Genomic DNA, 144,179 nt, shown 5'->3' on the forward strand with positions numbered 1-144,179 from the left:
GTTGCTTCTCCTGTAAAGCTGCTGATTTGAAGATCCAGTTTTGAGTGACAGCTGAGATATGCAAAGATAATACACTAACCCATCAAATTCATACACATAACTGTGATTAATAACAGTAGACTGATACATGTGTCAGAGTACTGTACAGAAAGGTACCTGTAATTTAAAGAACCCAAAAATTCAGCTTTGTGGTTTCCTTCTCAGAGCTGGACGGTCGTTAATCTCCTCTCAGGCTGCCATCAGTCTCTTATGCAAAACACTCATCCTTCTCTCAGAACGACAGTGACGGACGCTTACTTATAGACTCCGATCTGAGCAGCAGACCCTGATTTCCATCACCACTTTCCATACAGAGCTCCTTAATCAAACAGGATGAAAGAGCATGTAAATGGATGTTGATGATCGGGCTGATGGAGGAGGAGCAGCCTGCAGACAGGTTCATCTACAGGTGCACATCACTGGGCTATAGTAGAAGGTTCATATAGGTCTGGACCACAGTAGTTTATAATGTTTCAGGTCACAGTAATGAAAGTCTATAAAGTTATGGGCCAGAGTAAGTGGTGTGTAAATGTTGTAAAGTTTTTGTAAAGTTTTGGGCCACGGAAAGGGGACTTTGTAAAGTTCTAGGTCACAGTAAGAGAAGTTTGTAAAGCTTTGGGCCACCGTAAGAGAAGTTTGTAAAGTTTTGTGCTACAGTAAGAGAAGTTTGTAAAATTTTGTGCTACAGTAAGAGAAGTTTGTAAAGTTTTGTGCTACAGTAAGAGAAGTTTGTAAAATTTTGGGCCACCGTAAGAGAAGTTTGTAAAGCTTTAGGCTATAGTAAGGGAGATTTGTAAAGTTCCGGGCTACAGTAAAAGGTTTATATAGGTCTGGATCACAGTATTTTTTTAATGTTTCAGGCCACAGTATAGAAAGTCTGTAAAGTTATGGGCCAGAGGAAGGGGGTGTATAAATGTTGTAAAATTTTATACCACAGTTAGAAAGGTTTGTAAAGTTCTGGACTACAGTAAGGAAAGTTTGTAAAGTTATGTGGGTGCTACAAGGACAAATTCATCACCTAAACCTAAACACAAATGTGGAACCTGTGAAAACATTTGAATAACAGGTGTTTTGTTTTTATTTGCACATCAGGTGTCGTATCTCAGGATGATTCCACTAGCTTATATTAAGAACCTATGGGAGTCTATAAGGAGTCTATAAAAACATTTATGAATCTAGAACAGCTATAAAAAAACAGTCTATATAAACCTGTACGAATGTACAACACCAATTCAAGCCTAGGACTATACGAACCTGGTAAGTCCTACAAATCTATAAGAGTAATTACATAATAAGTCATATAAAGAGTCCATACGTCAGTAGAAACTTCAAGAGTCTATAACAATTATATAAGAATCTATATGAATCCATAGCAAGTCTATAAGAGTCTGCATGCAGCCTGTGTAACAGGGACTGGCTCTAACTGGTTTCCGAACACCAGTTTAGGGTTCCAGTGGTAGGATAAAGTATGGACTCTGCTCTGAGAGACCTGACTGAGTGTTTCATTAAGTTTCTGAGCTCCGGCTGTGACCTGCTGAAGGCTGCAGGTCAGCTCAGATGTGGAGAGCAGGTGTAATTTGCCTGAGCATTTGTCTAAAATCACTGTTGAACACAAATCAGACAATGACAGACTGATGGAGTGAGCAGACAGTGGAGAGGTGTGTGTTCTGGTGCAGAAGTGTCTGAGATATCCAGAGATATCACTGTGGTGTATAATAGTGGTGCTGTTAGAAAGCTCTTTCATCAATGAAGAAATCCCACCAAGCGACCACACGAGGGCAACCTTCTCTCCCAGAATATGGACCCCAAATATAACTCCCTCCTTGGGCTGAAGTTAGAAAGTCTGGCCTTTTAGGGGTGAAGCTAGAGCTCATAGTTCTTCTCTGATAGTGGAAAGAGAAAACACACACACACACACACACACACACACACTTTAAAATGGATGTTTCATCCATCTATATATTCATTCATTCAAATCCAGGGTTGATTACATAACATTGATCTGGAGCATTAAACACCTCCAGCTTAATTTGAACACTGCTGCATATTAACGTCAGATACACTATATGTCCAAATGTTTGTGGACACCCCTTCTAATGAACACTTTCAGCTCTCAGATAAACATGAAGCTGTTGGCTCCATGCTGCCTAATAATGCCAGGCGTGGGCTAGAGGGGTATAAAGCCCCCCAGCATTGAGGAGCTGTGGAGCAGTGGAAGAACTGTGTTCTCTGGAATAATGGTGGAGGAGCTCCATCCAGTACTTTTGAATGGGATTAGTTGGGGATCATGAGGTGGGGTGGTGATCATCCCTGAACTCACTAATGCTTTCTTTTTCAGGATCAGCTCTTTTAATACCCTTGATTTCAGAAGAAACAGTGAATGAGCAGGTGTCCCAATACTTTTGTCCATATAGTGTATAAAATAGTTTCACTTTTGTGACTCAAGTGATACCATGGAAAACCACTTTTGCTCCGCTCCTCCTACCAAAAGAACTTTTCTTTGATGTTTTCTTCTAAGGAGTCACTCAGGTGATGTATGATGTTAGTGAGGAACCCTTCCAAAGCTTAAAGCACCTCCACATCATGCTGGTGTTCTAAGAAGAACCCATAACTGTGTCTGGAACCTTTACATTCTGTCTTTCAAAGCTCAGCTTGAAACCTACCCTCTTTACCCTCTTCACTTGTACATTATTGGGTTCTTTGGCCCATGGACCACCATACACATTTCCCTTTAGCCCCCCAGGCAAAAAGTGTGGGCACCTCTGCTCTGTGGCATCTCTCAGTGAACAATAGTAGCAGAAATGTCACTGGTGGTTACGCTGCCGTCAGTTAACATCCACAGCCCACACACACACTGCCTTCGTGTCTGGAGACAGAAAGAATAAACCAAGAAATGAATTCAGCATTTCACAGAATTAAAGCCTCACCAGATCCAGTTGGAAGATCTCCTGAAAAGGATAAACACACCAGTGGAAGCCGCTGGGACACACGTCCCTGTCTTTCCCTGTGTCCACTACAGACAGCCAGATTCAGTACCAGTCAAAAGTTCTTTATTCTGATTATTTATCTTATTCTAGATGAATGTTGAAGAAGACTATGAAGGGCTATCTGACCACGGAGCGCTGCGTCAGATGACCTGGACTCCACAATCACCCAAACCAAACCCAACTGAGATGGAGTGGGATGAGTTGGACCGCAGAGTGAAGGAAAAGCAGCCGACAGGTGATCAGCACCTCTGGGTCAATACTGTTGGACTACCTCAGGACTGACTGAGAGAATGCCAGAGAGTGCAAAGCTGTCTTCAACATACGGACTTTGTTTACTTCTGCTACCATATGTGTTCCTTCACATCTCGTCTTCTTCAGCTTTTCTCTACAGAGCAGAAAATAACTCTGACTGGTACTGTAGGTGGATGGTTAGGATAAGAACAGTTGGGCATCGCGCAGAAAACATGTTAGTACAGTGACGATGGCGACTGCGTTTTCTCTAACATTCACAGAGACCTCTATTCCTGTAGGACATGATGGTAACTCAGCTTCATGGACGGCGATTAGCTGACGTCCTTCAGTGAAGTGAGCAGGACAGATCACCCTGAAGAGACCAGGGCCTGGATTCACAAAGACTTTAACATTAAGTAAATAAGTAATGAACATAAGTTCTGTTCAGACTGCTCGAATCTGATATTCAGCATATTTTAGCATATCTACATTATATCCAGAGTTGTTTTCTGGAAGTCTGGATGTCTAAAATCTACATTAAATCAGATTGTATATCAATTATTTCACCCCAGTTTAGATCGTCAATCACCCAACCCATACACGTCTCCTCCGACATGTTCTCAGCCAGCCAGCCGATCACCAGACCACCTGGAGGAAATGCATCACAATGGAGTGATGTGGGGAGAAAGCGCCATCTACCCACTCTGGAGAGAGCAAGGCCAACTCTGCTCTCTCTTAGTTAATCTGATCACTTTAGAGGCCTTCTGACCTCTGACACTCAGACCAGTGTGAAACATCATGAGGTGAAGAGAATATTTAAAAACAGCTTTTTGTAAGAATACCAATGATTCTTACAATCTTTCCTAATTGATCATTTAAAAAGAATAAAAATTGTTAAAGAATATCAGTTGATCTTAACTTGTAAGAAAAAGTTAAGAAGAATTTTATTTTGTGACACTTTTGTGAATCCGGCTGCAGAAAACCCCATCTGTTAAACCTGGTGGGGGTAGCTCCTGGATATATAGTTAATCAGTATTAAAGATACAGTCAGATCCAGGAGTGTTTCTGTATCAGGTTGTGACTGATGTGCAGACTTTGATTAATGGAGTTTAAAATGTTGCATTACCTTTTGAGGTTTATTTACATAATTAATCTGAATTGTTTTTAAAGATGCAAATTGATAAAATACACGAGAAACCGTTTATGAGATTTTCTTCAATGTAAAACATGTTGCTGGTTGCAAATAGCATCATCTATATGGCAGCCACTGAAGGTCTGTTACTGCATGTAGCCCATATGGGCAGTGAGGTCATAGCTGGGTGATAAAATCAAGGATAAAGAGGGTGGTGGACCACACTGCAAAAAGGAGTGAATTCTGGGTGAATAAATGCCCTTTATTAGCACAGATGGTTCGAGTTAGCGAATCATCACACACATTTTCAAATATCCTGCCGGCCTGATTGCTGATCTTGGACAATCTGCCTCTAGAAGAATGTCAGAAACGCACAGAGGAGCAGACACGAGGTGTTTTGACAGGGCCTTAAGGAAGCGTCAATATTTGGACTGGGTACAAATCCTGTAGAACAGCGAGCAGCGAGCGAGAAGCAGCGCGCCTACCTGTTGATTTACGTTGGCGATTAAGCTCAAGCAAAAGTCATTGGGCTGGATGTGCAGCTCAGGGCCGGTATGCTATGCAAATAAATCTTACAGGCGTGATGATCAGGACCATCTGGCTCCCAAGACCCAAATCGTGACAGACAAATACGACACGAACCCCTCCACCAGGGTGGCTGCCGTACAGCCTTACGGCCGCAGAGCTGGAGGGGCGGCGTGTGGTAGCGGCTCATACAGCACAAGGTTGTGTTGCTGTATTTTCTGCTTACTGTGGCTGAATGCTGCTCTCTCAGCAACCCACATCTACCTCGGCCTCCGGAACCAAGGCTTGGGCTCTTGAACTTGTTCAGATAGAAGAGAATCAGCGAAATGCCCCAACAGTCTCAGACCAGTCCGATTTTTCCTTCATCCTGGAGATGTTCTGTAACAAAGAGCAAAAAGCATGACCACACTCACACTCAGTAAACCTGGAGAATGTCACCGGATCAAGACCTTGTAACAGCGTTTCTGTCGTTTCACTGATCATGAGATTTTAACACAACAAAGAGAAAAACTGACATTTCCAAATGAAGAGTCTAAAATAATGAATTAATCAGATCCTTTGATTTTTTTTAGAAGTTCAGTAGAACATACAGGTTGACTGTTACTTAAACACTCACCCTTACAAATGGGTTCTTCAGCAGTTCTTTAGTAAAAGTAGAGACGTTCTAAATGAGGAGAGCGGCCACTGGTTCAAATATGAATAGGAGTTCTCGTAACGCTCAACATGGATAAATGGAGGATAAAGGATAAAGTCCCGCCTTTCAACAAAATGAGCCAATCAGCTTGCTGGTATCACCAAGAGCGGAGGAACCCTCCCTCTATGTGGAATTCTGCAAAAACACAGTAACCGCATCTGCAGAGCCAGAGAACCAGACCAGCAGTTCCAGACCAGCAGTTCCAGACCAGCAGTTCCAGACCAGCAGTTCCAGGGCGTGCTGCCACCTAGTGGCTGCAGTTTGAAGAGACTGCTGTGGTTCCAGGTTGGCGACGCTGGAGCAGAATTTTACATTAAAGGTTAAAAGGAACCCACTACTGCTTTTCCCAACTTTCTTATTTTTTAGCAAAGTCTGAGAGTATTTTCAGAGATGATACACATGGTGTTAAAAAGGGTATTAATGCGTCTGAGGAATTCAGTAGTAGTGATTGAATCTCAGGTGTTGTTTCGACTGTTGAATAATCAGTAACACTTATTTTAAATAAACTCTGTTCAGAATCACAGAAGAGGAAGAGAGACGTCTGTTGACTCTAAACCTTTGTTAGCTAATCTGATAACCAAATTTCTTGATTTTTACATGGTTTTAAGAGAGTTTGTACAGCAAATGATTTATTATGAATAATCTTGTCATTAGTATAAAGCTGTAGTGACAATTTTCTGTTTCAAAGAAAATATTTACAAGTGTTATAATGATAATAAATGTATATATATATATATATATATATATATATATATATATATATATATATATATATATATATATATATACAAAGTTCTACTTTATTTAAATGAAAACATATTCTCTATTAAATATCGGGCAAAAATGGGTTGATGAAGACATCCTTTGTATCTGCTGCACATTTTAATCTAAGGTGGAATGGAAAACTGTAAGAACTGTAACTGCGGCTGGCTCTCCGGCCCTGCAGATGGATGATGTTGCAAAAATGACAGTTTAATAGTTTTTTGTACTATTGAAAAGATTTGTTTCAGATTTTATGAACGATTTAAATCTGTTTCTGAAACAGCAATCTGACCTTCAGTTTTTCAGTATTTTGTTCTCTCGTCATTCCTACAGAGAGAAGCCTGGACTGGAAATAACTGCCTGGTGTCGTTTCATGGGTTTAACAGACTTGCCTGTTAAGACTTTGGTAAAGGTAAAGTTCTAACAACCGTTTAAACAGTTCTTTACCTGAAACCCATTTAAAGACTGTAAAGAAGCCTTGAAAGATTTTGCCTGAAGAGAATCAGGAACACTCGTTCCACTCATATCTCAGGAACAATCTGTTCACAGCGGTGCGCTCAAACAGAGCCAAACTGACTAACAACCTTCAAATATTGGGGCATATCGATGCTAAAATATCCTTTTAGAAGATTTTGAGGTCCGGAACTGATGACAGGTCAATGATAATAACATCAACTGGCAGCACAACAGCTTCGCCATCTTGTGGCCATTAGGTTTGAATCTTAGAAAATATAATATAAAATGTCTCAAAGTCAAACCTTCTGTATGTGTTAAGGGGGTGTTTCACTGTTTTCAGGCAGAGGAGAAGTTCAGCTCGGCTCGGCTCGACCCGCCATCCTTTAAGATCCACGGAAGACGAGCGTCCAGACTTTTTACTGTCCTGAACTGAAGTGGTGGAACGAACTTCCCCTGGGTGTCCAAACAGCAGAGTCCAACACTTGCTGTCCTCAAACCCAGACTGAAGACCCTCCTCTTCTGAGAGGACTTGGGTGAAGAGTAGAGTATTATGGTCTCCATGTTGACGTGTGTTTAGTAGAGTCTAAGATTAGAGGATCTGAATTTGAGTCTATTTAAACTAGCTGAGGTTCTTCTTGAGTAAATAGCAAAACACTTCTGTAAGTCGCTCTGGAGAAGAGCTTCTGCTAAATGCAGTAAATGTAAATATTAAATGTAAATGAAGGTTTGTGCTCCTGGTCTCCTGATCTGTTTAAAGACATGACAAGAGAAGAGGGTTAAGCCCTGTCAGGGTCGGATTTATCCAGTTATTTATTGTAGTGTCTGTTATATATGAATAGTGAGTTTCTAGTGGGTTTTATTTTCTATAAATCCAGGTATTTGAGTCATTTTTACCAGTAGCTGCCTTTATAACCACCCTAAAATTGGACCTTTTCTGTCTTTATTTTCTTTAGGGGCTGGAGGCAGGCGCTGTTCAGGGTAGAGAGGATGGAGATGAAGTTCTATCACCCAAACCGAGTAGATGTTTGAGACATTCTTCCAAAGTATCCTCTGTTTTGTGATTTGGGAAGCAGTTACATTGGATATGCATGGAAATTACAATAGTATATAGAGATACTAGGAGAATTAAGGGGCAGTAACAGATATTAAACCCTTTCTTCTTTCACAACGCAAGGTGACATCTGCTTGGATAAACTTGGAGATGTGCATCCAGATGAGATCAGACCACCACTGGTGGAAGTAGGTCATTCAGCCTTTAGTTTTCTCAGAGAGGGAGAAAAACACAGACATGACAGATCCAGATCCAAATCACAGAGTAACACCTGTTAAAAGAAATGAGCCCAGAACCCAGTGTACACTTAATCCCATCCGAACCAGACTGTAGACTGTCTAGGTTTTGTGTGATTTTGGACAGACAGAACTATAACTGATGCATTTCTATGATCCATTTTCCAATGTGAATAATAGCCACGCCTCCAGAATAGTACAGATCCACCAATAGACTCTAACTGAGTGTGTTTAATAGTGAAGCTTTATTATTTTTGCTGGCTTTGGTCAATCTGACTGCCTGTTTAAAACATGAGGTCATCATTCACCTTCAGAAAGGTATGGAGTATAGTATAGTGTAGTGTGTGTGATTCATCCATTCAGATGTGCTGCAGAGCACTTAACCCTAGACAGATGTCCTCATGTGAAACATGTAGAGATCCTTTTCAGGACTGGGAGCTCTGGGGGACCGACCTCAGCTGCAGCATCATGGAGGAGCATCTGGGAATGTTTGTTGTTGGTAGAATTTCATCACTCTGCATCTCTATAAAAACCAGCATATCCCCGCTAAGCATGGCACTCGGCTGCCAAACCGCGCACAAGTACATTACTGGGATCAAAAATTGGATTTCGTGTAATCATATAAATGTGTGGGACTCAGTTTGTTTTGGTCTGGGAGGACCGTTCAAATGAAACCACTGCTCAGGTAATGCTAGGTAAGGCTGAGCCAGGTCCTGTTTTGGTGATTCATTATCTTTAAGTATATTTCAGCATTTTCCTGTAAGGCTGTGTTGACATTGTTCCTTCTTTGTTTGTTTTAGGACAAGTCCTTGTGTGTTGGCATTCACTCCTGAAGAGCACTGAAGGGAACCAGCGAGGAACTCTGTGTGGGTTCCAGGCTGAAGGTTTGTTTTTAAACACAGGTCATGCAAACTGGAGCTGCAGTACACAAAATAAAGCCCACCATTTGGATGCAAAAATGTTTAGAAACTAGATCTGAGCACCGCTGGCATTCTCCGATCTCAGCTCTGCCCATGCTGAAGCCATCAAAATTATATTAGAATATCGAAACCGCAGGCGCTCCCCACAAACTCAGCCTGGGCCCAGTGGCGGTAAAACTGAAAGCTCGCCATCCTCTCTCCTGAAACCGTTTAATCCCGCCGTTCGCCGGCCTGATTTGGGAGGTCGGCACGGGGCAGATGGAGCCTGAAGACGCAAAGCCGCCCGAGATGGAGATAAAATAGGGGTTGCTCTGAGAGGGGAGAACACACATCTGTGGTAAATTTCACCCGACCGAGCTGGATGCATAAAAACGCAGATAAATGACGGAGGCCCGATTTTACGGCAGGGCCGGTTCTCTGTTTACTGTCTCTCAGCACTACTGTAGAGCTGGAAATAAATGACGGTAGTCTATTCATAAATCACCACGCCACGGTTTCTTTACTTTACTGTTTTTGATGTCGGTTCTGCTTGAACCAAATCCCTAAGCCTGCTGATCGTTGGCATGCCCAGTGCTTCATTTCGAAGCTGGAAAAGTTCCATAAACACTGAACATATGTGTATGTGTGTGACTGGAATTGATGGGGAGATAATGAGACCTTTATGTTCAATATTTGGAAACAATATTGTTGTAAAAGTAATGTAAATTACTTTGTAATTGAAAACTATATATCATTCTTTAATTTCCACTGTCATAATGGCTAACATATCACATTACCAAATCCAAAAACAACATTTTAGGTAATTGGCTTGCCACAAAAACAATCACAATGATCCTAAAGGGTTATGTGTAATCCTGACCATGTTGGTAATGAGATTTGATACACAGATAGAAAGATAGATGGGTAGAGAGAGAGAGAGAGAGAGAGAGAGAGAGAGAGAGAGAGCGGTCAGTGTATGTTAAGTTACACAGTACAGCAGCATAAAGACAGTGAAAATAGCAATACCACAGGTATAACACATAGCTGCTCACATATATATATATATATATATATATATATATATATATTCTTAATATTATTAATTATATTAAAATATATATCTGTAGATAACTTTTCAATCCGGAAAATCACTAAAAACAGCCGTTTACGTCCAAACTGCCATAAAATCTCTTATCAAAGGAGCATTTGTACAGTAATGATGGATTACCTTTCACTGAAGAAACATCGTGAGCACATTTAACCTCCACACGTTTCATTTAAACCATTACATTTGTGTACAGTACGCGCAAGTCATGAAGGCCCAGGCCACACTTTGTAAATCTGCATTAGGGCTTACATGGTACAGGGCTTCAAACAGTGGTGGGCCTCCCTCGGAGACCGCCGCTCACGCTGGGCTTATCAGAACCATGTGGAGCTCGGGACTCTATGATTTTCAGATGTGTCCTGAAATGCTTGAGCAGAGGAGCGCCTGAGCCTTATCAAACGAAAGACATTCACAGTGATGATGCTCAGGCCTGCTGGAGCGGCTCTGCTCAAAACATGGGTTAGGATGTTTGGTTGCACAGGAAAAGACGTCATGTAGGTTCTGGTACTGAGCAGTGATCAGAGGTGAGGTAAAAGTGAGTCACAGTGCAGGCTTAAAAATCGCTAGAACTTAATTTAGCTCCCCGAATCGCCTTGCTGAGATGGAAAAGTTCATATTTGTACCATCAGTCATAGCAGTGTATTATGTACTATTATTATTTTACTTTGCCAGATCTCCATCCTGCACTTTGAGAAACCTGTGTAGAATCTACTGACGGAAATGAAGAGCCCAGGTGATTGCTGCACTTGTTGTCCTGATGAACTAATTCAGAAAACACAAGGTAATCGTGCAGATTTACAGTAGCTGGACATGCTACACATTTGAAACGTCTGTTCACTGTTTTCAGGCTCAGAGTTTGGACTATAACGAGCTCATATCACGTAAAAACACATTTTCCACCTTTCTTTTTAAATACAAGAGGATAAGAGGATAAGGTTAGCCCATACAGCCCATATATCTCATCATAAGGGATAGAGAGGTTCAAAAACGGTTGTAAAATTGGTTAAATTTGCTTTATAAACCCATATGTTACAGGAGGACCCCAGGGGAAATAATAAATCTATAAAATATGTATGAGACTGGCGTTTTTTCACTCATTATTTTAAAGCACATTTTGGATTGCGCAGAATAATGAGACGTCATTTAGGTTCTAAGTGCTCAGAAAGGCTGTAATCAGATAAACATTCACATTCACATTTAAGGGAATTAGGAGACCATTATTCTGATCCATTATTCTCAGTTTACTCTTAAAAATAAAACTGCCAACAGACGTCATTTGGAGATCCATAAATATTGAAAATTTTTTAAATTGAACATTTTTTAAATAATAATTTTTGTGAAGATGATACTACAAACTTTTTAATTCAGTCAAGAACCAATGAGGAGGCTCTATTTTATAGAAACCCATATTTATATTTCTTTGTAAAAGTGTAATTTTAAACAAGTGCAAAACCAGTGTTACTGTCAGCTAACCTTGCACTTGGATCTAGGATAGAGTTACAGCTCTCCAGCTTTCTGGTACGTGTGGTCTTCAGGACCATTTCAACCACCCCGACCTCCTTCTCAGCCATGCAGCTAAGCCTAATGGATTAACCGTGGAGGATGCAGGAGACTAGCTTAACGACGTGGCACTGGATGTGTGGATTTGACAAGCCGACCTCTTCTGAGGAACCTTCTCGTCAGGGTCAGGCTGCGAGCGGTTGGGGGTTTAGGATTTAGGAACTGCGCTCCGCCACAAGCTACGGAGAGCCCCTTCAGACATCAATCAACGTGCGTTTGGACCGACCCACTGCGGCTCTCAGCGGGATGCATTTGCACCAGAGTCAAGGACGGCTAGACGTTGATTTACGCCCTGCGGCAGTCTCGGGTTCACATGGCTTGCTGGGCCACACTTATATTGGGTGTGACTGACAAGGGTCGTGAGTAGATAAGCCTGCGAGCCCTAAATAAAGAACCAAACGTCTGTCCATCCATTATGCTAAATCCGGAAGGTCATGGACATGGTGGAGTGAGGGTCAAGTTGTTCCACTGCTGCAATAACACAGTCCTGTTAGCACTTAGCAATGAACAAGAACCGTAGGAGTTGCTTACCCAGTAATTCATCCCACATCGACAAGCCTGTCGACCAGTGATTAGATTAACCCTGCGCTTTACAGAGATTTCTAAGACTAACAAACATGGCTCCAGAACAGGCATGCCTTCGTTAGGCAGTGTTAGCTTGGGCCAGTCTTGGTTTCCTCAGTGGCGAGTGCACCAAGAGCCCTTCCAGCTTCAAGTACGGCTCGGCTCGACCCGCCATCCCTCAAAATCCACGGAAGACGAGCGTCCAGACTTTTTACTGTCCTGCACCGAAGTGGTGGAACGAACTTCTCCTGGGTGTCCGAACAGCAGAGTCCAACGTTCGCTGTCCTCAAACCCAGACTGAAGACCCTCCTCTTCTGAGAGGACTTGGGTGAAGAGTAGAGTATTATGGTCTCCATGTTGACGTGTGTTTAGTAGAGTCTAAGATTAGAGGATCTGAATTTTAGTCTATTTAAACTAGCTGAGGTTCTTCTTCAGTAAACAGCGAAGCTCTTCTGTAAGTCGCTCTGGAGAAGAGCTTCTGATAAACGCTGTAAATGTAGATGTTTTTTATTGTTATGAAATCAGGGTGTTTTCACACCTACAGCTGATTCGCTCTGATCTGAATCGCTTCAGTTTATAAATCTTGATTGAGTTTGTTTTCACACAGGATAAAATCCAAGCGCACCAAATTGTGTCCCAACAAACCGTGTAAGAACCACATTCTCTCCGCTGATTGGTCAGTCCTGTCTGGGGCGGAGCAAAAAAGTAAATACAGGAAGAAGGTCCTGTGTTCTGGATTACTGCAAATTTCACAGCTTAACATGGAGCAGCGGCAGAGAGGCTCTGTTCACAGCTGTAGTAACGGTTGTTATCTGGGCAGGAGACCAGGTTAACACCTGGCTACAGGAGCTCAAACTGGAGTTCACCTGATAGTAGGGTCAGATCAAGGTCAGATTGAGGTCACCACAAATGAGACTGGGCCGAGACCAGCTCTTCTCAGTGATCTCGGTATGGCTGTGTTGGTCTGTGTTGTGTTGGTCTGTGTTGTGTTGGACTGTGTTGTGTTGGTCTGTGTTGTGTTGATCTGTGTTGTGTTGGACTGTGTTGTGTTGGTCTGTGTTGTGTTGGACTGTGTTGTGTTGGACTGTGTTGTGTTGGACTGTGTTGTGTTGGTCTGTGTTGTGTTGGTCTGTGTTGTGTTGGTCTTTGCAATTACTGTTTTCACACCTGCCCAAACGAATTGCACCAAAAAAGGATTTGGTAGCTTCCTCTAATCTACCAGGTTTTACCAGACCAAAATGTGCAGGTGTGAAAACGCCCTTGTTCATTTTACCCAAACTACCCATGTGGAATCTATTATAATATTTTTACATGACCTTTGATGTGTGTCATTTTAGCCGATTTATAAGCCCAACCTAGTCTTCAAGTTGAGCGTTCAGTACTTTTGAGTGTGAGGAGAGTAATGAGGCCCAAATACACACTTAAACAAGTCCACCTACACAGGTGAACACAGGTGACAAACTGCAGGCAACAAAGTAGAAATTCCAGGCTTGAGTAGCGCATGTTTGATCCCTTGTGATGCCACAGCCACCCGTCAGTGTCCAGGAGTCCCGGAGAGCATAACTGTCCACTTTTCCGACCCACATGCAACAGCAGTTGGCCTTCTCCTCCAAGCGTGTTGAGCTCCAGTGGTGTTGTGTCAGCTAAACATTTGAGTAGATGTTTGGAGTTTCTTCCTGCGTCTCAGAAGTAGGCCGAACTAGCCCTCACCCTACCAGTGTTGGTAGCATCGTTAGATAGGGAGAGTTCTATAGAGCTGGTGGACTGGAAATTACTGCAGAGTGGTAGAAGATAAATCTCAAGCTTTCAGGATGTTCACCAAAGAACAAGACTGCTGTAATCATGCAGTATTTGCCTGGCTTGGGTCAGACCTTTCTGATTGCTGAGGGAATACAGGACTGCATATGCGATGAATGAACTGTTCCAAAGCCCAGTTTCCTCAGCCTCAGATCCTCCCAGGCTGTGCGGAGACATGGGGACTGGTTTAATCACTGATGCAAATTCAGTGTATGGCGCTCCCTTTGAAGCCTCATGCGCCGAACGCTCCATGTGTGACTTTGAGCGAAAGGCTAATTCCAAAGGAAGTATAGTGTTAGCGAAAGCTAGCCTGAGTGCGCTTAGCGTTTAACAGTGTCTGGCTAGCAGAATGGAGGGGGACAAATAAGGGTTTAATTCAGCACAGATTAAGCCGTTCCAGGGGCCGAGTGTATGGGGAGTAACTGATTTTTAGATTGGTTTCACATGCCCTGCTTTGCATAAGCTTGGCCGAGCTCCTTTCACCATTTCACCGTTTCACCGTTTCACCGTTTGCTCATAGGAACCAAACTTTGTTTACTTTTCAGCTGCAAACTACAGACATCACCAAGCTACAGCAATAAACTCTCAGCTAATCCATCTGCAAGCAGAGGCCTTCCAGAATATGCCTGTCTTTTCTTATTTCTGCCCAAAACAGCTATTTTGAGCGTAAACAAAGGCCAGCACTGTTATGTTGCGCTGTGTTTCATTTCCTATTAAAACAAAGGCAAAGAATTTCGAGGCTGGGCGTACCTAAACCCCTCCCATAATTCAACACTATAGCTTGTTAAAACAACATGATTTATTGATACAGGGACGGCTGGCCGTGACCTTCCGCACATGTTTATGATATTACTCTCGATTTCTGCGGACCACGAATAGCTGAGATGTTGTCATGTTAAGCGAAAATGTCTGGAATCTATAAAGCCACGTACAGCTTTTGTTGAAGAAAGTGCAGCCCTGTACAGAGCTCATGAGTTTGTTTAGAGACGGCTTCTTTTGCTAGCCACCTAGCAGCGAGCGAAAGCCTTCATCGGGGGCGGCGTCGCGTTCCAAACACCTCAGTCACACGGTCTACACTTTACAACGTGGAGCTTTATTTTCTTTGCTTGCAGAAAACGAGGCCTGGTTTAACAGTGGAGGCATCAAGACTGGAACACTGACCTGTTCATCACAAAGGTCCTCTAGAGTCCTGGATTTGTGTAGACATATACTAGCTTTAGAAGTACATACACTATTTGGACAAAAGTATTGGGACACCTCATTTTCTTTGTTTAATTGAAAATCAGGGGTATTAGAAAGTTTGAAATTTGGCAGATGAAGCTGACATGGGAACATAATGAGATTACCAAAAGCACATTCTACTGGAACTTCTACAGTTGTACCTCCAAAAACCCTTGAAAGGATAACTCTGTCGCTTCCAGTGTACGTTTCAATAACGAGGCTTGTTCAGCATCAGGGTCGTTCTTGGGGTTTTAGTGACCTACAGCTGCAAATCGGTTCTAATGAGGCATTTAATGGAATTAATTCCCTCAAACAAAGCTTAGACAAACAGTCTAAGACAATAAGAAATGTTTGTGGAATAATTAGGGCTATGACTGATGATGGCCATTGCCTCCAACAGCTAAACACCAGGCAAGGAAAATGAATTTGAGGCTCTTTTCTGGTGTAAATGGTTCACTGTTTGTGCAGTATGTGGTTTCATGCCAGATAGGGGCCGTGCAATACTTGTCCTATGAGGCATTTCCCTTGTAAAGCTTAATTGGCTGAAGATAAATGAACTGGACGCAGCTCCTTGGAATCTGATGACGGATTTACTCACGTTAGTAAGATGTTTATAAGAAATCTGATGTGAAACATATGCCAACGCTCAATTCTAATAACTTATTGGATAATGGGTTGGAAGACCGAATGTCTTTGAAGAAGCAGCTGAATTTGAGATGAGTAGTTCTGCATGTCTTTGTGTTTAAGACAACTTAACATGTAAACCCTGTTCTCTTAGAAACACATGCTGTTAACAAAGTCATTTACTCTGAAGCCTTTAGGTGCACTAACGCTTCAAACTTTATGGACAAAAGTATTAGGACACCTGCTTATTCATAGTTTCTTAATCAAGGGCATTAAAAGAGTTGATCCTGCTTTTGTTAACTGAGTAACTGTCTCTACTGTCTGGAGAAGAAGGCTTACCAGTAGGAGCATTGCTGTGAAGATTTGATTGACTGCATTAAACGACAAGAGCGTTAGTGAGGTCAGGATGCTGGATGATGATCACCACCCCACCATCCCCAACTCATCCCATCTAAAAGTACTGGATGGAGCTCCTCCACCATCATTCCAGAGAACACAGTTCTTCCACTGCTCCACAGCTCAGTGCTGGGGGGCTTTATACCCCTCTAGTCGACGCCTGGCATTAGGCAGCATGGAGCCAATAGGGTCATGATGTTGATCTGCTCCAGAGAGTCCTATTCTATTGGCAGTACTTCTCTACAGGGACTAGACAAGCTGCGTGTGTGCATTTGCACATCTTTGTCAGCAATGTTGAATGTGTTTATTAAAAGGGGTGTCCACAAACTTTTGGACATATGGTGCATCATCAGAAGCGTTCAGCGCCGTCAGTGAGCTCGATATAACACCGGCGCCTCACAGTTATGTGCTCTAGCTGCAGTCTGTGTGAATGAGAATTGGCTCTGAGCCTTTTTATACCTCCTCTCTCAGCAGGACGTGGAAGGTGAAGGCGCGTAGCCTCAGGCCTGTTCCTTCTCACAGCGCTACATTAAAGAGGCTAATGTCGAACATGCAATCAGTTTGTGGCGTAATGTTCGACAAATCAAAGCTGTCTGTTTTATGGGCGCACAGGTGAGTGACACAAATCAAACGCCTCACCTTTAACAGCAGTGCAGGCGCTGTACTCCAACACCTGATTCCAAACGCCTGACTGGTTTAGCATGACACACAGCAGCTTCAGTTGCTGCGAGGTACCGAACGGTTTGGACTGGTTTTGTCCTGGACAAGTTTAAGCACTTACTCAGCCAGTGATCAACTTTATAGAATTTCCCTCTTACTCCAAATATTCCAGATCAGCCAGGACATGTCTGGTGTCTGAAATCTGCGGCTTGCGTTCTGCAGGAGCTGCAGAAGGTCTAACGCAGCTAACGGGTAGTGGAGGTTTATAGCCAGTAGTTAGTGTTGTGCAAACTGCATGCCAACACCATGACACACAATATAAGTCCAAATGTTTGTGGACACCCCTTCTAATGAATGCATAAAGCTACTTTAAGTTGATTGCTGATACAGATGCACACACAGCTTGTCTAGTCCCTGTAGAGAGGTACTGCCAATAGAATAGGACTCTCTGGAGCAGATCAGCATCATTAACCTATTGGCTCCATGCTGCCTAATGCCAGGTGTGGGCTAGAGGGGTATAAAGCCCCCCAGCATTGAGATGTGGAGCAGTGGAGGATACTGGAATGATGGTGGAGGAGCTCCATCCAGTACTTCTAAAAGGGCAGTTGGGATGAGGTGGGATGATCATTATCCAGCATCTTGATAACACTAACACTCTTGTTGCTGAATGCAATTAAATCCTCACAGCAATGCTCCTTCTCCAGAATCTAGTAGAAAGTCTTCTTTTCTGGACAGTAGAGACAGTTACTCCAACAAAAGCTGGAGAAACTCTTTTAATCTTCTTGATTTAATTTTAGAAGAAACAGTGAATGAACAGGTGTCCCAATACTTTGGCCTAGATAGTGTACTTGTCTCAAACTGCATTGAGCTGACTGGTAATCACTAGACCTGCCTGTGTGGTTTCTGACACTGTATGACTCACTGTTGTCTATAAACATTTACCTTACGTTTTACTTGTTTTTATTGGTGTAATGTGCTGTGCTTGCCCAGCCAGGGAATTGAACCCTAGTCTTCCACAGGAAAGGTGGTGTTGTTACCTATGCTACACCAACCACTCCTGTAACTATGGACCAAAATACAGCCACAATTCCAGCTCCAACATGCTGCTACTGTGAGTGAGATTGGTGACAGCCTACGTCCAGTATTTGTTAGCAACATTAGGCTAGCATCTCCTATTGTAAACTACAGGCCCAGAGAACATGTCCATGTGAGGTCTGTCTGGGTTGCCCAGTTGGAAACCAGAAAGCTTTGTCCACGGGTTGCAGATTGGCCCCACATATGAACCCACCAGGGTCAGTGGAGGGAGCAGGAGGGGTTAAACATGGGCCTCATCTGGGTTGTACACTCCATACGGTGCCTAGATGGGACCCATGTGAGATTAAGGTGGGCTGTAACGATGGGACTAATTTGGGAAGCCCAACTGGGTCCCAGTAATAGCATATGGTCATACCTACTCAGAGCCCATGCCCATCTGCAACCCACCTAGCCCACATTGCACTCATTTGAGCTTCACATGAGTGTATAGGCTGGAGCTGAAGTTCAGAAACCAAGTCCTTGTTGTAGCTCCAGCAGCAGTTTTCTGACTCCCAGGAGAAAACCAGGGATCTTATCTGATAGTTCTGATGAATTCTGGAACACTTTGACTCAAACACTGGGATAATTACAGCTGGGTTTAAAAATCGAGACCCGCAACTATTACAAATAAGGCCAGTCTGAAAATATGACCCATTATTGGTGCTCTCATTTGTTTTTATAGGAAACACCAGTAGAACGATATCCACAGATATGAGTTTACATCAGCGATCAACTTCAAAGCTCTTTGGCTTTCTTTAGTTGTGATTGGTCCATAAAAAGACAACATACATATTCTGTTACATACAACGCTCCCAACACTGGGACTGTGCCTCCTCCGACGTGTGCTCGGCCAGCCAGCGCCTCTTTTTCCGAACCACCGTTGATGCAACATCACCAGGCAACCAGCTCTGGAGGAAAGTGATACATCAGCCAGCAGACGTCAGTGTCGGCCAGCACTGATCTGGAGGGATGTCGGCCATCTACCTACCCTGGAGAGAGCAAGGGCCCCGGCTGATAGCTGGCAGTTTACGAAGTGCGGACTATGCTTGACTGAGGCAAGGAGGAGAACTTAAGAAATTTGGGCTGGAGTTCTGGGGGGCTACAAGCTCCACTGGACCCCTCTGGCCCATCCAAACAGCGGTCTTGACTCGTAATGGTAGTGGAACCCTTTCTAGAGCTATAAACCATTTTGAAAAGGTTCTGAAAGAGGTATTTGAAAGAATAATCCACAGGAAGTGTTCTACTAATCCAAATTAGCCTTTAACCAGGTGAGGAACCAGTTAAGCATCTAAATTTACATTTTGACATTTACTGCATTTATCAGACGCTCTTCTCCAGAGTGATTTACAAAAGTGTTTTGCTATTTACCCAAGAAGAACCTCAGCTAGTTTAAATAGACTAAAATTCAGAGCTCCTCTAATCTTAGACTCTACTAAACACACGTCAATGTGGAGACCATAATACTCTACTCTTCACCCAGGTCCTCTCAGAAGAGGAGGGTCTTCAGTCTGGGTTTGAGGACAGTGAGCGTTGGACTCTGCTGTTCGGACACCAGGGGAAGTTCAGTCCATCACTTCAGTGCAGGACAGTAAAAAGTCTGGACGCTCGTCTTCCGTGGATCTTAAAGGATGGCGGGTCAAGCCGAGCCGTACTTGAAGCTGGAAGGGCTCTTGGTGCAGATCAGCTTTTGACCATCGCCATCAAGTACGGAGGGGCTGGCTGGTCCAGTCTTGGCTTTGTAGACCAGAGTCAGAGTTTTCAAGGTCAGGGTCAAATGCTTCTGGGAGTTGTTCTGGTTCACTGTGGAACCACTAACATTACTAAAGAGCCCTGAAAGGTTATAGACTGACCATAAGCTTTCATTAGTGGTTCCCTTCTGTACCTTTGAGTGAGTCTGTTTGGGACGTTTGTGGAACTTTGATTTCTCCCTGAACTTTAGGCTTCAGGTCGGCTCTTTCCTCAGGCGCTTCGTTCATTTTCTGGAGGCAGTGAATTAAAGCAGGAGAGAACGAGTCGATACATTCATTACGGGTGTCAGATCACTCCAGATGAGCCCATAATTCAGTTCTGCAGAGCTGTATTAAAATATGCTTTTGACAGATATGGAGAGGCGTTTAATTCCCAGCCTCTTTTCATGACCATTCCAGCGCTCTGGTTCTGGACACTGAAGTATAAGGTTTGCCTGGATCCGCTAAAACTTGGCTTAGCTGGACGGGGAGTGTTGTAATAAAACGCTGCTCTTTCCACGGTTTGGAACCAAAATTACGTCAAGTGTTGTGAAGTGATTGGGGGGGACGTCTCACAAGTCTCAGTGCTTTATAGTTGGCAGTGAACACAGTGCAGTAGATACGAGGTTGCCGTCCGTCCTCGAGAACATGCTGCCAGCAGAGCTTCAGAGTGGACACGGGTCTATTTTTCATTAGCAGTGAAAAAGTAAAGACCTCAGTGCAGCAGAGATTAGAAACAGGCCCTGAGATCATTTACACAGTGGATGGATTCAAACCCACACTCACTCATACACACACACACACACACACACACACACACACACACACACAGAGCCAAGCAAGACCTGGTCTCTGACACACCAGCAAGTGAAAACTCCAGCTCACAGACTGACACTTTAAGTCAAACCATAAACGAGAGGCGTCCTCAGTGCTCTGCCCGCTACCAGCAGAAGATCCGGACGCAGACTCAGATTTTGATGAATTTTTACTTTGAGCAAATTATTTCATTTTTCACACATTCAGCCCTCACATCTCTGCAAACCAGCTGTTTTGCAGGCGGTAGAGATGATAGTGTGAACTGTGTGACTTCAGAGAGAAGATAGAAAGCTGCTGATCTGATCAGTGAGTGTTTATACACTGATATCAGAATAAACACTAATAATAACACTCCTACAGAAGGTGGAGGTGGTTCTCCATCACTGTGTTCATCATTAGAACATCTCCAAAGTTCTCCTCATGGAGTCTAGTATTATTTAGAGTTCTCAGATCAACACCTGGTTTGGTGGTAAATTAGGGCTTAATGAAGGTAAATCAGGTGAGCTGCTGCTGCTGCTGCTGCTGCTGATGATGATGATGATGGAGGTGAACACATCCTCCACGCTGTGCTGGCTGGACTGGGGGGCGTCCAGGAGAACCCTGGAGGAACCGAGCTCTGTTCTTCAGACTAGCTCACCGACAAGATCTCACTACTTTCTTTCTTCAGAATGAGAAGCTCTTGTTTCTCCTTTCTACTGGATTCATGTTCAGCTGCTTTATCTGTTCTGAGGAGATCTGGAGCTTCTACAGAATCAGATTTATTGGTCAAGTATGTTCACACACACCAGGAATGGGTTTCCAGCTGTTAGCATCTCCCTAGTGTTAACAATATACAGCTACTCTACAGATCATTTACAGACAGTACTCAGAGATCAGTAGTACACACAGTACACACAGACTACACCAGGACGTTTCCATACAGTGAGCTTTACAGTGTTCTTCACAGAACAGCAGCCTGCAGCTCTATACAGATTAAATACTGTGTTACACAGTGATGGAGTAAATGAGAGACAGGGTTTAGAGTGATGGGATCAGGGGAATAAATTCAGATGACGATGCTGTGAGAATACTAGAAGACGGGTTGAAGGTTCAAGTAAGTTGATTTCTGCAGAAAAAAATCAATGCAGGAAATTAAGGAGAAAGGTCCTGTAAAATAAGCTGAGTTTGAACTTCGTCTGCAGTGGTTTTAGCATCAGAAGTAAACTATCATGCTGGCTCTATCAGTGTCTACCATTCACTGCAAAGACCAAGAAGTGGTTGGTGTCGCATAGTGGATAACAACACCACTTTCCCTGAGGCAGAACAGGGTTGGATTCCCCTGCTGGGAGACACCACCACTCTACACCAATAAGAGCCCTTGGGCGAGACTCCAAACTCTACCTTCTCCTTCCTGTGTAACATGACTCACATGCAGAGCTCTGGACAGGAGAGTCAGATACTCGCTGTGGATGTAGATGTGGAGGAAACCCAAACTGGAGGCCGAAGTGTCCTTTGTGTGACCGGTGGTGCCCTGGTTTGGCCTCATCGGTGGAAAATTTCAGTCTGATCCTGTGTGCCAGGGGAATTACCCAGTCTGCCATACGGCCTGCGAGACCCATTTCAAGAATCCATCCATCATGCCTTGTCAAAATAATCAACCACTTTAGCTCCAACCGCTTCAGCGTGCTTCAGCCTGCTTCAGCCTGGGCAGGCGTGATGAAAGTGGGCGACGTTAGGCAGAACATCTGATGATGATAGAGATAGTTCTGCAAACATTATTTATATAGTAGCTTAATGTTCTCCAGCACCCGAAACAAAACCATAATACAACTGTAGAAAACAACGAATCTATACAATCAGAAAGTAGGTGATAGAAAACTCATCTATAATAACAGCGAACACAAACAGATACTGTAAGCTTCACCCATTACTGACACAGATGTGCAAATGCACACACAGCTTGTCTAGTCCCTGTAGAGAAGAAGTACTGCCAATAGAATAGGACTCTCTGGAGCAGATCAACATCATGACCCTATTGACTCCATGCTGCCTAATGCCAGGCGTGGACTAGAGGGGTATAAAGCCCCCCAGCATTGAGGAGCTGTGGAGCAGTGGAGGAACTGTGTTCTCTGGAGTGATGGTGGAGGAGCTCCATCCAGTACTTTTGATTGGGATGAGTTGGAGAGTTGGGGGTGATGAGGTGGGGTGGTGATCATCATCCAACATGCTGACCTCACTAACGCTCTTTTCGCTAAATGCAATCAAATCCTCACAGCAGTGCTCTACTAAAATCTAGTAGAAAGTCTTCTCTGGACAGTAGAGACAGTTACTCCAACAGAAGCAGGATCAGCTCTTTTTAATACTCTTGATTTCAGCAGGTGTCCCAATACTTTTGTCCATTAAGTGTATTTAAATAAAGCACAGTTAAATATTATGGAAATATGTAAACGTGTTCAGACTGAAGGTCAGATCTAAATACAGAACAAAGAGTGTCTGTGTACTGCTGTAAGTGTGTGAGTGTGTAAGTGTGTGAGTGTGTGAGTGTGTGTAACAGTGCAGGTTGTGTTTTATTGCACTTGATGAGTGAAAAAACTGCAGCAGAGTCAAATCTGGACAATTTCTGTGTAAATTCACAGTAAAGTAATCTTATCTGCTCCGAGATTTCAGACTGATTAATGGAAGGTCGTTTAAAACCCAGAACCCCAACAGGAGCAAAACCCCTTAACGACAGAACCCATCTCCAAAGGAGAAAATAAACATGACAGGATGATGAATGTGTGGCATTTGACTGCCTGCATGTGTGTGTTTATGTTTTGATGGTATCTGGCTTTACTATTTTTAATGTTAAAATGATGTGTAAAGCTGGTGTGTGTGTGTGTGTGTGTGTGTGTGTGTGTGTGTGTCTGCTTCACCTCATGCAGCACCAGGCCGGTCATTCAGCTGATGCGTGTAAAGCCTTTCCGCCCCTGGGCGCACTCCTGCGGATACCAGGCTTTATTTACTCACAAAGCCGCCCAGCGGAATGCCCGGGGTCACCACAGGTCACCTGACAACAGGGTGGATCCCACCGCTGAGAGGAAGCTCGTATTTCACAACACTGGCTGTCAAAAAATGGACAGATAACCACAGAACTGCTCGTATGACAGATACCTGTCTGTCGGCAGTTAATGCTTGTGTATGTTAATTTATGTTAATGAGTTTACAGACTGTTTAAAATGATCTGTTTAATTAACTTTAATCTATCAGTTCAGTCTAACGTCATATTTTGAATATTTGTATTTGGCTCTGTCGTGATCAGGCCTGTTTAGAAGCTATTTGCCTTAAACTTCTGAGTCTACATTTCTCATATTTATAACTGAAGCTGCTAATGCTAACTATGCTAACAGCTGCTAATGTCCTAGCTGCACAAGATAGCTGCACTAGGCTTCGCTTCTTCTCCAGTGTCTTAGTTAAGGCCACTGTTGCCAGCTATGTTTCCAGCTACTTATTTAAGGCTACTTTAGCTGACAGTTTCAATTGAGCAGCTCTTGCAGTTAGGATGCTATAGCTACTGTAGCTGACTCAGCAAACCTGCCCACATTTCTAGCTGTTTGGTTGCTGTGGCCAGTTTGGCTAATGTTTTATAATGTTTATAATGTTTAATAAAAAACATTTCATTTAAATAATTAATTTTGACCTGATTCTTCACCTAATAATTACTGCGTTAATGTATGAAATTGCTAAAAAAAAAAAAAAAAAAAAAGCTTAATAGTATTTAAATATGTATTTATATATAAATATATTTTATATATATACATTTCAAATGTATTTTCTTTTAAACATATATTTGGCACATATATTTTATTAAATATATTTTAAAATGCATTTGTTTTAGTTCTCGGTTAAAAAAATAAGCTATATATTAGGTGACTGACTGCATTTTGAACCCTCAGTATATAGGATATCATTTGTTTTTGCCATGTTTCATGTATATTTGCTATTACTGAACTTTAAGATATACTGCATTTAATCGATTTAATGCATTTAATAGAGTTTAATATTTATCCGTATCTTAAAATAATAATGTATTTTACAATATATTTGGTTTCTAGTATATATTTATATATTTATATTGATAAAACAAAAATATATTCTGAAATCCTTATATTTTAGTGTGTAAATGTATTTTGGAATGAAGTGCTGTGCACTGGGCAGGACAAGCTTGTGTGTAACGTAGACGGCCCACTGGCTACTGATTGCTTCACGTGTGCTCTCTTGGTCAGAAGATGTGACCTGCTGGAGGACCTGCTGCCTACTGTGGTCTGTGATAGTTTTTGCTGTGTGTGGTTCTTCTTTATTTCCCAGAGGAACAGAGGAGCAGACATGCAGAAGGCAGATGTGTTTAGGTTCAGTCCAGGGATATGTCTGTTCCTTTTTCATTCCTGCTGTGGGAGCATCATTAATATTCCTCTTCTAGGGAAACGGGTCAGGATAGACAGATCTCCTTAAGAGTTCCTCATTTGTTTGTATGGGAGCAGCTGTAGGAGGAAAGCGAGAGGGGCCTTGAGAAGGTCACACACACTCGTTCATTAACTCGCAATTGCACTGATGTCTGTAACAGCGTCATAAAGCCCAACACCCCCCCCCCCCCCCGGCCTGTAGTCCGAGCTTATCACCACAGAGACACGCAGGTGAAAGGTCATGGTCATTTGGAAGTGTCCCTCAGGCATGATTCTGGGCTGTTGAAAGCTCTTCTAGCTCTTTTTCCACCTTACTGTGGTGAGAGATGGGGGGGCAGTCACTGAAGTCATTAGTAAGAGCCGTGCTGTGCAACCAAAACCATGTAAATACATCTTTATTCCATTGTATGCACTATATGGACAAAAGTGTTGGGACACCTGCTCATTTACTGTTTCTTCTGAAATCAAGGGTATTAAAAGAGCTAATCCTGCTTTTGTTGGAGTAACTGTCTCTACTGTTACTCTACTACTACTACTGAGTTAGAGGGGTCTAGGGGCTTAGTACCCCTCTAGCTCACGCCTGGCATTAGGTAGCATGGAGTCCTATACTATTGGCAGTACTTCTCTACGAGGACTAGACAAGCCGTACCTTTGCACATCTGTGTCAGCAAGAATGAAAGAATGAAAGAAGCTGAATGCAATCATTAGAAGGGGATGTCCAGAAACATTTGGACATGTAGTGTTTATAGAAACATGTGAATTACACTAAACCACTCTGTTACCGCAGACGGGCAGATTCTGCGCTGGTTGCTGGGGGAAACAGTTGATGACGCATTCAGTATGGAAGTATTTACTAGTAAATAATGAACCCAACTGCAACTGGAAACTGTAAGGGAGAGCTCAGAGGTGGAAATGTCTTCTTTCCAGGAGTTTAGTCATTTTTAAAATACTCACAAAGCTGCTGAACACTCAGGAATGTCCAGATCGTGGGGGAAAACTGCTTATGTGCAGTAATTACAGTCATTTTCTGTTAGTTTCGCAAACCATGTGTGCTATTGTGTGTGTGGGGGGGTTATTTCATAAACCACAGTACAATCTGCATGACTTTCAGACCTTTAGTTACGTACGGTGTGAGTGTTTGATGAATGAGACACAACGTAATGCATGCTAATAGACAAAGTGTAGTCTAGCTCTCGTCACAGCAACAGTCGTCTCTCTACAACACCTCATTGGCTGCTTGTCATAAAAAGAGGTTTTTGAGACTCTTTAGGCCCTATTTTAGTGATCTTTAGGCGACCGTGCACCATGCAGACTGATGTAGGGCGTGTCGGTGTGTCTTTGCTATGGTAACGAGGGGAAAGTTCGGCTTGCATAGTTGCGTGGCGCGCAGAACAGTCAAGTCTCTTAATGAATCATGGCTGTGTTTGTTTTGGGCGTAACGTCCAGTAATAAACCAATCAGCGTCTCTCACCGTTCCCTTTAAGAGTCAGGTGCGGTCTGACTTTGGTGGGTTGCTATTTCAGTGGTGTAAAGTGGGAGATGGGGGTGTATAAGCGTCGGGCTGCACACGCCTGTGTTGACAATTCACTGCAGAGATAGCAACGAACGCCTCACTGCTGACGAACGTCTGTCTAGGCTGGTTTCAGTCAGTGGAGCTCCTGCTGTGTTTTCTGCTGCCAAGATACACAGCAGTACCCCAGAAACTGACCTGAACACCCCTCATTTCCAGACCACCGCGCCCATCAGAGTAGAGATATTCACGAGCAGCGCTGCTGATTAAACCACGCAGGAGGAAGCCGTGAAGATAGACTGTTAGCGGGGTCTGAGATAGGGTGTAAGACAGGGCCCTTTGTCTCAGTCTGATGTGAATAATTATGATTTTAAATGCAGTAGAGCAGAGCCTCATAAGAGACAACCGCTAGCCTCACTGTAAATCAAATCACACCAGATTTCAGATTTTACCATTTCTTTATTTGTTACATGACTTTATGGAGCTGATTATTAATCAGTTATCAGTTATGTATCTGGAACCCCATCACACAAGGCTATAACTGCTTGGGCAGTAAAGGCTAGCACTGTCTTCCTCTGAGACACTCCAAACTGTTGCTAACACACCACCACTGGAGCTCAACACGCTTGGAGGAGAACGCTAACTGCTAATTCTGTTAAGTCACTTAATGGACGCTTGCATTGGCTAGCATCGCCCACGCTGAGAGGGAGGGCCGTCCCACCCACCCAAAGAGAGAGAGGACAGTTATGCTTTCTAAGACTCCCGGACACTGACGGATGGCTGTGGCATCACTGGGAATCATTGACAGAGCTAGCATTTGCAGTTGCGCCACCCAGGAGTATTAACATAAATGGTTTGAAATAAAAATCTGCCAAATCTTGAATGATACAGCAGATGTAGCCACAAATCCTCAGTGTTTTGTTTGTGTAGACTTTTAAACAGCAGGATTTGGATGCATGCTAAAGAGGCAGTTAGCTGTGAAAACTATAATAGCTAATGATCATATTTACATTTAAAGCCTGCAGACTCAACATGTCTCCTGTTTCCTTCAGCTTGAAAGAATGGGAAAGGCATTTTGATGCAAGGATATAAAAGCCAAAGGGCGCTAGCGAGTCTCGGCGGTCTACAAAGGCCGTCTGCGGCTCACGGAGGAGGGGGACCGGGCTGACGCTTGACTGCTTTAATCCCTCAAAGGCCTCCCATTGGGCCGGCGCTCGGGCCCCAACCCAAGGAAACATGCGTTCTGTAATTGGTTATGACAGTGGCCCGACCTGCGAATCTCAGTAAAACACTGTAATAGGAAAGACGGTGTGAGCGAGTGGTCGAGCGAGAGAGAGAGAGGTTAGTAGGCTACAGATGTTGCAGCTGCAAGCTGGCACTCATTTTCTCCCAAAGGAAGCTAATGAGAAACTGCTGCAGGCCGTGTTCACCCCAGTACATTAACACACAGTGAGCTGATCTGGGACCAGCTCTTCATCCACTTTCTTATATTAATTGGAACAGAACTGATCTCAGAACAGCATTTACGGGAAATCTCCTACTGAACAGAATTCTCAGAGTGGACTATGGCTAACCCGACTTATGGCTTATTCTGACTTTATAAAAGTTTATCTTATTAAAGGATCCATATGCAACGGTCTCTGTTTTAATAAAAGCAGTTTAAAACTGTCTACACATTAAAAACTGATGCAAAAACAGACAGTTTAAAAAAAACATGTTTTTGTGATGTCACCAAAAACAACAATTTACATTTATGCACCAACAGAGGCTATAGACTGAGGTCACGTTCCCGCTGGGACACGCCCCCTTCAGTCGGACTGAGTGCTAAAACATTCGGCAGCTCGGCTGCAGCGTTTATTAGGGAAACGACCAAACCGGGACTGAAACCAGTGACCATCTGCTCCAGTTAAAGACAGCTGGACTTGACAGTGACCCATCCACATTCCCAAAGAACCCACGGCCCATAGACAGAGAGGTGTAGCCAGGAGCGTCCGGCTACCTGAGGCTCACATCACACCTGTCCAGAGGAGAGAGCCTCAAATCTGAGAGCACAGAGTGGAGGGAACGGGCCGAGGAGAGTTTCCACTGTTTCCAGGATGATTCAGTAGACTGGCTCATCCAGGTGCTCCAGATTAGCATGTCGCTAAATTCACAGCTACAGTGGGCTTGCTCCTCCCACCTGTTTTCAGAGCGTGACTGCAGCACTCAGTGAGCTCCCATTAGCTTCTCTTTGCTTGAGCTTTCAGCAGTCTGAGGAAGGAGGCTCTGAATTCCTGCTGAATCTGTTTGCACAGTTGGTCAGACAGCAGCTCTTTCCCGTTTGTGTGTTAGCGGCATTCACAACACTGCCATTCAGCCTGCCTTTGTGACACTCAGTGGGCATGGCTTCAGTGACTCTCCACCTGTGACGTGCATCGCCTCTATTCAGCCTTAAGCAGTTTACCTCCATCCATTTCAGCCTACATCAGTTTAGCCCCACGTATTCAGTGAACTGTAGTTTAGGCCCGTCTGTTCATCTTACAGCCATTCAGCCTTTAGTGGTTTAGCCTACAGCCAATAGCAGTCTGACCATGATTGTCCACCAGTATGACCAGCTTGACCAAGCTAGCCAACCAGTTTAACCAGTTTGATCATCCAATAGCAGCAGAAGCTTGTCTGAGGCTGGACTGTCCAGTAAAGAGCAGCTGGTGTTTTAAATGGAGTAGAGAGGAATAGTAACTCTACAGTGTGAAGTTCAGAGCTTCTGAGGTGACCACTTGTCCCAGTAGACCAACATCAACAATAACAACAACAACAACAACAACAACAACTGTTGGTGTGTTTTCAATCCACAAGCTAATAAAAAAAGCATTAAGCATTAAGCTTAATTAGACCAAATGACTGAATGACGTACCGTCGGGGCTTCAACATACTCCTCAGCAATATCACACACACACACACACACAAACAGGGGGCAGACAGAGGACATAGCTCTCCTGGAGAGCAACACATCCTGGTCAAAGGTGTCTGATCGCCATGGAGACCGTGGGCTATCACTTTACACCGGTTTAACTGGCCAATGCACCGCGGGAAAGCCGGGAGCTAACCAATGTTTAACGGGCCTCCGAACTCCTGACCTTTACGCTGTCTCTGCAGCAGCCTGAGGGGAACTGCTGCACAAAAGAAACGAGGAGAGATGAGGAACTGTGTCGGGCAGTGAGGGATGAAGATCCTCAACGACCACTGAACAACTGGAACAACAGCCGTTAAACAGTCATGGAGGATTAAAGCAGTGGCCGGTGTAGCTCTCTCCCAGAGGCAGACTGGGCAACCACACCACCCTACACCAACACCACTTCTAACTCTACACTCTCCTACCTGTGGAACATGATCCACGGGTGAGAACTCTGGGTAAGAGAGTAAGACAAAGGGTTTAGACTGTATGGACAAAAGTATTGGGACACCTCCTAATCCATTGTTTCTTTTGTAATCAAGGGGATTAAAAAGAGTTTCTCCTGCTTCTGTTGGAGTAACTGTCTCTACTGTCCAGAGAAGATGACTTTCTACTAGATTCTGGAGGAGCATTGCTGTGAGGATTTGATTGGTCAGGATGTTGGATGATGATCACCACCCCACCTCATCATTCCAACTCCCCAACTCATCCCAAAAGTACTGGATGGAGCTCCACCACCAACACAGTTCTTCAACTGCTCCACAGCTCAATGAGAGTCCAGAGAGTCAAATGTAGTCTATGAGCCAAGCCCTGTTATTGGTGAAGCTTCTTTAGTTGTAGCTATGAGGCTAATGTACTGAAGCTCATACCAGAGGTGGAGTCTAAATTAAATTTTTTTAATTAAATTATTATGAAGAAAAAAATAGGGGACTTGGTATTCAGGACTTAATAAGACTTTTAGTATCCGTCCTGTAGTGTTGTGGCTGTAGGTTAGCTTCTGTTTCTGTAGCTCTTTCAGCTAAAAACTGTAATGTTACCAGGAAGGCGGGGAAATACCGTGTAGTCCTCTCTCAGTTATGTCCACGCCAGCCTGTCAGATTTCATAATAAATATTTATTTAATAGAGGAAATAGAGGAGCTTTGGTTCTTGTTGGATGCGCTGTGTTTTTTGTGAACTCATTCAGAGCGCAGTGTGTGACTGATATTCCTGCTCCTGTGTTTGTGGGTCAGTTTCTGACACTCAGTGTGTTTACAAGCATTAGACAATCCGATTGTAATCAGATTTCTGTAGTTATCTGATTATTCATGGTGGTGATGTAAAAGCATACTCCAATTTCTTAGATCAGAGTAAGTTCAGTAATCAGATTTCTCAGTGCATGTATACTCTTTAACCCTAGCTGTGGATTTCTCGGTCTGCGACTGTGTGAAACAGACTGTGGTACCCGGAAATATGCAAGCAGCGCTTAACACAGCGCCCACCAGACACCAGACGTCAACATGACACTTCTGGAGCGACGCTGAAACTAAAAGATTCAAATTTTCGATTTCGATTTCTATTCATATCATGACTCGGTTTGTAAAAAAAGCCATGGCATGAAGTCTGGGTTTTAGACATCATTTACGCCACGTCTTATTCTGTGAGATCCTGATCACTGCCTGGCTCAGTATCTGATTACTCTAGTGCACGTGAACATGTCAGATTACTGACCAAATCTGATGTTGTGCAGTTGTTGGATTATGAAGGGCATGTAAACACAGTCTAAACGTATGTGAATGTTGGGATTTGTTAGATTACCTTCATTACAGATCAGTAAACACAGACGGCATCGAAGATCACATTACTGACTGAGGAGAAGGGCCGAGACCCGCGGGGGGCTACCACTTCACTATGATTTGACATGATTCAGAATGAAATGATTCAGTGCATTGTGACAATCTCACATTTCACTATGATTCAGTTTGACATGATTCAGAATGAAATCATTTGATTTGACATGATTCAGTATGGAATGATTCAGTACATCATGAAAACTTCACAGTTCACTATGATTCAATTTGACATGATTCAATATGAAATGATTCAGTGCATCACAAAAATCTCACATTTCACTGATTCAGTTTTACATGATTCAATATGAAGTGATTCAGTTCATCACACCTGAATGACTGGGGGCCTGTGAAGAGATTAAGAAGCAAATCCCAGACACCAGACAAGCGCCGACTGATCGATCACAGTGTGGACGAGTGGAAACGGTGCAGATCTGATTTCTCTGACTGAACGTTTCCTTTGAAAATCTAAAATGAATCGGATGCCATCTGGCAAACGTTAAGCGGTTCATCAGACGTATGTGAAGAGGAATTTGATTGAGAGCAGCATTTTTCCCAAAAATCTTTCATCTTAAAGAGCTAAAAAAGAACAGTCTTATTTCATCAAGACCTGAAAAGTCCTCAGACAGATCAGACAGATCAGACAGATCAGTGGCAGTAGCTGGTTATTACCACTATCACTCACGTGAAGGGTGTTTATATAGAGCAGCGTTACGCTAAGCGCTACACCGCCCACCGCTTAAAGGTGCGCCCGCTTCACACACGCCTTCCCGATAACATAGTTGTCACAACGTTGAAAATTTAATAAGCAGCTGTCAAAACCGATGGCATTCCAGGCCTGTGAGCTGACTTCCCACTCGCTGTAAAAAAGGTTTATGAAAATGTGTGAGGGCACGGTCCAAGTTCAACAGCAGTATTTTACTTTAGCGCAGGTAGCGCACAATAAAACACCTCATTTGAAGGGGCAGGCTAACGCTAAGCTACTCATTAGCATTGAGGAACGGGTTCTTTCCTGGCTCTCTTGCCAAAGGCCTCTAGTGATTCATATACGTTTGGTCTTGTTTTATGACGAGACTAAAAATCCCCAAATTACGCACACACACACACACACACACACACACACATTTCCAAATCCCCAACTTAAATCCATAATTAAACACAGACGTAATTCAGCAGCTGGTCTGATCTGTGGTCAGTGAAATGCGCTGAAGCTCAGAGAACGTTACTATAACCAGTGTGTATTATCTACAGTCTGGAATCATACACCTCAGGATTCACTAAGACATGATTCACTCATGGATACGACTCAGTATGAAATTCTTCAGAAAGGAATACTGAAAATCTCACCATTTTAGTGTGATTCAATTTGACACGATTCAGTATGAAATGATTCAGTGAATCAGAACAGTCTGATATTTGACTGTGATTCGTGTTATTATGAGTTATTATATTTGAGGGTTGTTATAATTTCTATAGCTGAAGTGGGTTGAGCCAGCTAGAAATCCTTCAGTGTGAAATGCACTGCAGTGTCCGGGGCCCACACACACACACACACACACACACAGTCTAAATGGGAGTGTTTTGAGGTTCTTGGGCCTGGATGTGTGTGTACTTTAGATAAATGAGTGAGTGAGTGAGTGAGTGAGTGAGTGAGTGAGTGAGTGAGTGAGTGACAGGCCTCCAGCTGACCCTGTTTGAGGGAGACAGAACAGGCCTGATTGTGTTACCCCCCCCCCCCCCTCCCTTTTTTTGAGTGCACAGGACACACACTTACTGCGGGAAAGGGTCGAGTTACACTCTTACTTGCACTCTCTGTCCCTCTCTCTCTTTCTCTCTCTACACACACACACACACACACCACATTTTTAATAATCTCATTATTTTATTTCACATTTCTTCGTTCATAATGAATACACCGAGTGGAGCAGCTGTCTAAGTGCTGAGGTCACAGGTTCGACCCCCGGTGATGCCACTCCAGTCTCAGGATGCTACATCCACTCATCCCTGCCCACCAGCGCCGCTTTCCCCCTCTTCCCACTCCCACTCCCAAGGCTCAGGAGGCCACACCCACTCGGCCCCGCCCAGTGGCACGGCTTTCACCTTCTGGCCAATGTTTTCAAGAGGCCACGCCCACTTGTTGATTTCCCCTTCTACCCTACGTTTAACGTATTCCAAGACTCAAGGGGGGCACAACTTGTCCCACCCACTGGCGCTACCGGCCCCTTCCCATTCCAAATCTGAGGAGACCACGCCCCTTGCTCCACCCCGCTCTCCTTGCCACCTCCCCCCCCCTCACTTCTCCTCAGTGTTATCCTCCCTCACTGCCCGGGTTGTCAAACCTCGTGCAGCTCCTCCAGCCCTGACCATGCGCGCGCTCCTCGCCGTGACGACGCTGCTGCTGCTGCTGCTGCTGCACGCCTCCGTGCACGGGCTGCACGTGTTCGACCAGCCGGGTCTGTTCGTCACGAGGAGTCAGTGCAAGCCCATCCCGCCCGCGCTGCACCTGTGCCACGAGTTCGAGTACGCGGAGATGCGCCTGCCCAACCTGCTGGGCCACGAGGCCATGAGCGAGGTGCTGCAGCAGGCAGCCTCGTGGGTGCCGCTCGTGCAGAAGCGCTGCCACCCGGACACGCGCAAGTTCCTCTGCTCGCTCTTCGCGCCCGTGTGCCTGCCCGACGTGGACGAGCCCATCAGGCCGTGCCGCTCGCTCTGCGAGGCCGTGCGCCAGGGGTGCGCGCCCGTCATGGCCGCCTTCGGCTTCCCGTGGCCGGAGATGCTGCGGTGCTCGCGATTCCCCCTCGACGACGACCTGTGCATCCCCGCGGTGGAGAACGGAGAGCGCGTGACCACGGCAACCGAGACAGGTGAGCGCGAGATGCGTTAAAGGGAAAGTGCACCGACTTATTAAACTTTACTCCGAGTTTAATTCAGTTTAGTTGAGCAGTCAGTCCGAGTTCGAGGGGGTTCGGTGGGTTTGGGGGGGTTTAGGGGGTTTGTCAGAGCTGTGGTTCTACAGTGGAGGTTCTAGATAAGCTCTCCCCAGTCAGAGCTGTGGTTCTACAGTGGAGGTTCTAGATAAGCTCCCCCAGTCAGAGCTGTGGTTCTACAGTGGAGGTTCTAGATAAGCTCTCCCCAGTCAGAGCTGGAGTTCTACAGTGGAGGTTCTAGATAAGCTCCTCCAGTCAGAGCTGTGGTTCTACAGTGGAGGTTCTAGATAAGTCCCTCCAGTCAGAGCTGGAGTTCTACAGTGGAGGTTCTAGATAAGCTCCTCCAGTCAGAGCTGTGGTTCTACAGTGGAGGTTCTAGATAAGCCCCTCCAGTCAGAGCTGGAGTTCTACAGTGGAGGTTCTAGATAAGCTCCCGCAGTCAGAGCTGGAGTTCTACAGTGGAGGTTCTAGATAAGCTCCTCCAGTCAGAGCTGTGGTTCTACAGTGGAGGTTCTAGATAAGCCCCTCCAGTCAGAGCTGGAGTTCTACAGTGGAGGTTCTAGATAAGCTCCCGCAGTCAGAGCTGGAGTTCTACAGTGGAGGTTCTAGATAAGCTCCTCCAGTCAGAGCTGTGGTTCTACAGTGGAGGTTCTAGATAAGCTCCTCCAGTCAGAGCTGTGGTTCTACAGTGGAGGTGAAGGGAAGCAGATGTCTGAAGCTCTAATAAAAGCTCCTCACAGAAAGTTCTTCACCTAATGGTGATGAAGACGCTGCCTGATGCCTGAGACACGGTTCTACCAGAGTTCTGAGAAGAGTTCGGCTCTAGAACCTGCTTTTAGAACCAGATCATTAAAATGGTGGAGGGATACATGCTGCAGGGTGTAGTGCGGCTACAGAAAGTAGTCCCTAAAGAGAACTGCATTAGTTCAGATTCTCTATTCACTATTTTACCTTCATCATCATCATCATCATCATCATCATTCCATATAAAACTCAGAAGACTCGTGTAGCTGCACTGGTGGGTTTGGATAGGAGATAAATTATGGGCTGTATCTGTGTTGTACAGAGATCAGAGTGGGTCAGTTTCTCTGTTTTCTATAATCTAACGGTCATTCAGAGCGTATGTCCTGGATGACCCAGGTGACCTCACACACGAACATCTAATACCATCTGAACGTCTGTGTCTTGACTCCTTATTTTCAGTGAGAAACTGGAGAAAGAAACCCACTGCGTCTCCCATCTGACCCACCAGAACACAGTCCTGTGACGCTACTCTGTACTGTACTGAAGTATCAGCTGTAGTACTGTACTCCAGTGGCTTAAAAACCGAGTACCTATAACTTCTACTTTTACAGTTTACTCAGTAACTGAGTATTCAGTGTTCAGGTAAAAGAACTGAGAGCTGGTTTTACAGGCAGGGACAGTTCTCTCAGCCGGCCGTCAGCCGAGTTGCTTTTTATTAAGACATCCAAATCAGTGTAAAATCACCCAGCCCGTGACTGCTGACTCACTTCTGCGAATCCCTTCTGTCCCATTAGTCCGTTACTCAGCGTATCTCACGCCAGCAAACATTAAAAAAGCACTTTTAATTAAAGAATGACTCTTTATTTAGTAAAAAGTACTTTAATATTACTTTTTACGTTTTAATATAGTACCTGAGGTACAGTTACAGTGCTGTCCACAGTCCTCCTCATTCTTTAGCGCAATGATTTTTCACTCTGCAGAACGCCAAGAACCAGCCCTATTCCAGAAGTTAGCTAGAACTGACGGTTCTGTGGTTCTGTGGTTCATTTCTCATTTGTGAGACAGGATTACAGAATCAGACAGTATTTAGTGAACGTCTGTCTGAACTGTGTGTTTTTAATGTGGAATCAGTGTCTACCATCTACCAAAGCTTGTGGCTCGTCATAAGTTATGAAATAATGTAAATATTGTCACTGTGCTTATACCGACGGTCCGGTTCTCGGTTGAGGAAAGTCTAGTTCAGTTTTAACTGAATAAGAAATAAATAATAAATAAACTCAGCGTATTACTAAAGTGATTAAAGTGGAAATCATTAAATCACTGAAGTGTTAAACTCACCTGAGAGGCTTACCTGATCAGCCTAGGTGTCAAACGTGGGTCATGCAGAACAGGTCTTACCTAGTTCTGATGAGTTATGTTTTATTAAGCCGTTTACCTTTCAGATGTATCCAAAGGTGTGTTTTGAGAAATTGGGGTCTTTTATTAAACAATTAAAAATAAAATAATAAAATAAAATAATTAGATATATTTATATTGCACCTTTTTATAATTACAAGATAATGGTTTACAGCAGAAATAAGTGAGGAAGAGTGAGGAAGAGGAAGAGACAGAAGTATAGTCTTCAGGTGTGTACTGCAGTGCTGGAGAGATCTGCTGCAGACAGTGGAGAGTGTAGTGTAGGGGACAGTGAGGGTGGAGGTACGAGGGGGACAGTGAGGGTGGAGGACATCTGCATTACTCACTCTGATCTTATTACCCAGGATGCTCTTCTGTCGTCAGGTTCAGAGTGATGTGTAAAATGTTCCGTCTCATTTGGACGCTTTTCTTTCCAGTTCCGAAGGTCTGCGACGCCTGCAAAGAGAAGCTCGAGGACGACAGTGAAATGGCAGACAGCCTTTGTAAGAACGATTTTGGTAAGTGGTTCAGAAAACGGTTGTTTAAACTGGACTAATATATTTATGCTTGAAGAATTGACGTTCATCAACTTATATTAGGGTCTGTTGCTTAGTTACCGACATAACAGTTGATTATTGATCTCGATTAAGGAGGTTTGGGTTAGGGTTGCACAAAAATGCAAAAGTACCACCAGATACTGTGAGATTGATTCATTGATTGATTGATTGATTGATTAGGATCAGGGTTTAGGTTTTGAGTTGAGGTTAAAGTAAAGTTAAGATTCGGACCAGGTTTGGGCTTAACACAGGGGTGGGCCTGAGTCCAGCACAGTTTGCTGATTTCCCTGTTCTAATAGACTGACCGCACCTGATCATCACCTGATCAGGTGTTGAATCAGGTGTGTTTAAACAGAAAAAGCACAAACCTGCAGGAACCCGACCCTCCAGAACCATTTCCCTCCTGAATTAACGCTAAAAAGGTTGTCACCAGTGTCTCCAGTGATGTTGGTATGGACTACTTTTCATTCTGCAAAAAGCTAAAGAAGGCCTGATCTGGCGGTGAGGTGAATCCACAGGCTGGTCAGTCCTGATGATATGAGTGAGCTGCAGATCAGGCAAAGCCAGGACAGGACAGGAGGTTCAGTTTAGTGAGCTGGTGTCTGATTAATTGTACGCTGTTCTTAAGGTTCTTCTTCTTAGAGGAACCTTCAAGACACATTTTTCTTTGAAAAAACTTATCTTGAAGGTTCCTCAAAGCACCTCAAAACCTTTCAATTGAAGAATTGAAGTTCCTCCTAGAACTCCTTCTTTTAACAGTGTAGGAATAAACTGAGCTTGGTGTGTGAAGATCCGTGAGAGGCGTAATTCGTAGAGGGAAGGTCTGCTTCTGTAATAAGATTGTCTTTATCTTTATTTAGATTATTAATATTTTGAGACCAAAGACAGGAGATCTCTGCAGTACAACCAGGTCGATGTAGTTCAGGAGTATTTACTTTTTCACACCACACTGATTGAATGTCTCACCTCTGTGCTCCAGCCCTGAAGATCAAGGTCAAGGAGATTTCCTACATGAACGGTTATACCAAGATCATCCCGGAGACCAAGAGCAAGACCATCTACAAGCTGAACGGCGTCACCGAGCGAGACCTGAGGAAGGCGGCGCTGCTGCTCAAAGACGGCATGCAGTGCGTGTGCGATGAGATTAAGGACATCAGCTCTGCTTACCTGGTGATGGGCCAGAAGCAGGACGGCAACCTGGTCATCACGTCGCTGAAGCGCTGGCAGAAGGGCCAGCGAGAGTTTAAGCGGATCTCCCGCAGCATCCGCAAGATGCAGTGCTGAGGTTGGGCGCCACGGTTCTCCTGGACTCCTGGCAGCCCTAGAGACGTCTGTTGCAGACATCTCCAGAAACCTCAGTTGCTTGGCCTCCCAACTGTAGAAGATGACTAATAAAGCTTGGGTCTGGTTTTACAAACACGAATTAAGGTTAAGTGTGGGCCGCAAGGGATTTGTCAATAAAGGCACATTTTAGAGCCATGTGGCATTTTTCTGGGCATGTGTGGAACTGGAAGAGGGAACCAGATCTAGGCTTAGCTTGTGCCCAGAAAAGTGCCACGTGGCTTTTGAAATATGCCCTTAATCCACAAACACAGTGCTGTAGTTCAGCTAATGTGCCAGATTTCTCCCTCCTGTGTGTCTTCATCCCCATCACACTCCCACATTACAGTAGGCCGACTTAGATAGTCTCACTACCGTACACTTAGTGGCTGTAGAAGAACCAAGCAGGGTTCACTGAAGAACCTTCCAGTGGATTGCGATAGAGAATGTGAGTGTAAAGAACCTGTATAATATTCAAAGAACAAGCACATAATGTACTAATAAGAAGATTGTAGGCTTTCCGTAGAACCGTACGTCTAAGCCGAGAACCTTCTACAGACAGTTCTGCAAAATGAAGCTATCATGAAGGTTTCATAACTTCCTCCCCTGTTAAGAAGAACCACTTTTGGTTCCCTAAAGAACTCATTTTGTAAATGAGATGTGCAAATGAGAAGAACCTTCCACATAACAGAAAGGTTCTCCACCAACAAGGAGCTATTATATAAAGGTTCTACAAAGAACCTTAACTCTGTGTGAAGCTTCTTTAAACCTCATTTGTAAAAATTGTGCCCCGAGGAACCATTCACTGAATGTTTTTGGGGAACCAATGGTAGTTTAAGGGTTCTTCCCAGAACGTTTACATGATATTGAGGTTCTTTATACCATGATCACACGTCTTGTTTACAAATATGGTTCTCTAAAAACTATAAAAAGGGTTTTAGCGAAGCAAACGTAGTTTCAGGGTTCTGTAAACCTTAAACCGGTTCTTCACACTCACACGTCTCTTCCACACAAAGGTTCTCCATTGAAGGTTTCTTTAGGGAACCAAAAGTAGAAAGGTTCTTCCTGAAATATTTACCTTACAGGGTGGTTCTTCAAAGCCAGTTCTTTAAACCTTGAAGCGGTTCTACACACGGACACGTCTCATTTCATCATGTTTTTGTTTTTTTCTTGGGAGGTGAAGGTGGTTCTTCTGTGGCCCCTGTATGTTTAGCAGTGTGCAGATGAAGGTGCTCCAGGGCCGTTCTGATTGGTCTGCATGGCTTGTTTGGAGGAGCATTAATGAGTGTGTTTTTGCGAGCGTGCTTTTTTATAAATCCTTTTTATCAGCGCAGTGAGAGATAGCTGGCTATATTCTCAGTGTTTAAACCATGTACGTGTGACTTTGAGCGTTTGCGTGAAAACCTCACCCCCTTTCCCCGGGTTTAGATCCAGACATGACTGTTGGTTAGATACTAAAGTGCATGAATTTGATTTATTATTTCATGATTATTATTTTTTCTTCAGTGTTTTTGCCTTCTCTGTACTTGAGCCTTAATGCTGCACTGTTTCCATGCAATATTCTTCAAACCGCAATCAGTGATCATCAGATATTTGTGTGTTTCCTGTCTCTGTCAGTTATAATACTGGTTTTATACGGCGTAGGCCTGGGTTTCATTACATTTTCACGGTTTTATGCTGTGGTTCCTGAGAACTCATCATATTAGAGTGGAGTCACACAATATTAAAACCTCAGAATCGTTCTGGTACATCGTTAAAAGCGGTCCCGGCCCCGTTTTATTGGGACAAAGTTTATTGAAGCATACCTTCCCATTAACAGAGCCCTTTTTGTGACACTCTGTAAATAGTCTGATAAGATGTCTATTCTTGTACATAGTTTTTGGAGCAGTGAATCAAAAGTCGGTCACGATTTCATGCTCTAGAACTTCATTCATTACAGTGATGATGTCCTGTTGCTCTTACTATGACACAGGCACACGTCCTTTCATGCACTGCTATGTTATGTGATTTTATAATGCTTTCATTTGTATGGTGATGCAGATGTTTCACACACAAGTCAATAAATAAAGTGAACACAACGTGGTTTGTCTGTTTTGCAGTCAGATTTACAGTCTATTAACTCCAGAGAGTCTTCAGGGACTGAAATACAGCGTAAAGTAGGCCGTTTCACACTGAGTGCATTTTGTAGAGTTTAGTGGCCCCTACTGGTCAACTGAGATGTTTACATTTCTCTGAATATAATTAATGATCTGTTAGTATTTTTTACAGTAGTAGTAAAGTAATGAAAGTAATGAAAATCATTTCTAAATGCTGCTTCAGTATTAATGCAAATGACCCTCGTGTATAACAGAAAGATTAAGATTAGACCCGGTGATGATACTGCAGGAAGAATGCAACCAAACTGGCCTTCAGTCCAGAGTTTTATAAACACATGAAACAGACAAGCGCCTTTCCAATCCTCTATCCACCTCAGACACAATACACACCAATTAGCCATAGCATTAAAACCACTGTCCTAATATTGGGTAGGTCCCCCTTGTGCCGCCAGATCAACTCTGACCCATCGTGGCATGGAATCCACAAGGCCCAGAAGGTGTCCTGTGGTATCTGAACATCTTCAGACATCAGCAGCAGATCCTTTAAGTCCTGTAAGTTGTGAGGTGGGCGGGGCCTCCATGAGCATCAATGAGTTTGGGCACCCTTGACCCCGTCGCCAGTTCACTGGTTCTCCTTCCATGCAGCATTTTTGGTAGGTACTGACCACTGCATACCGGGAACACCCCACAGGACCTGCTTGCTGATGTTCTGGAGATGTTCTGACCCAGTCATTGTCTAGAACCTCACAGTCTGGTTCTTGTCAAAGTGTCTCAGATTCTTACGCTCTTACATTTTTCCTCCTTCATCTCCTTCATCATCTTCAAGATCTGACTGTTCACTCACTGACTGATCTGTAGATCCACCCTTGACAGACAGGAGTCACTGGACCAGTGTGTACAGAGCAGGATCTGAAAAGTGGGGGACGTGTGCCATCTAGTGGTGGATTCCTGCATGTTAAATTTACACAATGAGGTCAATGACCCCACATGTCCTCCATCTTCAGTGTTGCACTGGAGCTATGAGGGTGGTGTAGTTTGAGGTGTAATGTAGCTAGTGACAGAAGTCTATCACCCATAATCAGACTTCTGTGACAATCCATGTTTGACTGCACAAGACCTTCAGGATGATTTAACAGGCTCTGGACTGCTGCTGCACTGTTCTACTAAATATGAACACACACATGACCTGCATGGAAGAGTATCCTCACCATAAAACCCAGCATCAGAAGATTTCAGGAGAACATCTAAACAGACCTGGTGCATTCTGGAGACGAGAACTGGGAATTAAAATAGGTCAAATAATGTTTTGCAGTTTTTTATGGAAAAAGGGTGAAAGGAAGACCTGTCCAACAGTTACGCATGTTCCATTTTATTATAGCTGTTATATTACTTGCCCTTGATACTCAAGGGCATAAGATAAGATAATATAAGATAAGATAATATAGTCCTTTATTAGTCCTGCAGTGGGGAAATTCTCAGTGTCAGCAGAAAGGGAGAGCAAGACACTCAGATACAGAAATGTAGATCAATAATTTACACTATAAACACAATATAAATATAGAATTAAAAAGAATTAAAATAACCCCCATGTCACCATAAAGGCTCCTTTATAAATGATGTGGCTGTATTATTAATGTAAACAATATTATACACGGTCTGGACGGACCGGGACATCCCGAGTTCCCTCCCCCAGCTGACATGAGCAGAGAGGGTCATGGCGTACTAGTGAGAACCGACAGGGGGCAGCGTTGTGCTTTGGGCGACCCAGCCCTCCCCAGCCCTCCCCAGCCCTCCTCTTCCGGGAGCGTTTGAAAGGGCTGTGTGTTTTCCCCTGAACTGAACTGCAGCTCTGCCGCAAACTCACCTGTAACTCACCTGTAAATGACCACCGCCGAGCTCCGACTGAAGCAGCAGCAGCAGCAGCAGCAGCAGGAGGATATTTAAGCCCCCTTATTTATTGCAGGTGAGGTATCTAGCCGGATCATGTGTTGCTCGCCGTGCAGCACGATGGCTTGCTTCAGCGCGGAGCTGCGGCTCGTCTGTGTGACAGTAAAACACTAATCGCGTCGGAAAAGTTTCTTTGACAGGGTTTAATGTTGGGTCTGAAACATGGGCTGAAGTTTGTGTCTACTCTGGGGAGAGCTGGGTCACGTCTGCACTGGCGAAGTTCGTGAAAATGATCAACTGGTGGCAGCTGTAGTGTAAAACTTCAGACTTTGGCCTCGTCTTGATGGAACTGTCCGTTCCACCTTAAGCGGTGCGGCAGTGGCGGGCTGTGCGCTCAGGCGGATGGGCGGAGCTGCTGGGCGGAGCTGCTGCTTTTAAGGTGGAACGGACAGTTCCTACTGAAAGTCGTAGCTAGCTAACTTAACCGAATTGAACTGCATTAAATTCTTATCTAGTTTAGTTTTGCTTCTGAAATGTTCAAATGGGGTAACAAACTTAGTTAATCGCTAGTTAAAAATATATTTATATGTCTAAATGTCTAGTATGCTGTTTTCACCGATATCGTTTAGCTAAATAAGCTGTTAATGCTTCTTTATCCACTGCAGTTACGTTTCTCATCAGTGTGAGGGAATAATAGTGCGATTTTGGTGTGAATTTTAAACGAAAGGGGGATTTCGTGTACGTGTTCGTGGCACTGAGGCGAGCAGTTTCCTTATTGCTGCTTAAAGGAGCCGCGCGCTGACCTGCTGTGTGTGTGTGTGTGTGTGTGTGTGTGTGTGTGTGTGTGTGTGTGTGTTAGAGTGGGCAGTGTTGGCCTAATAACCCCAAACTGACAGAGGTGAGATCCCTGACAGTCCAAGTCCAGAGTCTGTCAGCAGCCTTGTCCCAACATCCAACCTCCTGCTGTGAACTGAAGTGGCACACGTCCCGTACCAGGATGGATGACCGCCTGGGATGGTCTAGTGGTGCGTTGGTGTGCTGTCAGAGTTAGAGGAAATACGGGTTCCTGACTCGGACATTGCGCGTGAGTGAATCAGGTCGTGATATCCAGTGGGGTAGTGGAGATCGTTTCGAGTCCCGGGTTCCTAAATTGAGGTGACCCTCAACCTTGAGCATGGCAGAGAAGGCCAGAGAACCAGTATAGTTGTTAAGAAGATAAGACAACCATTTTCACCATTTGTGTCAATGGATGAAATTCCTTTAACTACATTTCATTTACATTTACGGCGTTTAGCAGATGCTCTTTATGCAGAGCGACTTACAAAGTGCTTTCCTATTTACCCAAGAAAACCTCAGCTAGTTAGAATAGACTAATAATTCAAAGATACCTCTAATCTTAGACATTACTAAACACAAGACAATAAGGTGACCATAGTACTCTTCTCTTAACCTGAGTACTCTCTGAAGAGGAGGGTCTTCAGTCTGGGTTTGAAGACAGTGAGCGTTGGACTCTGCTGTTTGGACACCCAGGGGAAGTTCGTTCCACCACTTCGATGCAGGACAGTAAAAAGTCTGGACGCTTGTCTTCCGTGGATTTTGAGGGATGGTGGGTCGAGCCGAGCCGTACTTGAAGCTCAAAGGGCTCTTGGTGCGGGTCGGCTTTTGACCATCGCCATCAAGTACGGAGGGGCTAAATTCGACCTCCATCTTTAACCCATCCGTGCAGTGAACACACAGAGTGACGGGGCTGGTGAGGATAAAGGGCCTTGCTGAAGGGCCCAACCGTGGGAATCGAACCCACAACCCTCTCACCAAGAGCCTAGTGGTCTAACCTGCTGAGGCACCGCTGCGCCAACGTTACACCATTACCACCATATAATGTTGCTGCTACAACAAAGCAGTTAAACGTGACCTGCTTGTAGTTCCAACTTCACAAGTGGGAAGTAGGAACTTCCGACTAGCGCGTGAACTCGTGTGAGCAGTCCAAGTCCAGTGTTTCCTAGCGGTGTTAGTCTAGCATCTAAAGAAGCTAGAAATCTGGGGTTTGTTAGCAACCCTAATCCGTAAGTGTTGTAAACTAAAGGACTTTATTGCGATGAGATTAGTGACGGTCTGTGATGTGTCCAGTAGCCAAGCACATGGGGACGTACACAGATGATGTCAGCTCATGTCAGACACCAAACTGATGGCGATGGGATCGGTGACCGTCTGAGTCCAGGGTTTTTCAGCATTGTTAGCCTAGCATCCATTGTAGTAAATCTAAAGCTGTGTTTGTGTTACTTGTGCTTCCGTCAGGCACCGCAGTCTTAATTATAGCCGGATAATTAGGATGTGGTGTTCTGTCTATATCGTGCAGCAGTACTGGTTAGTTGTAAGCAGGCTGTAGGTATGTTTAATCCCTCATGGTAACACTCAAATTTGCTGCTGGTCTAGGTCCACCTGTCCTGCAAGTTTTACTTGATGTGGGCTTCTCAACATTGCGATGGAGGTTTAACCCGTCACATGGTGATGTTATTCAGCTTTTAGGATAACGAGTAGCCTATTTACCAACACTGTTCATAGCTATGTTACAGGAAATGGACACAGCACAGTTTTTCTAATATATATTTTTTAGTAGTTGTAGTAGTAACACAGATTACGGTATTCTAGCTCATGGGTGTGGTCATTCATGCAAAAACCTTTGTTTAAAATCATTAAAAGAAATGTATTGTGATGGGGCAGGTACTGAATAGTAAGTAATACTGGTGCTTAAATACAGCATCAGAATTTATGCTGATCCTGGCATTTAAACGTAGTATCGGTGCTGATAATCAAATACAACATTATTGTACTTTAAATACAGTATAATCTGTGTTGATACTTGCACTTGCATACAGTAACAATACTGTAATTATAGTAACGCTGAGATTTAGTATTGTATCAGTGCTGCTAGTGGCACTTATGTACCATGTTCTATCAGTTATTGTTAATGTCAGAAGGGTATCAGTGCATCCCCAATTTCAAGTAATATTTCCTATAGAATTGAGTGTCTGCTGCGTGCCACGTATTGCACGAGGAGTTCTGTATATGACTTTGTTCTAAACACTGCCTCGGGGTTGGGTGAGGTAATAAAACTCTTGAAGAGTCTTGCCTCCTTTCTTACTGGACAGGAAAATGCATTGAGTTGAGCCAAGATATTCCTCCTTAATTCTCTTTGACTGACTGCTTCAGCTCGGAAACTGTTCTACTACCCAAAGCCACTGTTGTGGTGTAATCAGAAAGAAGAAGAAGCTAATTGGCCAATCCTAGATCAGCAGAAAAGTGAGATGAATTGCAGCTTCGCTTACTGTGTCTGCGTTTGCTTGCAGGAATGTCAGAGGCTAGTTTTGAGTCACAGGAGAATGTCTCGGAGAAGGAGCGATCAGACCCAGAGGAGGAAGAGGGTCTGGGGAGTTCCAGCCAGTCTCTAAGCCAACCAGAGGAGACTCCAAACAGCCTCTCTGATGACGTGCACATGACCGAGATCGATATAAGTGACAGTAGTGAAGTTAGAGGCCTTGATGGCAACCGGCATGGCGAGGAAGTGGAGCATGCTGAGCAAGCCCAGAGATACAATAGTGCAGCTCGTAAGGACGCTGAGGATCAGGCTAGTAATGAATCTCCAAAGGATGCAGTGCCCGCCCAGAGTGGCGTAAAGGTGACCCAATCGGCCGCCGCGGCTTACAATCGGGCTTTTTTCTTTGGTTTCTGCCCTGTCTGCTTTGTGCTGTTGCACTCTTAAAAATTAAGGTTCCTACATTTTGACTTTGGCGTACTGTTCCAAAGAAATTCCTCATTTGTTGTCAGAGTGTAAGATTACAGGCAGGAGGCTTTATTAGAATGATTTATTAAAGGAATAGTTTAGTTAAAAATCAGTTAAACCTGATTGATCATTGACCCCAGATTCAGTCAATCAGCCAAGACCTGTTTGTTTCTATAGGACTGGTGATGCTAGGCTAACATTGCTAACAAACACTGGATAAATACGTACCCTAAATGTTTTTAACTGTTTGACTACATCTGGGGTGATTAATCATGATTATATTAGTTTTTTCACCAAACTGTTCCTTTAAACAAATTCCTGTGAATGAAGAACTGCCTGAACTACAAGCAGCATTGCTCTGCTCAAGCAGAGACAATCAAACGGTGCTGTCCTCAGGCTGTGCAATTACCGATCATTTAAAGCCCTATTTATGGCCTGTGTTCTCTCAAAAACAGTTTAACAATGTTTGCGCATTACTACAGAATTATAATCTGTTTTTTTTTATTTAAGGAATGCAATCACCAAGATGATCAGTACCCAACGTTTTTATTCTTGTGTAAATCGCACAGCTCTGCTCTTTCGGCTTCTCTTGATTTATTTTTTTTCTCTTTGCCTTCTTGTGGGTGCTTCTGGAATTGCTTTGTGGGTTTGGGTTGTGGTTCAGAGGTGTTTGTGTGGTGTTATATATATGTTTTGTCATTCCTGTACACCAAATCGGAGTGTTTGTAAATATACAGGTTGGTGGTTCTTCCGGGTGGATAACTCGCATTCGATCGCGGCTGAGCAATTCAACTGTAAGTATAAATGAAATAAACTGAAACCAAAGTGGAACACTGTTACCTTCCAATCCCAGTAGGGGGCGCTAGTAATGTCAGGCGTGCCAGATATGCCCCATCTAGGAAGTAAAACTCTCTGTAAAAGCTGCCTGTCCATGCAGTTCTTTACATTTTTGGCCACAGTATAGCTCAAACACTGGATGCCACAGAAACCCTGGAGAACACTTAGGGGAGCCCCTATAGTGACATAAGGTGTGGCCACCAGAAAATATACTGAGGCCACAAATGAAGGCTCTAGTGACCACAAAAAAATATATGTTGAGGCCATGAGATATATTATTTTAAAATAAAATACAAATCAATGTTCACATTAGTTTTCATGCTTTATTCAAATGAACCATCATGTCACCTTAGAGGCTCTGTGTTCTCCAGTACAGAGCAGATCAGGTCTAAGTGTTTCCCGTTCTCAGCAGTAGAGCCTCTGTAGAGCTGAACCCAGTGAGGGAAAGGGAAGCTCCAGGTTTGCTAATATCAACAACTAGTTTAAACTGAGTATTTAGAGCTGCTCACTGTATCAGAGTTTTATTATTTACTCTCTACTTACTCTCCAACACTGTTATCCACCCGGAAGTGAGTGTATTGTTATTGTTCTGTAGCACTGGTTCGTCCAATAGTGTCTGTGTGGCGTTTTTTTCTTTCTTTCTTTCTTTTTTATTTCCTTTTTTTTTTAAATAGGGAAAATCTGACGCACAATACTTGGGTGCTTATTGAATGATTTTTGAGTGTGTGTGTGTGTGTGTGTGTGTTTAATGCCTCTTCCAGTTTTTCTCCTCGTTATACAGGCCTCACATTGCAGTAGAAGTGTACAACATTGCAGGGTCTCTCAGGACAATAGCTGCCACACCCGCAAAAAGCCATGCGAGGAGAGCAGCCTCACGTGCTAGTTACATGGTCCACAGGGCACTCGTGCGCTATTGGCTGGCACAGTGCCTTACAAACACTGTCCAACTGATGTATTGGTGTCACCCAAGTTCCGGTTACTCCTAAGGGGCCCGTATCCTAAACCTGTTTTTTTCCACTCAGTGAGCTTCATTGTGTCATTTATATCAGGGATGTCTTTATCCAATCTAGTGTATGTGACTGATCCAAGCATATTTTAGTGGACTACATATGAATAGACTGATAAGTACATGTGTTTTAAAACTTTAATACCCTTCACACACTTGTTTAAAGAAATTACAACCATATTTTTAATGTCCTATAGGAAAATCACCTACCAAATGGCTATTGTGACAAAGCTTTGCTGAAGCAGAAGTGCTTTTCAAGTGAATTTATGGGTTTAAATCCTTCCTTAGTCATGGCAAGCAAAGAGAGATCAACAGAAAGTGGTTTGCTTTCGCAATTTGTGGCTCATCGGTGAAGCAATGTCTTCGTGTTTGAACAGCTTGATGTAAGGATGCAAAGCATGTTACATTTTACAGGACTTCTCCAACCTTTTTCAGCCTGACCTGAAGCAACTGGCTTCTATTATAAGAAGTTTTTTCGTCAACACTGTGTTCTAACAGCAAGTGACCTGAGCAGGCGCACTACTCTGCACAGTAGTGGGACTTCTACTTTTTCTTTTTTTTCTTTTTGATCATTTTTATGTTTTAGGAAAACTTGAATCGGAAATTACATGGTTTAGTTGTTCGACAGTGACAGGATGCCAAAACCTAGTCTGTTATTTGCTGCACAATAAAGCTCTACTGCATGCCTGAGGTGATCTGTGGAGGGTGGCAAACAGCTCCATTAAAAGGGAATGGACAAAACTCACGCAATGCACACTTGCTCCAAGAGTGTGAAGTGCAGCAGTGGCCATTGCAGTATACCGAAAGGTGATCACAGTAATACACTTGCTGTAAAAATAAGCAACCTATCAAGTCTGTGAGACTTTATCTTGAATCATGTTGCAGTGAAACATCAAATTTTCATTAATTCTCGGCCGTGCAGTAGTCTCGTAATGTTAGTACCTGTTCTACGCTTTGGCTTGGCGCTTCAGAGAGAAGACAATGGCAGTCCCTTCAGTCTGGCTGATCGGATTGCCTTCGTGCCTGTTCCCTCTTCTTTCTTTCATGTGTATCCAAGCAACTGAACTCCGGGGAGTTTCCTGGACTTAGTGAGCAGAACTGGATTGCTCAATATTGTAGCACAAACATCTTAGCCTGTTGGTAACCACCGCTGTGGTCATTTTCTGAGGCTAGTTATTTTGTTTTGGGGCTTAAGAGTTCCAAAAGTCTGTGAAAGGATACTTATAAAGAGTGCAAGACGTCGCTGTAGCTGTCAGTACGGTTCTGTATGTTGTGGATGATCCCGCCAGGGTATTTGCAATCGTTTCATTCAATTTAGAACATTTTAAGGAAAACTGACCTCCTACCTTACAGACATTTAGATGGCTTTAAAAGATTCATGCTGTGCGTCACTGGACACCGTGCGCCGCTTTCACCTGCTGGACACCTGAGCAGCCCCACCAGGAGATTCAAATCTCACAGCCGCTGAGTGGACACGGATCGTACTTTTGTTTTGCATGCCAGCCGTATGTTTGAGGTTGAACTTGTAATGTCATAATAGCTCTTAACTGTAATATCCCGTTGCGTTCACACTTCTCGAGTGCAGTAGAATCCAAGTGTTAAAGCTTGATTGGCAGTAGGGGTTCTGGTTTGAGCTTTTCATGGTTTGATAACGTAGTGCATCATTTTTAAAAGCTTTTGTTGTTTGAACAGACCTTTTTCAGCATGTTTTGTGAAGTGAGATGAGAGTAAACAACCTAAATCATATCATTAGTTCATTTTAGGCTCAGAATGTTTTACTGCTACTGCCCTTCAAGCTTCAAGTATGGCTCGGCTTGACCCACCATTCGTTAAGGTGTCCCCTGGGTGTCCGAACAGCAGAGTCGCTCACTGTCTTCAAACGCCGTCTGAAGACCCTCCTCTTTCAAGAGTACTTGTGCAAAATGTAGTGTCAAGTATTATTTGTGTTTAATGCTTAAATACAAGTAGTGTTTGAGTAGTGTCTAAGCTTGAAGGGATCTTTGTATCCTAGTCTATACAAACTAGCTATGGGTATTTTCTGAGTAAACATTGAAGCACTTTTGTGATAATGTAAATGTAAATGCTACTTTAAATAAGTTATCCACCTGGAAGAACCACCAACCTGTATGTTTACAGACATTTATGATTGGGTCTGCATTTGACTTTTTGGGTGTGAAGTTATAGTTAGGGATGCACAGATCCGATATTAGGATCGGATATCTGTCCCAATATTAACAAAATTAGCTGGATCGGGTATCGGATAATTAGGCTGATCCATGGAACTGATCCTTTCACTTTAATTTGTTGGTGTGAGACTGGACTAAATGTGCAAAATGGAAATTTAGTACACATATCTGTGTTAATGTATAATATTGTATAAAGTAATGTTTAAGTCAATCCTGATGCCTTAAGTTTCTCCCACATGGTGAGGTATACGGTTTATTAATTCAGCAATGGTATCGAACTGGTATCGGGTATAAACCAATATGCAACGTTTATGTATCGGTATCGGAACTGAAAAAGCCGCATCGGTGCATCCCTAGTTATCATGGCATTTATCTTTGAACTCTATGAACTCTTGAACTTTATTGGTTTGTGTAATCTAAGTATAGGCCTGATTGGCAATAATGAATAGAGAGTAGGAACATGAGCGCATTATTAAGATTTATTTTTGTAAATTGTAAACTAAGTTGAATTGTGTTTTTGGGCTTTAAGGAGAACTTCATGGCTCTCTTTACAGTTCTGTTATGAAATGACTTCTAGGAATCCACTTAGTGCTGTCTCTAGAAATGTCAGTTTGTGTTTACGTGATCTTGCTTGTTTAGCTGCATTTGCATAGAGAAGGCAGTTAAATTCAGACGCTGACCTGCGTACGTTGTGACGTTAGTGTTTGAGCTGTTGCCAAGTTCAGTTCTCCTTTAGTGTCGACTATAAGACCTGCGGTTCTCAGCAAACCCGTTAGTGTGCTATTCGTAGTCCTCTTAGTTGTTTGGCACTGATGTAATATCACAGGCACACTACTTAATCTCATTAGCAAAGCCACAGTCACCGCCTCAGTTCTCTCTGACTGCTGTTATTTGTGAGCTCCTCTGTTGTGTTGGTTCAGGTCAGGTAGTGGGTCATTACCGATCATCTGCTTTGACTTTGAAGCTGAGAACTAGACCCAAGGTGACCGAAGTGGCGTGTGCTGGGCCTACACTGATCAGTCATGCCATTAAAGACCGAGTAATATTATGTAGACCCGAACAGTTCTGACCTGAGGTATGTACACAAGATCTTTTAAAGGTGTCCTGTCCTATTTTTAGCAGCAGATCCTTTCAGTTCTGTAAGTTGTAAGGTGGGACCTCCTCGAGCATCAATGGGCCCTGAAGGTTGTTTTTATAATATTGTAATATTACCAAAGACTATAATTCTGCAGCTAGGAGAGAACATGGTACACCTGGTTTAGCCAAGCTGCTCTGGCTGCACCTTCATATTTCTCATAGTACCTGACTGAATAGGTTACAAACCCAGTGTTTGCCAGATCTACAGCAATGCAAAAATGCTATCTTAAAAGTATTGCCGTGTCATAAATTGTACTGGCTTTGGAACTGGAACTGTGGCAGGTGGTATACTCACTGAACATTAGTGAAAACAATGTGTTCGAACTGGAAAGCTGAAGCGTTCTTGGATTGCTTTATTATGGTGTGTTTTATTTTGGGTTATCATGGCACTGATTCTGGTGATCATTTCAGATTACAGCATCTTTTCTAGGTCATGTTGTCCATTCCAGTCTCCAGGTGTTAAAAATTAAGTAAGATTACTTTATGGGGCATTGTAGAGTCAAAGGAATCTGAAACAGAGGTCAACAGAGGCTAAAACAGTAAAAAGCATAAAAGTGAAGGTGAACTTCCTTTTCGTTAAAGATGGAAACCATCTGTATGAGGCTTTTTCCGAGCATTAGCTCTGGCTTTAGCATGTGTATCACAGTATAGCTGGAGTGATAAAATACAGCTTGTTACACTGCATGTCCAAAGGTATCCAGATTACAGATTTGTAATGAGTAACTTTGGCTCTTTAAGGTGTCCCTACTGCTGACACAAATGTTCACACTCTGCTGTATAATCTCAATAGAAAAGCACTGACCAATAGAATGGGACACTGCAGCAGCCCTAAGGACATTACTCTGAGGTCATCGTGCCCAATGCTGAGTGTGAGCTAGAGGGGTATAAAGCCCCCAGTATTCGGCTGAGGGGTTCTCTGGAGTGATTGAGCACCATCCAATATCTTTGGGATGAGTTGGTGTGGCAAAACTAGCTACTTATCCAACATCAGTACCTGACCTCACTGTTACGCTCCCTCTTGTGTGGCTGAATGCAATCAACTCCTCCTTCCCAGCTGATTAGAGAAACAGCATCCTGCTAGCTGAAGACGCTAAAAGTAAGTAACATAAAACCAGTGTATTGGTCTGGGAGCTGTGGGCCAATACTGGTGTCCGATCACTTTATTTTATTATTTGTAGTAAAATTAATACAATGCAGATATTTTCATCCAGTAGTCCAGCATCACCTAAAACATCCAAAAACCATCAGCACACATGCAGTACAGTTTATTACAAATGTAAATCTGGGTATTTGCTCTTGTGATTGTGATATTGTGCATTCCAGAGCATCTCTGCCTAAAATATATTTTTGAAACAGGACAGAAGCATACTGTCAATGTCTGAATAAATCCATATACCTACCCACCCACCTACCGATCTTCTTTCTTTCTTTCCCTCCCTCCCTCAACTTCCAAGTGCACCTCCTACTCAGAGTATGTTCCTGCAGCTCTTAAAATCAAAACTCAGCAGTCTTATCTCCAGCATGGAAGATGAAACATGATCTAATTGTTCAATAGGATTTTTCTTTGCCTGCTGGTGCCCGGTGATGTAATCAAACCTCAGAAGCAGTTTTAGAGGTGGTGAGAGTTGTTAGATTGTTAGATAGCAAAATGATATGATTTGTGTTAAATATGACTAGCCACATGAAGTAATAAGATAAAAAAAGGTCTGTAATTGTTGTTGACCAGGAATTGAGATTTCAGCGTCTGTATCTCTAGTGGTGTGTCTTTGGGATGCCAAATTCTGGTCAGACTCTCTGCTTAAAGGCAGCGGGGTTTGACAGGAGAGGAGCTTATGGCTGCACTGACAGCCCAACTTCCCCTGGAGGCTTTTTGCCGTAGGCATTGCCATGGAAACAAGTTTATGGTGTTACCATGGTTTGATGACATGGTTCTTTTTTTTTTTTTTATCTAACTGAGAGAATCCTCGGTCATTTGGTTTTGTGACGCTAATTATTTTCTTTTGTTTTCTGGTAGTGATTTGAATAAGAGCATTGGCTGTTCCTGACATCCCTCATTAACATTCCCATTTTCCCTGTGAAAGTGCTCCAGCTAACCAGGTTTGAAACAGCCTCTCTGTGCGTTTCCTGGCAGTATATGTCTGTTATCGAGTCTCTCGATAACGTGGTTATGTAATGTGCCAGAATGTGGAGGTCAGGAGGCAGATCTGCTTGAATGTCAGCCTGTCCGAAAGTCATGTTTGTGTGACCTAACTAGAAGTATGTATGTGTGTAGGTGGCTATGGCAGAGGAGGCCCACAGAAGCCCGGCTGCCGAACTCTCGGTCACCAGCAATGGCGAAGCGGACACTGGTCACGAAGAAGTGTTTCAGCGGGTAAGAAACGATCTCTAAGTGCTGCCCTTTGACTCCGACTACTCAAGTTTTAGTGCTTCGGTTCTAAAAAACACATCACAATTATTTTCTGTAAGGTATATATGAATGGCTTTTGCTTAAAACGAATGGTTCTTATTTCTTCTTTTGTGTGGACATGCATTTGCTATGCTTCTGTTCACTGGTGCCCAGCAAAACAAGAGGTTTTTAAGGTTACATTCTAAGGTTGCATTTGCCCACATGCTACCTTTGCAGCTCATAGCATGACAGTTGTCATAGCAGACAATGGGCCATGTTTATAACATAGCCCATAGCGGCATGGGTTCTCTCCTCTATAAACAAGGATTACTGACAGTTTGAAATCTGCAGACATGAAATCTGCTAGTATTGCGCTTTCATGAAACCTTCACAGTCATGCAAAAACCCTCCACATGGATGAACACGGTGGTAGACCTCCTTTTATGAAGCTCAAATGGATTTAATGATCTTTTCTGGAATGTTTTCAAACATGTTTGGTCTCACATGCGATTGTTGATGGTGACCACAGTCAGCTGGTTAACCTTGTATTTAAAAGCTGATTATAATCTGTTTGGGTTGAGCATCATGGTGAATGTCACAGCTACAGCTGAGCATTGATGGTTAATATTAATGAGCTCATTGTTAACATGTTGGTTTTATTTGGCTGATTGTAAGTTAATTTTAGAAACATATTGTGCCAAATGTGCAGTTAAACGCTCATCAATGTCCCCAAAATGACTTTGCAACAGCATGAAATGGTCCGCTCTGAATGGTGACAGCTTTGCTGGGATAATTAGACTCTATTTTAAGGCTCCTTATCAGTCAGACTGGATGCCTGCTGTAGCTGTTGACCCCCTACTGTCTGCCCTTCTGCCTTCCATCCATCATGCCAGACAGCACTCTGTTGCTTAAAACTGTCCTGGAAAGTGTTTTATTACCCTCCAAAAGCACAGGACCAAGGCTGATCACAGATCAGGCATCTTGCAGCTATCCCCAATGCCTTCAAACTGTAAGCATTGCCGGTGTCCTCTCTGGTTTAGTCTGCTCATTCATTGTTGGATTACATAACTGTGCCAGACAATCATCATAGGTCCGTCAAACTCCACTAGGTTTTATTACCATCACCTACATTACGTTTCTGATCCACCTGTGTCCAAAACGGCAGCTGCTGTAAATGTATATGGGGTGTCTCACATTTAGTTATAGTAACAGTGTATGACACTACCATCCCCATGTTTGGAAGCTGTTCCTATTTTTTGGTGGATGACTTTACACATTCAAGAAAGTATTAAGCATCAAGTCCTACTTTTATATCTTAATGTGTGTTAGTGAACTACATTAAGAACTACATGCGCTTGATCACTTATTTTTGTGCTATTGTTGGAATAGGACCTGTCACATGGCATCTCATCTGGACCAAACACATCACACACCCACAATGCACCAGACAACTATGGAATGATGCCAGAGGGCGTGGTTGAAGTAGGACCATACTCAGGTGCGTAATCGTATTCCTCAATATGTAAACCATACAAATCAGTCTGCTTTGTTGGTTTTGTGATGTATGTGTTTATTTTCAGTCATTTTAATTAAATGTCCAGTGAAAAGAGTCTAATTGGTTTTACATTGAAAGTAAAACTCTCAGTAAAGCTAGATTAGCTTGCTTTTGTTCTACTATCCAGCCTAAGAGATTGGAGACGCTCCTGAAAGTATCCTCTTCACAGAGGGTTGGTTCATGCATATCTAGAAGCACTTCACTTGTATGGCTACACGTCATGTATCTCTACGAGCGAGCTGCGGGAAGAGGAGGCAATTTGAATTTGAAAAGCAAGATGTTCTCGTGCCTCTAATGAGTGTGTGTGTCTGTGTGTGATCTTTATTCATTCACTGTCCCCTTTCATTACCATCCGGAGTGTTTGAATAAATTACTTGACCCCCCCCCCCTCCCCACCCTGGAAACCTGTCCACTCTCCTAAATAATGGCTGCCCACCCCACTCTTTTCACACTTGTTGCTCTTTGTTCATGTAGGTCGAGATTACCAGATAACTCAAATTCTGTGTTTCCATCCAGAGGATCAGTAGATTAATTTATCACCAAATCAGCCAAATTTATCACACACATGAGATTAGAGATGATAAAGAGACATGCCAAACACCACTTTATCTGTTGCTCTGCATATGCTTTGCTCAGATGCCCTTAACTTTCAGCTAGTTTTAGAAATGAACTCACTAAAATACATTTAAAAGTTCAAGAAATCAAAATTTTGCCACAAGCTTTGAGAAATGGCAGCAGTTTAATCTAAAAATGATCACAAAAAGGCAACAAAATCCTGATGGGTTAGTTAAGGTGTGGAGTTTGTGTTTATGGGAGATAGATATCCTTTTAAAGTGCCTAGTATCTGGAAGAGGTTACAATCTGTTCTTATAGCACTCCTGCTTTATGGGAAATGCCCACCCAAAAATCATTTTCTCACCTTTGTTTATCAGTCAGAGATGTGATGGGAGCGCGCTAACAGAAAACCTTTAAGCCCGGGGAGCGCTAACAGAAAACCCATCACACCTCTACATCAGTAATTGACAATCCAAGCAAATATGAAAATTATTTTTGGGTGCAGTCCCCTCTTAACCATGCTTGCCTTGACTCTCCGCTGCTGACCGTTTCCAGGGTCGAGGAGCCAGCCAACCTCACCCACCATAGCGGCCAGTCCTGCGGCAGCTAGCCGGCTAGCTCGCACGGCCAGCGATAGTCAGGTGGAGAGACAGAAAGGTACCCCTGCTGTAATGCTGCAGCCGTCCCGCTGAGATGCCTCTTCTGCACTAACCAGACACTGGCTACTCTGCTTTCTGCTTTGCCATCTTGAAGTTCACTCAGTAACTTGCAATGGCATCTGTTTTTAAAACCATTACAGTCAGTGATTAAGTGGGACATGCTTTTAAAGATCTGTAATGGTCTAACGGATAATTTAGTGTTTCCTATGCAATACAAAAGGCCCAGTCTGCACTTGCACCATCTAATTTGAACATGCTGATTTTAGTTTTTTTCTTTGTTGTATTTTGGATGTCAGAAGTGACAATTATTACAGTCTTTTGAATGTTTAAATGACCTGACCTGTAGCTTTGTTTTAAAAGCTGCTTTGGCTGAAAATTGCAATAGAAAAGTATTCGTTTCCAGTGTCCCCAGTGGTACTTAAATCAAAAATCCCAACTTTTCCTTATTCGTGTTAGGTTTTGACAGATGTTCCATTGCACTAATGACTTTCATTGCTTTGCGGTGTTCCAGTTCTGATGACTAAGGATCAGGTGGATCTGTTTCATACCTTTGTCTCGAGAACCTACACTTCTTTGGTGGCTTTGGATTCTTCTACCTTCTCTTTTAAATTGAATTTGAAGTCAGCATGTTGTCCATCTCCTGAAATCACTAACCTGTTTCTAAAACCAGTCATCAACACTTCAAATGACCTACCTTCTGTCCCTTTTCCCTGGACAGTATTAATAATGTGCCCTGCTTTGATCGGTTCCTGCTTCATCTCCAATGTTCTTGGGTTCCCTTTTGCAGTTCTGAGAACTCGTCTTGCTTCTTGCAGGTTTCTGCTGTGGGGACAGCACATACACTGTGAATGTCACAATGCTTTGCTCAGTAGCAATAATTCCTCTGCGTTGTATGTCAATCAGTCATAGCACTGACCACAGCTCATGCTATAACATTGTTATAACATTCATTTAACTTTAACTGACTTGCTTTAACTTGCAGACATGGAGACACACATTAAAATGCGGGAGACCTTTTGCGCCTCCTGACCTACTGTTTTTTATGGTCTGGTTATAAATAGAAACTGTTACTTTTAAGGCATTTAGCAGACTCTCTTCTCCAGAGCGACTTACAGAAGTGCTTCACTGTTTACCTCAGCTAGTTTAAATAGACTTAAACTCAAAGATACCTCTAATCTTGGACTCTACTAAACACAAAAATGGGTTCTTAACATTTGTAGATGGTTCTGTATAGCACCAAAAGGGTTCAACTACATGTTACAAGCCAGAGAACCCATTTTCAGTATTCTTTAGAACCCTTGTTATTAGAGTGTACATGACCCAAGGTTAGTCTTGTAGGCTAGGATGTGGCATTGCTGGTCCATGGATGCATTTCATTAACAGAAGGTTTTAAAATCTTACTCAGGTTCTTAAAAAAGGGTTATTTGAGGATGGTTTAAAAGGCAGTGGTTATAAAGGCTATACTATATATATATAATATTGTTTTTTGGATTGGTGTAAAATAATTTGTGGCTGGATCTACTTTGACAGGTCTACACGAATTTAGTTGTCTGGATGAGGCAGTGCTGTTAGAGCTCCGGTAATGAGGAATGGTATAACCATGGTACCAGTGCATATTACCCAGTCTTCTAGACCAAGGGTTTCCAATCTTATCTTGGCTGCTGGCTTTGTGGTTTCATCAGTAGGTCTCAGTCTTCAAACAGTTGACCAGGTGATTTCCTACTTTGTCTGAAGGAAAAACTGCTGATTGGAGCTGGGTAAATTGCTTTCCAGTGCAGTCAGCCACACCAGAACAAAGTGATATCTGTTATGACAGGAGAAGAATAAATATCCTGGGAAATTGACCCAGATTTACTAAATGAAGGGTGTGCCTAGGCTTGCTCTTTGGAGATCTGCCACCCTGCATAGTTGTTTACATCCGGTTCAGCTGATCAAGGGCCTTCAGAGGCAGCCAAATGCGGCAGGTATGTTAGATTAGGGTGGTGGATTCTGAAGAGCATGCTGAGACATTACTCGTCTGAACACTACTGCATTTTGTAGTGCTTCACTCATCTCATTTTTACCAAAAGGGGTTGTGTGTATATCTATCATTTCTGCAGTTTTCACTGTGGGAATATTCTATTAAATTGATCCAGTGGGAATTAAAAAAAAGTAAAGGGCAGAATTAACAAAAACAAGTCTTATGGTGGTTGGCTAATTTTTGAACTGTGAAGTGACCATAAATTAAATTTGCCCCCCAAATCTAAAACTGCTGTAAATCTTCATTGCTCTAGTCGTCTGCATAGAGCTACATACAAGTCCTAGGTCTCAAACCTGGAGGATGTGCATTTACAATGTTCTGTTTTTACCTAATTGTCTCAATCAATGTTTTACTTTATCAGATGAAATGGGCGAACAGCCGAGGAGCAGGTCGGTGGTCTTGGCCGATGACATGAAGAGCCCTGCCATGGAGAAACTGGAGCTGGTCAGGAAGTGGAGCATCAATACTTACAAAGTAAGTAAAGACTGCTTAAAACTATGTTGCCAAACTAACTTCTAGCCCAGGAGCTGGAGAAAAGGAGTGTTACTGTCTGGAATGGAGAGGGTAGGGAATAACAGATTCATTGTAGTTGTGGAAAACATGCAGAAAAATCCTCTGGGCGAACCAGTTTGTCTTAAAGGAACAGTGTTATGCAGCCAATACAATAAGTCTGCAGCTGCCACATTCTAGGATTTTAGGGTTAGAAACACTTGGCTGTGAAATTAAATTAAATTAAATAAAAACAGCGGTTTTATTTTAAATGAGCCCGATGTGAGGGAAATCTGTTCTACAACAATACCAAACACCCACTGGCTTTCATTAATAGCTTCAAGCAATAAACTTTTTGTTCTCATGTTTGCTAATTGTCAGTATACAACAGGTGCAGTAGACATCATTGTAGACAGTATGTCTATCTATTGTCATTTTTTTTATTATTGTGCATGCAGCATGCTAAATCACTAGCCTTGAACCTCTCTTGAAGTTCTTTTACACACTACACGCATCAGATAATAAAAGTTCTTGAATCCAAACTTTTTTTTCGGATTTGTATCTTTACTATGAACTTAAAATCATGCAAAACAGCATATTAATTCTGGGCTTCTAAATTGAGCAACGTGTTTGTCAAAAGACTGTGATGCTCATACATTTTCAATTAAAATACAAAAAAAGACTGCATTTTTTTATTATTATTATTACTGATGTTCTAATCTCCACACCTGTGTTCACTTGTTGCATGTGAAACTTTGACTTAACTTTACTGTACTACATTACCCCACAGTGCACTAAGCAGATCCTGTCAGAGAAGCTGGGCCGTGGATCACGTACCGTAGACCTGGAGCTGGAGGCACAAATCGAAGTCCTTCGAGACAACAAGCGCAAGTACGAGCACGTGGTCAAGCTGGCGCAGACACTTGCCACTCAGCTGGCACAGATGATGCAGACGCAGCGACAGCTGGGCGACGCCTTCGCCGATCTCAGCCTCAAATCACCTGAGCTTCACGTAAGTAGTGAACAGTAGCTCTGCACATCTGTGTATAAACACATGCCAGACTGTTGGTCAGTAAACTGGCTCTGCTGTCACACACAGCAGCTACCAAATACTTAGAAAACTGAGCGTTATCAGCCAGAAATGAACAACTGAGAGCACACAACAGCTCTTTCACATATCAGGCATGCTGAATAAAGTGATGTGCATGTAGTGCTAAAAATACTTAGTACTTTAGTACTGCTGCTTAACATATTTTAGCGTTTTCCTATTCTAACACACATTAATCCAACAGTCAGCAGTACAAACACTAAACTGTGCATGGAAGGGGTTGTTCTGGATAGATATAGCCAATATTTCGTACTATTTCGCTATAGAACCGCCACCCAGAACCGCCAACCGCCACCCCCTTCAAGAGTATGTCTTAGTATCTTTAGTTGGGGAGCATAACTGCATACCCCACCGTGCATCAGCAGTTGCAAGAACCCTACACACTCTACCTGACTGTTTTTATTTTTAATGCTCTGTTTTGCAAATAAGATGATTTTAATCTTGGTTTGTTCTTTACTGCCTGTACAAATATCAACTTTTGAAACCTTAAGATGTCTCTCTTCTCTATTTCTGTTGTTTTCTCACATTCTGCACTTTTTAGTGAGTGAGATGAGAATCCATTTGATAGAGGATTGTAAATAGTTCACAGACAAAATGTGCACAGAAATCCATGCAAAGCCAGAAGTAACTCATTTCCTCTTTTAATAATCAAGAGGGTTCTGTGATCCACTTTATTATTAATACTGGTGGCAGCGATTGTAGCAGTCACCTTTTTATTCATGCATGGTTTATGTGCTGCTGAATTATTAATGTGTCCAGAACAACAGCAAATTTTGAATACTTTATGATCTGTTTACTGAGGAAAAACGAAAGCCTTCAGTGGTTGGTGTGATATTTTTAGTGAGCTCTCGACTATGTAAAAATAGTTTTTAAAACATAGTTTTTATGACTCTAAATTACTGTTATATAATTGTCATTTCTCAATTATGTGAGCTGCATAAGTACATAAAAAACACATAATATCCATAAGCCATGTTTGTCTTTAATAAAGCAGTCATTTTATGTAATTCTTTTTTGGTTGAATGCTGTTTATAAATAAATAAAATCAAGAGCTAATTGTCAACCTGCATCTGAACTTTTTGTTTTTTTAAACCCTCTAGGAGGAGTTTGGCTACAATGCTGAGACCCAAAAACTCCTATCCAAAAACGGGGAGACCCTTTTAGGCGCCATCCAGTTCTTCATTGCCAGTGTAAACACTCTGGTGGACAAAACCATTGAGGATACCTTGATCAACATCAAACAATATGAGGCAGCCAGGTATGACTTTCCCCGGAAGCCCCTTCACATGCTTTACTTTCAATTAAGGTCTGTCATGACTCCCAGGTTTCTTTTACCTGTTTGTGTCATGGTTAACACTGTGATGGACCTCAGCTGAGTGTCCTGAGAAGTAGCTTTGTTAAAACCAATCTTTCTACTATGTGCTGTTTTGTAGTAAAGGCCGACGCTGATCTCAGCCTTATTCCTCCTCTGCAGGGTTGAGTATGACGCATATCGTACAGATCTAGAAGAGTTGAACCTCGGCCCACGTGATGCCACCACGCTGCCCAAGATTGAGCAGTCGCAGATACAGTTCCAAATACACCGTGAGAAATACGAGAAGATGCGCAATGACGTCTCCGTCAAGCTTAAGTTTCTGGAGGAGAATAAGGTACTTTTTGATAGGATTTCTAAGTATAACATGTATGTAGTGGAGTTGTACCCAGTTAAGGGTTTCATTGTTTGATTGACTGGCGTAGAAAACTGGGTCTTTTGATCTATCACACACCCCTGGACTATAGTTTAGCATTGCAATATCTCGGGTCCTCCCCTCCCAAATAATGATGTTCAAAAGCAAAATGACACAGCTGTTAGACGTTATACAGTGCAATATCCTCATCACTATGTTTATTCTGAGTTTTCCCTCAAAAGGTCATTGGCCCACATGTCCTCAGAATAATTTCCCATAGATTGAATACATTACACTACATTACAGAAATCGCTCACTCAGTCAGTCATATTTAGCAAACTTGTCCACTAGGGGACACTATTAGTACTTAATGACACTCTGCCATTAATTATGTTTAAAGTGCTGCGTTAAAATCTGTAAAGGATGTTTCAAAAAATATAAATATATATTTTTTAAAGTGCAACCCCAGGTTTTACTTTTGCTGAGATACCTACAGTTAACTAGAAACATGAATTATATTAACTGCAATACTATTGCAATTGATTGTAATTAAGTCTAAATCACTGGTAAACAGCATATGTATAAATATGTTCATGGTATGATCACCATCTTAGAAAAATTACAGTTTTATTATTTTTATATATTTTTTTATGTTGTTGTTATTATTATTATTATTATTATTATTATTATCATCTGACCCCTAAAGGAATGATAAAAGGGTATTTATTTGGTTAATAAAAGCTTTACTATAGTTCAAGCTTAAAACTATTTATTAATGGACGTTTATGTAAAGTGTATCCCATTTTCATTTATTTCCATCACTGATTCATCTGCTGATTATTTTCTCCATTTATTTTATTCCCTAATGTACAAATACATATTCGACAGCAATGCATTCCTAACAGTGCTATAGTAGTGAGTTATGTGTGTGTTATAGCATGTTTCTGCCCTCATAGTAATTTTGATATTTTTGTTTGTTAGGTGAAAGTTTTGCACAATCAGCTGATCCTCTTCCATAATGCCATCGCTGCGTACTTCGCTGGAAACCAGCAGCAGCTGGAACAGACACTCAAACAGTTCCACATCAAACTGAAAATGCCTGGGGGAGACATGCCATCCTGGCTTGAGGAGCACTGATCCATTTAAACCCCCCTTCTGAGACAGGTGGTATAATCCAGAAAGGGGCGGAGGCTACATGTCGTCCAAGCACTCCTTAGATACAAAAAACAGAAAAGTAAAAAAATACAAAAAAAAAAAAAAAGAAGAAAGCAGCCTCTCTTCTTGCCCTGTCTCTTGTTTTCACTTCAGGACACTAAACCTGTCAGGAAATGTAAAGAAAGTTGAATATGGTGGAGGGGAGATGAACCAGACAGAAATATTGATCTTTATCTCTCTGTGGTTTTTAAATGAGTGCTTCTCTCCTTTTGTCCGGGAGAAGGGAATTTTTTACTCTAGTAAGGGAGGGGTGAAGAGGGCTCTTGAGAGATTATTTCTAAATCAAAAGACATGCACTTTGTGGTATAAGAGTTATGACAAATCTAATAGTGAGTTGTATAAAAAAAATAAATAAATAACGATCCATGAATGTAACTCCAGTTCTGTAGCCACCTTTTAGACATCCTCAATGCCCTGGGGGCATCATCTCATTACCTTAGCTCACATACCAGAACTTTGGTGTTAAACCTCTCCATGCTCTGCCCACAAATGTGGTGTTTAGCAGCTGTTGCTTGGTTGGACAAAAATCTTTGTTTAAAGAATTATATTCACATCATAATGTTTCCAGTTTCCAGTTAAACTTATTGAATTTCTTAACTTGGTCATTATCAGTCTTAAAATATCAATATAAATAAAGAATAATAAATAAATGCTTAAGCAAGCAGTTCCAGTTCATTCTTTAATGACCGCTATAAAACCTGCACATTTATGAGGGTCAGAATTAAATTCCAGTCTGTGGTTGATATCACACTGAGCAGAACAGGGCCAGTGTATCTATGGCACTGGTCATGAATTAGACAAGTTATAATCTGATTGTGACATTTGCTCTGATGGTCTTCTAACAGAAGCTACAAAATAACACACAGTTGTGGGCGGAGCTTGGATAGGTCAGTTGCTAGGTTATTTTCATCCCTGTTTTTGATTTTGGAACTCGCCCCACTAATTTAACTGAGATTCTGGGAGTGAACCACTTCTGGCAGATCATAACTCCACCCCTTCACCTCTTCTCAAACTCTGCCCTTTCCATCAAGTGGGATGCAAGCATCCACAACATTCCCAGACAGACTTCAGGACGTCTCCTGATCTGGACAGCCGTGCCTGGCTGAGGGAGCAAGACAAATACTGAAATGCAGTCTCGGTTGACGCTACCGTTACCGGTTACCATTCTGAAACCGCAAAGAGGACAAATCCTTTTATCTTTGGCTTTAAATGAAATTGAAAATTAACAAGTGAAATTCTGAGGTTCTTCTGGATGAGAGGGAGGAAACCGGGCCTTACCTTTCTGACATTAACGTGCCTTTCTCTCTGTCAGTCGTGTTCTGTTTCGTCAGGTCTTGTCAGGAAAAGCACAAGGCTTGCACTGCCATGCTGTGGACCAATGCGCACGTACATACATAAATACATGTATATGCATACAGTATATCTGTACATATATGTATATTTCATAACAAAAGACCAGCAGTTCATTCACTCCTCTACTGACTTGACGTTCGTAACCACTTCTCCTTCCTCGTCCTCACTTTGCATTCCAGTCGTTAGACACTTGCTAAATCTGGAATTGTTTTTTATTATTATTATTTTTTTTTAAATATATAAGACGCAAACCAAATGAACTTGATGTGGAATACTGTGTTTGCACAAAGGAAAGACCAGGTCCCTTTGTTTGAAATCAGCTTTCTTTTTTGGTTGTTTTTTTGTCTGCGTCCTGAGGAGTAGATGCTTTCTAGACCCTCTTGTTCCATTGATTTTTCTTTTCTTTCAGCACATCCCAAAGCAATTCTATATTTTCTCACGTTTCGATCCAGGGTTTCCCATCGTAAATTGCTCTTAACGTCTTTAAAGATTCCACTTGGCATTATTATTATTATTATTATTATTCAATATGTACTGAATGTTTCATTAATACTATTATATACATACTGTATATAGTATGTACAGTATACTTTGTGCTTTAACACATCCCTGACCAATGATGTCTTTTCACACTGCAGCAAAAGTGCTTTGACACCTGCAGTGGGTTCTTCCCAGGACCTGAAAAGGGTCCAGATCCTCAGTTGTTATTATTGTTATTATTATTATTATTATTATTATTATTATATTTAAATAAATGTTATAACCATCTTTATGCTTTGTTTAACTTTGCCGTTCTCCGTTGGCAGCATAGCGGTACCCTTGTAGAGTGACCCTATGTAAACTGACACAATCTATATTTGTATTTTCTTATATTTTACTTTGGAAATTTTTTGTTATGGGCATTTTTTTTGGGGGGGGGGGTGTAATTGATGGCAATTATCAGGTATTTGAGTGAAAACTAAGTTTCTCAATATTGTATAAGACCTTAGGAGGAAAAGCATTAAACTGTTCTCCTTCTTAACTCGCTGGTTTGTCATGATCATTTCTTGGTTTTCCATTCTTACAGCGCTGGTCCTGGGGATCTCCCACCCTGGAGAGTTCAGATCCAGCACACATGCTCTACCATCCAGACACCCCTGAAGGCCTTCATGTTCTGGATCAGGTGTTTTACAATTGGGGTGGAACTCTATTCTGCAGGATGGTATACTCCTAAAAGAACCAGATTTGTGAGTGTTAAGAACCTTGATGTAAAGGTTCTTCACCAGTTTTAATAGAACCAAAAGTGGTTCTTCGGTGGCATTGCTGAAAGAACCCTTTTATTTTAGGAGGGTAGATCTGCAGGACCAGAGTTGGGTCAATTATAATGTTAACACTAGTTGCACACAATCTTTACTTCAGTAAATGACCAATAGAGGGCGCTCACCCTCTACATTACTCAATGAGACCTTCCCAGGCATCCTATGCAGAAGTAAACAGAAACAGTTTCTGGAGGGTACTGTTCTTTTATTGGGTCTACGTACAGATTTGGGCTGAGACAACAGTGTGACTCTGCTGCTGAGGGAGTGTTCAATGTGAGCGAGGGTTAAGAAGATTTCCTCATGGTTTAAGCATGGATTTGAGAAGTAGATGAAGGCAGGAAAGGGTTTAATCTTCATTCAGCAACGTCTGCTGTCCAGTTTCAGTCTGATGAAATGATGGAAACACAGTATCACACGTTTAGAACTGCCTTCCTCTACCAGCTCATTATTTCTCTTTCTACTCTACCATGCAAACCACATGCAAATCACTAACCCCAGTGATGATATCCTTCAGAATCACCCATCCAGTTTTAGAGTGGTGTTGAGAGATGGGTTAACCATTTCCCCTTTGATTACATCAACAGCTACTCTAGCAAAAGTGCTGTGAAACTGGAGAACCGTAGGAGAACTGCAAGCACTTCCACACAATCCAATCTACATTCATTCATGTCAAGTGGTTGGATATATATGCCTCAAATCAATGGAGCAGATTGGTGTACTTTGGGACCAGAGATCATTTATCAACCACAGAAGAGCACATTGTGGGGTGTTCCTGGTATGCAGTGGTCAGTACCTACCAAAAGAGCCGGCTACAGGGTCATTGGCACCCAAGGCTCTGACCCTTGAGGTTTGGAGTGCCTCTGAAGGTCCTCTGAAGGTGTTTTGTGGTGTCTGGCATCAGGACTGACGTTTGCAGCAGATCCTTTAATAAGTCCTGTGAGGTGGACGGGGCCTCCGTGACCATCCATAAGTTTTAGTAGGTAGTAGGTACTTTTGGTAGGTACTGTCCACTGCATACCGAGAGGGACCCCCCACAAGACCTGCTTGCTGATGTTCAGGAGATGTTCAGACCCAGTCATTGTCTAGAAAATCACAGTCTGGTCTTACGCTTGTCCATTTTTCCTGCTTCATCACCTTCATCACCTTGGTCACACCTCTTGACAGGAGATTCTGGAACCAGATCCTCAGTGTTATTTAGTGGTTTTAATGTTCTGGCTGATGAGCATCTCAGCATTAACAGTGAAGGAGGGGTGGGATTAGGGGCTGTCCATCACCTCGTCCATCACCTCGTCCATCACTGGGCAGCATTTTTCTCCTTGTCAGACACACCCAAGCTGTGCGCATGCGCCGGGTGGGATATTCACCTGAGCCACACTGCAGAGGGCGCATGCGCACAACGTGCGGCGAGCCTAACGACTCACTCAAACACACACACACACACACACTCTCTCTCTCTCTCTCTCACTCACTCACACACACCCCTCTCCTGGTGGATGCGTACCGACAGCCCTGCTGTAAAGGATTACCCTGCAGGCTGCAGACACGGTAAGGCTTTGAGTGTTCAGTCCTGATGTTTGTTTGTGTTTACACATTAATACATCCCCAGCACAGCATCACCGGCCCTAATGAGACGAGCTGGGTCTGGCTGAGTTGGGGGTCTGGCTGAGTGGGGGTCTGGCTGAGTGGGGTAGTTTGGTGTAGGCGCGTATTTCCGCGTCTTTACGCACAGCAGCAGCAGCAGCAGCACTGCTCCGGTCACCGTAAGCCGTGTAGTGCTGTTTAGCAGCTCACAGCCAGAGGTTTACTGTATATGTGGGGGGTACAGGCAGGTAAACAGCTACAGTTGTGCTCCAGATGTTGGTGGTCTATGCAGGTGTTTCATTAATCGCATTACGTCAGAGCAAACTCCTCTGGCTTAAATCAGAGAGGTGTGATATGATCCTATACCGAGCCCCTGGGGAATGATCTGTATAGATTGTGTGTGTGTGTGTGTGTGTGTGTGTGTGTGTGTGTGTGTGTGTTAATCTGCGTCAAAGCATGGGACACACTGTACAGAGTGAGGCAGGGCTGGACAGTTTTGGGCTGTAGAGGGTTGTTGGGGTTCTGGTGCTGTGTGAAGCTGGGGAGCTCAGTGCTTTTGTATTTGCAGATCAGGCCATAATGAGGCCGCGATGACGAGCTTTGATTTGAGGTGATTTACATTTATACAGGCTGAGCCATAAAGGAACCCCAAGCCTTTGTATTTGTGGAGCGCAGGCAGTTGGAGGAGGACTCCACTACAGTGTTTCAGCAAAGAACAGATAACTATGAAACATTCCCACCTCCAAAAGCCCCGTAACTCTGATTATTCTCACTGAGGTGCCTGTTTCTCATTGCTCATTTTGAGATCTCATTATTTTGATATTATCTTATTCTGTGAAATGCTGTTTCTATATTTTTTGACATAATAAATAATTCTGAGATACTATCTCACTATTTTGAGATACTATATAATTTTACATGGTTTATCATTCTGAGTTAGTAACTCATTCTGAGATACTATCTCATTATTTTTTGACATGACATGCATTTCTGAGATACTATCTCATTATTCTGAGATACTAAGTCATTTTTTATATGATATGCCATTCTGAGATATGATCATGGTCATGATGCTTAGTCATTATTTTGAGATACTATCTCATTATTCTGAGATACTAAGTCATTTTTTATATGATATGCCATTCTGAGATATGATCATGGTCATGATGCTTAGTCATTATTTTGAGATACTATCTCATTATTCTGAGATACTAAGTCATTTTTTATATGATATGCCATTCTGAGATATGATCTCTAGTCATGATGCTTAGTCATTATTTTGAGATACTATCTCTTTTTTTACATGACCTGCATATCTGAGAGACTGTCTCATTATTTTGAGATACTATCTCATTAATTACATTTTTGTTAGATTTAGATGTATGAAGCACTTTTCACTGCGAATGGTGTCTCAAAGCAGCTTTACTGAGATCCAGGTCTGAGCCTCTTTTGAGCATGCCAGGTGACAGTGGCAGGAGGGACCAAGACTCAAAAGGGGAAACATATCCTCCTCTGGTCGACACCAAAACACACGACAAGAGCAACAAAACAACGAAAACACGGAAGAGCAAGAATAACTGCGTCATCATTTTGAGATGAAACGTCATTCTGAGATATGGTGTCTGTTTTCTGATGCTTTGTCAATATTGTGAGATCTTATCTCATTGTTTTGAGATGCTATCTCACTATCTCATTATTTTGATTCACTGGATAATAGCTGAAGGGTTCCTTTAACTGTCATGTTTACTAACTAGTTTGTTATGATATCTGTGCATGTTGAAGACTTCCTGACGTCTGCAGCTCACTGGCCTCTTCTGAGGCCTTTTGCTTGGAGTCTTCAGTAAAGACATGCTGATGGACATTCTGGTTGGGTCACTGACCTGGTCAGTGAGGAATAGTCCATTCAGAAAGTCCATAACAGCCAAACGTTTCGGTAAAGGTGTGTTCATTTGCTGTCCCACTATGTAATAACACACAGCTGGTCAAGAATCAACCAAGCAGCTAACTGTCCCAATATTTGTGGTCTCCCAGAATGGGGTCTATGTTTACAAAGGGCTGTGATCATATATCTATCAACTGTTTTTACCGCTGTGTCCTACGACTGAAAACCAGTCTGAAGTTCTGGAGTCAGAACAGCAACACTGTCATCATTGTCCAAATACTTCTTGGCTGCACCCTAGGTTTATACACAGCCTGTGAATGTAACCAGCCCATGGGTGTTCTTTCTGACCTCCAGAAGCTTTTGTAGGGCTTTACTGCAGGCTCCATTGTCTTGCTGGGTCACAGCTTGTGTTGGTTTTGATGGTAATCCCCCACTAAAGCCCACCTCCACCACAGCCCCGGCCATTTCTCATGCTGGGATGAATCGGAGACAGCCTTATTCAAGAGTTTCGGAACAAAGCTCGGGAAAAAGTTTCTCCCAGGGTCAGGTCAAAAGGGGGGAGGCTGGTGGTCCTGTTTCCACATCACCGTGGAAACTGCCACTTCCAATGACCTGAGGCCATTGATGAGTGCCAGTGGCCAAGATTTGGATCCATTAGCTGATTAGGGGCTGAGCTTCAAAGATCCTGGAGAAATGGTGAATGGAAAGTGACCTCTTCATGGGTTCTTTAAGGGTTCCTTAGTAAAGGCAGTGGTTCTACATAGAGTCATGATGACTCGAAGAACCATTGAGGTGTCAGATCTGAGCTGGTTAAAGGGATCTCGATTTGCATTGGTGGAAGAACTTTTGTAGAATCCAGAGAGCCGCTGTGCTGTAGTGTGTAGAGGAGTGGAGTCTCAGCTGGTTTTGGAAATGGGTGGAAGGTGTTTACTGGCATGTTGGAGAAAAGACTGGCTGCAGCTGGTAGACCAACTCCTACTGCAAGAACAGAAACCTTCACATAACTACAGCGACCCCCCTGGAAATATGTGTAACTCAGCCTCACCCTCTCCTGGTGGCAATTCTAGACTGGGCCATTAAACAGTGATGTGGTCCTCCTGTACACCTTCTTCTGGTCTTCTAGAGTTTCCTCCTGCTGGAGGGCTGAGGTGTAAAGAAGCCTGTCAGATGGCCACCAGCCTCGCTCTTCAGTTATGTAATTGAGCACAAATCGCTGTGGGAATGTGGAAAGCAGGAGCCTGAGAGGATTGCCCCATGTGAAGGTCATGTCGCACTGGTCTCCAGATGGCAGGCGTTCGCTTGTACTCCGCTGAAGATGAGGCTACCTACTCTGCTTACACCTGAGACAGGCTTAGAAACCGGCCTCCCGACTGTATCGTACCTCCAGCCTCTCTCTATCCCCTACAGTGAAACACACTGTTTTTCTTACTGTGCCTTTACCACTGATATATGCAAATGATCTCTGTTCTGATTGGCTGTGCCTCATTCAGAAAGCCCTCATTATTGAAACAGATTTGAGAACTGCAGTATGAATAGGCGAGGCTAAAGTGCTATAGGCTGAATGGGTGGGGCTAAACTGTGTAGGGCTGAATAGGCGGAGATATGTAAATATGCTGGTTTCTGGTAAATTACAAATGGACTTTATAGACTTTGGGAGTGAACAGTGTGTCTGGACACTTTAACAGTATTTACTATGGATGTCCTGTTCTGATATAGTGGATGAAGGTGGAGGCAAATCCAGGCCTGTTTTAATGGTATCGCTGAAGCCTGCTCCAGCTCCAGCTCCAGCTCCGATCCTTTGTTTTTACCGCTGTGTTCTAGCAGAAATCCCTCAGGCGTCCTCTAGGCAACATTAACAGCCGTTATTCCCAACCTGCAGCAGCGAGGAGCGTTCTCAGAAGAGGACAGATCAGTGTAGAGTCTGCAGTGTGGAACTGATTCCCAGTGGAACACGAGTACCTGAGGTAATACCTGTGGTTCTAGAGCTCAGACTGCTCAGAATTATGGCTGGTTCAAGTTCTGCAGCACTCAAAGTCCAGTCCAGCATTTCTAAAAGCACAGGAGATGAGACAGACTGTAAATTCTGCTGATGTAAGAGAATGTGGAACCCTAATATCAGCCAGGATATGTGTAGGTGGTTCTGTAGACGAGGGAAGCTGCGGTGTGTGGCGTGTGTGTAAATGACGTGTATCCAGCACGGGGCCTGGAGTTCCCATCTCCCACAGCACAGGTTAATAAACCTCGACGGGACTGGAATGCACCAATCAGGCGCTAGCTTTCCCAGCAAGTAAACATCAGGTGTCTCCTGCTTTCCACCTGCTGTCGCTACGGCAACCCAGCTGTATTCTCTCGCTCCTATGGCTGACACTTTGTGCCGTGGCGGGTTTGCTGTCAGACGCTCGTCTGACCGTGCAAAAATAATAACCACCAGCTTGTAATTCAATCTGTAGGTCATGTTGTGTGGAGGCTGGAGGAGCTGCTCTGGAATAGTGTTCATGATATAAAGCACTTTATATTCAGCAGCGTGGTCATTCATATTTCAGCATGGCCGTTAGTCAGTGTACTATGACTCCGTTTCTCTGAGGAGTCAAACCGGCTGTTTTACTGGGGCTTTAGTGGCTGTTTATGGGTGTTCATTGACTGCCATTACCAAAGCCCAGAGAATATTATACACATAAACTCAACAAGTTATTAGTGTAAAAACTCCAACTCCAGCTCGGATTCACACACCAGTCACAGACACTAAATGGACAAAAGTATTGGGACACCTGCTCATTCACTGTTTCTTCTGAAATCAAGAGTATTAAAAGAGCTGATCCTGCTTCTGTTGGAGTAACTGTCTCTACTGTCCAGAGAAGAAGACTTTCTACTAGATTCTGGAGGAGGAGCATTGCTGTGAGGATTTGATTGACTGTATTCAGAAACAAGAGCGTTACTGAGGTCAGGATGTTGGATAATGATCTCCACCCCACCTCCAAACATACTGGATGGATCTCCACCATCATTCCAGAGAACACAGTTCTTCCACTGCTCCACAGCTCAATGCTAGGGGGCTTTATTATACCCCTCTAGTCCACGCCTGGCATTAGGCAGCATGGAGCCAATAGGTTCATGATGTTGATCTGCTCCAGAGAGTCCTATTCTATTGGCAGTACTTCTCTACTAGACAGGGGAATAGACAAGCTGTATGTGTCTATTTGCACATCTGTATCAGCAATGGGGGCAACTTAAAGTAGGTGGATGCATTGATTAGAAGGGGTGTCCACAAACATTTGGACATGTAGTGTGTAAGGCTTTTTATGAACTATAGGCCAAAAAGAAACACTTTACTGATCTGTCTTTTGTTCTCCGTCACTGTCAGGTGGTGCTTCAACTCTCTTTCCACGATCATTCTCATCTACGCTCTAAAAAGGGTTCTTTAAAGGTTCCTTGATGAAAGCAGTTGTTCTAACTGTGACAACTCAGTGAAAAGTTTGGATCCTGGAGACCTACAGACTGGTGGAAACCCATCTGTAGATGTTTCCAGATAACACCTTTTAAAGATGCTGCTTTAAGGGTTCAACTATCATCAATAATGTTTTAGTGAAAAATGTAAATCCAGCAGAGCTGAAAGCTGCAGGTCTAATCAGTCTGATCAGAGGTTTGATTGTGTTTGACTTGGTTTGTATCTTGCATTTATTTTGACCACCCCCCCTCCCCCTCCTACCACCACCACCACCACCACCGCAGTGCAGGTCAGAACAGAACAGGGGTTTCGTTCAAACTGTAGTATATGTAAGAGATTACCACCCCGTCACAGGCTGTAATTACGGGGCTGCTGTTAGATCACTGAGCGTTTAGTGCTCTTTGCTGGTTGTCAAAACAGAATTAGTGCAGACCGAACAGCTCCTCTCATCTGCGTTCAGTTTGTTCCTCTGAAACGATCCATCACTGTACAGGGGGAGGAGCCTATCCGTCTTGTTGCGTGACAGTTCTGATGACATGATGTCTTTGATCCTCCCAGCTCGATTGTTCACTTTAATCTGAGATATTTCCGCACAGTCTGACTCCGAGGGCAGGAGTAGTTAGGCCTTATTTCACTTCATTGCCTGAAAGTTTCTCAGTTACTTTTATAATTCCAAAGTTCAGAAATCACTCTTTACTGGCCTGGAGTTGACCGCCTGCTGTCAGGCTGTAACCTCGGATCTGCTGGGACTGTTTACGGCCTGTTTAAACAAGCTGGCAGCATGTGAAGACCACCCAGACAGTCTACATGAGGGCCAAGCGTGTACATCACCGCCATACCTTCTCTGAGTAAATGGTCACCCAGCCCGACCTGCTGGAAGACTGCCCGATGAGGTCCCCTCTACCTGCGTTAGACCAGCTGCCAGCTGCCAACCACCAGTCCAACCAGCAGGCTCCGCCCCCACCACCACCCATGCCAGACCAGCTGCACACCCTCCTTCCACTGCTACCTGCCTAATGACCATGTTAAACCTAAATGGACTCTTAACTATCTGCACTATTAATATCACCACTATTACCCATCATTCCTTTCACTACTCTGACCATCACTGACATGACTATATTAAGTTATTCTACACCATGATTATTATATTATGATTATGATCAGAGCAGTTCATCAGTTTAGATGGTTTGGTAACTTTTATCAATAATTTATCAATAGTTCTGATCAGAGGAGGACGGGTCGGGTCCCCCTGTGAGTCTTGGTTCCTCCCAAGGTTTCTTCCTCCAGCTCTGAGGGAGGTTCTCCTGCACTGTCGCCGTTGGGGCTCATTGGGGGTCTTTGATCCTTCATGTCTTACGTTATTTATTTTTTTCTGTCTTTTACTAATTACTGTTGTGATGACAACAGTTGTAAAAAGCAAAAAATACACACACAAAAAAATACCCAGAATACCCACCTGTTACCCACCTGTTACCCACCTGTCCTGGGTGCAGATAAATCACCACCTTTAATTGTTTATGTTTATTACTGGTTATTAATTGGATCAGAAACACCTCTAAACTCATTAGTAACTGTTGTAACTCAGACTTGAAAAGGCAGCCAGCCCAAGAATGAATCTAAAGAGATGGATGGGATACACCCTGTCACGGGTTGGTACTCGGATCAGATCAGTTGATTCTAAGCATTAAGGTACTCTGATCAGAGCTCTGTCAGACGATACACAGTATTAAGGTACTCTAATAGGATCTGTATCAGCCAGTACTCAGATGAGGATTGGTCAATACTGACCATTAAGATACTCGTATCTGATCAGTATCAGCCTGATACATTGCGTTAAAGTACTCGGATCGGATCTTGTGGGGGAGGGGGACCGAGGAGCAAAAACCTGGGACATTCTGTTTGTCATGACGTTTTCACCCGGTGTAAAGAGAAGTGCATGTTTTTAAAATAATGTAAATAAATAAACAAACAAACCGGGTTAGGGTTCTGATATGATGAGGAGGACAGACTCTCAGCAGCTTCATCTGTAGTTCGGTCACGCCTGCCCTCTCCGAGGACGAGGTGCAGTCGATATGAAAAGTCAATGGCCGACACCTGGGAGAAGATCGTTTACATTATCCTCCAAACTGTGAGCATCAGCCCAGCGCGGCGGTCCGGCGGCGGTCCGGCTGCACCACAGAGCTGTGAGCTGAGCAAGGAAGACGACGCTTCCCGCAGGTTTAGATAACAACTTACACAATCCCAGAACCTGCGTTTATTCCTCCCAGAACCTGCGTTTATTCACCCCAGAACCTGCGTTTATTCACCCCAGAACCTCCGTTTATTCCTCCCAGAACCTGCGTTTATTCACCCCAGAACCTCCGTTTATTCACCCCAGAACCTCCGTTTATTCCTCCCAGAACCTGCGTTTATTCACCCCAGAACCTGCGTTTATTCCTCCCAGAACCTGCGTTTATTCCTCCCAGAACGTCCGTTTATTCCTCCCAGAACGTCCGTTTATTCCTCCCAGAACCTGCGTTTATTCACCCCAGAACCTCCGTTTATTCCTCCCAGAACCTGCGTTTATTCCTCCCAGAACCTGCGTTTATTCACCCCAGAACCTCCGTTTATTCACCCCAGAACCTGCGTTTATTCCTCCCAGAACCTGCGTTTATTCCTCCCAGAACCTGCGTTTATTCACCCCAGAACCTCCGTTTATTCACCCCAGAACCTCCGTTTATTCACTCCAGAACCTGCGTTTATTCCTCCCAGAACCTGCGTTTATTCCTCCCAGAACCTGCGTTTATTCACCCCAGAACCTCCGTTTATTCCTCCCAGAACCTGCGTTTATTCACCCCAGAACCTGCGTTTATTCCTCCCAGAACCTGCGTTTATTCCTCCCAGAACCTGCGTTTATTCACCCCAGAACCTCCGTTTATTCCTCCCAGAACCTGCGTTTATTCACCCCAGAACCTGCGTTTATTCCTCCCAGAACCTGCGTTTATTCCTCCCAGAACCTCCGTTTATTCACCCCAGAATCTGCGTTTATTCACCCCAGAACCTCAGTTTATTCACCCCAGAACCTCAGTTTATTCCTCCCAGAACCTGCGTTTATTCACCCCAGAACCTGCGTTTATTCCTCCCAGAACCTGCGTTTATTCCTCCCAGAACCTCCGTTTATTCACCCCAGAACCTCTGTTTATTCACCCCAGAACCTGCGTTTATTCCTCCCAGAACCTGCGTTTATTCCTCCCAGAACCTCAGTTTATTCACCCCAGAACCTGCGTTTATTCACCCCAGAACCTCAGTTTATTCACCCCAGAACCTGCGTTTATTCCTCCCAGAACCTGCGTTTATTCCTCCCAGAACCTCAGTTTATTCACCCCAGAACCTGCGTTTATTCCTCCCAGAACCTGCGTTTATTCCTCCCAGAACCTGCGTTTATTCACCCCAGAACCTCCGTTTATTCTTGCAGTCAGATTAAGTACTGTCCAGTCACGGATGCCTGTGGTCGAGCCGTTAGATGCACCTTCTCTAATGACCATGAGGGATCTATGTGGAACACCGGGCTGTGACAGGCTAGCGATCGTGTGCTGGCCACCGTCCACTGCCCAGCAGCCCTGATTCAGCTGAAACACCTGCCATACCTGGTGAAGGACAGGAATGGACTGTTTTAAAGGGCAAAGGGAGGCCTGGTCAGCAGTCGCAGTAAAAGACAGGCCTGTGGTTAGTGCACAAGCCTGCTAAACTGGACAGATCGTCCTGATCTTCAGAGAGCTGCTGGAGAAGCTGTGGCTCATTCTTTCTCATTATAGTTACACATAGCAAACCACCATAGCAACCACCTAGGATACCACAGCAACACCCTAGCAATCACTAAGCAACTCCATAGCAACCTCCTAGCAGCACCATAGCACTCATCTAACATCCACTTAGCAACACCAACCACTTTGGATACCATTTAAACCATTTAGCAACACCATAGCAAACACCTGGGACACATTAGCAACACCACAGGAACCAATCAGCTACTGAGAAAACCCTGCAGCAATCACCTGGTAGACCCTAGCAACATCTTAGCTACACCATGGCAGATGCTGTAGACGTATTGATTAGTCGTTGATGTATTAATCAGTTAAAGAACTTATTGTTAGCTGCAGCTGCCCTACTTCTCTCTCTCTCTCTCTCTCTCTCTCTCTCTCTCTCTCTCTGTCTCTCTCTCGTACTCTCTCTCTCGTACTCTCTCTCTTTCTCTCTCTCTCTCTCTCTCTCTCTGTCTCTCTCGCTCATTAAGACAGCTTTATGTGGGTCAGGCGTTACTGTGTCCCACCGCTGCTCTGATAGACCCATTTCAGTACTGTTATCACCCCACTGTAGAACCGATGAGGCCTGGGAGCAGTGCAGTGTGCGGCGGGTCCACCTGAGTGTGGTACAGTGGGTGGGTGCAGCCCTGCTCTGACTGATGCTCTGTATCTCGTCACTGAAGTGGAAATGATGAAGCACTCGTTGTGCTCAGTGCAGGTGTGAGCAGCATCACTCCAGCTCTGTGATGGTGTTCCATTTACGTTGTCATCACCTCGGCAGGGTGTGAGCGAGCGGAGGGTGGGGGTGAGGTGCTGTGGAGCTGAGAAGCTGCAGACACGGTTTGAGCGAGATGATAATCACCGCCCCAGTTCTGCGAAGAGCAGGACACTGGACTCCGTATTCACCTCCCCATCTCCATACCTTTGTTCACTCAGAACTCTTTGATGTGGCCAAACTGTTGCTCGTGCAGCAACAGGCCAACTCCCATTACACAGATCCCCCCCCCAACCCACCCCCCACCATGTCATCAGCACCTGGCTGGAGCTACTGGTTGTTAGCAGCTGTGTGATGGTAGCCCTCTACAGCTGTACCCGAGGTCCAGTTATGAGGTTTATGTGGATTTAAATGTTGCAATAGTTCATAATTACACACACACACACACACACACACACACACAATGTATTGCTTAGAATTAAACAAATAAACACACTGTTTACACAAACAGCTGTAGGCTGAATGGGTGGGGCTAAACTGCTGTAGGCTGAATGGGTGGGGCTAAACTGCTGTAGGCTGAATGGGTGGGGCTAAACTGCTAGAAGCTGAATGGGTGGGGCTAAACTGCTAGAAGCTGAATGGGTGGGGCTAAACTGATGTAGGCTGAATGGGTGGGGCTAAACTGCTATAAGCTGAATGGGTGGGGCTAAACTGCTGTAGGCTGAATGGGTGGGTCTAAACTGCTGTAGGCTGAATGGGTGGGGCTAAACTGCTGTAGGCTGAATGGGTGGGGCTAAATGGGTTACCATTGTGTGATAGGGGAAGTTCTAGATAGTGGGAGGACCTTAAAATTAATATTTTTTTTAATTAAAAAGATTTTATGATTCTACAGAGTTTTTTTTGTAATGGTTTTATAAATATGTAAATAATGTTATTATTGAGATCAAAGGTCAGATCTCCTCTGATTTCAGTGTAATTTGCCTCTTTTTTGGTGATTCTTTGCTTCACAGACTCCGTTATCTTCTGATTCACTGCTGATTCCTCTGTTTTGCAGCAGCAGCTCAGTAACTGCATACGTTAGTTCATTTAAATATGAGGGAGAGGAGGAGGAGGAGGAGGAAGACTGTGCTCCTGTGAAAGTGAATCGAGGCAGAGGGTTGATAAGAATAGAAGCACATTCAGCCCAGTGTTTGCTCAGCAAAGTGGAGGCGGCCGGGCGTGGCCTGGACAGAGGAGCGCAACAGATTTGCTCAGTTCATTATGCACACATCCCCACTGCTACTCACGTCTATACGAGCCCGCCGACTACAGTCCGGCAGAGGATAAACAGCTCCCACCAGTGTCAGAGCTGCAGTTTATCTCTGATACTGGAAAAACTGACTGTGAGATGTGTATTAATATGTACACTGAAATATTAAAATACAGGACGTTTGACCAGATTTCACCAGAAGTCTGTGATCCAGTATTGTCATGATATCACGTCATGTTGTGATATTAATAATGCACTCTATAATAGTGTGTGTCCATGACTGCTGTTGGGCTGATCTGCCTCTGGTAACTCTGGTGACCTGGGAAATAAAGCCAGTGATGCTGAAACGGTGTATCCCATAGACTTACTCTGACTGGTCAGTTTCACATGACCAGTAAACACATTCAATAGACCCCCACTGTACACCACTGTACTGTACACTGTACATCCAGTCTCCAGCTGTCAGTCACAGACGCTACAGTATGAATTCAATATGGTGATTCTGATAAATGAAGAGCGCTGATTTGCTGCCGGTGTTATTAGAGCTGGGCGATATGATGATATTTTATGGTATGGTGATGAATGTAGTTATGGTGATACAGTAAGCTGTTCTGATCATATGGAGGAGACTGTTAGTGTTAATAAACACTGATCAGCTGCAGGGTTCATTACTAACAGTGTGATTAGACTGAAGGGTTCATTAGATGTTATAGAGTATAAATCACTGTGTTCAGTACAGGAGAGGGTCTGATAGTAGATGTCGTATAAATATTGTGATCTAGTATTGTTACCATATCTCCCAGGCAATTAAAGAGCAGTTCAGTGAAGAATCAGAGGATCAGTTTGGATCTCTGACCCCAGATTCAGCCGATCAGCCGTGTTTGAGATCTGACGTGTCCTTCTTCAGTTTCCAAAAGGAGATGCTAGGCTAACACTGCTAACAAACACTGGACTGTCACAAGCTTACTCGTCTCTGTAGACACGCCCCCAAACCATGCATTAGCTTCATCAATTCTGCAGTATGCAAATGAGTCTCTACACACGTCTGTAAGTGTTTTACTGTGTTGTTGAGCGTCCTGATCAGTAATAGAGCCTGCAGGCCAGTGTGCATCACACATATAACTTCACTAATGTGATTTAACATACTGGGAAATATGTACTGCAAAATACACTACTGCCTCAGAGCGATGCCATGGAAAAGTGGTCCTCCACAGAACCCTGTCTGAACAAGATAAGAAGAATCATCATGTAATGATCAACCAAATGAATAGATGTTATTGACCTTTACATTATATTTACATCACACTCACCCATGCCACTAACCCCTGCAAGGTTCAGCCGTCACCCTTCATTTGGTCCATACTGTGCAGCTGTAGTATCTGCTTCAGTTGACCTCTCCTCTCTGATTAAATAATGACGAGAAGCTGATGATGAAGCTCCAGCAGAGTAAACCTGAAGACTTTAACAAAGAGCCCAGTCTGATCTGATGATTGTGAGGCTTCTTATGAGAACAGTTGGCCTCAGTGTGAAAAGGGAAGTGTTAAAGAACGCTCCTCACCACGGAGAGAAGCTGTGAACGCTTGTGCAGGCCTCGCCTCTTCAGAAGGTCTGGAGTTGCCTGAATCACCTATTATTGTATGACTACATCTACCCATGGATCAGTGCCTGTTACTCAGTGTTTCAGTGTGTTTCTGCACTTTTGACCAACAGCTACATTATATGGACAAAAGTATTGAGACACCTGCACATTCCTCCTACAGGAGCTTTTATAAGACGTCCCATTCTAAACCCATAGACCTTAATCTGGAGTCGGCCCCCCTTTACTCTAAGCTCTACCAGCAGCAGCAGGTCTGGAGCTCTGCTGCAGTTACTGAGTCAGTTGGAGGCTTTTCTGCACTCTGCTCTGAGCTCAGCACTCGGCCCTGACCCCACTTTGTAACTTTACGTGGTCTGACAGACACTCTGTGGACACTGAGCTGCTCTCTGTGAGCTGTTCCTCCTAAACTCTTCCACTGTTCAATAATAACACCACTCACAGCTGATGGAGGAAGATCTAGGAGGGAGGAGATTTCCCCAGCTGACTTGTTGTAGTTGGTGCAGCGGTGTCTCCTATTACATACAGAACCACGCTGGAGCTCAGTGAGCTCTTCAGAACCTCCCGTTCTTTCACTGATGTGTGGAAGAAAGACAGACTGCAGGACTAGAGGCTGGAGTTTATACAGCTGTGGCTGAATGAGAGACTGAATGAAACACTTAAATTCAGTGATTAAGAGGTGTGTCCCAATACTTTTGTCAATATACTGTAGTTCTTCTCGGACTGTCCCCAGTCAGGACTCACTTTAACTGGAGAGTTTCTTTATGTGTGTGTGTATTTTTGTCTTTAGCGTAGCAGCAGGTTGTGAAGGCCAGGCCAGGATGGTTATTTAAGCTCACCTACTGTCCAGGAATGTACGCATTCATAATGCATCTCCATCGCTCTGAACATGTTGCAGGTTGGGTAATAAATATTGCATGTGTCGGAAGAAGCTTACATAAGCCTGGTCCCAAATCTGATGACTTTACCCCCAAAGCACACCAGAGGGTTCATATCCTGAAGTAGACTGAGGGTTGTGTCTAGGAGAGCATTTCTTCACCTGAAGGGCCTCAAATCATGCTCAGGTAAGATCCAGGACTGATCTCAGACCAGTACAGAGAGGCTTGTGAAGGCCAAGGAAGGATGTTGACTTCCACCGCTCTGAGCTATAACGGATCACTCAGAACATCTTGCACTTTAGGTACAGAATCCTGAACAGATTTCTACCCTGCCCTCAGACTACACTCCCGGGTTCAGGGGTTCTTCAGGGGAGACAGTGTTGCTACGCAGAACCGTGACGGCTCAAAGAACCACCTGGATGTTTACAGGGCTCTGTCTCTATAAAGCACCAGACAGCGGTTTCCACTCTTAGTACCCACTTCCTTCCACGTCCTTCTTCCTGGATGGTTCCTCTGCGGTTCTTGGCTTGTGATGTAATGGTGATGCTTCAAGATCTCATTTTCAGCAGTGATTCTTCTGACATGGGTCAGAGGGAACTTTCATTAGTCCACTCCCAAATCTTCTGAACTCACCCTCAAGCTGCATGACCCAAACTTCTTCTCCTCGGCGAACTGTTGCTTCACCTGCAGGTTCTCAAATATTGCCTAGCTAGAAAATAGAACCGATCAGGTCCGTAAAAAGAGTCTGTAAATCCCTTTCTGGTCACTCGACGGTCCGGTCTTTCATTTGGGTCACGAAAACAGATTAATTGACCAAAGATTCAGCCAGGTCCCCGCTGAGACATTAATGCCCCAATCTCCTTAAGCATTTCCTAATCTTCTGTGTTTCCTCAAGTCTAACAGGACCTCTAATAAAGCCCTTTTGTTTTAGTCGTGCTGGACATGGGTCGCACCGAATGTTCAGCAGCAGAGGATTATGGGTCTACTGTGTCGGTTTAAGGCCTTTGGCTGCGCCTGCCAGGCATATTAGATATCACGCTCCACTCAAACATGGTGGCAGAGGTGGCAACGGACACCACTGGAGCTGATTTTGCTCTCGGGTGAGGATAGGGTTACATAAGTCCTGACCTGTGACACACAGCAATAGATGTGAGTGTGTGTGTGTGTGTGTGTGTGTGTGTGTGTGTGTGTGTGTGTGTGTGTGCAGTCCTGACTGTGCAATTAAAGAAAAATGGTGGTAATCAACACTCAGCATCTAAGCATGGGCAGTAGCACGTCTTTCTGCAGGACAGGTTCCAGGTCAGGATTAAGACTAGGCTTGTCTATTTAAAAAGCTGATCAGAACCGTAAGTGTTTACATGTTCATAAAAAACAATAAACCAAAGCTGTTTGGAATTCTCCAACTCCTGATTTGGCTGATCTGAACACTCAAGACAACCAGAACCAGCTTGTCTTTTTATCCTTTTAATGATGATTTGTGTGTATTCTGGTGGGCCGTCGTGTTCTTACACACAGCTGAGATAAGAGAGATTAAATGTGGTTGGTGTGGCGCAACAGATAACACCACTACCTGCCACGGAGCTACCACACCATGTGGGAGACTGGGGTTCGATTCCCGGGCTGGGTGACTATGCTGCGCTACACCAATAAGAGTCCTTGGGTAAGACTCCTGACACTACACTGACCCACCTCTGTAATATGAGTAACCTTGTAAGTCGCTCTGGATAAGATAAATGTAAATGTAAATGATTTGATTAGATGCCTACAGAACTGTTTATGTACTAACATTTGGCACATTTTATTATTACACAAGTGATTCACTTAAATATGTTGTTCTTTATACTGGGCCAGACTCTACCTCTCCTGTAAAGCTCTCATTGTAGAGATACAGCTCTATTCTCAGCTGTAGATTGTGAAATATGGAACCTTCTGAACTTTCAATGGAAGTCAATGTAAAATGGTTCATTCCTGGTCATTTTGGAGCTTTTCTATTAGTCTATTTATTGGTGTTCATAAGCCGCTAAACTAGTGATTTGTGTGACAGTGTTGATGTAAACAGCAGAAACTGACCAGAGCTTTTCTTAAACACTGTAAATATTAATTAGCCACTTATAATAACCTCATAATTCAACACTGAAGCACTGAAGCACATTTAAGGAACAGTCTGTTCTGCGTAACAGCAGCAACCTAAAAACCAGTGCAGTTGGTAATGAAGTACTGTGGCTTTATGGATGAGATCCGGGGGGCAGGGGCCCACTGCTCCTAGTTAAAAAGTCTGAAAACAGGAAGGTGTGGATTAATGTGGGCTGAAAACAAGAGCGAGAGAGTCGCCACTGCGTCAACCGGGACTGCAAGTCCTGGACCATCTGTCATCCTGTAACCATGCTTTCTTTGCTCTGTTTGCTCTGAAGGTCTCCATTTCAGATTGCAGTGAATCAGAGATATTGCTGCCTTTTGTATCTCCAGCGTTTGGTTGCCACAGGAGCCCAGAGGCAGCCGTGTCTCCAGCGCCGGGCCTGATAAAGTATGACGAGAGCTGAACCCACTCCAGCTTTATTTGTTCAAACCTTAGGCGGAGCACTTAGCAGAATGAGTGCCGTTCAGGGTTTGAGGATTAATCGATTATTTTAAGCCAAACCTGAAGACGCTGAAGGATTCGTGGAGGTAAACAAAGGTGACCTCAGTCCGAGGAGATTTGATGTGGGCTGTAATTTGGCTCTGCTGCTGCAGTTTGGCAGGATTCAGGAGAACTCACTCTTAAGACCTGAACAAACGGCAATTTCTGAGAGCGAAGCAGAGCAATTAGTTTGCTGGAATGTAGGCCGGAAAACGTGGACAGGTGACCAGTGGCTCGAGTGAGTGTGTGTGAGTGTGTGTGAGTGTGTGTATGTGTGTGTGTACATATGCATGTGTTTGAGAAAGCTTTGCATTGTTCCTCTGGAGGAATAACAGCCAAATCAGTCCCTCTGTGAGGGGAGCAGGTTAGTCCTGACTGAGTCTTCCCTGTCCTTTACAGGATTCAGTCAAATACAGTAGAAAGACTTTAGTCTGAGACTAAACCAGGGCTTTAGTAGTTGTCTAAGACTAAACCAGGACTTTCATTGTTGAGTCTGAGACTAAACCAAGACTTTATTTGTTAAATCTGAGACTAAACCAAGACTTTAGTAGTTGAGTCTAGAGTACAGATTTATTTCCACATGTTGGTGTCTAGAACAGGACCATGAGCGAGTCCAGCAGTGGAGATCTCTGGGCAGTTGCTTGCTCAGCAGTATGAAGGCTGTTGTGGTTCTGAAGGGTTCTCCGTTCTTCAATATGTTAAATGGGCAGTCCGTGGTCATCAGCCGGGTACTGTAGATGCAGCAGGTTCAGCTGAGGAACGTTGGAGCTCTCAGCTTTTCTCACATGATTTATTGAAGCCAGTCACATGACTCCGGTTCCAGCTCTTTGTTGCTAAAGAGAAGCTCCCTCACCCCAGTCCTATTGTCTTATTGACAAAGTGCCAAAGTCTTAAAACCCAAAGACTAATCCATTGTGTGGGAGAAGGGCAGACACCACTAACTGTTCTCCTTCAGGCAACAAATGATACTCTCCTGCAGATCCCGCCCCCAGCTGTGTTTGGACACAGGGAAGGGGGCGGGGCAGTCTGGCCAGGTTCCGTATAGCACAGATTAAGAGCAGGGTCCAAACTACTGCGGGATAAATGACAACATGGGTTTTAGGAGCTAAACAGGTTCAGTTGGACTTACTTAGTGTCATCTGCACATCTGCTTAGCAGTTGGACACACCTATCTCCAGATGAGGACTGTTTTTACACCTTAAAACTATCTGTGTTCATAGGGAGTGTGTGTGATGACGGAGGTATATATATATGTAGATATAGGTTGGACCTACTAGGGTTATGAGATGTATTTTCTCCATAGGTGTGTGTGTGTGTGTGTGTGTGTGTGTGTGTGTGAAGAGTCCGAGTGGCAGCCGGGAGATGGGAAGATGGTCAGACACACCTGTCATTTAAAATAACGGCTTGTGGAACAATGGCCTTTGTACTGAAGGTGATCTCAAAGGATGTCTTGGTGAACTCAATACTCAGCCTTTACTGTTAGCTTCATTCACACGAGTCTGTTTCCTCAGGCTAGGCCTCGACCCCCCCAAACACCCCCACCCACCCCCCCACAGACCCCGACAGCCTGCTTTAATTCATGGGCTACAGTTTCATTCAGGAAAGCAGCGCATTACAAGAAATCCAGTCTAGTAGTGCGGATAGACCTGGCTCCCACTAAGGAGTTGGCTGGTTGATCAAAAGACTTGATCTTCAAATATTGACGTCAACCATTTATAAATGATCGTTGTTGTTTTTATCAAACTTAAAGAATTTTTAACTCATTTACATAAAATACAGACAAGAATTCATTAATGACATTAGAATGGAGCGCCGGTCTAAGTGTAAGTGTCTAACTGGCTCTGTCATCAGGAGCTCCCATGTTTAAGCTCTGGGGATACCACAGTCATACGTCAGAGCAGGACTGTCCTCCTTCCCCCATCACTCAGCGCAGGCGTTCCGTTAGCTGACCTAACAGAATTAGCAGTTAGCGTCTCCTCCAAAGCGTGCTGAGCTCCAGTGGTGGTGTGTTATCGGCAGTTTGAGAAGATGTGGTGGAGCTTCTTCACGAGTCTTGGAGTAAAACTGTGCTGGCCTTCATCCTTCCAGTGTGGGCAGCATCATGTCATGGGGAGGCCTCGATAGTGGGGATGACTAAACTGGGGAGACATTTGGGAATGAAGTACATTTTAATAAATGAAATTAATTTCCAGTCAAAGACTCTGAAATGAACTGATCTGAAATGTTATAAATGTTTAATTAGGAGTTATAGAGATGACCTGTCCGATGAAGTCTGGAGTTGCTCCATTGACTCCTCATTTTGACTGAATGGAAATGTTTGGATTAATTAAATGAAATATTAAGTTATTAAAAGTGTGTATTGGTTTGAGTGAACTGTGCTATTATTATCTGTGTGAATAAGAAAAGGCTGCTCTGCAGATCCTGAGCGTGATCTCTGGGCTGGGCTGGGCTGGTGGTCATGCAGTACAGGGGTCTGAATGTCATTAGGGATGATGGTATCAGATCCACTTATTCTGAACTGCATTAAAGCCTTTCACGATTCTGACATCAGGCTTATCACGCTGTAGAACTGAGCCTCATAATCTGGACTGAATCAGTCCGGCTGGGCTCAGTAAGGGTGGGCTCTTCTCCAGGGAGCGCGTGACATTGCAGCAAAGACGATGCTGAGGGCTTGCCTCTGTGTTAACCCTCTCCTCTCCATATCAGGATCCTATGGAGAGCAGAGTAATCTCTCAGTGAAATCACACACAGCGTGTCCTGAAGTGCCGTATGTGGACACCTGCTGACCCAGCGTGTCCTCCGGGGTCAGGGCTATTAGCCGGGGGTTTGTCCCCCTTTACTGCAGTAACAGCCTCCACTCTTCTGGGAAAGCTTTACACTAGATGTTGGAACATTGCTGTGAGAAGATTTGATTGCATTTATTCCTGCATTCATCAGCGAGGTCGGGTACACTGGATGATGTTCTGGCACTCCAGCTCCATTATTATCCATCCTTATGGATGTAAACACTGATGATGTGTAAAGTTCTGGATTTATATAATGAGAATTGTTGATGTATAATTTTATGATTTTATATTTATTAGCTGCTTCCTGCATGTTTTACTGCTTTGTATTGTAACTAGGTGTTGAGTTAGCTCAGAGCTAACATATTGCCTTATGGCTAAAGTGATAGATTGGGACACTAAAGCCCAGCTTTTGTTTCAGATATATGATGAGTTTTATAAGTTAGACACTCTAATAAACTGAGATGGAAATAATTAGCATATCAGCCTGAGGGACGTTTTCAGCCGCTCCTGATTTCTGCTCCACCTCTCTCTCAGTGCTGTGTAGATCCAGTGATTGTGTTCTCCATGACATCACCTGAGCTTCCTCTCTCCTCAGCCCACTCACTGCCATCTGCCCGTGTCCTGTTGGGGTATCGCGTCACCTGTTTAGGCCATTCCCCGAAAAGCGATGCCTTCAAACCAGCTGCTAAACTTAAGCATAAGACATCTCAGCAGTTCTGAACGAGCGGAGGTTCGTCCTCTTCAGCCTGTTCATTAATTATTATGGGCCACGGCAAACTCATCACGAGTGGTACGGAACCGGAGGCTCTACGTTACGTGAGAGACTTTAATAAGTAAAACCCTTCAGGATCAAATGAGCCGCGGGCTCTCAGAGGGCAGGGCGGATTTTCTGGACTCTGGTCAACAGATTCAGTGTGGGCTCGGTTTGAGAAGTTCCAGAATGGTCCTGTATCTTCCGTTTGAAGGTGGTGGTTTGACCAGAGCTCACAGCTGGAAGGTCCATGGTGTTGAAAAGAGCTTTCAGGCTTCAAAGCTGCTCCTGCTGTTTTCAGCTCTGCTATGAACCACATTACTTCCAGTCCTTGTTTCATAGAGAACAGTGAGCGGCGGGATTACTGAACACCTCCACATGCTGAGGAGATGATGAGGAGATGATGAAGGCCATGCTAACCTTCTGCCTGAGAGCTTCCATTAGTTGATAGCTATGTTAGCATCATAGCTTCAGAACTGGAGAACTGAGGCAGGAAGCTTTCAGCATGCCATAGCTGGAGGGTACGATTGTGTTCACTTTGGGCTGAACCATCACTTAGAGCAGAAGGAAGGTTGGCTCTGTAGGGTCTGATTGACTACCTGGCTCTAATTTACATAAGATGACATGACATGCGGTTCAGTCACGTGACTCTACAGCTCATGCAGAAAATTAAATCATTTTGTCCACTGTTGTTCAAAAAAGTTAAAATATCTTGTCAAATTAATATTTTCATCATTTGTATATTTATGAATGCATTACAGTGTAGATACATGAGGAAATACCCTGTAGTGTCTACTTTATACTACTCATACCTGCACTGTTTATTATATAGTAATATATGAATTATTATCCAATAATAAACAGTGAAGGTATGGGTAGTATGCAGTAGACACTACAGGGTATTACTTATTAGTAGTAGTAGTATGTATGTATTGTTATACTATAATGATCTATTAACACTCTGTGATGTGATGCAGGCGGGTAGTATAGTGTTTAAACAGTCTGAGCATGATGTTTTACTCCTCTTAAAAAATATTTAAACCCAGCTTTCAGAGTGAAGAAATATTAAATCTGGATTGGTATTGGATGATACTCAGACTTATATCAGTATCAGAAAAGAAAAGGTGATATGGAGCCATCTGTAATGTCAGGGTTGGTCTCACTGTTCCAATATGAGGTAAATTATTTTATTCAACATTGATTCTAAACTTTTGAATGGGAGCAGATTTTCACACACACACACACACACACACACACACACACATATATATGCATAATGTGTATGCAAAGAGTATATATGCAAAAGTTTGGGCAACACTGGTGGATTTACACGTGTTGATTATATAATTTAACAGTAATATAATTACTGTATTAACAGCTCTAGAACATCCAGAAGTGTGTCTCACTTCTAATCTGTAAACTTGTAAAGTTGCTGCTTTACAGACAGCAGTGATCAGGTGTCTCAACCCCTCACTGTATCCAGCGTTCATATGGATAGTGTCTGCTCTCCCCCTGCGAGCCTCAGAGCGCTTCAGCGCAGCGTCAGTTTGGGTGGGACGGGAGTGTCGGGCTATCTGGTGTTTTCTACCATGGCTGATAAGACAGGAGCTGAGGGCTAGCCTGCAGAGAGGAGCGTATATCAGCTGTGACAGTTCTGTGGAAGACGAAACCCGAAGCCTTACGACAGGAGCCATTGCCCACGCATTGTCACTGACACAAAGACTCCCACATCAAAAGGAGGAGTGGACGAGGCCCAGCTCTCACAGTGGACATGTGGAAGTGCGGCTGGTTACAGCGCTGCTGCTGTCAGTGATTCGGGTATTCAGGCTGGTTGTTTGGTTATGATCCCATATTGACCTCTGTTTACTAATGTAAGGAACAGAAAGTGCTAATGCTGAAGCTTCACAGTCAAACCCTGTGTGATGTAGCTTAGCTTTAGCATTAGTGAGCTGTGATTATGTTAAGCAGTGCTCTTTAGGACGTTAACAGTGGATGGGTGTATTAATAGGACATAGATAACTTGTGTATGTTGGTTTGGTGAATATCGTGATTGGGCTATACTGAAGAAACTGTGGCTGATGAGACTGTTGTAAACCCGGCCGACGTCTAGCAGCGACCCTACTTTATATTCTGAGATGATCTCAGGTTACAGAGAAACACCTCAAACAGGTTCCAGCTACATCCTGACCACCCTTTCTGCAGTCTTTGGTGGAGCCGGGAATGTGTGAAACTGCTAATGTGGAACAGCTGCTCTCGTAGGTGCTGATTGGTTGGTGTCATGTCTCCCTGACAACCTCTCTGTAGCCCATGTTTGGTGTGATGCAATACATTTGCATATTCAAATGAGGAATGTGGACATAGGTTGTGTCCCTTATGCAAAACACCTAGACGATGTTAGCAGTGTCACACAAACTGCAGCTGATGAGTGATTTATAGCTTTTTCTTTTTTTGAGAGTGTCTACCTGTAATTAACTCTATATAACATTAGAATAATCCCAAATAAACATAAAGTCAGCGGTCAGTGAGTGTCTACCTGTAATTAACTCTATATAACATTAGAATAAACCCAAATAAACATAAAGTCAGCAGTCAGTGAGTGTCTACCTGTAATTAACTCTATATAACATTAGAATAAACCCTAATAAATATAAAGTCAGGGGTCAGTGAGAGTGTCTACCTGTAATTAACTCTATATAACATTAGAATAATCCCAAATAAACATAAAGTCAGCGGTCAGTGAGTGTCTACCTGTAATTAACTCTATATAACATTAGAATAAACCCAAATAAACATAAAGTCAGCAGTCAGTGAGTGTCTACCTGTAATTAACTCTATATAACATTAGAATAAACCCTAATAAACATAAAGTCAGAGGTCAGTGAGAGCGTCTACCTGTAATTAACTCTATATAACATTAGAATAAACCCACATAAACATAAGGTCAGTGGTCAGTGAGAGTGTCTACCTGTAATGAACTCTATATAGCTATAAGGCAGTGGTCAGAATGCTCTGTTGGTCAGTAAAGTTAGAGATATGCTGGTTAGTAGATCACAGGTCTGGGTGCTGATCTTCTCTGTGAACTCCAGACTCTATATGGATGTTCAGTTCCAGCAGCAGCAGCAGCAGCAGCAGCAGCTCTCCTGATCTCCTGTAATGAAGGGCTGGTTAGATAGACTAGGTGCTGGGTGGGAGCTGGGAGTACTGGGCGTAATTCTGTTACAGAAGCATGGTGTTTTCTATGATTGCTGTATTTTGAGCAGGACTAGAAGGATTAACAGGAAGTGATCAGTTATATAAATGTGTTTCAGCTCTGATGAACAGCTGGTGTTGTATTATGCTGCCAGTTTAATAATGCCTTATATAACGAGTTCAGAATGAATGGAAATTACTGATCATTTCTGACGTTGAGTTGTTGGTGTTGCGAGAAGCAGGACTCTCTGGGAGGTTTGTTTCTTGTAGAAGTTTGATGAGTGGGGATCTGACTCGCCTGTCGGCGGCGTTCTTTCAGTGATTTAATGCCGTCTCCCACTGCAGCCTTTTCCCCTGCCCACAGCCAGGCCTCTGTCAAAGTCTATCCGCTCCCGTTTTCACCTCATTTTAATCATTCCAGGATTCCTCGCATGATTGCACTGGAATAATTCTGTTTTCTCTCTGTGCTTTCGTTCCTCCTGCAGCGCCGGAGTGCCGGCCTTTGACCTCTCTACAGTGGGCGGAAGCCAGGAAGGATCGGCGGGCAGTGTGGGTCGAGCCAGGAGGAGTGGTGACAGGTGGACCGGAGTGTGAGGGGACTTTGGAATACCTGGGGCTAATTCCTGAGCCAGTTGACAGGAAAGGGCCTGACCTTGTACCTCCGTTTTTCGGCCGTGGCTGAGTCATCTCATGTATATTCAACAGAATAACGTACTGATGGAAGGAGAGACGGCTATTAAATGAAGACTGTAGTAATATCCCAGTGTGACAGCCGGTGTAGAGCTGGTGTACGAGGTGATACACACCTGATTTATTGATTTCTCTTTACATTTTACACCTAAATATTTTTTAGTTGTATTTTGACTCACAGATTGAGTTGCCCAACTTAAACTGTATGGATTTGTCCACATTCTCTAAGGCCTTCAAGGTTCTGTGCTATATGCCCAGTCAAATAACTAAAATTTAGCTAACAGTTCACAAGCTAATGCACTATTCTTTTGTGTTTTGTAATCTGTACAAGTTCCACATTAACCGTACAAACACTAAGATGAGCTCAGATATCCATACCTTCCAATAGACAAGGCCATCCCTAAGCAGGACATCATATAAGTGGAAGAAGATGCCCCCCTCGGTCAGCTAGCTTCTCAAACCCAAGCACTCAGAGGGTCTTCAAACCCTACTGTGAACCCTGGCCACCCCGAACCAGCTCCACCCTCGTCGCCCTCTGTGGCCCTTGTGGCCTCTGTGACGACCACCATGGCGAGTGGGATGGCTGCCATGGACCCAGCAAGCGAGTATCCCAGTCCTGACCCTCCTAGAGACTCTTACCAAGATCCGGACCGCCTTCTCACCCACAGTTCTGGTCCAAACCCAACACTTGGACCTCCACCCGCCCCTCCACTTCCACCACCGCCTCCTCCGCCTCCACCGCAGACTGTAAGCCAGCCAGGACAACCGCATGCTTCTCGCAAGAAGCGGAGGGTTCGCAGCTTCTACTGGAAGCCCATTCCAGAGGAGAAGGTCCGCGGCAAGCCCAACATATGGACTCTGGCGGTCAGGCAGCAGCAGTACCAGATCGATGTGAGGACCGTGGAAGAGCTGTTTGGCCAGCAAGAGGAAGTGCGGAACCCAGTGCCCAGCGGGCATCCCAGGTCTGGGAGACCTCGGAGCTCCTTCAAGGAGAGCAAGGACGAGGTGAGTGTGTCAGGGGTTGGCTGAGTTGAGCTGAGTTTGATGTTTAGGAAGTTAAACTGAACTTGCTAAATGTACCATATATGGACAAAAGTATTTGGACACCTGCTCATTCGTTCATTTATTGTTTTTTTCTGAAATCAAGAGTATTAAAAGAGCTGATTCTGCTTCTGTTGGAGTAACTGTCTCTACTGTCCAGAGAAGAAGACATTCTATAAGATTTAGGAGGAGGAGCATTGCTGTGAGGATTTGATTGCATTCAGCAAAAAGAGTGTTAGTGAGGTCAAGATGTTAGATGGATGATCACCCACCTCATCAACCCCACCACATCCCAATAGTACTGGATGGAGCTCCTCCATCATCATTCCAGAGAACACAGTTCCTCCACTGCTCCACAGCTCCTCAATGTTGGGGGGCTTTATACCCCTCTAGCCCACGCCTGGCATTAGGCAGCATGGAGCCAATAGGGTTATGAAGTTGATCCGCTCCAGAGAGTCCTATTCTATTGGCAGTACTTCTTCTCTACAGGCACTAGACAAGCTGTGTGTGCATTTGCACATCTGTGTCAGCAATGAGTGCAGCTTATGCATTCTCTGCCCACGGGTGGTTATGGATCACCAGTGATCAAACTCCTTCTGATGGCCTGATTCTTTCCATTGTAAGATCTAGACCCAGAAACACTGAGACTGTTGGATTCCAGACCCCGTGATACAGCCTGTTCCAGTGCTGGGAACCGCTGGGTGCTGAGTCTTAGCTTGTCAGTAATCTACAGGGACAGGGCACTCATGGGGTTGAGTCCAGCAGGTGCTGGTGTTATGTTTCTGTCTCCAGGGGATGTTGGTGTCCTGTTATTGTATTCATCATCCGTCAGTTGAAAGCGTAGGTTGCATGGATGTGTGTGCAGATATAGTCAATGAGAGCCAGAGCTGAGGACATTTCTAAAAGGAAGCATTTCCCCCAGTCTCCCAGAACAGGATCTACACAGTGGTCAGAATCACTGAGGTAACGGTGGTGAGGGAGCAGTTCTTCCAGCTGATGGGACATCACAGCCATAAAAGTTACCAGGCAGATGTGTATCAGTGAGCGTGTGTATTTATTCATTTATGAGCCATTATAAGCCATACAGTTACGACCACAGGGTTTATTATAGTGTTCACTTTATTACACACCATTCTGACCGCTTTTCCCCCCGTTTAAACCCCGCGTTCATTCTGTATCAGGGGTTTCTGACTGATTTCATAATTACTAAGTTTAATCTGATACTCTGGTTCAGATGACTACAGTTCTATATGAATTATATACTGTAGGTAACTTTATTACAGACTATTATTGTTTTAAAAATTAAAATGAATCATATTATACTAATGCTAATATTACATTTTTATCTATAATTTTAAAATGTAACATTATTATGAACATAATACACAATATACATAACAGCATAATATATATTTATATAGTCTTATATTCCTGCTATATGGGCATGTAAATATATATATGTATTTCTCATTAAGGCTTAAGCTTAGATTGTATATTGCATTATGAACAGTATATAACTATATTTGTATTTAAATAGAGAGAGATACATTTTTTTATTTTATCAGCGCTGTTGGAACAAAACTTACAGCAATGGCATGGTGTGTAATATGCTTAATATAATATTGTTCTCATATTTGCTTTTGATGTTAGTAATGCTCTAGTATTAGTTTTGTATAACAGTTCATCTATATCTATATATATATATTACTAATAAATGGAACCACATGCTCTTATATAATAATATATGTATATAGATGTATTTATTACATACAAAAACATAACTTTTTCTAATATGATATATAATTTAAAATATACATCAATATTAACTAAATAAATATGAATACTATTAATATTGCAGTACATTTGTGTAATAGTAGACGTACACAGATGTAATTATTACAGATATAAAAACAAACTAATATAACTCATATACAGATTTCAGACGAGCATCCAAACACAGGTACATCAGCGAGCGTTGGGCATCTAGGTAACTGTTGTGTTGTGGCCCGTCATGGTTGCCGTGGTTGCCATAGCGCCCTCAGGTTTATTTAGCTTAGTAATCATGTGGGACTGAGAGCACCTGCAGCGTGCAGCTCTCCTCTGTCCGAGCTCCCAGCTCTATTGTCGGCAGGGCTGCGCGTGGGGCCTCTATTGTAATTCCACACGCCGCCACAGCGCATCACATGATCTGCTGATTACGTCACCTGCAGGATCACACGTGCATGAGTCATCCAGGTGTGCAGGTGTGTGCGGAGGCCAAGTCCGGAGTTTGTTAATGATTTCAGGGAGAAATGAATCATCGTTTGAACTTTCACTGTAACCCCACGTGCTGATAACACTTTAACAGCGCCCCCTAGCTGTGATGCATAATAATTGACATCTACACAATCCGAGAGATTTGAGGAGCCTTATCTTTTAAATGTAAGCCCTCTTCATCTTCACAGCTCAGGAGATAAAGGGTTTCGTTTGTTAACAGCTGGTTTGACATTTGCATCCAGGATTTCTTGGTATTTTGTAGAATCCATTCCTCCCTCATCCTGTGCAATACTGCTAATGCCACTGGCAGCAACACAACCCCAAAGCATGATACATTCACCCCCATGCTTCACAGTTGGCGAGGTGTTCTTTTCATGAAGAGCAGTTTCTCTTTCCTCCTGATTGTGGCTGGAGTGATATTTGGACTTCATTGTTCCACAGCACGGACTTCTAAAAACGTCCTTGTTTCTCTGGAGGATCTGTAGCATACTGCAGACTTTGAGCGTTTTGGATTAAAACGTTGAGGAATTTGATTCAGCTAACAGTTCCTGATTACCACTGGTCACATGCCTCAGGCCTGATTTGCTAATCTGAATAATCTCTAAAAAATCTGAGCTTTTGCAATGCTTAGGGTGCCCAAACTTTTGCCCTTTTTGCCCTGATAATTTAGATTTTTTTAGGATGGTTTAAGATTTGCTAAAATATTGTGTAAATTGTGTAGAAACTGGAAAAATGTAGGAATATTAAATATGTATGGTATGGTTTGTCAGTTTAAAAAATAAAAGTAAATGGACGGTTTGTTGGTCCAGATACTTCATATTACACATATGCTGGGTTTTTACAAACATGCAGCATAAGAAATAGTATTTACTTGTATCTCCTCTTTTTTCTCTTTCCCAGATCAGCATCTTGGACTCTAAGCGAGGGATGAATGTGGGGATTTTCCTGAAACAGTTTAAGAAGTAAGTGAATTGAAAATGTTAAAAAGAAAGAAACGTTTTTATGCAACACATTCAGCTGATCTGGCACATTAAATTACACACTATCTTCTAATAAGTCTTTCCTGCCCTTAAGAGAGTCATAAGATAAGGGTAAATCTTTTATATTTGCTGCAAAAACATTTAACAGTCTTTTACAAACCAGGCTTTACAGTCTGTCAATAACTGTCTTCCATCCATACAGCGCCTCACATTATTCCACTAGTTTGCTTCAGTAATACTAATATAAAACTATTTATATCATTCATGATCAGTTATTGAGCCCTCAGATAGTTTTATATTAAATCAGGAGAATTTAATAACTAGCTAGTTATCACGCTAATTATACATATTATTATTAAAAGGTAAAGGTGCACGTATTTGTCACTGTACAGCGAAATGTGTCCTCTGCATTTAACCCATCTGTGGTAGTGAACGCACACACACACACACACACACACACACACACACACTAGTGCACTAGGGGCAGTGAGTACACACACACACACCCAGAGCGGTGGGCAGCCAACTCCAGCGCCCGGAGAGCAGAGAGGGTAAAGGGTCTTGCTCAAGGGCCCAACAGTGGCAGCTTGCCGAGCCCGGGAATCGAACCCACAACCCTGTTATCAATAGTCCAGAGCGCTATTAATTAACTAGTTACTTATGCAAGCAGCCATTTAAATCATTACCATATGACTGTTAGCTGGTTAACGAGCGTGTTAGTTAACGACCTGGTTACCTAACATTAATTAAACAGTTATTAGATAGATAAATACTTTATTGATCCCGAAGGATTTTTAGCAGCCAGTAGCAATTACACAATACAGCACAGTAACACAATACAATAATTACAGTAATTACAATAATAATAATAATAAATGGAATCAATGGCAGCAAAAATGATGTTGATGTTAGCGGGCTAGCTGGCAAGCTAGTTATGCTAACTGGTTATCAGCACAAACGGCTCATCTGAGGTGATCACATGGTACGTTCTCTGCACTTTGATTGGTGGTTTGATAAAGCTGTGTATAAAAGAAGGATCTGGACATGAAAGCATCAGCCCATCATTCAGGAGCAGAGGTCCTCCAGCATCTGCAAGCCTGCCTGGTTTCTCTGGGCTGATTGTCTGAATGACTGAAACAGACGGAGTTCTGTTTACCCCACAGGTCCAACGACACCATAGTGGAGGATATACGGCTTGGCAGCAGTAAGCAGTACGGAGCCGAGCCTCTTAAAGAGCTGCTGAAACTTCTCCCAGAAGCAGAGGAGGTGAGACGCCCACTCCCACAGTGTGCTTCATGAAGCCAGTCCATCTACAGCAGTGACTTCAGTACTGCAGAGCCACACTTATCATTGTTGAGATCTCAGCTTTTATTATCATTTTATAAATGTATTTAAATTTGATAGAAACGTGGTAGAATTTTTTAGGGTATAAATATTGACTATATTAACTAATCCCAGATGATTCTGTGGGGCTGTAGAGGAACTGAAGGTCCACATGTATCTTGTGTTTTAGTTTAGATCGTATAACCTTGTGGGATAAATGATAAATTATCATAATACAGGTTTTTTTTGTAGCCGGTTCTTGTGGACCCGTGTGTAGCAGGTGTTAAGGGAATGGTGAAGCTGTAGGGTAGGACGGGTCGCTGATCTCTGAATGTCTGAGTTTGGGTTTGTCATTTTCTGTAGATAAAGAAACTGAGAGACTTTAAAGGAGACCCTGCAAAGCTGACCCTGGTGGACTCCTTCATGTTCCTGCTGATCCAGGTTCCTCGGTAAGAGATGCCTTTCAGCACAATGTAAACTGCATATGGAGAGGGCTGGACCATACAGCACAGATATCCTATCACCATACTGAAATCCTCACTAATGCCAGACTGTAGAAACTCTGAATGCCAGCAGCTGCTCAGTGTCCTTAGTGCTGACGATGTCCACGGTACGCTCAGAGTCACAATAACAATAAGCAGCACTACACATCACACAGGCTGGGTTCAGAAAGCCCATGTTAGAGTTCTTAAGACACACCTTTGTGAAACAGGACGTTCTCTGGCCTCTTTCTCGTGCTCAGGTTTGGCTTTAGAAGATCTTTTAAAGACCAGTGTTTTCATTTCCCTTTAATTTATGTAGTTTTAATTCCACTATTAGTTACACAAAAACAGAAGATGGACTGGTGTCTGCAAACTTTTGGACAGATATATGTTTGTGGTTGTTTTTGCAGCTTAGTTTCCATATCTGGAGTTTCTGAACTGTGGGCCGAAACTTTTAAACTTGTAAAAAGCACTAAAAAGTGTGTGTGCGTGTGTGTGTGTGTGCATGTGTGTGTGTGTGTGTGTGTGTCCCCTACAGCTTTGACGTGCGGATCGAGGCCATGGTCGTGCAGGAGGAGTTTGCTCCGTCGTGTGCGGTCATGAGTCGAGAGATTAACATCGTACGCCTGGCCACTGATGGTAAGAGCAAGGACACACTGTCATCTCTCTCACACTCACACTCACACACACACACTCTCACACTCACACACACACTCACACTCAGGGTGACCCAGATCTGGCAGTGTAAGCAGATCCGCGGCATAGTGCCGTACCTGAACTGCACCTCAGAGGAACGGAAAGACTGAAGGATAGATTACAGTGCAGGAGATGAGTGGAGGTGAGTGGAGGTGGGTGGAGGTGAGTGGAGGTGAGGGGAGATGAGTGGAGGTGGGTGGAGGTGGGTGGAGGTGGGTGGAGGTGAGGGGAGATGGGTGGAGGTGTGTTGAGGTGAGTGGAGATGGAGAACTTGAGAAGGAAGAAGAAGACGTTATTATAATATTTCTACACAACAACCTTCTTCTCTACCCATCAGCAGGTTTTCAAAAGCCAGGGTCAGAAATGCTATAGCGCCCCCTGGAGTTAATAATCACATGGTTGTGGGTTCGATACTCAGGTCCACTAAGCTGCCACTGTGGGGCTCAGTGAACCCCGGACCAGCTTCACATTTTATTCAACCTTCTGCGTCATTAGAGCGTTATTATCTAATGCTAATTATGCTAATGCTAATGATTTTACAGCATATTTATACACAACATCAGTTGTTTAAATTCAATAAAAAATGAACAGAAAATCTTAATAAAAACAGTATTAACTTCAAATGAACTGCATCAACCAAAAAAGCCTTAACCTGAAGTACGTTTAAGCGCACGTTATCTAAATGATCTATGATGTGTTTACGGCTCCGATCTCCATTCCTCCGATCTCAGCACCTTCGAGGCTTGGCCAGAGGAGCTCAGCACAGGGCTCAGTTCTGAGGGTTTCTGCTGAGTCACTCTGCTGTGCGGCCCGGTGTCAGAAACCCGCGGCCCGTGACCTTTTCCCTGCGCTGCAGAACCAAAGTATCAGGAACTCTAAAATGAAGGAGCCGACAGGAGTCATTTTGTTGCTGCAGGAGTTTACTGGGCGGAACCTGTTTGGCCTGGTGGGCGTTTCTCACTGTGCGGGTCGACACCGACCGTAAATAAGACCAATCACATAGTGCTGAAACGGGTCAGTAGGAAGAGATGATTTCTGGGGTGTTGTGGCCGGCAGTCGGGGCAGCAGTGTGGTCCTCTTCAGAAGAAAGACCAGCTTCTGAACCGATCCAGAACATTTACTGTCCGATTCTTCCATGTGGAGTGTTTTGTGTGACAGGGTGGTGTTATGAATAATCTCTAATATGAAAAATGCAAAGGAAGTTCTGAATGATCATCTGCTTCACAGTGACCGAACGCCGCATGAGTCTGGATCAGTGTATTTCATTAACTGCCCAGTTTTAATAAACGCGAAAAATTGAGGATTTTCCATAATCATCATCCAACTAATCCCCTCCCAGCAGTTTAATCCCACACCTCATTTAACCCAAATAAATAAAGTCTGTTGTACATAAAACTGGATTATTCCCACATATAACTCATTTAAACAGGATCTTTGAGTCAACTCGCATTTATAATTGAGTTTAGTCTGTTGCCGTTGGCAACTGGATAGTGATTGGTCCACGTAAGCTTAAAAACATAAAAATAACAATTTATAATAAATCATGCATAACTAATCACAACAGTAATAATAATAATAATTAAATACATAAAAAATAATAATGATCAGATTTTTCTCGTGTTGATGTTCATTAAGAATGAAGGTTATTTGAGCCAGCTGTGGTACCCACATACCCTAACCCAGTACGAGCTCTCAGTGTAGTGTAGTGTGTGTGTGTGTGTGTGTGTGTGTGTGTGTGTGTGTGTGTGTGTACTGTGATTCTACTCACTGATTGATTCCTATTGACCCGCTGACAGAGCTAATGACATGTGAGGAACTCCACGCCATCCTTCACCTGGTGCTCCAAGCTGGAAACATCATGAACGCAGTAAGGAGAGACTCCCTCACTTCCCTCACTTCTCTCCTCCCCACTTCCTCCTCTCATCTGCCATCTCACATTCTCTTCTCTCTGCCCTTCTCCTCCCATCTGTCCGTCTTCCCGTCTTTCCATGCTCCGCACTCTTCCTCATTCTTCTCCTCCTAATGCGTCTCTGCGGAGGAGGGCGGCATTAATGGCTAAGGAGGGCTAATGGGTTTTAAAGCCCTGACGAGACGCTGACAGGTGTGCGATTTCTGCAGGGCGGTTATGCGGGCAACGCCGTGGGCTTCAAGCTGTCCTCGCTGCTCTCCCTGGCGGACACCAAGGCCAACAAGCCCGGCATGAACCTGCTGCACTTCGTGGCGCTGGTGAGTGGAAATAAACATCAGCCGAGTTTCATCACACAAACGACTTCCCTCTTCTCCATAATGAGAATCTGACCGCTCTTTATACTGTATCAGAATAAAGAATTTCATGATGACCGATAGAAATGACTGGAATTCATTCATATTCATTTGTAAGCTGTGAAATAATTGAAATATTTCAGAATAACATTTATAGGGTTTAAAGGATATAAAAGAAAAAGCCTGTAAGGGCTCTGGTTGTTCCAGCAGACAAAGGCGCCCCCACTATGATCCGAATCCTGGCTCATGCTGCCTGCCATCGGCAGCCGGAGTCAGAGAGAGCACAATTGGCCGTGCTCTCTCTCCGGGTGGGTAGATGGCGCTCTCTCTCTCTTCACATTGCTTCAGTGTGATGCTGGCTGGTGCAGATGTCTGTTATGGATACCTAGTGATGCTGGAAAGGTACCCAGCACTTTCCTCCGAGTGCTTTGGCTGCCCGGTGGCGTTGCATCGTCAGCAGAGGGAAAAGAGGCAGTGGCTGGTTGCACATGCATCAGTCCTCAGCCTCCCAGTGTCGGGAGCAATGCATGTAATGGAGGAGAGTACTAACAAGGGGGTTGGATAATTAGGAAGGAAAACTGGGTAAAAAGAAAATTAATCAAATAAATTAATAAGACCGATAAATGATTTTGCAGCCATTTTGATCTCATAATGTAGCTTCATGTAATGCACACAAACATTAATTACTCATAAGTTTGACAGAAATTTATAAATAAGAGTTTTAAAGATGAAATGTTCCGCAATCTAATGTAGAAAGAAAAACATATGAATTCATTTAATAGCATGTAGCCATAAAACCAGTTTATTTATAGTGAAATATTATTGTTTATATATTAGTTCTGTGTTTTATCCAGGTAATTAAAGGTTTGCTTCATGTAGACTTGACTGTACAGGCCCAGCAGGGGCGAGGAGCCGGGCTGGAGTCTAATCTAATATCTCCAGCATCTGTCAGTGGAAAAACCACATTCAGTCTTAAAACACATAAACAAGGATGAGATCTGGGCTGAAATTAGACATATTAGATGTTTAGACTGTAGTTAAGATCATTTCTCTTGCTAAGACTTCATCTTCTGTACTGATGTCTCATTCCATACTGATGTTTGATGTCATGTGTTCCTCCCGAACAGGAAGCCCAGAAGAAGGATGAGAATCTTCTGAAGTTCCCAGAGAAGCTAACACACGTTCAAAGTGCAGTCAGGTACCAGTGTTCCCAAGCACCCCGGCTTCATGATAATGAGCAGGGAGCTTTCAGATTCCTCCTGAGCCTCTCAGAGAAATGCAGTGTCACTGTAACCCCACACCGTCCGCTCACTCGTCAGGCCTTTCCGCACTGTCACGTTATTTCCCTCCCTGTGGAAACGCTAACACTAGCTTGAGATTCCCACTTGTACACGGTGTGTTCCTACTGTAAACGCTAACACACACACCCTGCTCTCCCTTATTGTTTCCTTTACTGCTCCCTCCCTCCCTCCTCCATCCCTCGGCCCCTCTGCCTTTCTTCTGCACCGTATTTCTGCAGGATCTCAGTGGAAAGCATAGAGGCAGAGTTCTCCTCTCTCTACGTGAGAACGAGGTCTCTGGAGGAGAAGATTCAGAGCGATGCTGACCTGCTCGTGCAGCTGGATCCCTTTCTGCAGGTCAGGTTCCTGCACTGGTTTCTCAGACAGATGCTGTAACCTCTCCAAGTAGATCAGGTTCCCGTAGGCATGTTTCCCCAGCATGTCTGCATGTTCCTATTTCTCTTTCTAAGGTTCATCAGTAAGAAACACTTGGCTGGTTCGGACCATGCCTTCAGCTAATGATTATCTGAGAGGAGACTGTGAGGTGGGGGGGCAGGAATGAGAGATGGCAGGGTGAAAAGGGAGGTGACGGGGTGATGGGAGGTTGCACAGACTTGTCGTAGACACATGAACAACGTAGAGATGGAATATATAGGACGATAGATTTGTGACAATGTAGTTATTTCATAACTCCACTAAAAGTGATTGCCAGGTATCTGCAGTTCTACCTTTAGCCAGTAGGGGAGGCTATCATTCAAACCATAGGGATCTGAGCTCTGCTTTTGTCGTTTTTCACTTTTCTCCATAATGTGAATCTGGCAGTTGTTCTTTTGTAATTTCATGTGGATTAGACCAATAGAAATGCCCCAAAAGGACTCTCAATGATGATGTATTTCATTGACTTCCATTGAAAGTCAAAAAGGTTTTTACCTTCTACTGTGAAATTGCCATTTTTGAGACACTCCACTAATCCTAGGCAGAAATTATACACTCATGTTGTAATATGTCCCTCGTTTTTCACCCTAGTTTGATTAAATACACCATTTGTGAATCATTTTATTAACAAAAAGCAGTTTTCCTCATGCCTCATACGGACTACTCCTCCTGTCTTCCCATTAGAATTCGACTCGGACTCTGCAGGATCTGAAACGCCGCAGGCTGGACCTGCGCAAGGAGGGCAATGCCCTTATTGATTTCTTCTGTGAAGACAAAGAAACTTTCAAACTCGACGAGTGCTTCAGGATCTTCCAAGACTTCTGTCTCAAGTTCAAGAAAGCTGTGAAGGTACGAACATGCTGATTCTACTGAAGGACAGAATATAGGCCGACCTGAGGCCCTGATGCTGAATTATGTGCAGTGATAGATCAGCTCTGTATCTGTTTCATTAGAACATGGCTTCCTCCTCCATCTACTGCCAGGCTTTCGAGAATGCACTGTCCGGAGATATAGCACCACCTGCTGGACAGAAGTTCCACTTCACTGTGTTTCATGTAGTGCTCCTGAAACTGAACTGAATCAAGTGAATGTTTCTTCTTCACCCCGTCTCTGTCTTTTAGGATAACCTGGAGAGGGATCTGAAAGAGGCTGCCAGACAGCGGCGCCTACGCGAGCTGGAAGAAAGGCGCTTTGCCTGGGCCGCCGCCAGCGGGGGGCAAGGCAACAACGGAGGTTTCGGTCGCAGCAGCAGCGAGAATGATGTGGACATCCTCACCAAAGAGGGTCTGCTGGACTTCCTGTTACAGCCCCGACCTCAAAGTCCCCACAGCCCCCTGGGACGGTCTGCAAGTGCCCGCCGGTACCGCCACGCAACCGCTGATCGCAACCTCCGCAGCTACCTGGAGCTGTTTTCCGGGTCTCCCGCGGCCGAGAGCGCCAAATTCAGCAGCCTTCCGCGCTCAGGTCGCCCTCATCAGAGAAGGACTATGCCCTGGTTGGCCTCGCAGGACGACAACAGAGAGCTGGGAGCTCAGAACCAGCTCTATCACGAGAAGCTGGCAACTTCTCCGAAGGCAGAGACTGAGCCCATTAGCCCCCTGGCTAGATACTCGATGTCAGGCTATGCTGTGGACAATGATGCCTACAATAATAATACTTATATGTCTATTTCTGAAGGCATAATTCCTCCTCGGCTGAGCCACCCTAGGAATGTGTTTCAGAAGTCACAGGGTCAAGCTGTCGGACAAATGACTGTTAACGTGGAAAGACACACACTGGTGCCTGGGCTTCAGCCCTTTGAGTTGACAAATCCTAACAACAACAACAGCGGTTACATGCCTCTGGACAACCAGGGGGATATTTTCGTGACTGACCTGGAGGAAAGAGAACTTCCTAAATCCCTTGTTCTGGATACCCCTCCGTCCAGTAAGAGTTCTGAGGAGGCACCAAGACTGGGTGTAGCCCATGATAGCAAAATTACATCTCCTCAGAGAGAGGAAGAAGAAGACACCAGCACTGTCTCCTCAACGACATGCGACACACCCCTGCCTCTCGACCCCTCATTGTCCAACAAGAAATGCATCCCTTACATTCTGGACTGCACTGAAACAGACTGCTCAGTCATGTTAGACTGCTCAGAGCTGGAGAGTTCGTCCATCTTTAAAGATGGGTCCCGTCTCGACGTGAAAGCACAGGACAACATCCGAAGTCTTCTTCGAGATCCTAGTTCCCTCTCCTCCAATTTTGAGTCTTTGTCCACCAATGACCCATCTGTGTCCACATCAACTGATGAGCCCATTGGAGGGAAGGCAGTCGAAGAGCGCCCAGAGTCGGTCACTCCCTCCGTGACCACTGACGACGCAGATACTGACAGCTGTGACACGGCAGAAGGTCGGAAGGTGGGTGAGAAGGCGGTGCAGACGTGCAGCTCCAAACTAGCCCACTCGAAAGCAAAGGCTCAGTCCAAATCTGCGGTCACTCGAATTGGCCGACCTGCGAGAACCCTGACAGCAACCGAGACCCAGAACTTGCGCAAAGTGGTGCCCATCACCAAGCTGAGTCGGTCCATCAGCAACGCTAAGAGACTGGAGAAGTCTTTAGGGCATGAGGCAGCAGAGGCAAGGCGTCCTCTGCGCGACCAGAGCACGCCTGCGAGAAGGACCGAAAGACAGGGTAGACCTGCCCGCCATTCAAGCCTTCCTCCAGAGCAGGCCAAGCCACAAAGAGGAATGACCCCAATCGCTGTAGGCTCTCGTTGGGCAAGAGACCCCACTCCACACAAGCCTTCTTTCAAGAAACCGAATGCCAAGCCAATCCGCAACATCCCCAAACCTCCGCCTGAGGAGAAGATGTGCCGCTCTACGATGAGAGCCCTGGCGCAAGCTCAGGCTCAGGCTCAAGCCCAAGCAGTTTCTGAAGGTAGTGTTTCTCAAGCACCAACTCACGCCTCAAAAGTCCAGCCGGCCCTGCCAAGCTTTGCTCGCAACACTGTGGCTTCCTCCTCCAGAACCAAAAAAGACTTGCCCATACAGCCAGTTCCAGGAACTCCATCGAAGAGCTCCACCTTATCCAGAAGCAGTTCCCAGAAGGCACCCTCTGGTGGTAAAGCAGAATCCGTATGCAGCGGACACTCTGCTAAAGGCGAGGAGAAACCATCCGGGTCTTTAAGGAGGGTCCAGAGCGTCCGAGCACCCAGTCGAAACACTCAGCGCAGTGATACGCCCCCTCCACAGACTGTTCGGGAGCCGTCCCGCAAGGGCAGCAGCTTCTCTGAGAAATCCTTTCCGATCTCTGGGAGAACCCTGAAGCCCATGTGGAAGTAGAACCCGTAGAAAAGAGGTCAAGAAGAAAGAGAGTGCAATCTTCCCACAGTTAACTTTCAGTTTACTCCATGTAAGCCTCTTGTATCGTTTGAATGTATCTGAAGCCTTTTACATGTAGCTGAAATTCTACGTACTCAGCTGGTGGTCCGAGAAGATACTAGCTGCTGTCAACATTTGACAACACATTTTATTAGTAGCACTTCATCCATATGAGGATGTTTTTGATGGCCTTTTCTGACGCTTCCCACCATTCATCGTCCAGCGTTACCCCTTCATCCTCACACCTGCCGATTGAGCATTAGATGTTTTTTAAACCTGGATCTATGATGAACCCTTCCACCAGATTTGTTATGTCTAACTAGAGTCTTTCTTAGTGAGATGCTGAACTAATCGAGATGCCTAGTTTTTTAGATCTCGCATCCCATACAACGTGTACATGAACGCTGTATAGCATTTCACAGATTCACCCAAATGTCAAGATGTTTCCTGAGCATGACGACGAAACACGTTTCTATCAGTAGATATATGACAATGCCTATGAATGTTGTCCATGTACACTCTAGTGTTGCTGATGCAATCAAAATGAAGGAGTTTAATGTTATGGTTTCAGTTGTGTCTTCAGAACTCTTTTGGACGTGTCCAATAGCTGCTTTAAGAATATGGTTTGAACTTGCCTTTTAATTCAGGGTCTGAGCTGCTGTACGAGCTGTTTTGCTGCTGTAACTGTTGTGTTTGTGTGTCTCTGTGAATATACTGCTAAATTCGTCTTTGCAAAGCCATACTTTTAGTCAGGAGTGGCAAAACCTGGTGCTGGAGGGCTGGCCGGGAGGTGGACGAACTCAGCTCAGATTCAGCAAAGTAATGAGTGCGTATGAAGGTCAGACTTCAGTAGTGCTCACAGTGAAAGATTACTCAGTGACTGTAGAAAACATGGGCAGCACAGTGTGTCTTAAAAGTGAAGTAACCACAGGTCTAGCGCCTCTGCTGGCTTGTTGCAGTATGATGTGTAGCTCCACCCATCCCCATATTTTTCAATGACAAAACAGCCTTTCCACCTCCAGTGTCTAATTCCAACTGCTAGTCTTCCCTGTGCTAATATTGGCCCTTTTTTTTTTTCCTCCCAAAATCAGAAGTTCTTTTATCCGAGTGGCTGGTTTGATCCCAGATCATGCTGCTCGCCATCAACAGCCAGAGTCGGGGTGAGCACAGTCAGCCTTGCTCTCTCAGGGTTGGGTTGATGGTTGATGGCACTTCCTCCCCACATCACTCCTAGTGTGATGTTGGTCAGCACAGCCGTCTGTTAGCTGCTGTATGGGAGCTGGGGAGCCGAGCTTTCCTGGATACCCAGCGATGCTGCGGCGTCAGTTGGAAAAGAGGCGTGGCTGACTTCACTTGATGTGTGCTAGTCTTCACCCTCCTAGTGTTGAGGACATAGCTAGTGATTGGGGAGTTCACTTGAACGGGGATTGGGTTATTGGCCTTCAATCCTAAGTGTAGCCCCACCTTCTTACGATAGAGCAGTAAAGTAAGGATTACATTTTTTTTCATTTCCAATTTTACTCCATTTTTGAAAAAAAATTTTATCCTTACTCTACTGCTCTATCGTGAGAAGGCGGGGCTACACTTACGATTGAAGTGATTGACAGACAGACGGTGTTGTCTGGAAGAGAGCGCTCGTCTGCAGCAGGACCTGCATGGCGTCCTCTCTGGTCAGTACATGGAGGAGCTCTAGAGCTGTAGAGGAACTTACATGAGCTGCACTTTTACTGGTGGAGCACTGTTCCACTCACCGGACAGACTGGGGGTCCAGGGGGAAATCCGCTCTGCCTCTGCACTGGAAGCTCAATGAAGACGGTCTGAGACACTGAGGCTTGGTCTGGGAGAGGGGGGCGGGTCTATTAAATGAGTAGGGGAGTTTGGCTCCGCCTCTGGTCTCTACTATGCAGACTCTGGTTGCAGATTTGACAACATGGTGGACAGTCCTGGCCTCATTTCTATAGAACAGAAGGGAACAGAACCACAGTGTCCAGGTTTTTCTACAGTCACTGGTGTACCGGATATATTGGTTATCATATTAAGAAAATCATACAGTACAGTCTGACAAAATATCTATAAATATGTGCTTATGCATCCCAGTAACGGGTTCCCTCAGAAGAATGGGTCATTTTCTCAAAGCTGAAATATTTTTGATTTTAGAATAAAATTGGGATTATAGTAGAACCGAATGGCCTAGCAGCATCTGTCATTTCTACCTCTGGGATCACATTTCGTCACCTCTGATTCCTGTGTTTCAGTGGCTCACAAGCGAATCATGGGCTTTCTCCACAGTTCTGCTGCAGAACCTCAGTCATACAATGCCGTTTCACCCTCAGTCGGAAAGTCTCGTGTATTTAAGTCTGTGTGCAGAGCGGTCCTGAGCGGTTGACATGCTTTAGAAGACGTCCATGGCGACATGGAGAAGAGCGGCACAATGGAATCGTTTTCCAGCTCTAGTTAGCTTGCCTCGCTAAAGTAGGCTACTGTAGACGATGGATCCAAAAAACCCTCCTATTATTTGTGTTAATTTTGGTCCAGTTGAATATTTTGGGAGATTCTGCGTCACTGTGTTTTCCTTCGTACTGTTCCTGCTTGCCTTTTCTATTTTGAATGTTGTCTGATTTTGTTTCCTGCTGTAATTGTGTAATTACAATCAATATGAGCTAATCAATTAAAACAATAGAGTCCAGAGCCTGTGCACATGTTTGCTTCCTTTTTGAGGTTTCGTTCAGAGAAATATACAAGACATGGTAAGCACATACGCTAAATGGACAAAAGTATTGGGACATCTGCTGATTTGCTGTTCCTCTGTCCACTTCTGTGTAAGTAATGCAGGAGAAGCACGGGCAGAGGAACCAGGAGGAACCTGCGTCACTTCAGCCAGACGACTGTGACAGACAGGACGTCTTACCCTTTTCATCAGGACTGTCCTCAGCAGCCTGAGAAGGAGGAGTGACGCTTTATCCTGCCCCCCTTTACAGCCCTTGATCTTAGAGCAGCTTTCTCCCTCCTGGTCCCCAAATTTACCAAATAAGACTCAGCCACACTGACCTCAGATCAGCAGAACTAGGAGCACCTTCCACCTTACAGAGCTTTCACACAAACAGTCAGCCTCACGCTGGCGACCCCTTCAGTGGCTGAGCTCGTCGGTGGGTGGCCTTTTCAGACCGGGGGACTTTTATGGACGAGTTATTTGCAGATCTTGTAAAGGAGCCATGGCAACACTGAGCCCGACTGAGCATTCACTCCTCAGCGTTAAACATCAGGGCTGGATTTAGCACCACAGTGAGTCAGCGATACTCCTCACACACACGCTCCCTCTTCTCCTTCTGGTCCTCTAGATAGTGAACCATGTACACACCAGCCAGCCATAACATTAAAACCACTGACAGTGAAGTGAAGAACACTGAGGATCTGGTCCAGTATCTCCTGTCTGTCGAGGGTGGATCTACAGATCAGTCAGTGAGTGAACAGTTAGTTCTTGAAGATGATGAAGGTGATGAAGCAGGAAAAATGGACAAGTGTAAGAATCTGAGACACTTTGACAAGAACCAGACTGTGAGGTTCTGGATAATGACTGGGTCATAACATCTCCAGAACATCAGCAGGCAGGACTTGAGGGGTGTTCAGTCTGGTATGTAGTGGTCAGTACCTACCAAAAGTGCTCCTAGGAAGGACACCTGGGGTCATGGGCACCCAAGGCTCACTGATGCTCATGGAGGCCCCGCCCACCCCACAACTTACAGGACTTAAAGGATCTGCTGCTGATGTTAGTCTTGGTGGCAGAGGCCACAGCAGGACACCTTCTGAGGTCTTGTGGAGTCCGTGCCTCGATGGGTCAGAGCTGTTTTGGTGGCGTGAGAGTGGCCTACACAGTATTAGGTAGGTGGTTTTAATGTTGTAGCTGATATTTAATAAGATCGCCAACCAGGTATCAGTCACAGTGTGATACCTCTCACTGAAATCCACAACCTTGAACCATGGATTTTCTTATCCAATTGATTAATTAATTAACTCATTAATAATAAATACACAAAATGTTTGTAATTATTAGATCAACTTTAGTATATCTGCTGTAGGTCTGTAAATATTATATTATTTTATATTTGTGAGAACATTCATTCATCTGAAGACCCTCCTGAGAGGACTCAGTGTGAAGAGTGTGGAGAGTGTGTGGAGGACTGGGTCTCCAGACTGACCTCTGGATTTAGTAGAGTCTCAGATTAGAGGATCTTCTGGAGTCGAGTCTGTATACACTAGATAAGGGTGTTTTCTGAGTGACAGTGAAGCTCTGGAGAAGAGCGTCTGCTAATGTAAATATGAATATGAATTATGGTTATTGTGGATGTTTTAAACATGTTTGTGTCCCAGTTCAGTTGAGTGATCTGCAATTATAAATCACATGCAGTTCCATCATTGTCACATTGGTGTGTGTTCAGGTGTGTGTTCAGGTGTGTGTTCAGCAGGAGGGACATCGTGTTTTTAAGAAGTGCTGAAGCTGAACTGGGACCAGCTCTCCTCACCCACATCTACATCCTCCAGGAGTAAACTGCTGTGTAAAACTGCTCTGAGATCAGGGGGAAATACAGTAGCTGTAATGCTGCGTTTGGCCACAGGGGGCAGCAGAGCTATTTACATGCTACACAAGCCGAAGGAACCGGAAGTGGTGCGAGGACAGGTGAGCTGATTCCTGTTGTGGTGGTGGTGGAGGTGAAGTGGGGTTGGGGTTGGGGTTGGGGGTGGGGGTGGAGGTGGGAGTGAAGTGGGTTTGGGGTTGGGGGTGGTGGTGGAGGTGGGAGTGAAGTGGGGTTGGGGGTGGTTTTGTAAACAGAGGTTAGATCTGAGAATCAGGACAGAGCAAAAAGTGGCAGATTAATTAATGATCTGATTGATTACTGATCTGATTAATGATCTGTTTGATGATCTGATTGATTACTGATCTGATTGATTACTTATGTAATTAATGGTCTGATTGATTACTGATGTAATTGATGGTCTGATTGATTACTGATCAGGCTGCTTATGGGCTGCACTGTTCTGCAGTATGACTCCATCTTAATCAGTAACGCAGTAAAGTGCTGGTGATCGTTCGGGCTGCGCTGGGCGGCTCGGTTCACACACGGTTGTTTACTATAGGTGGGTCATGTTTGTCTTACTGACACATCTGGTTGTTGCTAGGATACAGGCAAATAAGGCGGAGTGATACAGAGATTCGGCCTCTTAATCAAACCAATCACATTGCGAGGTCAGAACTTCCTGAGGTTTAATTCTCATCATCAGACGAGACAAGACAGGTGGCCTCCACCTTTAACCCATCCGTGCAGTGAACACACACACACACACACACACACACTGTAATACTGAGCACACATACCTGGAGCAGTGGGCAGCCATCACTGCGGCCCCCGGGGAGCAGAGAGGGTGAAGGGCCTTGCTCAAGGGCCCAGCAGTGGCAGCTTGCTGAACCCGGGTATCGAACCCACAACCCTGTGATCAACAGCCCAGAGCTCTAGGACTGTTAGATGAACCTGTTTGTGGTGTTTCTCTAATTAGGTCATTTTATCTTTGGTAGAACTTTCTGCAGTACCTCTCTTTTCCACTGGAGGTCAGTACTGTCAGCACATCTTTATGTACAGTAAATGTGTGTATACAGGCCTCAGTGTTATACAGGCCGAGCACAAGACCACTGAATGTTTTTCTAGTATCGCCAGATATTTTTAAAGAAATAATAATAAATAAATAAACCTGGATATGGATACATAAACAGTGATGAACGGACGGCAGCATAATTACAGTAAAGAGAATTAATCGGATTATCCCGCTCTCTGTCTAAGTCTCCCAGGCCTGTGAGGCTCACGGCAGCTCCTTAGTCACCTGCTCCTCGTCTGATTCCTCCATTCCACCTTAAATAGTGCTGCAGGTCTGTATGTAACCGCTGCCCATTTAAGGTGGAATGAAAAAGGAGGAGCTGTGGTGAGTTCACTCGCTCACGCTTCTGTATTAGACAGGAGGAGTGCTGCTCGTAACGGGTCAGCACATCTGTAGTGTTCTGATTCAGGACGTTAACTGTACACTAAGAAACTGTGCTGAATCCAGCTGTTTTCTGTGCAGCTGGCTGACGGGTCATGTGCCTCACCTTCTTTCTGAGGGTTGATGGTGTTGATCTGATGGAGGTCGGGTTCTTCAGCAGCAGGGTTCAGTATCGGTGAGTAACTTTACAGTACCTGATCACGTCTGTTCTGCAACAGGGATGAAGTGTGTGGGAGCTGAAAGGCTTTGAGGGCGGTTCCTGCTGGAAACCAGCCTGACCAGATCAAACTGGTTAACCAGCCTCTGGTCAGTTGACCTGCTTGACCAGCTTGACCAAGCTAATCAACCATCAAACACCAGTTTAGACCTTCTGAAACAAGCTGTTTCTTCAGCAGAGGTGTGAATGAGTTTTACTGTACACTATAGGGACAAAAGTATGTGGACACCTGCTCAATCACTGTTTCTGTTGGAGTAACTGTCTCTACTGTCCAGAGAAGAAGACTTTCTACTAGATTTTGAAGGAGCATTGATGTGAGGATTTGATTGTATTTAGTGACAAGAGCGTTAGTGAGGTCAGGATGTTGGATGACCACCACCCCACTTCAGCCCAACCTCCCAAACTCATCCTAAAAGTACTGGATCCCAGCTGAACATCATCAGATCTGTTCTGATTCCCTGCTTTATCTCCTCATTTTCACAGGTCCAGATCCAGATCCAGATCCAGGTCGCTCAGTTCTGAAAAAGTGGATCATCTTAAACCCCCTCGTTTCATTTTGGTGGTGAAACGTTTAAAGCTAGTTTTGAACAGGGTGGGACTTTCTTCATCACGGTTGGCTCTGATTGGCTGTTTTAGAGCTGCAGTCAGATTCAGATCCAGCATCAAAGCCACAGCTCTACTGCTGACTCCATCTGACACACCCACATTGACCTCATTTGCATAATCATTAAGCAATCAGCCAATCAGAAGCTGCTGTAGAAATGAGTGTTTAAAAGGCAGGGGATCTGACTAGTGTTCTCGATCGCGGTGAGGACCAAAAAAAAGCTGATTTTTAAGTTTTATCCACCGTCAACGAGAAACCTAGAGCAGCAGGATAAGTATCAGCACCGGCGCTCGGACTCGCCTCTGAAAACCCCACGTAAAATTAAACAAAAAAAATCCAAATAAATTCTTCATCTTTCTTTTACTCGCTCTGTTTGATCTCTGTCTCTCTCTCTGTGTGTCTCTTTCTCCTGCTGAGAGGGTCCTTCAGTGACAGACCTCCAGCTCCTCAGACACACGTCTGAGCTGTGTGGAGCTCCATCATGGACCACCAGCAGTCTCTCACAGAGAGAGACCTGAGGGAGCACAGGATAAATTTGGGCTCTCCCACTGGGAGACCAAATTTATAACAGGCCAACACTTCCAAGACTTTTATAGTCCAGGACTGATCTTCACAGTGATGGTAACAGCTCCAGAGTCAGTATGAAGGCGGGGTCTGACCTACCGTAGACCAGAGCACTGGTCAGACTCTAGGTGTGTTCATGGTGTGTCTATAAACAGCTTCTGCCTCTCAGAATCATTGACTTGCCCCCAACTTCCTTACATCATTGTCTGTAAGAAGCTCCTTATATTAACCCAGCATGCACTGAGGGGAGATTGAGGAGGAGTTATGGGTAAATTTGGGCTCTCCCACTGGGAGACCAAATTTATAAAGATCAAACACTTCGAAGACTTTTATAGTCCAGGACTGGTCTTCACAGTGATGGTAGCGTCTCAGTGGTGGAGAAGGTGGAGTCTGACCTACCATAGATGAGAAGACTGGAGAAACAATGCATGTATTTAGTCAAAATCATCTGTAAGTTTAAGGCTGGATGATCTGGTTTTTAGAGTTTAGCAGCTCTTCCAGCTGTTTAGCAGGAGTATAGTTGGGTGTGTGGTTGGTGTAATGTGAGTTTTAGCTAAGTAAGCTAAAGCAGGCTTTCTGGAATGGTCTTCTTGATGATGGTGGTGTCTGCAGAGTGATCATGAAGGTGGAGTTTGGTTTCCTGTAGATTGAACTAAAGGCTACAGCTCTCTAAAAGCCCGTACCGTTCCTAACTCAACCCAAACCACACAGATCTTCAGAGAGCTTGGCTGTTTTCAGTCAACACATGCTGACAGTAAAGTAGTCTACTAATACTAATGCAGTCTGCAGGCTGAGAGCTGAGAGCTGAGATCAGTAGTATTTGAGGACTAGTGTTCACAGTCACGGTAACGACCCACAAACGTCTGGGTTTGAGTTCTCTCTCATGTTGAGAACGGTTCCTGATCCTTGTAGCTGCAGAGCTTTCAGAGACAGACGTGAGCCCAGTCTTCCAGCTCCTCTGCAGTGCAGACGTCTGGCACCTTCTACCTAATACTGAGCTTGACTTTACGGCTGCAGCTCGAGGCTCCAGGCTTTCTACATGGTTGTGCTGTAACTCTTTTAGAGTAGCAGCCATGCTATAACAGCTAGCAGTGCAGAGTGTGCTGCTAACTTAGCTAGCTAACAACATTAGACTGACATTAGGCACTGAGCAAACCAGTAATGTGATCCATGCTACAGCAGGTGGTGGTGGTGTAGACCAGCAGTTCCCACTTCTACGAAACATGGAAAGACTAAGTCATGGGAGACAATGTCTTCATGTTCTGTATGAAATAAAGTGGCCTGATTCTCAACGTGTCTAACTGTGATCAGTTTTACAGTGAACATCTGTGAGAAGGTCCCTCAGAAGATCTGCAGAAATCCAGGAATCACTGACCTTCAGTGGGCCTCGTTTACTCATTCACCCCCTAATGGCCAAACACCAAAACCTGGACAAGACAGTATAAAGACTCTAAATGTTGTGAAATAAACTGAGTTGGTGCTACAGTCCCATTAGGGACATGTTTGTGGGCGGAGCCTGGAGAGGCCAATTATTACCATAAATGTAAAAGCTAGTGTTGAAACCCTCTAAAAACTCGGGGAAGTCGGTAGTCTGTTCTACCAGCCTAGAGAAGAGAAGCGTATATGATTAGACATAGTTAATGAAAGTACGACTGTCAGAAAGATCGTTTAGAGAGTAGAGATCTGAGGAAGGCTGGGGTCCATCATCGTGACCTCTCAGGAGGAGCTACCATCACTGTGAAGACCAGTCCTGGAATATATAAGCCCTAAATGTTCCAAGACAAACTCCTTGTATGTGTAACATACTTGGTGAAATAAAGAGATTCTGATTCTGATTCTAAACACAGCCTGGGCTTCTCTATTTGGGTTTGTGGTGGTTTTGTGATCCAGGATGGATCTCAAATCTCTTGGGTTGGATAAACTTTATGTAACTAAAGTAGAACCTAAACAAATCTCAACATGCTCTGAATATAGGCAGCGTCTCTGCTGGTGTTTATAGTGTTTCTCCAGTCTTCTCATCTATGGTAGGTCAGACTCCACCTTCTCCACCACTGAGACGCAACCATCACTGTGAAGACCAGTCCTGGACTATAAAAGTCTTTGCAGTGGTTGATTTTTATAAGTTGGGTCTGCCAGTGGGAGAGGCCAAGTTTACCCATAACTCCTCCTCAAGCTCCCCCCAGTGCATGCTGGGTTAATATAAGGAGCTTCTTACAGACAGTGATGTAAGGAAATTGGGGTTGAGGTGTCAGAAGCTCTCTGGGCAGGTCAGTGATTCTGAGAGGCAGAAGCTGTTTATAGACACACCATGAACACACCTAGAGTCTGACCAGTGCTCTGGTCTACGGTAGGTCAGACCCCGCCTTCATACTGACTCTGGAGCTGTTACCATCACTGTGAAGATCAGTCCTGGACTATAAAAGTCTTGGAAGTGTTGGCCTGTTATAAATTTGGTCTCCCAGTGGGAGAGCCCAAATTTACCCTGTGCTCCCTCAGGTCTCTCTCTGTGAGGGACTGCTGGTGGTCCATGATGGAGCTCCACACAGCTCAGACGTGTGTCTGAGGAGCTGGAGGTCTGTCACTGAAGGACCCTCTCAGCAGGAGAAAGAGACACACAGAGAGAGAGACAGAGATCAAACAGAGCGAGTAAAAGAAAGATGAAGAATTTATTTGGATTTTTTTTGTTTAATTTTACGTGGGGTTTTCAGAGGCGAGTCCGAGCGCCGGTGCTGATACTTATCCTGCTGCTCTAGGTTTCTCGTTGACGGTGGATAAAACTTAAAAATCAGCTTTTTTTTGGTCCTCACCGCGATCGAGAACACTAGTCAGATCCCCTGCCTTTTAAACACTCATTTCTACAGCAGCTTCTGATTGGCTGATTGCTTAATGATTATGCAAATGAGGTCAATGTGGGTGTGTCAGATGGAGTCAGCAGTAGAGCTGTGGCTTTGATGCTGGATCTGAAGCTGACTGCAGCTCTGAAACAACCAATCAGAGCCAGCCGTGATTAAGAAAGTCCCACCCTGTTCAAAACGAGCTTTGATCTTCAAACCAAAACGAAGCCTGAAAGCACAAGTTTAAACATTCACATTTACATCAATCAAAGCAGCACAAAAACACACAATATCACATAAATAAAAGTAATTATGTAATAAATGTAAGTCTTTCATTTAATTAATTCTAAATATATTTGAATAAACTTCTTTATGTAATTAAAGTTATTGTGGAGCATATAGTGATCTGTCTGTGGGAAAGTTGTTAATTGTCCACTTTATGTAAATAAATAAAAGCTTAAAGAGGGTAACAGAACCACTGCATATAAATCATGCAGATATAAACAGATATATTTATATCTACCCGCTGTCATACAAAAACCTTGTATATCCATTTTTCTCTTTTCTCCATAATATGAATCTGCAGTTGTTCTTTATTCTGGATCAGAATTTGATGATGATCGGACCAATAGAAACGCTCCAACATTCCCTGGAATAAAATCTTTTACACTGACCTCCACTGAAATTCAGAGCTTTCGTGTTTTTTGCATGACAGCGATGGTAAATTAAAAATAGGATATAGAGGATAAAGAACACTAAACTATAAAAAGCAGCTCAGAAAGACGAGTTTCTGAACTCCAACTACAAACCTACAGACCAATTCTCCTCAACCAGCGTCCAAACGTTCAGAAACACCAGCCCTGAACTCCTGAACTGCACTTCAGCAGGAAGACAGCGGCCCTAGTTCAGTGATCTTTAGACGACCGTGCAGACTGATGTAGGGGCTCTTAATGAATCGGGGGGTACGAGCGTCTGGGGCAGGGGGCAGAACCTCTACAGTTCTGATTCCAGCAGTCCTCCTCAGCCGGTCTGGAGAACTCCTAACAGTCTCAGGCTGAATGGCCTGCTCGTATCTCCCTACGCTGTGCAGCCGTGTACTCGGGGCTTAGTGAAGCCTGACTCAGAATGTCTCAGGAGAACCTGTAGAGAGGAATTACCACCAGGGGGAGTGTCTTCCGGGCTTGTCAGACAATGGAGTCCAAAATGAAGGGGTTAATGTGGAGCACTGAAGTCAAATCTTAGGTCATAAATGATTGATCATTCTCATTCTGAACAGCCTCGCCGTTTAGAGCTTCTACACTGAGACTGAGCTCGGGAATGATGACGGCAGTGAGGGCTAGTGGCTTTACAGGGGACTAATTATAAGTAATCAGACCCTGATTTCATCAGTCTTTACTTCTTTACTGTAATAATGATCATGTTTAAGACTGCAGAGGAAATCCCATTAAACAGTAGCACAGCGTTAACTGACCAGGACGTGAACTACCGGTCAAACAGAGCTGCTGAGTCCTAACTGGCCTTAGAGGGAGCTCACGCTCCCTGGAGTGTTTCTGCAGTCATTGTTTGATACAATAGGGGAAACAGGAAGTGCCCCCCCTCCTTTGATCATTAACATTTCATTTAATTTGTTAGCTACACTGCCCCCCAGTGGACCACAGTGAAATTGCAGAGTGGCCATAAACTGCTAGTCTTTTTTTTAACAGTCACTGTTTGTTATATATGCATATATAACCAGCATCATTATAAATATGACAAATATCGCTGACAACTGTGTGCAAAAACAAATCATCATATTTGGGACGAACCCTAGTAATGCTTATAGTTCCAGTGTAGATTTATTAACTATAAATTCCAGACATTCTCAACAACAGGTTAGAAATAGGTGAAGTTCCACTGATTACTGATTATTTGGGGTTTAGAAGATCAGGCTGGGGGTCGGGATCAGTTTAAAGGGTAGAGGGAGTGTCGAGTGTGACCCTCCTACAGTGGGTTATACACACACTACACACTATGGTTATACACTGGATGTAGAATTAAACCCTGCTTATGTATCAGAAATATGTAGATTATATTTCTATACATATCTGGATGAAACTGAGCTGAGCTGATGTAAACCACCATTAAACTCAGAGCAGGCTGACCCTGCAGTGACCCTGAGTGACCCTGAGTGAGCAGCAGGCCAGAGAGAGGGCCTTTAATAAAGTCCACTGAGAAACTGACCCAAAGCCTCCCAGTCTGGAGTCAGACGGGCTGAACTGGGCCTGAAGATCAGACCTGATGATCAGACCTGAAAGCACACAGAGCTGCAGCTCCACCACCTCCCTCTGTCTCTGTGCTGTGATGAAGCTCAGGTGAGCAGGATGAAGATCACACCTGCCTGATTAACTCATTAGGAGCTGAACTGCAGCACTGACCTGCCTGTGCACTGATGACCGGGTCACTACAGCCCCACTAACAGCCCTGCTGACCATCAGCTCTCCTTCACTGCAGGGAAAGACCTGTCCTCCCAGTCTGAGCTCCACTGCTGCCCCGTTTCCTAAAGCAGCAGCAGTTTAATCCCACATACAGAGAGTTTTCCAGCTGCTTACCTCAGTCTGAGACGCTGCCATCTGCCTCCCTTCAGCTGCTGAGAGAGGAGAGGACATCACTGTGCTGCCCCCTGCGGTCAGACTCGGTATTACAGCAGCTCTGCTCAAACTCAGACTTGAGAGTAGCTGTGTGTTCAGGTGTGTGTTCCGGTGTGTGTTCAGGTGTGTGTTCAGGTGTGTGTTCAGCAGGAGGGACATCGTGTTTTTAAGAAGTGCTGAAGCTGAACTGGGACCAGCTCTCCTCACCCACATCTACATCCTCCAGGAGTAAACTGCTGTGTAAAACTGCTCTGAGATCAGGGGGAAATACAGTAGCTGTAATGCTGCGTTTGGCCACAGGGGGCAGCACAGCTATTTACACGCTACACAAGCCGAAGGAACCGGAAGTGGTGCGAGGACAGGTGAGCTGATTCCTGTTGTGGTGAAGTGGTAGGGGTGAAGGGGTAGAGGTGAAGTGGTGGAGGTGAAGGGGTGGAGGTGAAGTGGTGAGGAGGTGGCCCAAGGAACCGGAAGTGGTTCGAGGACAGGTGAGCTGATTCCTGTTGTGGTGGAGGTGAAGGTGAAGGGGTGGAGGTGAAGGGGGGAAAAGGTGAGGGGGTGGAGGTTAAGTGGTGGAGGTGGTTTTGTAAACAGAGGTTAGATCTGAGAATCAGGACAGAGCAAAAACTGGCAGATTAACACTAATTACTGATTGATTAATGATCTGATTGATTACTGATCTGATTACTGATCTGATTGATTACTGATGTAATTAATGATCTGACTGATTACTGATCTGATTAATTAATGATCTGATTACTGATCTGATTGATTACTGATCTTACTGATCTGATTGATTAATGATCTGATTACTGATCTGATTGATTACTGATCTGATTGATGATCTGATTGATTACTGATCTTACTGATCTGATTGATTACTGATCTGATTGATGATCTGATTGATTACTGATCTTACTGATCTGGTTGATTACTGATCTGATTGATTACTGATCTGATTGATGATCTGATTGATTACTGATCTGGTTGATTACTGATCTGATTGATTACTGATCTGATTGATGATCTGATTGATTACTGATCTGATTGATTACTGATGTAATTGATGGTCTGATTGATTACTGATCAGGCTGCTTATGGGCTGCACTGTTCTGCAGTATGACTCCATCTTAATCAGTAATGCAGTAAAGTGCTGGTGATCGTTCGGGCTGCGCTGGGCGGCTCGGTTCACACACGGTTGTTTACTATAGGTGGGTCATGTTTGTCTTACTGACACATCTGGTTGTTGCTAGGATACAGGCAAATAAGGCGGAGTGATACAGAGATTCGGCCTCTTAATCAAACCAATCACATTGCGAGGTCAGAACTTCCTGAGGTTTAATTCTCATCATCAGACGAGACGAGACAGGTGGCCTCCACCTTTAACCCATCCGTGCAGTGAACACACACACACACACACACACACACTGTAATACTGAGCACACATACCTGGAGCAGTGGGCAGCCATCACTGCGGCCCCCGGGGAGCAGAGAGGGTGAAGGGCCTTGCTCAAGGGCCCAGCAGTGGCAGCTTGCTGAACCCGGGTATCGAACCCACAACCCTGTGATCAACAGCCCGGAGCTCTAGGACTGTTAGATGAACCTGTTTGTGGTGTTTCTCTAATTAGGTCATTTTATCTTTGGTAGAACTTTCTGCAGTACCTCTCTTTTCCACTGGAGGTCAGTACTGTCAGCACATCTTTATGTACAGTAAATGTGTGTATACAGGCCTCAGTGTTATACAGGCCGAGCACAAGACCACTGAATGTTTTTCTAGTATCCCCAGATATTTTTAAAGAAATAATAATAAATAAATAAACCTGGATATGGATACATAAACAGTGATGAACGGACGGCAGCATAATTACAGTAAAGACAATTAATCGGATTATCCCGCTCTCTGTCTAAGTCTCCCAGGCCTGTGAGGCTCACGGCAGCTCCTTAGTCACCTGCTCCTCGTCTGATTCCTCCATTCCACCTTAAATAGTGCTGCAGGTCTGTATGTAACCGCTGCCCATTTAAGGTGGAATGAAAAAGGAGGAGCTGTGGTGAGTTCACTCGCTCACGCTTCTGTATTAGACAGGAGGAGTGCTGCTCGTAACGGGTCACCACATCTGTAGTGTTCTGATTCAGGACGTTAACTGTACACTAAGAAACTGTGCTGAATCCAGCTGTTTTCTGTGCAGCTGGCTGACGGGTCATGTGCCTCACCTTCTTTCTGAGGGTTGATGGTGTTGATCTGATGGAGGTCGGGTTCTTCAGCAGCAGGGTTCAGTATCGGTGAGTAACTTTACAGTACCTGATCACGTCTGTTCTGCAACAGGGATGAAGTGTGTGGGAGCTGAAAGGCTTTGAGGGCGGTTCCTGCTGGAAACCAGCCTGACCAGATCAAACTGGTTAACCAGCCTCTGGTCAGTTGACCTGCTTGACCAGCTTGACCAAGCTAATCAACCATCAAACACCAGTTTAGACCTTCTGAAACAAGCTGTTTCTTCAGCAGAGGTGTGAATGAGTTTTACTGTACACTATAGGGACAAAAGTATGTGGACACCTGCTCAATCACTGTTTCTGTTGGAGTAACTGTCTCTACTGTCCAGAGAAGAAGGCTTTCTACTAGATTTTGAAGGAGCATTGATGTGAGGATTTGATTGTATTTAGTGACAAGAGCGTTAGTGAGGTCAGGATGTTGGATGACCACCACCCCACTTCAGCCCAACCTCCCAAACTCATCCTAAAAGTACTGGATCCCAGCTGAACATCATCAGATCTGTTCTGATTCCCTGCTTTATCTCTTCATTTTCACAGATCCAGGTCCAGATCCAGGTCGCTCAGTTCTGAAAAAGTGGATTATCTTAAACCCCCTCGTTTCATTTTGGTGGTGAAACGTTTAAAGCTCGTTTTGAACAGGGTGGGACTTTCTTCATCACGGCTGGCTCTGATTGGTTGTTTCAGAGCTGCAGTCAGATTCAGATCCAGCATCAAAGCCACAGCTCTACTGCTGACTCCATCTGACACACCCACATTGCCCTCATTTGCATAATCATTAAGCAATCAGCCAATCAGAAGCTGCTGTAGAAATGAGTGTTTAAAAGGCAGGGGATCTGACTAGTGTTCTCGATCGCGGTGAGGACCAAAAAAAAGCTGATTTTTAAGTTTTATCCACCGTCAACGAGAAACCTAGAGCAGCAGGATAAGTATCAGCACCGGCGCTCGGACTCGCCTCTGAAAACCCCACGTAAAATTAAACAAAAAAAATCCAAATAAATTCTTCATCTTTCTTTTACTCGCTCTGTTTGATCTCTGTCTCTCTCTCTGTGTGTCTCTCCTGCTGAGAGGGTCCTTCAGTGACAGACCTCCAGCTCCTCAGACACACGTCTGAGCTGTGTGGAGCTCCATCATGGACCACCAGCAGTCTCTCACAGAGAGAGACCTGAGGAAGCACAGGGTAAATTTGGGCTCTCCCACTGGGAGACCAAATTTATAACAGGCCAACACTTCCAAGACTTTTATAGTCCAGGACTGATCTTCACAGTGATGGTAACAGCTCCAGAGTCAGTATGAAGGCGGGGTCTGACCTACCGTAGACCAGAGCACTGGTCAGACTCTAGGTGTGTTCATGGTGTGTCTATAAACAGCTTCTGCCTCTCAGTATCACTGACCTGTCCAGAGACTGTCTGACTCCTCAACCCCCAACTTCCTTACATCACTGTCTGTAAGAAGCTCCTCATATTAAAACAGCATGCACTGGGTGGAGCTTGAGGAGGAGTTATGGGTAAATTTGGGCTCTCCCACTGGGAGACCAAACTTATAAAGATCAAACACTTCGAAGACTTTTATAGTCCAGGACTGGTCTTCACAGTGATGGTAGCGTCTCAGTGGTGGAGAAGGTGGAGTCTGACCTACCATAGATGAGAAGACTGGAGAAACAATGCATGTATTTAGTCAAAATCATCTGTAAGTTTAAGGCTGGATGATCTGGTTTTTAGAGTTTAGCAGCTCTTCCAGCTGTTTAGCAGGAGTATAGTTGGGTGTGTGGTTGGTGTAATGTGAGTTTTAGCTAAGTAAGCTAAAGCAGGCTTTCTGGAATGGTCTTCTTGATGATGGTGGTGTCTGCAGAGTGATCATGAAGGTGGAGTTTGGTTTCCTGTAGATTGAACTAAAGGCTACAGCTCTCTAAAAGCCCGTACCGTTCCTAACTCAACCCAAACCACACAGATCTTCAGAGAGCTTGGCTGTTTTCAGTCAACACATGCTGACAGTAAAGTAGTCTACTAATACTAATGCAGTCTGCAGGCTGAGAGCTGAGAGCTGAGATCAGTAGTATTTGAGGACTAGTGTTCACAGTCACGGTAACGACCCACAAACGTCTGGGTTTGAGTTCTCTCTCATGTTGAGAACGGTTCCTGATCCTTGTAGCTGCAGAGCTTTCAGAGACAGACGTGAGCCCAGTCTTCCAGCTCCTCTGCAGTGCAGACGTCTGGCACCTTCTACCTAATACTGAGCTTGACTTTACGGCTGCAGCTCGAGGCTCCAGGCTTTCTACATGGTTGTGCTGTAACTCTTTTAGAGTAGCAGCCATGCTATAACAGCTAGCAGTGCAGACTGTGCTGCTAACTTAGCTAGCTAATAACGTTAGACTGACATTAGGCACTGAGCAAACCAGTAATGTGATCCATGCTACAGCAGGTGGTGGTGGTGGTGTAGACCAGCAGTTCCCAATGCTGCCCTCAACCACACCTGGAGGAGGAAACCTCTAAAATGCAGGGCAGGTTCTCCAGGACCAGGGTTGAGAACTATGCTGCTAATTAGCTAGCTAGCAAAGCTACAAAGTTGAAAGTGGTTTGTGTTAGCCTAGCAATCAAGCACGCTAACACACCCTGATGATTTACAAAACTATGTTGTGATATAAACATCATCATCATCTTCATCATCATCATCATCGAATCTGCTTGATCCAGTTCAGGGTGTCCCCAGTCACGTCCACCAGCTTCTCCTGGAGAATTCTCTGATGCTCCTAAGCCCCAGTTGGTCATGCCTGGCACACCCCAGCGATCCGGGGCATCCTTAGCAGATGTCCAAACCAGCTCAGATGGCTCCTCTCAAAGTGAAGGAGCAGCGACGGATGCCTGGTCTTCAGTATCTTATTAATAATGAAAGCTGGATTAGTCTAGAATGTGGAGGCTGTCCTCCACACTTACTGTGATAAATGGTTTAATCGTGGCTGTTACTTCATTTGTGTGGAACGCTTGTGATATAAGACTATACACTAACATGCCAAAAGTCCTGGGACAGCAGGAAGTAACTTGATCATGGTGTTTCCTCAGCTGTGAGGTGTTATCTTCTGAGGTTGAACGCTGGCCGGCGTGCTCAAGGCAAGGTGACAGGAATTATCGGGGTTGGAGCGAGGCCTGATCCAGTACAGCAGGACCCTCACACACTCCCCCAGACCAGAGCAACCCTCTTCAGCTTCTACGAGACATGGAAAGACTAAGTCATGGGAGACAATGTCTTCATGTTCTGTATGAAATAAAGTGGCCTGATTCTCAACGTGTCTAACTGTGATCAGTTTTACAGTGAACATCTGTGAGAAGGTCCCTCAGAAGATCTGCAGAAATCCAGGAATCACTGACCTTCAGTGGGCCTCGTTTACTCATTCACCCCCTAATGGCCAAACACCAAAACCTGGACAAGACAGTATAAAGACTCTAAATGTTGTGAAATAAACTGAGTTGGTGCTACAGTCCCATTAGGGACATGTTTGTGGGCGGAGCCTGGAGAGGCCAATTATTACCATAAATGTAAAAGCTAGTGTTGAAACCCTCTAAAAACTCGGGGAAGTCGGTAGTCTGTTCTACCAGCCTAGAGAAGAGAAGCGTATATGATTAGACATAGTTAATGAAAGTACGACTGTCAGAAAGATCGTTTAGAGAGGAGAGATCTGAGGAAGGCTGGGGTCCATCATCATGACCTCTCAGGAGGAGCTACCATCACTGTGAAGACCAGTCCTGGAATATATAAGCCCTAAATGTTCCAAGACAAACTCCTTGTATGTGTAACATACTTGGTGAAATAAAGAGATTCTGATTCTGATTCTAAACACAGCCTGGGCTTCTCCATTTGGGTTTGTGGTGGTTTTGTGATCCAGGATGGATCTCAAATCTCTTGGGTTGGATAAACTTTATGTAACTAAAGTAGAACCTAATCAAATCTCAACATGCTCTGAAGATGGGCAGCGTCTCTGCTGGTGTTTATAGTGTTTCTCCAGTCTTCTCATCTATGGTAGGTCAGACTCCACCTTCTCCACCACTGAGACGCTACCATCACTGTGAAGACCAGTCCTGGACTATAAAAGTCTTTGCAGTGTTTGATCTTTATAAGTTTGGTCTCCCAGTGGAAGAGGCCAAGTTTTCCCATAACTCCTCCTCAATCTCCCCTCAGTGCATGCTGGGTTAATATAAGGAGCTTCTTACAGACAGTGATGTAAGGAAGTTGGGGTTGAGGTGTCAGAAGCTCTCTGGGCAGGTCAGTGATTCTGAGAGGCAGAAGCTGTTTATAGACACACCATGAACACACCTAGAGTCTGACCAGTGCTCTGGTCTACGGTAGGTCAGACCCCGCCTTCATACTGACTCTGGAGCTGTTACCATCACTGTGAAGATCAGTCCTGGACTATAAAAGTCTTGGAAGTGTTGGCCTGTTATAAATTTGGTCTCCCAGTGGGAGAGCCCAAATTTACCCTGTGCTCCCTCAGGTCTCTCTCTGTGAGAGACTGCTGGTGGTCCATGATGGAGCTCCACACAGCTCAGACGTGTGTCTGAGGAGCTGGAGGTCTGTCACTGAAGGACCCTCTCAGCAGGAGAGACACACAGAGAGAGAGACAGAGATCAAACAGAGCGAGTAAAAGAAAGATGAAGAATTTATTTGGATTTTTTTTGTTTAATTTTACGTGGGGTTTTCAGAGGCGAGTCCGAGCGCCGGTGCTGATACTTATCCTGCTGCTCTAGGTTTCTCGTTGACGGTGGATAAAACTTAAAAATCAGCTTTTTTTTGGTCCTCACCGCGATCGAGAACACTAGTCAGATCCCCTGCCTTTTAAACACTCATTTCTACAGCAGCTTCTGATTGGCTGATTGCTTAATGATTATGCAAATGAGGGCAATGTGGGTGTGTCAGATGGAGTCAGCAGTAGAGCTGTGGCTTTGATGCTGGATCTGAAGCTGACTGCAGCTCTGAAACAACCAATCAGAGCCAGCCGTGATGAAGAAAGTCCCACCCTGTTCAAAACGAGCTTTGATCTTCAAACCAAAACGAAGCCTGAAAGCACAAGTTCAAACATTCACATTTACATCAATCAAAGCAGCACAAAAACACACAATATCACAATGTCACATAAGTAATTATGTAATAAATGTAAGTCTTTCATTTAATTAATTCTAAATATATTTTAATAAACTTCTTTATGTAATTAAAGTTATTGTGGAGCATATAGTGATCTGTCTGTGGGAAAGTTGTTAATTGTCCACTTTATGTAAATAAATAAAAGCTTAAAGAGGGTAACAGAACCACTGCATATAAATCATGCAGATATAAACAGATATATTTATATCTACCCGCTGTCATACAAAAACCTTGTATATCCATTTTTCTCTTTTCTCCATAATATGAATCTGCAGTTGTTCTTTATTCTGGATCAGAATTTGATGATGATCGGACCAATAGAAACGCTCCAACATTCCCTGGAATAAAATCTTTTACACTGACCTCCACTGAAATTCAGAGCTTTCGTGTTTTTTGCATGACAGCGATGGTAAATTAAAAATAGGATATAGAGGATAAAGAACACTAAACTATAAAAAGCAGCTCAGAAAGACGAGTTTCTGAACTCCAACTACAAACCTACAGACCAATTCTCCTCAACCAGCGTCCAAACGTTCAGAAACACCAGCCCTGAACTCCTGAACTGCACTTCAGCAGGAAGACAGCGGCCCTAGTTCAGTGATCTTTAGACGACCGTGCAGACTGATGTAGGGGCTCTTAATGAATCGGGGGGTACGAGCGTCTGGGGCAGGGGGCAGAACCTCTACAGTTCTGATTCCAGCAGTCCTCCTCAGCCGGTCTGGAGAACTCCTAACAGTCTCAGGCTGAATGGCCTGCTCGTATCTCCCTACGCTGTGCAGCCGTGTACTCGGGGCTTAGTGAAGCCTGACTCAGAATGTCTCAGGAGAACCTGTAGAGAGGAATTACCACCAGGGGGAGTGTCTTCCGGGCTTGTCAGACAATGGAGTCCAAAATGAAGGGGTTAATGTGGAGCACTGAAGTCAAATCTTAGGTCATAAATGATTGATCATTCTCATTCTGAACAGCCTCGCCGTTTAGAGCTTCTACACTGAGACTGAGCTCGGGAATGATGACGGCAGTGAGGGCTAGTGGCTTTACAGGGGACTAATTATAAGTAATCAGACCCTGATTTCATCAGTCTTTACTTCTTTACTGTAATAATGATCATGTTTAAGACTGCAGAGGAAATCCCATTAAACAGTAGCACAGCGTTAACTGACCAGGACGTGAACTACCGGTCAAACAGAGCTGCTGAGTCCTAACTGGCCTTAGAGGGAGCTCACGCTCCCTGGAGTGTTTCTGCAGTCATTGTTTGATACAATAGGGGAAACAGGAAGTGCCCCCCCTCCTTTGATCATTAACATTTCATTTAATTTGTTAGCTACACTGCCCCCCAGTGGACCACAGTGAAATTGCAGAGCGGCCATAAACTGCTAGTCTTTTTTTTAACAGTCACTGTTTGTTATATATGCATATATAACCAGCATCATTATAAATATGACAAATATCGCTGACAACTTTGTGCAAAAACAAATCATCATATTTGGGACGAACCCTAGTAATGCTTATAGTTCCAGTGTAGATTTATTAACTATAAATTCCAGACATTCTCAACAACAGGTTAGAAATAGGTGAAGTTCCACTGATTACTGATTATTTGGGGTTTAGAAGATCAGGCTGGGGGTCGGGATCAGTTTAAAGGGTAGAGGGAGTGTCGAGTGTGACCCTCCTACAGTGGGTTATACACACACTACACACTATGGTTATACACTGGATGTAGAATTAAACCCTGCTTATGTATCAGAAATATGTAGATTATATTTCTATACATATCTGGATGAAACTGAGCTGAGCTGATGTAAACCACCATTAAACTCAGAGCAGGCTGACCCTGCAGTGACCCTGAGTGACCCTGAGTGAGCAGCAGGCCAGAGAGAGGGCCTTTAATAAAGTCCACTGAGAAACTGACCCAAAGCCTCCCAGTCTGGAGTCAGACGGGCTGAACTGGGCCTGAAGATCAGACCTGATGATCAGACCTGAAAGCACACAGAGCTGCAGCTCCACCACCTCCCTCTGTCTCTGTGCTGTGATGAAGCTCAGGTGAGCAGGATGAAGATCACACCTGCCTGATTAACTCATTAGGAGCTGAACTGCAGCACTGACCTGCCTGTGCACTGATGACCGGGTCACTACAGCCCCACTAACAGCCCTGCTGACCATCAGCTCTCCTTCACTGGAGGGAAAGACCTGTCCTCCCAGTCTGAGCTCCACTGCTGCCCCGTTTCCTAAAGCAGCAGCAGTTTAATCCCACATACAGAGAGTTTTCCAGCTGCTTACCTCAGTCTGAGACGCTGCCATCTGCCTCCCTTCAGCTGCTGAGAGAGGAGAGGACATCACTGTGCTGCCCCCTGCGGTCAGACTCGGTATTACAGCAGCTCTGCTCAAACTCAGACTCACTGCATTGTAACTGCAAGATTAGCCTCAATATGGGTCTACAGCCCAGCCCTGGCTTTACTTTACATACATATTACAGCTAAAACTGATAAATGAACTAAAAATAATAAATGAGTATTTCAGTGAGTGGTATTAAACAGTGAGTGACATCTAGTGGACAGTGATGGCACTGCATGCTGTTCATCTCTGCAGAACACCTTTAAATGAACTGGGGAACTAATATGAGCACATTTAAAGCATCCTGTGGAAATATTTAAACACTGTTAGGCTGGTTAGTTTAGTGTCCAAATGACTTTTTATTTATGTGTGTACACAATGCTGAGCACAAAAAAAGGAAAAAAGTGACCATATGAGCAAAGCATTCAGGCTAAAACTGGCCACACGTCTAAATGTAGCATAAACCTGCCAGACGAGGGCGCTACGCTGTGCAGTGTCTGTTACAAAATGCCACAGTAAGGTGGTGGAAAACTCCCTAGTTTTGGAATGTACCACGTTAAGACAGCGCTGTACACAAACAAACAAACAAACAAACAGCTAGTGAACAACATCTTTAGTGAAAATGAGTTAAGCTTATATGTTCTGCTGAAGAACCAAAAAGATGCTCAGTTTTCCCATCCTAATGCCAACAAGCCCCGCCTCCTGCACCAAAATGGACTAATGAGGATGTAGTTGGTGTAGTTGGAGCACCTAAGTTGTAAATGCTCAGCTGAACTGAAAATGAGGATTACCCTCTATGCATTTCCGAATGATTGATTGACTGATTGACTGATTGAAGTCTAAGAACTAAAGTAAAACAAACCCAAACAAGCCAGAAAGCTCCACCAGAAAGCAAGCGCTGTTCTCTTTATCCTGTAACAGAACTCATTAGGGCAGGCTGACGACTACTACATTTCACACAACCTCAGATGCCTATGGGCTGGTAGCTCACCAGCAGGGTGCTGATTCGGCATAACTGTAGCAGAGGGGGTGGAGTTTGTTGGAATATGTGTTGGGAAATGAACTGGACTAGGACGGCCCTCTCAAAACTACTCCTTATGAACGACCTGGTCAGAAACGGTTAACTCGACACTACGGGCACTTCTGTTTCATTTGGCATCGTGGTTCTGCAATGAGGTTCTGCAATGAGGTTCTGCAGCGTTTATGAGTTAAAGCATGCTGTGTTGGAGGCCACAACCATAGCAGCCGTGATTTACTTCCTTTTTTTAAGTCAAATGAACGAACATCAGTTTTTCTGTTTCGTTATTAATGTGTATTAAAAGTGGCCTACAGAGAGCACTGCTGATACACGCCAAGCTAGAAGAACTGGTGTGACATGATAGGCTGGTGGAACAGGGTAATAGGCCCCAGGAATGATGGACAGAACACAGTGATTAATGAGGGGAGTAAAAAAAAAGTGCTATAAATGAAATACTAATTAAATTTTCAACAAACTGCGGCCTTGTGGCTCAAAACAGCCTCTTCTGTTTTTAAATAATAAGTGCTTCCCTTTCGTGTTGCATATTCCCCAGTAAACATTACTAAGACGTACTGTACATGCTTCATCCATACAGACACACACCCTCTTCTTAAGGGCGTCAGACACACCGAAACAGATGAGTTTAAATTTTAAGAAGACGCTGCTTACAATGCTTATTGTGTTCATAATCAGCCTAATAATCAACTGTGACTTTAACTCGAACAGTGTGTGTGTTTGTGTGTGTGTTTACATCCCTCAAATTTCAGTGCGTACTTGTTCTTTTTTTTACAGATGATCTTAAAACAGTGTTGTGTCCTCTCAGAACAGTAAAACATGTTTTTTTGGACTTAGAATACATCAGGACTTCATCTACGGTTTAACCTGTGTGTGCTGTTCCAGACCATACTGTGGTCTTCAGGGGCAAAATAGATAAAAGAAGGCTGATGTCTCAGAAGTAAACAGTGTTAAGATCATGTGAACTATCAGATCAGTCCTGCTGTGGGACCTCAGTGCTGTTATGCTTAAGAGAGAAATCATCCTCTGAGCTCAAACTCTTCGCTACCTCTCCCCAGATCTCCAAAACCGCATCCTTCACTCAGCACTCCGTCAGTATCAGCTCACAGGAAGAACTCAAGGCAGCCAACCCCCATCTGCAACGGTGTGGTCCTATTTTCTCTCAAATAAAAGGACAGGTAGGTATGAAGTACGTTTGAAACCTCTGGGATCAAAAAGTAGTCGTCACGGCGACATAGAGGTTGCCGTGACGTGAGGGTGGTGTATGGCACAGAGAGTGGTGAGGCCGAGCTGCAAGACGAGCACAAACGTCTGTGTTTTGGGCAGTGAGGGACGGGGGGAGTGTTACTGGAGATATCGGTACACTTTGAAGCAGTGGTTCCCCGAGTCGGCCACCACCACGTGGCCGTCGGAGGTCAGGGCCAGTCCCTGCGGGCCGTAGAGCGGGTCAGCCGAGGTATTAATGTAGGAAAGGAACGAGCCGCTGCCGTCAAACACCTGCAATACAAGATACCTGTTTTACTGAGGGTTTAATGTAGCCTTTGTGAAGACGTTATATAGTCAGTTTTATATAATCACACATTACATGCCATATAACATACTGTACACATACACTCGGCCACTGTTGGGCCCTTGAGCAAGGCCCGGCAATGGCTGGCCACTGCTCCAGCCACATGTGCTCACTGACACTGTGTGTGTGTTTAATGCATTGATGGGTTAAAAGGCGGTGGCCAAATTCCATGTGTGTCCAACACTGAAGGTGAATATGGTTGTCTTGTCTTTGTCTTTACAGCATGCTATATAAGACATTACCACTAGGTGGCTTCATACACAGGTGTGCATTTACCCAACGAGTGCAATAAGTCATGTGTAACACTGCAGAAGTAAACTGGTTTAGGCACATTACTACAATGTTGATCATTTTCCATTTTACATCTTAGCAACACAGATGACCTTTTAATAAAGCCAGGGATCTGAAAAACAGCAAGCCAAGGATCCAGTGCAGCTGTGCAGGGTCACGATCATGTGAAGGACACTCATAACAGTGCTCTTTGTGCTGAACTAGAGACACAACGTTATGTCGTAACGTTATATATATATATATATATATATATATATATATATATATATATATATATATATATATATATATATATTAGACACACACACATACATACAGACACACACGCACATGTATATACAAATATCAATACCTTTACTAACCAGCAGCACATTCTCACTGTCTTCTGTGTTTGTGTATTTGTATTAATTCTGATGTAAAAGAGTTTTACAGACCAAAACACACCTACTGAGACCAACGCTACTATACCTGTATTCGGCTGTTGCCCCAATCAGCTACTATGATATTGCCATTGACATCCACTGCGACTCCGGTGGGGGCATTAAACTGGCCGTTTCCCTCACCATTTGACCCAAACTTCAGCAGAAATTCTCCTTCTGGGTTAAAAACCTGTGCGTAGCAGTTAATACATTCTATATCAGTTAAATCACAGCTGCAGTGAGGGTACGGCTAAACTACAGTAGTTTAATCATTCCTAATTACTGTTTCAAAATGAAAGGTTATCAAATCTGCATCTCTGTAAGAACATACCTTTACAGAATGGTTATGGAAATCAGTTACAATGATTTCATTATTCTGGTTCACTGCTGCAAAATGAGGACCTATAAAAAGAGACAAACCGAGAGGAAGGTAGTGAGACCCCACATCCTGGCCTGCTGTACACTCTCCATGCCAGTGAGAGCTGCATTAATGATGCACTGTAACTCCGGCATGATGTGCCTAATGTGTGGAAAGCTCCTGTAAATATCAGCACGGAAAATACCTGCAAACTGCTTGTCACCGTTGCCACGGTTGCCAAACTTGGTGACGAGTTTGCCGTTGGGCTGGAAGATGAAGACACAGCAGGCTTTGTTGTCCACCACAATGATGTGGCCATTTCGGTCAACCGTCACACCTTTAGGACCCATCAGCTTCCCTGAGCCGATTTTAGTCTGGTGGAGGAGAGGAAAAGGCACAGAGCGGGAATGAAAATCTGCTGAATGTGGACGCCGTATCTGTGTACATTTATAGAAGCACATCACTGCAAGCTGTATCACAACAGTACGAATGACCAGGCTTCCTGCATTCTGCCATGCTGGCTTGGGCCATGAGCTTTGTAAAGTTCCCTCACCTTAAATTTTCCATCACTGGAGAAAATGCTGACCCATTTGTTGTCATAATCTGCAATGATGATGTCCCCGCTGGGGTGCACAGCGACTCCAGTGGGCCGCTGAAGTTGCCCTGGTGATCGTCCCCGTACCCCGAAGCGACTCTTGAACTGTCCGTCATTAGAAAATATCTACAATAGCACAGACAGTTACAAACACCCTTTAGAACCCTATAAAATTCCTCTCTATTAGACTTCACCATGAATTATAACAATCTGTGGACTTTCCCCCCAAATTACACAGCTTTTTCACTGAACATCAGTATCAGTGAAGTTACAGTAAATGCAGTGCAGTGACACTCCCTTACCTGAACACATTGATTGTTACTGTCTGCTATTAAGACTTTTCCAACATTGGAAGCTGCCACTCCCTGCAGGTTAGTGAACTCTCCCTTATTCCGTCCTTTAGTTCCTACGATAAAAAAAACTGTCAGTGCTAAAGTTCATTTTATACCACCTAACCTTAACTAAATTCCATCCATTTCTGCTCCATATTACTTACTTACTTAATTTCTACCATTTTTATACAGACCAAATACACAGTAGTGTAAGATTATTATTATTATTATTATTATTATTATTATTACTACTTCAGGGTTAATTTTGCTCTCTGTAATGAAATACACTGTTCGTCAGTGTTCAGTAACCACTTCTATACTTCCAAAAGCACACAGAACAGAAGTTATCATGGAATTTATAAACAAAATCATCATCCTGCCCACTTCTAACTGTTTAAACTGTATAAATAATATATATATATATAATGGTCAATAAAAAAAATGGGCAATAGTGTAACTCCACACAATGTTCAGGACACTCCACACATATAATGTGCATAAAACACGCATTATGAGGCACATTCACATCAGCACAATATTATATATATATATATTAATAAAATTTGAGATGCATCGCCCAGCTCTACTCGACATTCCTGCGAATACTTCCTTAAAACAAACAAACTGCTCCCACCAGAGTAACAGAGAGCTTCTGAGAGCCCATTACTCTGTTAACTAATTACTGCAGCCCTAATTTCCTCTACATAGTGGAGGTTAGGAGATCCAGAAGGAGTCTGTTCTTATCAGAGCCCACACCTACCGATTCTAAACATGAGGTCATCCTCAATGGGGTTTTCCTTCCTCCTCCCTGAGCTGTACATGCTGGCCGGGCGCTTGATGGCGCGCTGTTTGACGTGGCCGCTGCCTGGTGACTTCAGCCTCTTTTTGGCCCCGTCGGCATTGGCCAAAGGGTCAGCAGCTTTAGTGGCGCGAATGCTGAAGGGGCTCCCGCGGATGTGGTGGCCGTAGAGCCGCAGAGAGAGCGTGAAGCGTCCCTCTCGGGGCAGCGTGTACAGGAACTCGTATGTGCCATTCTTGTGGTCTATGAGCTCCACCTCTCCAGTCGGTACCCCATCCTCCACTCCGCTCAGCTCAGCCGTCAGCAGTGCGCCTCCCGTCCGGCACAGCCCTCCGTCCTTGTCCTTGGTTGTGATGGTGACGGACGTGGGCCGTCCCGCAGCGCAGTGCCGCAGGCCCTCACCTGTGGCTACCGTTTCCCCGGCGACGGCGTTGGTGGTGACGATGGCGCCCAGGTTGTGGATGGACTTCCTAAGGCCTTCTGTCTCGGCTAGGAACTCCAGCTGGCCGTTCTCCTCGGGCCGCAGCGGCAGCTCCTGGTTGGCCAGTTCGCCCAGACGCTCGCTCATCTGCTTCTTGACCAGCAGCACCTCGGCCTCAGAGCCGTGGCTCAGTGCCTGCTCGGTGAAGCTGCAGCTGCTGCGCATGCCATCCTGACCCTGCAGCAGCGAGGCCAACTGCGCCTGCAGTACCTGCATATAGACACACACACACAGAAATATACCGTTCATATAAAGTTTATGATATACAGTTATCAGACTATATCACAGCATATCACACTGCTGTCCAGTAGCATCATAACTGACTAAGATAGGCTGTGGCTTGAGTTTTAGACGTTGAACTTGGAAATGTGCTGATATGTGATAATATAGTTACCTTGTGTGTACAGTGTACTTGTATAGTTCTTGTATTTACAACCATTGGGATTACATTTTAATTTACATTATAGTTACTGGGATTTTACAAATTATGCATCACTATATGTGACAATATACTCTTCTGAGTATGTCAGGGATATGGTTCATTATAAAGACAGTTTACCTAGTGTGTAAAATGATGATTAACTGTCAAACTATCATTTGTACCCATATTAATTTTAAATGTTCTTACACTGGTTCTTTCTGTAACTTATGAGATACAAATGAAAAAGCATGACATGTCGTACATAGTGAGAATATCCTGCAGTACCGAGATACGGTATTTATGCCATATCGCCCAGAACTACACAGAAGAACCCCTTTTCTGTGTTCCCTAAATAACCCAAATAAAAGATGTGCCAGTGTGAACCATGAACTGAAGTTTGAATAACTTCCAACATTCAACTGGACGTCCAAACACAGCCAGGCATCACTCGCACAATACCCTCATAAACATAAGCAGTCATTATCCAACCAAGGCACTGCCCTGTAATCACAGGACGTATTTCTGAACATCCATTACTGTCCCTCAACACGCTAAGTCAGCTATTACAGCTCTCAGACACAACCGTGGTTTACGTAACTGTGACAGACACCATCTCTCAGGCCATGTGAAATATGAGAGATATCACTGCTTGTTTACTTTTGGTTTGACGCTTTCCGCTCAGGCTTATCTGCAGTTGTTCCACACAGCTAATGCTTCTACATGGAGAGACACCTTCTACAGTACTTAGTACAGCAGAAAGTGGAAACATACAATGGATACAAACTGTACTGCTGTTAACTGTCCACAGGTGATCAATGTACGGACACAGAACAGGCATGTGCATGTGGAACACCAGAGGAACCCGAGTTAGAAGTGTGTTCAGCTTCTAACCACCTTCACACACCCACGCACAAACCAAATCAGCACACAGAACAGGTAAGACTGGCTGTAAGACTGCAGAATAACAGGCAGGTAACTTTAATATATAACAGTGAATCACAAATACAGTCACTAATAACTCTAATCATGGCCATCAGATCTTCCAGATCTTCTCAAATCAAATCCTACTCATACCTCACCTCAAGCTCTTCATCACCGTGTTCCTCCATCATAAGCACTCAAAGCCTCAACAGTCAACAACACCTGTCACTCACTACTCCCACTGTTTTCCGTGTCATCAGGATGTAGCGTGAGGCTACACTGGTCTGCGTGGGGCTGCTCAGCTGGTTTTCCTGTGAATCATTCCCATGTGACGCACCCTCCACTACCAGGGCTCCAGTTTGAGCCACATGGTGGCGTGTGTGCGCTGCAGTTGCATGTTTAGTCATCTCCCAGTGCTGGACTGCAGTGTCACGTTGTGGGAGGATCCGACATGTAAACACTGAAAGCAGGCCAAAATGAGGTCGTGCAAAACTCTGAGGTAGTGGATGTGTCACATGCTTCTGGTTTGGTTGCACAAAATATTCAAAGTACAAGAGTGACTGTATTGCTACATACGTCTCATAATAAAACACAGGCCGGTGAATCAATGACAGTGACATGGTGTAAGATTGGCACGCCAATACTTCAATTATTTACTTTTTTCTGATTAAATGAGTACTTAGACTCATCAAATGTACAGACAGAATTATTGTTCAGGATATCCACATCACATATTGCAGCTTTGATGATATGAGTATTGCATTTTTTTAAATGCCCATGGTTCTCAAGTTCAGTACAGGAGATACCAAGACACTCCTGACTCAGTTTAAAGAGGGTCTGATAATTGCATGAAAAGTGGGAAGCACAAAGGGCCCTGTCTTACACCCTGCACAAGGTGCGTGGAGATGCTCGTTGCTATCTCAGACCCCGCTAACAGTCTATTTTCACAGCTTTTGCCTGCATCTGTTAAACAGCAGCGCTGCTTGTGAATATCTCTACTCTGATGGGCGCGGTGGTCTGGAAATGAGGGGTGTTCAGGTCAGTTTCTGGGGTACTGCTGTGTATCTTGGCAGCAGAAAACACAGCAGGAGCTCCACTGACTGAAACCAGCCTAGACAGACGTTCGTCAGCAGTGAGGCGTTCGTTGCTATCTCTGCAGTGAATTGTCAACACAGGCGTGTGCAGCCCGACGCTTATACACCCCCATCTCCCACTTTACACCACTGAAATAGCAACCCACCAAAGTCAGACCGCACCTGACTCTTAAAGGGAACGGTGAGAGATGCTGATTGGTTTATTACTGCACGTTACGCCCAAAACAAACACAGCCATGATTCATTAAGAGACCTAGTCCGCGTTTCAATCTGCACAAGGCGAACTTCTCCCGTCATTACGATAGCACAGACACACAGGCTTTGAGAACCACTGACCTGTTCCTGTATACTGTAATGAGCCAGTGGGTTTGGGTTTGTTAGTTTGTACATGAACAGCAAACATTTTCCATGCACTGATCAAACTGGGCTCAACCACCTATACTAACTTTCTGTTTGATTCCATAGTTGACCTCCAGCTCCATGAGCAGAACGCTCTTGCGCACATTGAGCGTCTTCTGCAGCTCATCAAAAGTGGTGTGGATGTCATCCTCGATCGTGCTCTTCTGATTGGTCAGCTGCTGCAGGATCTCGGATAGCACCTGCAAGGCAGAATCGATCTCAGGAAGTCTGGAAAACAGAGAAAGAAAGAATGAGAACTTTCTCTTCCTCTTCTCCTCTTCCTCTGTCTGTGTGTGTCTGATACTGACGCTCTGTATCGGCAGAAACTTGAGGAACATAAAGAAAGGAAAAAAGTAGTATCAGCGCGTCCCTGATTTGTATAGTAGTTTTATAAGGTGCTCAAAAGCCTCACCATGCTTTGGTATTAGCCTTCGGAGTCAACTGTTTTTAGTCCAAAATCCGATCTATTATATTGTCACAAATCAATCACTGTGAATATCTATCAGCAAATCTGAAGCATCACAGGTCCAATACAGGACATCATATTAAAGCTTAGAATCTCTGCTTTTAATTATTATGTCATATCTTGTCAAATAAATATTTTGGTGGCAAACTACCACCCGGAAAACTTTTATGAAATGTGGAAATAGTTATACATCGATTGACTGGGTAGACTCTCATGATGATGAAGCCATTATACTCTGACCTTTACGGCTACTGAATTAAAGTCAAAAGAAAGACACAAACACTTCATATCACTGTAGATCTTAGGTTGTCCCCTTCAAAACAACACCAGATTTGTATATTTCCTTCAATCCATTTGTTAGTAATCCTAATTGTACTCCGAAAAAACAACATACTAATTTCCAGAAAATAGAAAAAAGGGCTGGAGTGTTAAGAGGTTAATTAGGAAATAAGTACAGTAACAAATAAACAACCAGTAATCTTTTGTATCTTTCTTTTCTATTTAATCGTACAGTTGCCAAAGCACTGCAGTATATCTGATCACACGTAACGCAAGCTGGAACACCTGTAAACAGCTGTGCCGAATGAAGCTGAAATATTATCAATACAATCATTTTAGGTTGTTATTCAATGTAAAAAGGAACAGGAAGAAGAACAGGATCATGGTATAATGAGCTGATGACCAATCAGTTCATTCAGTTAATATGCTGATTATATTTGACTGGAAATCATAACCTGCAGTGTTGTGATGATAATGGATCCTTAATTTCAGGACTTATTGTGTTGACCTCTTAAGAATCTATTCAATAGTGAAACCATATACCCAGAGCTCACCTCTGCTTGACGGCGTCGAGCTGCTCCTGCAGGGAGGCTTTGTGCTGCTCCAGGACGTCTTTAAGTGGCACAGTGGCGTGCTCTGCGTGCTCTCCGCTGGTGCACTCCTCACACATAGCCGTCTCACACGGTGGGCAGTAAAACTCCATCACCTGACAAAAGCAGCAGCGATGAGCTCCATGTACATGTCAAGATAGGCACACATATGTAGAAATACAGTAAAAATGCCTGCTCAGACTTACTGCAGAACCAGACTATTGCTGAGATGTTTAGGGGATTACCCCCTCAGCACAAGTCTGGAATGCCAACGTTCCTCTAGTGAGCACTACCATATGTACGGACTTGATACTAGACATTCCTACAGATAAAGCTCTAGGCAGCACTCTCAGACTAGCCCAAATCTAACTGACAATGTTACAGAGTGAGGCCAATGTGGATCAAAGATCATATCCGGTTAAAAAAAGAGAACCAGTAAGCTGGAATTGAAATTAATTTAAATTAAATTTCAATTAGTAAATGAAATTAAGTTAAAATTCATCATTTCTTTGAATTATTTGAGCAGCTGTTTTTGAGCAGTTGTCATTTCTGCAAATAAATAAATAAATGCTCTAAATAGTAATAATTTTATTTGGAATTTAGGGGAAATGTTGTCCATGGTTTATAAAATACAACGCAAATGTTCCCTAAACACACTGCCTAGAAATAGTAAAACTGTCTCTTATTTTTTTCTGGAGCTGTATAAAGTGTGTGTAAAAGAGAGAGGTTGGTGTAAAAATAAATGATCACTGTTTTGATTCATAAACTCCAGGATAATGTGTTAAAATGCAGCACAATATACAAGATAAATGTATAATATGGGCTCTTTAAGCTGCTGAAGATCTTGGAGCAAGGCTGTACCATCATTGGGCTTATCGCTGTCTCCACTAAATCTGTATATCAAAATGTCACACTGGTATTTACTGTTACACCAGCACCCCCCCCACCTCTGCGTCCTATTAGCCTCCCTGCCAAATCACTGTCAGCAGCTTTCAGAACATCAGAAAACGAATCCATAAGATCTGCTTTTACAGGATTCTCTCCTGCAGACATAAGGGTCGTACATTGCCTCCGTGGTTGGGGCAGGAGAGTGGCTGTCCTGTGGCCACAACCTCAATGGAGTCCAGACCGGCACGCTCATCTCCTCGGCTACTGTCTGGGCTCCTCTTCAGCACCTCCATCAGGTTGGTGATGAAGAAGTTGCTCTGCAGGGCCGCCACGCCTTTCTCTGGCAGGATGGACGTCTGGCGGCACACGGGACAGGACAGCGTCAGGCTGTGGGCCGGGATGTAGTTCTGCAGGCACCTAAACAACAGTATAGTAGACCGTTATGTAGACCGAGTCAACCAATAAAACACACTCTTTATGTTCTTCAGTGTCCACATTCATTAAATAATTAATTAGAAATAATTAAATAATAAGGTGTGAAAAAAACTCTTAAAGCAGCACAATACACACAAAACAATAAAATGCTTACAATAATCCGATATAAGGATTATATAATAACCACGACTTTACTGTAGATGGCGCCAATGTAATTCGGCATTGCAATAGTGTAATATCTGGTAAACTGTGGTCTAATGATAGAAGTGGAGATGACTGATGAGCTACAGTCATATAGGTACACAACATGTACCTTTATACAGTAATAATAAACTGACCCCCCCATAGTGCAGTTAGAAATCGCAGCATTAAAATCTGAATTTGAAGGTTATTACTCTGAATTTGTATTATATCATGTACATTTGAATTTTGCATTTCAAGTATTTTAAATAGTGAAAAAATCTAAAATGTCTACTTAAAATCTAAACACTGCTCCTTCACACGTTCAAAATTCAGTTATAAAAAATATTTTACATCAAAATTCAACTTTAGTTCAGATTACATTTCAAACAATATCAGATCAATCAATTCAGTTTTAAATGTATCAATACTCAATTACAATTTTGATTCAGTTCAAAATCTGAAAAAGTCTAAAAGCTTGATTCTGACTCCTTCCATACCTTTCACAGAAGGTGTGGAGACAAGGGAGGACCTTGGGGTTGTCGTAGCGATCCAGGCATATGCTGCAGATCAGGAACTGCTTGTCGATCTGACGCACCACGGGGCTTGGAAGGGTAGAGCCTTCACTGGCCATCCTAAAGCTCTCACACAGCTCTCACGCTCCCTCTTAGCCTGCGGCCTGGACACAGAGACAGAGAGGGGGGTTATTTCTGTAATAAGACTCAGTTGCACAGACACACCTGCATACAGACGAACACGACACTCCCGGCTGTGGGCAGCAGCACTATGTCCCAGGTATCAATAATAATAATAATAATAATACTCTTCTGTTTTTCTCCTCTTTTCCAGCATCATCTACACCTTCAGGTTCATTATAAACACAGTTGCACTCTGCAGACACTGCATGTTCCTGGTTCGGAGGTCACTAAGTTTCCAGGTTGTTTGTGCTCAGACTCATATTCTTCAAACAATTCTAAGACACTGTTTGTACTGCTTGTATTTTTAGAAATACTAATAATACAATATAATAATAATACAAATAATGAGAGGCCATGTGGGTCTGTGCAACATACAATCTCTAAACACCAACAACACACACTGGCTGTGAACACCAGCTAGGCCATGCTGTAGTAAGATGGAATTAGAGAGACTGGAGGGGTCGAATCCAGGCCATGGCACAGCTTGAGGAGAGTGAACTGGCATTGTCCTTCACTGGGATCCAGCTTTGGACAGCAGTGAAACACTTCACTCAGTCTAAACTGCTAAAGTAGCTAACAGCTACTGGCACTCAGTAACCACTGATGTAGGCTGAGTAATTGTCAGTGTCGTCAGCCTTCTTTTACTGTAAGCAATGCCAGCATTCAAGGTCAAACACTTAATTAGGTACACAAACAAAAAGGGTCCTACACAGTGCTGAAAAGGGCTTTAGCGTAGAGCTCTAAACCAACATTCAGAACCTCTAGTCAATGTGATCTTGCCCATGTCGATATTTTTGCCCATTTTTAATCACATTTAAATTTTGTTCGTTTTTTCCTGACTGAGTGAGTTTGTGTACTGCCCCTTAAAAACATACTACTGCATGTGTAAGTCACAGGACTCCGCCCTGTCCAATTACATGGAAGCAAAACAGGGGAAACCTCAAACACTGAGCCAACTGAGCAACTCGAGCAGCTTATATATTTATTATTGAATCATCATAAAACTATACAACAAAACTAAAATCATAATATAAATAATCAAATAAAATAATAATACAATAATAAAAAGATACAATGTTCACTTAACTGTGATGCTGATTTGAGGTCATATCGAACAGCACTACTTTAACTAGCAATAGTGGAACGATCAATAAAATCTATGAAGAAGGATCTACAAATCTACCCGTCCAAAGAGCCATTTATCCAGGAAACCCGAATGGTTCTTTGAGTTGTCACTGTTCTGTACAGAACCACTGTCTTTACTGAAGAGTGCTCTTTCCCAGTGAGCAGCAGGCCTAACTCTTGTCTCATGGGATTGAATACTGTAACTACTGCTGAAGAACAGTCTGAAGAAAACTGGAAGGGGATCAAAGAGGTAAAACATCAGATGCTCAGTTCAGCCGCAGGTGTGTGAAGACTGACAGATCAAAAGAATCAGTACAATGAAGTGGATTATTAGTCTCGGTTGGAGAACACGGTCTCAATAATTCACACTCTGTGGAGAGCTTACAGACTGGGTGGGGTGTGACCTGCTCATATAAACACTGAACTGAACTGAACTGAACTTGTGAATCTTCCCCAGGTTTCCTCCTCCAGCTCTGAGAGAGTTTTCCTCGCCACTGCCGCCTTTGGCTTCCTCGCTCTGTGTTACACGTTTGAGTCATTTCTGGATTTCTGTAAAGCTGCTTTGCAACATCAGGTTGTAAAAAAAAGCACTATATAAACATTTTTATGTGACTATTTATAAAAATAATAATACTAATATTAATAGATTTACACTATCCATGTACAAACTGTGCAAAATCATTAACGCTGTCTTCCATTACAGTGGTGGTGATGTTAGCCGCAACACTACACCTGCCAATAGTTTAATACAGTTTAAATGCAGTTTTAGAGGCACAGGTGAGAAGAGTTACAGTAGTGCAGTAGCTCAGATGAATACAGGGATATAAATAGAGCCGATTCTGTACAGCAGAATTACAGCAAACACTGTTGGAACTGTAGTGCAAAGTAACACTAGGACCCGTACCCCCAAGATTTGAAAGTATAAAGTGCTAGTATTCAATGGACGGTATGTGCAATTGTCAGTATAATAAATACACAGCATTTGTCCAAATGTTTGTGAACACCCCTTCTAATGAATGCATTCAGCTACAGGGGTGGGCAAAAGCCTTGAGCTGTGGAGCAGTGAAAGAACTGTGTTCTCTGGAATGATGGATGGGATGAGTTGGGGGGTTGGGGATGATGAGATGGGGTGGTGATCATCATTCAACATTCGGACTTCACTAACACTCTTGTGGCTGAATGCAATTAAATCCTCACAGCAATGCTCGTCCTAAATCTAGAAGAAAGTCAGTAGAGACAGTTACTTCAACAAAAGCAGGATAAACCTTTTCATACCTTTGATTTCAGAAGAAACAATGAATGAGCAGGTGTCCCAATACTTTTGTCCATACAATATAAATATAGATGAGCAGCAGTTAATAGAGAGCTGCTGCTGAACGCTCTGTGTATGGCTCACTGCTGAAACATCTGCATGAAGCTTCTTGTAAATTCTATGTGCAAATTATATGTTAATGAGGAACTGATGCGCAAGCAGAAGCTGATTTATCAACTGTAACGCTTAAACATCCACTTGTTATGATGTTGGATGACTGTTTGATTAATCAAATCAAACTAGACCAAAGCTTATTGATCACATTCACACATGCTACAACTAGCAGTAAAATGCTTTGATGACTTTCCAATCATATAAAACAAGATAAAAGACAAGATAAAAAATAAAAAAGCTTAGAAAAATAGAAAGATATCAAATATATAAAATCTTCAATACAAACAAAAACAAATATATATTCAGAAGTATATATAAATAGAGGTAGGCAATTGCAAGTGTACAGTTTTATCTTTGATTCATGCTTGTTTTTCTGCAGCTTTGTGGAATAAAGGCCTGTGTTGTGGCACTATGGGGTCTAAATAAATGAATAACATCTGCCTTCAGATTTTGCAATCATACGTTTCTGTTATATGTTTATAAATGTAGATGCATCCCAGTGCTTTGATGTGTTCTCCAGTTGTGTGTGGAAGAGATTTATGCTCTGAACCCACCAAGATTACTGCCTTCCACAGCATCAGTCTGAGCCTGAGCCTCACTTTCCCCTTTATGACTCTCAGAGTCCACACCATAACCATTTGTTCTCCCTCCAAAGCCTCTAAAAGCTTGTGTTTAGCAGTGGTAGGTTCTCGGCACTCTGTGGCATTAACGTGGCACATACAAGCACACACAGCTGTGAGCTTCAGCTCCAGTCAGCACTGGATGAGTGTGGACCGGGTCTATGGGTCAGCAGCCTGCTCTGCCTGCAGTGAAGCTAAGCTAACTGCTGCTCTGAATGATTTACAGCTGCAGAGGCCGATTTCCTCAGGAGCATCTCTCTAGTGCTGCAGTCCGCATCACTTATAAGCCTGGCTGGATGAGAGCTTTTCACATCTATTTTTAATGAAAACACAAAGTGGATGCTGTTTGAGAATGGACACACACCTGCTTTAATGGTTTAATAAAACTATTTATATTTACACGTATGCCATTCAGCAGAAGCTCTTATCCAGAGACGCTCCAAAGAGTCCAAACATACCAAAGAGTGCTTCACTGTCCACTCAGAGAACATCCCTAGCTAGTGGAATGGGCTAATGAGTCAGAGAATACCTCAAGTTTAGATACTAAATACAAGAGCCAGTACTGATACTGAGATACAAACTATACATAATAAACAAATATATTGACAATATATGGACCTACAGGATCTTTTCTGACGTCCCATTCTAAACCCTTAGACATTAATCTGGAGCTGCTCCCCCTTTACTCTCAGCTCTACCAGCAGCAACAGGTCTGGAGCTCTGCTGCAGTTACTGAGTCAGTTGGAGGCTTTTCTGCACTCTGCTCTGAGCTCAGCACTCGGCCCTGATCCCGCTCTGTAACTTTACGTGGTCTGACAGACACTCAGTGGACACTGAGCTGCTCTCTGAGAGCTGTTCCTCCTAAACTCTTCCACTGTTCAATAATAACACCACTCTCAGCTGATGGAGGAAGATCTAGGAGGGAGGAGATTTCACCAGCTGACTTGTTGTTGGTGCAGCGGTGTCTCCTATTACATACAGAACCACGCTGGAGTTCAGTGAGCTCTTCAGAACCTGCTCCCATTCTTTTACTGATGTGTGGAGGAAAGACAGACTGCAGGACTAGAGGCTGAATGGGACTGAATGAAACACTCAAATTTGATGATTAAGAGGTGTGTCCCAATACTTTTGTCCATATATTTGATGAGTCTGGAGGAGTCTGTCTTATTTAAACCTCAGACGTTAGTCTGGTCTGATCTTGACTGATGGTTGAAGTGAGAGGTGAAGAAGATCACCATGGCCAGATCCAGAGAGCTCTCTGGGGCCTTCAGAAAGAAGGTTGGAGATGCAGGTGAATCTGGGAAGGGCTTTAAACAGTTCTCAGTTCTTTATACAGATCTCAGAACAGTCAGAAATCAGCTATTCCACCGTCCTCTAAATCATCTACAACTGAACAACTGACATGCATGGCCAGATCAGACCGTCCTAGTAAGCCTAAGATAAGACCACAAGATGAA

General features: G+C 43.9%; 4 protein-coding genes across 10 annotated transcripts in view; 3 read left to right on the plus strand and 1 right to left on the minus strand.

The window, feature by feature from the left end:
* The first annotated feature begins 33,596 nt into the window (after positions 1–33,596).
* sfrp2 (secreted frizzled-related protein 2) lies at positions 33,597–40,210 on the plus strand. Its single transcript, XM_072670214.1, has 3 exons — positions 33,597–34,107; positions 36,747–36,827; positions 37,846–40,210. Exons 1-3 carry the CDS (start codon positions 33,609–33,611, stop codon positions 38,148–38,150), a joined length of 885 nt encoding a protein of 294 aa, XP_072526315.1. The 5' UTR covers positions 33,597–33,608; the 3' UTR covers positions 38,151–40,210.
* Positions 40,211–42,090: 1,880 nt separating this feature from the next.
* Positions 42,091–65,144, plus strand: arfip1 (ADP-ribosylation factor interacting protein 1 (arfaptin 1)). Of its 5 annotated transcripts, XM_072670138.1 has the most exons (12): positions 42,091–42,245; positions 43,029–43,253; positions 45,517–45,845; positions 46,688–46,744; positions 53,389–53,487; positions 54,892–55,000; positions 56,168–56,269; positions 58,653–58,765; positions 59,571–59,792; positions 60,989–61,146; positions 61,363–61,537; positions 62,537–65,144. In XM_072670138.1, the coding sequence occupies exons 3-12, from the start codon at positions 45,519–45,521 to the stop codon at positions 62,690–62,692; spliced, it is 1,518 nt and encodes a 505-aa protein (XP_072526239.1). In that variant the 5' UTR covers positions 42,091–42,245; positions 43,029–43,253; positions 45,517–45,518; the 3' UTR covers positions 62,693–65,144. The 5 variants fall into 5 exon arrangements, with proteins under 5 accessions (XP_072526239.1, XP_072526237.1, XP_072526241.1 ...); XM_072670136.1 differs by lacking the exon at positions 43,029–43,253; XM_072670140.1 differs by lacking the exons at positions 43,029–43,253; positions 56,168–56,269.
* A 1,717-nt stretch (positions 65,145–66,861) lies between these two features.
* On the plus strand, positions 66,862–107,388 carry fhdc1 (FH2 domain containing 1). 2 transcript variants are annotated; one of them, XM_072670413.1, is made up of 12 exons: positions 66,862–66,966; positions 90,379–91,588; positions 94,781–94,842; positions 96,024–96,126; positions 96,547–96,632; positions 97,204–97,304; positions 99,158–99,228; positions 99,480–99,587; positions 100,751–100,821; positions 101,143–101,260; positions 102,023–102,187; positions 102,460–107,388. In XM_072670413.1, exons 2-12 carry the CDS (start codon positions 91,151–91,153, stop codon positions 104,659–104,661), a joined length of 3,525 nt encoding a protein of 1,174 aa, XP_072526514.1. In that variant the 5' UTR covers positions 66,862–66,966; positions 90,379–91,150; the 3' UTR covers positions 104,662–107,388. The 2 variants fall into 2 exon arrangements, with proteins under 2 accessions (XP_072526514.1, XP_072526515.1); XM_072670414.1 differs by lacking the exon at positions 66,862–66,966 and adding an exon at positions 88,431–88,509.
* A 20,253-nt stretch (positions 107,389–127,641) lies between these two features.
* Positions 127,642–144,179, minus strand: part of trim2a (tripartite motif containing 2a) — a 28,224-nt gene continuing 11,686 nt past the window's right edge. For both annotated transcript variants that reach the window (XM_072670238.1, XM_072670237.1), the window contains exons 2-12: positions 139,354–139,532; positions 138,415–138,655; positions 137,315–137,466; positions 136,063–136,243; positions 132,661–133,390; positions 131,871–131,974; positions 131,527–131,694; positions 131,179–131,347; positions 130,947–131,017; positions 130,665–130,805; positions 127,642–129,832 (exon numbers count right to left, since the gene is read on the minus strand). In XM_072670238.1, the coding sequence (XP_072526339.1) occupies positions 129,680–129,832; positions 130,665–130,805; positions 130,947–131,017; positions 131,179–131,347; positions 131,527–131,694; positions 131,871–131,974; positions 132,661–133,390; positions 136,063–136,243; positions 137,315–137,466; positions 138,415–138,655; positions 139,354–139,487 (2,244 nt within the window). In that variant the 5' untranslated portion in view covers positions 139,488–139,532 and the 3' untranslated portion in view covers positions 127,642–129,679. The remainder of the gene's footprint in view (positions 129,833–130,664; positions 130,806–130,946; positions 131,018–131,178; positions 131,348–131,526; positions 131,695–131,870; positions 131,975–132,660; positions 133,391–136,062; positions 136,244–137,314; positions 137,467–138,414; positions 138,656–139,353; positions 139,533–144,179) is intronic.

This window comes from Salminus brasiliensis, chromosome 24 (genome assembly GCF_030463535.1).
Source record: "Salminus brasiliensis chromosome 24, fSalBra1.hap2, whole genome shotgun sequence".
NCBI classification, from domain to species: Eukaryota; Metazoa; Chordata; class Actinopteri; order Characiformes; family Bryconidae; genus Salminus; species Salminus brasiliensis.

Bases quoted from the DNA above. Each gene is read 5' to 3' on its own strand.
- sfrp2 (XM_072670214.1), top strand. From the start codon at position 33,609: ATGCGCGCGCTCCTCGCCGTGACGACGCTGCTGCTGCTGCTGCTGCTG. The intron at 34,108-36,746 runs GTGAGCGCGAGA...TTTTCTTTCCAG, and splicing joins GACCACGGCAACCGAGACAG to TTCCGAAGGTCTGCGACGCC. The intron at 36,828-37,845 runs GTAAGTGGTTCA...TCTGTGCTCCAG, and splicing joins CCTTTGTAAGAACGATTTTG to CCCTGAAGATCAAGGTCAAG.
- arfip1 (XM_072670138.1), top strand. From the start codon at position 45,519: ATGTCAGAGGCTAGTTTTGAGTCACAGGAGAATGTCTCGGAGAAGGAG. The intron at 56,270-58,652 runs GTACCCCTGCTG...TTACTTTATCAG, and splicing joins TCAGGTGGAGAGACAGAAAG to ATGAAATGGGCGAACAGCCG. The intron at 58,766-59,570 runs GTAAGTAAAGAC...ATTACCCCACAG, and splicing joins GGAGCATCAATACTTACAAA to TGCACTAAGCAGATCCTGTC.
- fhdc1 (XM_072670413.1), top strand. From the start codon at position 91,151: ATGGCGAGTGGGATGGCTGCCATGGACCCAGCAAGCGAGTATCCCAGT. The intron at 94,843-96,023 runs GTAAGTGAATTG...TTTACCCCACAG, and splicing joins TTCCTGAAACAGTTTAAGAA to GTCCAACGACACCATAGTGG. The intron at 99,229-99,479 runs GTAAGGAGAGAC...CGATTTCTGCAG, and splicing joins CTGGAAACATCATGAACGCA to GGCGGTTATGCGGGCAACGC.